General features: G+C 38.6%; 1 protein-coding gene across 1 annotated transcript; it reads left to right on the plus strand.

Moving 5' to 3' along the window:
• The first annotated feature begins 7,963 nt into the window (after positions 1-7,963).
• On the plus strand, positions 7,964-120,123 carry LOC149151424 (transcription elongation factor SPT4 homolog 1-like). The gene is made up of 6 exons (XM_089440767.1): positions 7,964-8,213; positions 33,331-33,479; positions 33,793-33,884; positions 64,443-64,498; positions 85,943-86,004; positions 119,712-120,123. The coding sequence occupies exons 2-6, from the start codon at positions 33,393-33,395 to the stop codon at positions 119,760-119,762; spliced, it is 348 nt and encodes a 115-aa protein (XP_089296893.1). The 5' UTR covers positions 7,964-8,213; positions 33,331-33,392; the 3' UTR covers positions 119,763-120,123.
• Positions 120,124-144,179: the final 24,056 nt, after the last annotated feature.

Below are 144,179 nucleotides of genomic sequence, written 5' to 3' on the forward strand. Positions count from 1 at the left end.
ATTTGCTTAAGAAAGTCAAAGTGTTAGTAAGGCTAGGGTTTGTCTTGCTGTTTTCAAGGTCATCCTTTTCACCCCCACTTTTTCCCTACATCCCATTTCCACCTCCCTCATCATTTTTACTCAATCTCTCTACCAAAAATACCAAAAGCCCTAAAACCCTACCCCTATTCCTAAAAAATCAAGAATCTATTCCTAAACCCTGCTTCTCATAAAAACTTTGCAAATGATAATTGTGTGATGGGGTATATCATCATTCCTTCCCTTAAACTCCCTATTTCATATATTTTTCCCAATTTCCCTTAAAAGTCTCCCTTCCCTAACATTTCCCTTGTGCTATTTGTCCCCTTGAAACAACATTTCAACAATTAAACTAGCAGATTTTTGAGCAGAAGCAGCAGTACATTCCAGCCACTTTGCTCTCAAAACCATGTCAGAAACCGAGACCGACTATGAGCAAAGTGATGACTGTGAGTCAACTCCGGAGGTTGAGGTACAAAGGAGGCCTCACAGGGGTGGTAAGAGTGGTCACCATAAGAGAGAGGAGCCCACCTCTTTGACCGATTTGCAGGCTTGTCCAATTGCAGTCACATGTTTCCGCTATCTGTCATGTTATGAATTTTGTGAGAGGATCTCTCAAATCCAGCATCACAGGGAATTGGCCCGCTTGTTTGTTTTGCATTTGCATGATGGGCATGTGAACCTTGCAGGTGTGGATTTTACATTGACACCTGAGATGATTGCCCAAGCAACAGGGATACCTAATGTTGGAGAAGTGTGGAATAAGCGCAAACTGTTGGATAGATTTCAGTATGAGCCCTACATTAAACCTGCCTTTATGAGACACATGACTGGTGTAGTTCCTTTCAGATTTTTGAGGGATGAGTATGTTCCCTTGATGAGGCTTATCATGCGCTATTTCACCTGTGAGGGCAGATTTGCATATTTGTATTCGTACCATATTCGCTTGTTGATGCATTTCACACGGGTACGGATGATGAACATACCAGTTTTCATATGTCGAAATATTGAGAAGATGATGCCCTTGGTGCAGGGAAGAAGTCCAGCACAGCAGCACAGGAGCATCTATCATTATGGTTTGATCCAGCTTGTGGTCATACATCAGTTGGCTCAGTAGGGTATCCCATGGGAGGATTTTATCTCTCGGGATTTTTTCACAGCATCAGCATCATCACCCCCTGAGGTTGTTCATGAGGAGGGAGGGCCTTCACAGCAGCATGATATTCCTGAGACCAGACATGTCAGCTCTCCTCCATTGGTCACATATCAGAGAGGCCACAGGGCCTTATTTGCAGCAGCTCGGCGAGTATTTTCTCCACATCAGGTGGAAGGGGTCTCGCCGTCTTCATCAGCTCAGCGAGTGTTATCTCCACATCAGGTGGAAGGGGCCTCGCCTTCTTCAGCAGCACAGGTACCAGAGAGAGGCAAACAACCCAAGATTGATGAGGGGCCATCAGGTGTTCCAGGCATAGAGGTTGTTGATCTTGACATCATTTCTCCTAGCCTAGAGTCAAAGGAGATCATTCAGCACCTAAGAGCTGAAAATGACTCATTACAGCAAAGATTGGACATGTCAAATTGGACAATCACCTACTTAGAGCAGCGCAACAAGCAACTTGAGGAGGAGCACACTCTGGAGGATCCATGAAGACCACAACTTGGCGCGAAAGAGACCCGGTGACTTGGTACCCGTTGAGCGAGAGGCTATGCTTCTCCAAGTCAATGCTCATTTGGAGAGGTTGCTGGCCAAGGCCAACAGAGATAAGGACCTGCTCCGGAACATGAAAAACCACTATTGGGCCCGAATGCACGTATGCAAGGCGAAAATGAAGGTGATCCAAGGGCGGTTGGCCAAAGCAATAAAACGAAGGAAAAGGATCGATCCCCTCCACATCTTGGCTGAGGCTTCCTTGAAGGAGCATGATACTAAATGAATTAACTCCAGCACAAAATTCTAAAAATTTTGAGCATTTTTGGTCATTTGTGATTTTTTTTTGGGGCAAAAAACAGGTTTTCTCCACCAACGGGTCGCGCGCCGCGCGCGTCCTTTTCGTTGGGCAACTCCTTTTTGGGAAAACTCAGCATTTTTGGATTTGTCATGCAAAGATACACTTGCTCAGCCATTGCCAAGAAATTTCACCAAGTTTTGGGCCTCCAGAAAGTCAAAAAACAAGCAAAAAATGACTTTCTGCCACCTTTTTGACACACAGGAAGCAGTCTTGGGAGATTGCAATTTTGGAGGGGCAAATGACCACCAAATTCAGAAATTCCACTTGGGTTGGAAAGTAGACATCCAGACCTTTCCAACAAACCCACGTTTGCCTCATTTGGACACCTGGAAGTACCTCAAAATTAGCTCCAAAGTAGCGCGACCCGTTCAAAAAGAGGGCGCGACCTGTTGGGCAGTTTTCACAGGAATTCATCTACAGCTCAGGAATTCGCCCAGCTTTGACCAGTTTTGACTTGTGATGGGATTTTTCACCCTCTTTGATGTAATTAATGTATTTTCATATTGACATGAAACTTATTTACCTACTCTAGAAGATTCATTCATGAAATAGCAAACATTTAATGAATGAATTGGTTTCCTAGCTTATAGAGGCAAGTTGTTTTGACTGCCTAGATTTTAGTGCTCAGTTTAGAATTGGTTGAAACAGCTCCTAGGATAGTGAGCTCGACCCCTAGAGGCAAGGAAAAATGTTAGATTGCCTATATTATGTACTTTCTTGGTCATTTTCATGGTTGGACTCTTGAGGGAGAAGCTACTATTGTATTATTCCTTGTATCTCTGCAGTTTTGGCAAAGGAAGAAAGACCAGGGTTTTGCAGTCTTTTTTGGGATTCCTGTGGTTACATGTATTGATGGTGTGTATCTCTTTGTACTTGTAAATTTGTTATGTGATTCATCATCTTACTTTTCCTTCTGCAAATTAGGCGAATGAAGTGTTAAAGTAGAATTCATGATTGTCATGCTCTGCTTTTAAGTTTGCTTAATATTTATGTTTTCATCTGTCTAAAGAGAACTCTTGAAGGTTTCTTGCTCTCTTTAGCTCCTCACCGGTCATTCCTATCCATTCACTTAATTCAAAGGCATCAATACAGTCTCCTACCTTGCCCCAAAGAACCCCCTGCAAAAACTGTGTCCAATCCCCGCACCCAAAATTGCCTTTCCCCGATTTTCAACCAAAATCCTAAAACTTCCCAATTCAAACCTTTTATCAGTTTACTAGCCTAAAATCAGTGTTTCCTTATTGGTCATCTCAGCCCTTTGAAAACCTTTTACCGAGATAGACCGGAGAGAGCCCTCTCCTGCCCCGTAGGGCTAGCTACGAGGATAAGTGGTTTGATGTTGCCTTGGAGTTTACCTTTCTCAGCCTGAGGTGAAATTTCAAGCGCTAACAGGATCCTCCATGGTCTCATGGATGAGCATAAAGCAAGACTTAATTGCTTTGAGTAGTGTTGAAGCTGAATATGTTGCAACCTGTGAAGTAAGCAAATAAGCAAAATGGTTGAGGAAGTTGTTATCCGATCTGTTTGAAGGATCGATGAACCCTACAACGATACGTTGTGATAACACTAGTTGTATACATTTTTCTGAAGATCCAGTGTTTCATGGAAAGACAAAGCATATAAATAACAAGTATGACTATATCTGGGAGCTAGTACAAAATGGTGTGCTGAAGCTACAATACATCTCCACTAATGAGCAGGTAGCTGATATATTGACAAAGTCACTTCCAAACAAGAAGCTTGTATATTTGAGGGACAAGCTTGGTTTGGTCGATGTATCCTCCCTAATTGAGAGGGAGAGATAGACACTACATTCTTGTCTTCACTTGGGAAGAAAGAATGGAGGATTGGGTAACCATTTGGCATTCAATACTCTTTGAGAATGTGGTAGGGAATTCAAGACAAGAGTAGTCATGGACCAATATTATTTGAGGACTAGCTATCCAAGATAAGAATAGTCCAAAGGAAGGTCATACTCTGTGAACACCCGGGTGGAGTATGAACCTTGTGAGACAATGATTATGGTGTCTATGAATCATTGGTCTCGTCAGCATTGTGCTATGATAATGTGGATAGAGCTGTTAGTCAAGGCCTTGCTATGTAAACAATGCTGGTTGATATGATGCTAGACAAATGGGTTAGCAATCCAACTCTCTTTATGAGATCTCTTCAAATTGTGAATGACCATGTACCTCTTATGAATACCTCCTAGTTAAGAGGGAGTGTTCAAGAATGTGTAACTAGGTTCGGTCTTCATGAGTATGAAATGTATTCTTGTAAATAATAAAATGAAAATAAATTATTATTGGAGCATGGGTTTCATGCTCAAGTTATTTTATAGGTCAAGCACCCATTGAGTGCTTCTAGGGTTTGTCTTAGGTTAAAGAGTCATCATCATATATTGAAGATCCTATGGGCACATTGTATCTTGTAAATAAAAAACTATTTTGTCTTTAAAGTGTCGAAATACCTCCAAGATCAAGTCAGCTTAATGAGTTGTCAAGTCGACCTACATGAAGAGCCACGTCTACGCCTTGGAAGAGCTTATATATAGAGAGGAACTCGTCCTCCATTCTACACATTCATTCATCTCATTCTATGCAAGAAGAGGAAGAGAAGAAGTTGAAGAAGAGGGCATGAAGAAGAGGAAGTCAAAGTGCTTGGGCTAGATCTCTCTCTCTCTCTCTCTCTTGAGAAGGTCAAAATTAGGGTTTCTACGCTAGGATTATCTCTGGTTCGATCTTGGAAGAGGAAGAGAAGGAAAGGCAAGCGAAGGTCTCTTAGGGGGTCTTATTAGCCCTAAGACTCAAGGAAAGGAAAGCGAAGGGAGGAGAAGGCTATTCGAGGGAGATTGAAGTCTCCACGAGAAGCAACAATAGTTGCAGCAATTGCCGTGAGCTAGAATTTCATATCTACAGTGGGAGGTCGAAGTCACTACAGCTGGAGGCCGAGTTGATCTTGATCTTAGAGAGTATTTGTCTGAGTCACTAGTTCATGGTATTCGTCAATTGAAGAATCTATAAGAAGAGAAGAGGTTTATAGGTTTTCCCCTCAAGAGGAGGGGTTTTTCCCCTGGCTTGTAGCCTATATACTGTGTCAATGTTCTTATTGTTTTGGTAGCTATTTGATGTATCACACAATGTAATAATAAGGAACAAATCTAATAGGTAAAAAGGTAACACAAACAATTATCAAGCTAAGAGAATTAACCTACTTACGACCCTATTGAATTCTCAACATTTTCTACTTCTCTTTCTAGGATCACCTTTTGCTGGGGCCAACCTCGCTTCTTTTTTGTGCCTTCTGTTTCTTGACTACTTTCTTTGTTTGCCCAAACAAGGGTCTGATCCATGTTCTTGGTAACGACTCTTACTAGTTGATAAATTACTTTTGCGTTTCTAGATCTGGGAGAATGATACTCGATCCCTAAAGATGATGGGAGAGGAGCTTCCATTCTTAGTTCATATTGAGAAGGGATTATTGAATCTACTATGTTGTCTTCCTCTTTCTCGTTGACTTCACCATCTTCTTTCTCGTCCATATTATCTTCTTGAGTTGGTGCACCTTGACCCTAGTTGTTGTTACCTCGATTGTTGTCCTGAAAATTTTGTAGAGCATTATACAAGTTTGCAGAGGTGGAGGCTCCAATTTTTGTTTTGAGTAGCTTGTTGCTTTCCCAGTGGGCCTAACCTCATTATTCCCTCTTTTTTGGACTTGCCAATTTTCTCCTTGATATGTAAGCTGAATCCGAGCCTTTGCCGACAGGAGCCTTTTTGCAATCCCTAGAAAAATGTATGTATTTGTGGCAAAATCGACACTTGAAGGGGATTTGTTCATAATCCAATGTTTGATAACGAGTCCACCTTCCTAGGGTTAGGTTTATTTTTTAGGGAAACCCTTTTTCCAGATCTACTTCTACACAAATTTTAGCACAAGCAAATTAGGAACCCTTTGGTTTGGCTCGATCCCGATATTTTCCCACCCCATTCCTAATTGCCCTTAAGCAATCATCACTCCAAAGGGACAAAGGGAGGCATCAGAGCTTGACCCAGACAGGGATTACTGTCGAAATATCTTCATTAGGGTTAAAGTCTAGATACCACTTATTCAAATACATTCCCATGGATCTAAAGAAATATGTTATGTTTCTAAAGATTACGTCCCTACCTTCCTTAAATTTGAATAAGAAGGCAAAAAATTGATTTTCGCAAGTATATAAGTAGATTCTCCTTTTCATTTTCGGCTTCGAGGATTGCTCGAGCCATGATTCCATAGATTGGGGAGATGGCCACATCCCTGTAAATTTTTCGACTAGGGCATGATGTGAGAAGGCGAGAGTGGTTGAAATCACTCCATTAAGGAGGGCTATAAAAGGGATGACCTTGCCCACTTAACGAACTTAGACTGTGATTCCTTTGTTTTCGAGCAGTTCGTAATAGTTGAGATCAAAGACTCAAAGGCTTCCACCTCGTCTGATAAGGAGGACAAAGGAGGAGGAGGGGGGACACCTGCCCCCGAGGATGCCATAGTCGAGCGACTCATAACTTAGGGTTTCAACAAGAGATGCATGTGTGACCGCAGAGCTTAAGTCATTCCTAAAATTAGTTTTCGACTAAAAATATATATTATTCTTAAAAGATGATAAGTTTAAATCTCTCTCTCTCTCTCTCTCTCTATCTATATATATATATATATATATATATATATATATATATAGCAACTACCTTATAAGCGTGGTGGGACTACATCTTCATCATGCCTATCCAATCATCGTCTATCCAAGACCACGCAGTCATTCCTAAAATTAGTTCTTGACTAAAAATATAGATTATTCTTAAAAGATGATAAGTTTAAATCTCTCTCTCTCTCTCTCTCTCTCTCTCTCTCTCTCTCTATATATATATATATATATATATATATATATATATAGCAACTACCTTATAAGCATGGTGGGACTACATCTTCATCATGCCTATCCAATCATCGTCTATCCAAGACCACGCACCACGCAGACCTTATCTCATAAATAAGAGAATTTATTACATTAATTTGATATTTAGCTTAACCATAATTTTAAAATTAGATTATTGCACAAAGAAAAGAAGTGTTCTCTGACCCACTATGGAAAAAATGATGTTATGTCCTATCCTATCTTGTTCTGTGCTATAAACATTTAGACTTAGTAAAATTATATAAAAATAAAAATAAAATAAATTTTTAAAAATAAAAGATAAAATTAATAATTAAAATAAATAAAAAAATAAAAGATACAAATTAATAATGAAATAGTCAATTTTTGAGCTCAACCATGGTTTTGCCAATAATATTTACATATATATGTAAAGTCTAGATTCAAATTTACCAAACTAAAAAGGAATCAAATCTCTTTTTCTTTAAATGCTTTTTCATTTTATAAAAATTTTACACCTTAGAAGATTTAATCTCTCTAAACTTGATAAATAATTTACACTTAAAAAATTTAATCTTAATCTCCCTAAACTTCATATATTTAAAATTAAAATAAATTTACACTTAAAAAATTTAATCTTAATCTCCCTAAACTTCATATATTTAAAATTAAAATAAATCTAAACTTAATATTATTATAAATAATTTTATTTTCCTTATTTTAAAAAAATTTAATCTTAATCTCCCTAAACTTCATATATTTAAAATTAAAATAAATCTAAACTTAATACTATTATAATTAATTTTATTTTCCTTATTTTTCTTTCGTAATTACATAAAATATAACTTTTTATTCATAATAATCTATCAATCAACACTTACCTATCCCAAAAATTATTTATTAAAATTAAAATAACCATACTCCACTAATAAATAATTATTAACTTTAAGCCCCTATGTATCATTGCAAGTTATAAAGTTGAAATTTAATTAGTGTTTAAACCACCGACAAGACTCACTCCCTTGTTTTCTAATCAGTTCCAATTCTCGGTTATTAGGTGCCATGAGCGTACACCTGAAAAGAGATGTCTGGGTTCTTTCAGGATCCTTCCCTTTGAGAATCGCGACCTGGGAAGCGAAATTGGAAGAAAAAACTTTTGGTGGACTAAAGCTTTGAATATTCATTTAGAGGGTGTTCGACAGATTTGTGAACGGATTTACAAATTTGGTGAAGCATTCACGTTCAAATTTACAAGGCATTCGGCTTCGTTCCAGCGGGTATGTTTTTCCTGCAATTTTTTTTCTCTTCACGAACTGAAATACTCGAAGGTTAAGGAAAAACCGAAATCTTTTTTAAAAATCCTCGATAATCAATCCCTTTCAAAATTATGAACGAAGCTCCAGTCTCTCAGAAAGCTCTCAGAGATGGCTCTTACTTTTCTGAAAACGCCAATCCCTGCGTGGAAAATATTGTCAATGTCTCCTTGCCAAATGTCCCTGCCAATATTCCATCAGTCTCCACTCCAATTGCTTTCAATTTCCCCGCGACTGTAGTCATTGAGGTCTAGTAAATGTGAAGGTCTGCTAATGTACGCTATGAGTTTGTTGTGGTCTGTTCCAGTCATGTCGCCATGAGTTAAACTTAAAGAAAATAATAGTCTCTTGGTTCTCTTGTGCGATGAATTGAGAACTAGATTTCCTCCGGTTGGCGAGGGGCGTATTAGTCACAAGGAACTGTTGGTCGTTTTGTGCGGGAGGGATTGCACAATGTTTCAGTTGTTGAAGGCTCTCGGTACAATGTCTCCAAGGTATGAGGGTGCGCATCTTCAGGTGACACCGCTCTCAGATGTAACATGCACTAATTTGGTGAATGCCACATGGATAAAAAGTTGGGGTGATTTAGGGTGGTTTTTATCACTGTCTGGTTGTGGGAATAATTTTCAGTGTTTTTGTACTAACCTATAAACCGGCATTCTGTTTCGGTTTGTTTTTTTGTATCTCTGCTTCCATTCCTGCACTGTATATCCATCATTGGAATTGGGGATCATGGTTTGTTTTCTGGGGACAGGGGTTCATTATTAATCTGGTTGTTTTAGTATGCCCGGCATTTTCCTTGTTTATCTTCTCTCCCTCTTACAATCGGAGATTACAAACATACTGATGATTCTCCTTATAGCCATCTACATCCTTATTTGCATTATTAGGACACATATTTCTCCCATTACCAGACGTCCAAATGCCTATTTGGACTGACCTTCTTTCTCTGGCTTGCCCACACTACCACCAGGGGAGGATCTTGTCTTAGCCCTATTAATTATTACACATCTGGAGGCGTTGGGTTAACTCTTTCATTATTTCAAGGCCTCGCAAAGATTTTGTATTCCGATTGTGTAACCGGTGGTGGACATGTTGGGGGTGCTGTTGTTGCTGTTGCTGTGAAGGATACGTGAATTATTTTTCGACATTGGCTCCGCTTGGAAGCGGTATTGCTGGTATGTTCTGTATTGGGTTCTGAAGCTGCGGGCGGTATTGGACTTATAGATGGTTGGATAATCATATCTCTGGCATTTTTGAATTTTCACAAGGCGGGTATTGGGACAATTTATTTGAGATGACATGGGTCAACATCCTCTTTATTCTGCTGTTAGTTAGTTTTTGAGAACCTGCGCATTGCTTTGCTACGTGCTGCTACACCGGATCAGACATTCTATATTTTATTTGCTTGGCTCTATTTATTTACCATTTCGGGTTGCAAACTGTTGGCGACGTCCCTCGATTGGTGATATGCAGGTATGTTTCTACGTGGGTTCTGACGTTCTCCACTAAATTTGCGGATCCCAAAACATTCCTGTTGGGATTTTCTGCTGGATCCACCGGTGGTCTGACTGACCACCCCGACGCACATTTATGATTGTTTAATATTTTACCCTCTTTATTTGAGTCACATATTCCACAGATATTATGTCCGCGATGGATCCATTTGAATGTGACACATCGACACATGAGGCCTACATTCGGGCCACAATGGCGGCTGAATCGAATTATCGATTATTCTCTGGGTCGGAGCAGGATGGTGGGCCTATTGCTTAGCATACTTGGTGCTCGGTGGTGACCCCGTTGGGCGGCCAGGTGGTGACCATGCATCCCTCGGCGCGCATGGGGAAGACATGATGGTTGTGATAGACGTGGTCGGAATAAACATCAATCCATGAAAATCACCACCTCGGCTCTAATGCTCTGTTTCGGCCATGATGTTCTGATCGACCATGTTAACAGCTTACAAAAGAGGGCGCTGGTAGGCAAATGGAATTTTGCCGAACTAGGCGAGGGTGAAATGAGGAATTGGGTTGAAGCTAAGTGGAAATCACTGTTGGGCTACATGCCTTCAGTGGTGCGTTTGATGGGTGGATGGTATAGCTTTTATTTCCTCAGCCAGGAGGATTTATACAAAATAAAGGCACTTCCATGGATAAAAGGGCAGAGTTTCTTGGCTCTACATGCTTGGTATGTTGGTTTCAATCCTTTGAAGGAGACACCCAAGAATAAACTTATCTGGGTTAAATTACTAGGTTTGCCAATTGAATTCTGGACTTGACAAATACACATGGACATTGGCAATGCTATTGGAAAGCTTGTTTATGTTGACCCACAGTGCCTGGGTGCTTAGGATAAAAGAATTGCTTGGATTCTGATTGAGATGGATTACAGTGGCGGTTTCTCGGATCACATTGAACTTCAATGGAAAGGCACTCACCTGGTGCAGAGACTGGATTTCTGGGGGTTCCATTTCGTTGTCTCATTTGTCATCATACTGGACACCTTATGGCTCAATGTCCATGGAGGATGGGTGGTCGTTGCACGACATACAGGGGACACTATTTTGATGCGAAGGAGAAGGCTGGTGGTTGTCCAGATATACAATCGACTGGTCTGGGGTGACTCAACAACCGGATGACGCACTATTCTCATCAGATACTCCGTCTTACAATGTACGATTTACATCCCCTGAATTTCATCCTATGAAATGTGTTGAGTCCACACCTTTTCTGGTGCCATCATCCTCATGGACTTTTGATGACTGTGGCACCCCTGCTACTAAGGATACCACTCCAACCTTGTCGGATAAGAATCCTCTCCTTACTTGTCCTGACTCGACTCTTCCGTATACTATACCACCCCATATGATGACTCACGATGCCCCCTACACATTACATATTAGATATATCCCGACACCTACCCCTCCTCCCACCTCACATCCATCTCAGATGTCCAAGTCCCGCCCTAAATCGCCTATGTCACCCTAGACTCTCTTACTAACTCGGTGGATAGTGATTTAGATTCCCTTCTCCAAACAAAGACATTGGACCTTCACACTCTTACGATCCATAAGCCACCTGGCTCATCGTCCCCTCACATTAGTCCCTCCTCGGCGGGCGATATCACTGTCTGACGGAAATAGAATCGAGATAGTAGGCATTTCAGAGGACACTCTCAGCATATTCCTTTTAGTCCATCCGACCCACATTCTCTGATTAATGTTCCCATTGCTTTGTCCATCTCACCTCGGGCCCTTAGAGCAAAGATGCCCACTCTTGGGCTGCCATGAACTTCATCCTTTCCATGAATATCTGAGGTCTGGGGGCTACACATAAATTTTTGGCTCTCAAAGAACTTTTCCTTTTGACGCACCCATATATCATTCTACTACAGGAGACTATGCATTCGACTCTCCAAGTGATCAAATACTTCAGGAAGATGCTCCTTGACTGGCATATGGCGGCTACAGATGCTACAAGACTATCGGGGGGTTTGGCTGCTTAATGGGATCCACGATGGGTCAAGATGAAGGCCTTTTCATGTTTTGCGGGTATTTTACTAGCTGGATATATCAGAGGTTTACTAGGACGTATTCACATTTTGAATATATATGCCCCGTACAGGGACGAAGACTCTTTTTGGAGGAAACTGGTAGCATTGGAGATATTGGGACTGGTTTCACTGGTCATGGCAGGGGATTTGAATTGCACCATTGGTTTGTGGGGTGGGTCTAGAAATATTGACGCAATGGCTGAACTGATAAAAGATATAATTCTTGATTATAACTTAGTTGACATTTGTCCCACCAAGATTGCTCTTACTTGGGACAATGGTAGAGCGGGCAATGGATATGTAGCTAAAAGGCTAGATCGTTTTTTGCTACATGAACAAATTGTTGAGTGGTTTGGTGTTGTCCAATCAAACATTGTGAATAAACACTTCTGACCATTGCCCCATTATCCTCAACTGGCACTGCGGAGATATCAGATTTGGGATGCTATTTAAGTTCAATTGGGTGTGGTTGGAAGACCCGGAATTTGATAAACTGGTGTGGGATGCTTGGAATAAGGAAAAGGATCGGTATCCTTCTCCCATGGTGAAAATGCTGGAGAAGCTTCGGGCCCTTAAGAGAGTGGTGAAAGCATGGGAGCGGAAGAAGTCCGCTCAACATAATAACGATTTAAATGAAATATCGGTGGCTTTGGATTTCCTTTGGCCACTATTGTTATCACATCATCCCCCGGATGCTGTTCGGGACCAAATTCATTCTCTGGAGCTTAAAAGGAAACAAATTCTACTTAACAAGGAGGTGACATGGCGCCTTAAGAGCAGGGCCATATGGATTTGAGAAGGGGATAAAAACACCAAATTTTTTCACCGATATGCCAATCATAGAAGGAAGGTAAACTCCATTTGGGAGATTTCTGATGCAGATGGGATTCGATGTCAATCACAGTAGGAGATATGTGGAGTGATAGTACAACACTTTGAATGGGCTTATCGTTGTAGGGAATTAGACTTTGCTGTGGATCAAACCTAGGGGGTGGATGTATATACCAACATGTTTGATGAGGCAGCTAATACAACCCTATACAAGGCAGTCACAGGGGAAGAAATTTTGGGGGTGCTCAAAAACATGAAAGGCGATAAGAGCCCTGGACCAGATGGTTGGATGTTGAACTATTCACCATTTCTTTGACATACTTCAGGGGGGTCTTCTTGATATGGTGGAGGAATCGAGGATCAGGGGCTTTATACATCCTCATATAAATTCAACATACATTGCTCTTATCTCGAAGAAGGTTTCCTCTGATTCTTTCTTGGATTATCAGCCCATATCTCTCTATAATCTTATTTATAAGATTATTTCTAAGACTATTGCGACCAGGATTAAGCACACTTTATCTAAGTTCATATCTCCAGAGCAATACAGGTTCTTACAGGACAGACAAATTCATGATGCGGTGGCGATTGTTTAGGAAAGCATTCATTCAATCCACGTTAAAAAGCTAAATGTGACTGTTCTAAAGGTTGATTTACAGAAGGTATATGAATGCATAGATTGGGGATATCTGAGAATGGTTCTACATAAAATTGGTGTCCAGCCCAGGGGTGCTAAGTGGATCATGGCATGTGTTACGAATGTTAGATATGCGGTTGTTATTAATGGATATCCCACATGTTTTTTTGGGGCTGGGAGGGGTCTCAGACAAGGGTGCTCTCTTTCGCCCTTATTATTTATACTGACGATGGATGGCCTCAGCTTACACATCAAAAAAGCTGTGATGGAGGGTAATTTTGGGGCACTGGCACTGGGACGCGATATCGAGATTTCACATAGTTTCTTTGTTGATGATGTTTTGATTATGGGGATGATAGATCGGTTTGCCTGGCTTGCTTTATATCATATCTTTACAAAATTTGGAAATGCCACAGGTCTTATCATGAACTTACTGAAGTCTTCCATATTATATGGCACTTGTGATATGGATGACATTGCATACATCCAGAGACTTTTCGGGGTGGAGGCTGATACATTGGAGGGTGGCATCTAGGTTATCATATCAAGCCCTGTCGGTATAGAAATATTGACTGGATGTGGCTGGTGGATAGATTTTATAAGAAGATCGTTGGGTGGGAATTCAAATGTCTTTCGTTGGGTGGACGTATTATACTTACCCAATCTATAATCACTCAGCTGAGAGTTTACTGGGCCCATTTATATCATCTCCTTCACACTATTATCAAATATCTGAACCGTATTATGGCACAATATATATGGTCTGGTGTGGCTCACACAAACAAATATCATTTGGCTAAGCTGGATTACATTTCTCTGCCAAAACGAATGGATGGTTGGGGTATCTTGAACCTGAGATGGTTTGGATGGGCATTGTTGCAGAAAACATTGTGGAGGGTTTTATTTGGGGCTGGCATATGGGGTAACATTAAGACATAAATACTTGAAGGATAAAAGTTTTGCTGTTTGGATGCGCAGTGGGGCCATTGGGACTACCTTGGGATCAACAATATGGCTTAGTTTGAACAAAATTTAAAAAATGTTTTTGCAGAATCTGTGTTGGAGGCTTGGAATAGGGCATCAAGTCATGTTGGGACTGGACCATATTCTTGGTATCGGAAGGGATATTAACATATATGAAGATCTAATTCAGTGCATTAATAGTCGAGGTATATTCTTTTGGAATCAGGTCATTCGAGAATGGCATGGTTATATTCCAATATGGAAAAGCTCAAGGGATTTGGTACTGGAGGACCAGATGGCACAAGAATGGGAGTAAATCAGGACAGTGATGAAATTAGTTGGTGTTAGACGAGATGCAGGCGGGGATCAGATTACATGGGTAGACAAGATGAAGGAAGGAGGCGTGGTGGTGCCAGATGTATATAATACTCTATGTTACCGGAGGTGCAGAACACAGAGGTATGCTGGTTTTATAAATTTTGGAAAACTAAGATGCCCATTAAGATTAGATTATTTCTTTGGCTTGTTTGGAAAACAAGAATCTAACATGGGAAAACCTACAAAAGAGGAACTGGCAGGGGCTAGGGTTATGTTCATTATGCAGGAATGCATGGGAGGATAATGTACATCTTTTTTTAAAATGTCTGATAACTATACAGATCTGGAGTAATACTGCTGATAATGTTGGTTTTCCTTTCAACCAATATGATAATATCAATGCTTGTTTCAATTGGTGGAGCAAACAAAAGCCCACATGGCGTATGATTCCTCTTGCCATATTTTAGGAGATATGGCGTAGGCGCAACAAAATTATATTTGAGAAATATATGGGAAACAATGTGCAGATGATGGATAGAATTATGAGATGGTATTCTGTCGGAATTGTACAAGACAATGGACCTAAAAATGCAGTAAAAAATGGGACTAGCCTTGGAATTGAATACCCAACTGGTTTCTTTGATGGTGCGGCTCAAAGGGGTGTCTGTGGGTGTGGTTTTTGGATCATAATAACAAAGGAACAAGAATTTTGGGTTCATTGGGGAGCAGGCAGGGGTTCGAATATGAAGGCAGAAGTGATGGCCCTATAGGGCTTGCTTTGGTTTTCATCCTTTCTGAACATTCCCTCCATCCACATTTATGGAGATTCTAGGACCATCATTGATCATGTACTGGGTAGCATCAAAATAGATCAGCCAATGCTACAAGGATGGCTCAACCAGATTGAGATCCTATGGGGCTCTTTAAGTGACTCAACGATGCAACATATTGGACGGGAATATAATCAAAATGCGGACCACATGTCCAAGATGGGACTACAGGATGAGTTGGATGGGATGCACATTGAAATAGTGATGGGAGACAACAAAGTGGAAGCTGGGATACTTTAGCTTCCGGGTTAACAACAACATTTTCATGGGTTTCAACACATGCAAATATTTTGTTTTTTGAGACACTCGTGAATATGGTGAATGTTTTTATTTTAATTGTTATTTTGTTTTTCGTACATAGCATATAATATGTAGATATATGGAGGATAGCCTGTTTATGAACAAAATGAACAATAGTTGGTACATAATATATGGTTTATCTATATCTGGGTATATATTGGCATATTACTTAGAATGTACATAAGTATAGTTGCAGGCATATGGTTCGGAAATTGTGACAATATTCGGTAGATTTGGACGATATTGATATATTTCAATATTGGTTATATGCACTGTTTTTTCTGGAATATATAAAAACAAATGTTTTCTTCTTACTGAAAAAAAGATGTATGCAGAAAACATTATTTTGCGAGAAAACAATCACCAATACTTGGAAAAACATTTTTCATCGCTCTCCCTGCTAAATCTCTTGGTTTTCATTGTGTATTAGCTAAATGAAGAACTCACAATGAAAATGAAAAATGGGCATCTAAATTTAAGATGTGAAATGTTTTTCATACACAATTTTTCTTTTCTTCACAAGTTTCTATAAGTGTATAATTTGCAAGGGGATGTGCATCCCATAAAGGAGTTCATGAATATATTTTCCCTCCTATTTTGGGTATCAATAGTGGTTAGCAAAAACTTGGTTGAATATAAATTTACAATTGTATTTCAATGATCGATATTAATATAGGTTTTAATGATGGTCTCCCAATGCTCGATATTTTTATTTATTTTTCTCAGTAAAAACTAAATCTATTAAAGTAGAGTAACAATAAAATTACAAGGAGGTCGAAACCTTGAGAGCAAAGAGCTGCATGCTTTCAGCCTAACAGAACTGTCCCATGATTGGGAAGACCAGTTACAGTGTACATAGAACCAGACATAGGAACTTTAAGACTAGGATAAACCCCAAAAAAAGAGAGTCAACCCCTGTGTAGCTGTCATAACCAGCAACGAAGGCCAGGGATTCTGTCCAAATCAGCATAAGATTCTCAAACTGCCAAACCACAACAGCATAGACAAAACCAGAGAAACAGAGCTCCTGACCGCCTAGACAAAACCAGAGAATCATTGAATTGGAAAAAGTGAGTCAAAAATAAATCAGTGAGAGCGACCACGGGAGCCAGGAGTTGTTACATGACCACGTCCTGGTCCAGTGGCTCCTCCACCACCGGACACGCGTTGCCATACCAGAAGTCATCGCCCTTCGCTGCATTACCATCCCCGCTGCCACCTAGAGGAGTCGAAGCCGGAAGAGTGCTGCAGGAACTTCCTTCAACGTCCACCAATGCCGAGGCCCCATGGGGGCTGCCACCTGGTGGCAGAGTGACACCCGTAGCCTTGTCTGCTTCCTGCATTTTGCCCTGCTTGTTGGCCTGACCATCATCTTCCCACTGCTGCTCGATGCCATGGCTGCCCACGATTCTGAAACCATCCTGAGATGATTCCGCCTTGGTGTGCATTGAAGCGAGAGGCAGAGACTCCTCCTTCGAGAAAATAATGGAAATATTTGCAGAGATGATAGGCCTGTTTAAGCTGCTTTGGAACTTAAAATGGAAATTCTGGAAAGCGTGATACGGTAAGGGTCTGCAGGAGGGGCTAGACGGAGGTGTTATAGCTTGAAAGGAAGGCTGAGAGGCAGGGGGAATTGATTGATTAACAGCTTGAGCGGGTTGAGAACGCCTACGACCACCACGGCTCCCGCCATGATGGCTCCGCATTCTATTCTGGACCATACCTAGACTGCAAGATGAGAAATTAGCTGAATGGGTGATAGCATCGGGGAGACACAACCGACAAGGGAAAAAGCGAGCGATAAGCCTAGAACAGGGCAAACCAGGGGATAAAGAGCACTGGAAATCAATCGCCAGAACCAGCAGGAGCCTGACTCTGAATGCTAAGGTTAATCTTCTGCTAAGAAACTCCAAATGGGAAGGGCAAAGGCAGGATGCCGAAGAGCGAGCTGTGGAGAGAAAGGCCGAATACTTCATGACTAAAACCGCAAGGGCCTTGTATCTATCGAGGTGAGCCATTAATTCAACTTGCGGGAGGACTTGAATTCGCGTAGTGTGAGCCAGCTTGAGCCAAACGCAAACATTGAGATGAGCGCTCAGCTACATCTGAGAGGACAATACGCCGGCTTCAATTAATAATTTCATTGATTGTTATTTGATTCACCCACATCCGGGTCCAATGCTCGATATTAATATAGGTGTCAACGACAATCTCCTAATGACCGTTTTTATCTTCTTTTCTGTCTTTCGATGGTCATCAACTGATTTGTAATGTGATTACCGTTAAAAGTTAAAAATGGTGCAGCGTTGTCAAGAACCATTGTTTTCGCTCCTTTTTTATCATGTCAATCCATAACTCGCAATGGGAAAGGCGTTGAAGTGTTGGAATAGGTGGCATATGGGATATGATCTTTGGAATTATTTGTCCCTCGACACTTGTAAAGTATCATATAAGGTTTTATTGGATTAGTCAAGCACGTTGACATGACAACTGGAGCTACATCAAAGGCTTTGAGCAACACAGGCCAAAGCAAATAAATTTATACTGCAGCGAAAGGGAAGAGAGTTGTGTTAGATTTAAAGGCTGTTCCAAGATGTAATGTCCTAAATGCAGAAAATTTGGGACAAACAGTGATATACAAAAGCAAATGCGATTCATACATAGAAAAATTAAACGAACAACAAATGCTCAATACACAACAGAAATGTGAACCAGCTGAGCCATTTTATTTAGTAATGGAGCAATGTACAATAGTATGGAAAGAGCACTTGGGCTTGCCTCAAGGGAAAGCTTGACAGAACTCAAGTGTCGAACAATAATCTCAATTGTCGAAAGAACTACTCCTCTAATGCTCTGCGCTATTTCCCAGTAACTACAACTGCTGGCTAGAAAGGAGTTGCAAGAAACCCCGCCTCCGATGCTTAGAAAGTGACGAAACTTCAGCCATAAACTCCTTGGCCAAAACCCACAAAAACCCAGAAATGGTTTGGCCCAATTTTGACCTCCCAAAATCGACCCCCAAAAGCACTGTGCAATCCCCAGTAATTACTAATTCTGCATTGTCTACCGCAAATATATGGTTGAAAACCCCACTTCCAGTGCTAAGAAAATTCTGAAACTTTATATCTGGGATCCTTGTCAAAAACCCAGAAAAACCCAGAAATGGTTTGGCCAGATTTTGACCTCCCAAATTCGACCTCTTCTATGGCCCACGCCCTCCAAACAACTCCAGAAATACGGCTTGCAAGGAATGACCACAAATTCCTCCTCCAAGCTCTGAAATGGAAGCAAACACCACTCCAAATATCTCCTCTAACCTCCACGGCAAAGCTCAGCCTCAAGGATTGATACTCTACCCACCAAATGAGCTCCCACACATTGCCTCTGCGCTAACCTAGGTAGTGCGAAAGTCATACTGCCAAGCCAGAAGCTCAATCGGCTTCCAAACTCTCCTAGATGTTGACAATCCTCCCTGGCCTCCTCTCTAGAAAATCTCACGTCAAATCTCCACTGCTAAGCACCACCAATGAACTCAGCGTCCTCTCCACTGCGTCCCCTAGTAATACACACAACCTGGAAGGGAATGCTACTGTTAGAAATCACAATGTGATCCTCCTCTTGAAGAAATAAAGAAAACCTTCCTAGGGTGGCACTCGAAGTCCCCCGAAGAAAGGGTGAGATTTTCGCCTGAAGAACTTGTGCTAAACAGCCAGTGACTCGGCTAAGCAACTCAAGCAACCAAAGAGAAATCGATATACTCCAATAAGATGAATGAAATGAGGAGGACTACCTTCCTTATATAGATTTCGTGGAGCACTTTTCCCTGCAAATGTTACCTCCACCCTTGGCCCTCACTTAACCACCTACATGCAAAATTTAACCACCTTCATGCAAACCGAACTAGGGAGTGCATATTTCCCTAGTGTGGGTGGCCCCCATGTGTAATTTAACCACAACAAAATAACTTCTCCTAAGTCTAATCTCCTAATAAAAATCGAATAGGCCCCATTATCTCCAAAATTGGGGCCCCAAAATACAATAATTAGTCTTGTTCCAAATTAATTTAGGAAGGGACATTACACGAGACATAGAAAAACAATTGTAAAGGAGTGACCAAGGATTTTAAAGAGGAAAAAAATGAGCTCCTCTGTATGGGATTAAGAAATTAAAAAGTGTTTATGGTAATATAAAACCCATCTAATGATGCGATAATCCTTCTCCATGCAATTCACTTGCACTAGTCAATACTATGTGCAGACAACATTGTTTCAGTGGTTACAAACCACCATTCAATATCACAGTAAGTTATTGGGGTCTCCAGATCCTTAGACCATGCAATCTTAGTTTCCCACATATATTGCACCTCAACTTTACAACTATTATTAATAATAACATTGATAAGTATCACTCAACTTCTTCTCTACAGGTGGACAGAGCAATTTCCTAGTTGTGGCAGCGATCCAATTTCTTCAAATGAATATTTGAAGATATGAAAAATGCCCCAAGTTTAAGGTAGATAATAATCTTATCTATGAATCTCATCATCCCAGCAAAAATCTACTGTGGGGCTCAATGAATCTATTGATCCACAGACACCATCATCTGTATCATATTTTTAAATTTTGTAGCCAAACATTGCAGATCTTATTTACATGGGAGATTCAGTGGACAATACTCTTAAATGTGAGTCTTTGAACCTTGAGAAAGTAGGTCCCATTTATTTTGTTGATCCATGGACCATTTCAAACAACCTGACATGCAGAATTCCAAGCACCTACCACTGTTGGTGCATGAGATTATTTAGTTGTGCATGATGTTCACATCATTTAGACCTAAATGATATAAACACTATGGCACATACCTAAGGCTACCCTATAGGATAATGCCATTTATAATCATGGACGCTCTACTTTTAATTTCTTGAGGCACCAAGAGATAATGATGCCTGTCAAATGTCATTGTTTTGGTCACGAGGATATTCAACATGGCACAAAAATAATAAGTCCACAGTTCCTTGCTAAGAGCAGTGATCCAAAGCCACACCTTATTCTTCCACATTAGAGACTCATTGCTTAGATTGTTAGATGAAAATACATTTCAAGCTATTATACCCATTAGCGGATGTGATGAATAAAGTCACTATGGATAAGACCGCCCTATGTACAGATGCTTCCAAAGCATCTGTTGATCACACACTATAATCAATTGTCCAGACTCCAGATTTTAGTGGCGACCAATGCTCCTGGTCTGTGATAATGTGCATAAATGGTCAGCAAACATTTTATGCTCTTGATCAACAAAGGCCATTCCTAAATACAAAGGCTCCAAGGTCTCAAACTCCCAAATCTATTGTGACCATGATTTGTGATTTTCAAGTGCAGTAATGTTTTTTTGATCAAGATTTTCATATGGGAGAGATCAAAATTAATCCCTTTGTGGTATTATCTTTAATGATTCTGTGTTGTTACTCAAGATCCAGCAGACATAACAGTTTTCAGGATTTCAGGATTAGCGGGGTTGCAACATTTCCATTAGATTCTATCATGTATGAGGGTAGGGAAGTACCATTTAATGAAAAGAACCAAGCCCTCTATGTACCTCAATGTTGGTGGCATTGATTATTGAACTCCTTTGTCACGACTCTAGAAAAAATATACTTATCACTCAAAACAATCTTGATTCAACTTGTTAAGCTTTTTCTATCTTATTTTAATGCTTAGAGGATGATATTGATGATGAGGATCTCAATATAGGCAATGATTTTAATGATATGTAGGTATTTGTTGTAGCACGATTTTTTGGGCTATAGAGGCCATCTAGAGCTTCTTTGTTGATGTATTTTTGGTTCAAAGATGGATTGCACTCGTTGCTATTTTGGTTACATGCACCCTTACTACATACATAGATGATAAATTTTGCATATTTATGACAGTATAATGGTTTGGGTTCATATGGATGCACACCAATGTCTATGTATATTTTTCAACTTTTGAATATTTATGTATTTTTTGGTTGATCAGGTTTTTGCTCTGATTTTTATTTGGTTCTTGGTTTTGGGGTTGACTGGTTCAATGACCGCTCCAATTTTGATAATGTTGGTTGATTATCCATTGTTCATTTTCAGTTTTAACTGTTGAGTCTTGACTCTAGATGTTGATGACCTCAGACCAAGTCTTTGACTTGTCACTTTTTACTATTTTTGAGTTTTAATAATTTCAATTTCCTATTCCAGTCTCTAGACTTAAGTATCTGCTATTTTTCTTACTACTAATTAGATTCTAAAATAATGAATGATGAATTTAAATCAATGTCGATTCTAGAATGATGAATGATGAACTTAAATCAATATCAAATCTAGAATGATGAATGATGAATTCAAATCAATGTATACAATATATTACTATTTCTATTTCATTGAATCATTTATGATCTATGAATCAATGTATTTCATTATTGAATTTGAATTTGAATCATTGTTATACTACACACACACACCACAGTGCCCCAACTTGGTGGAATATTTGTTGGAAACTTGGTGGAATATTTGTTGATGTTTGTAGCTTGGGCAGAGACTTTTGCACAGGCTTAAGCACAGGCCTAAGTGTCTAGGCATGCAAAAGTTTCCCAAAGTCTCCTTAGCCACTTGCTCTAGTGTGAGCAAGTTATTTGTAACTTAGCCTAAATCCAACTTAGGAAAGACACATAATTGTTATGTTAGCTTATTGACCTAAAGAAATATTAGAAAAAGTAAAGTGGTTATTTTTTTAATTATACTTTAATCTCATCCCTTGATCTCATAGGAGGCAAAATCTAATCTTGGCTGTCAATCACTTTGGAGATTAGTGTTAGGGATTTAGCTCAACAAAAAGTTATGAAAACGAGGCTAACGAGAAGGAGAAGACACACCATACAATAACACAAGATTGAGAGAGGCATCTCTATGAGGAGTGTGATACTCTAGTGAGTTGGGTCTGAGGAAGGGGGCAGCAAGGAGATCTAGATCAGCCAAGGAGGGCTTGATCAGCTGGATCAAATCTAATGTTGTGCATATATTTTCTCAGTTGAGCCTTTCTCCCAAGACAAGAGCCCAATTAGGTTTTGAATATTTTTTAAGATGAACTGAGTTGATTGGGTAGAATTTGTTGTGTCATCTTTTATGAGATTGGCTATGTTTTTGCTTTAGTTGATTTAAGTTAAGAACCTTGTTGTGCGTTCATTCAGTAGATCTGTAATTTGCAAGGACAATGGATTGTCGGGTGCTAGGTGTTGAATTCTTGTAGCTATGGTTGGTCTTCATAATCTTATTTTATCCCTTCAAATATGTGAGAAATGGTAAATACAAATTGAATTTTAAGTCGGCTTCAAAAGGAGGGGAAATTAATTTTGAAATTTAAATTTGTCACCTAGAAGATCAAGTTGGCCAGCCCCAATGCTTCAAGTTGGCCTGACCCTTTGACACACCTATTCTAGCTCATTAAGACACTATATATAGACACTCGTCCTCCTCCTCTTGGGCAATCAATTCGGATCACTCTTTCATATACATATATTCTGTTCATGCGAAGGAGAGGGAGATAACAGATCGAGTTTATAGGCAGACCGAATTTCTGAGGCAGACTGAATCTTTGAGGCAGATCGAATCTCTAAGGCAGATCTAATCTCTGAGGTAGATCAAATTTATGAGGCTACTTATCTTTGTTTGACCAGATTTGACCCGAGTTTTTTTGCTGGTCAGTTTGACCTTGTTTTGATAAGTAAATATTTGTGTCTTTTGTTTGGCTGTCTCTTAATGATCCTACTGTCATTATTTGTTCTACTGTTGAGATCTTATGTGTAATTGCTTAATGATGAATGTGAATACAAAAAGGATTTAATTAAGAAATCATTAGAAGTAATTATTAGATTAGAAGGTCTTGAAAAATCAACATGGTATTAGAGCATGGGTGTAAGAGCAACCTTGAAGAAGCCATCTTAGTTAAAGTTATCCTCTAGGGCTTGAAGATCATCCTAATGAAGAAAAACCCTAGTCCAAAACTTTGTTTGCAAGGACGTAGTAGGCCAAGAATTGTCTGTGATCTGTCCTAGGTTATTTATATCTATAAAGAGGGCTGAAATCCCCCTGACTAGGTTGCAGCTTGTTTGAGGAAGATTGCAGGTAGAAGGAGGCCAAGGATACCTCTGGGGTTGATCAAAAGAAGTCGAGTGTCCTGGTAAATCAGGCCTGAGATTTCTCAGTCCAATGTAGAGGCCAGCGAAGTTGTCATCTGTGTAAGAAGTCTGCTATAGTCTGCAAAGGATGTTTTATATATGCATGATTTGATAATTCCTTGAATTATAATCCTTAGAATGTGAAGTATATACCATTGCTCAATTCATAGTGATTTCATTTGGGATCAAAATTCTTTTGACAACATTGTTGTTGATTCAAGATGCTCACTTGCCAACATTCATATTGTCAATGAAGGGATAAAAATGTGAGCTGAGTTGCAGGACCATGTATAGGCCTAGTTGAAAGGTCTGTATCAAAGTTTTCTTTAAAGCTGTTGCTCATCCCTTGTAAGGAAGTGATCTCAGTATGTAAATTCATTATCTCAGTATTTGAAAATTCTTACAAGATGTATCTTGGAAGATTGAACAAGATTGTGAATTGCTCCTTAGTCAGCTGAATTGCAGACCAAGTTTGGACCTGGTTGAAAGGACTGTGTCAAAAATTCAAGGACTGTTACCTTAGAAGAAGCAGAAAGTGTGCACTGTACGAGTCCTTGAAGAAACCCCTGAATAAGCATTGAAGAACATATATGAAACTAAATGCTATAGGATGTTGGGAATTGCTCCCTTCAAACTAAGCACCTAGATTTAGCAAAATGACAGTGGCATTTCATGGTTGTTAAATATGAAGTATTTTTAATATCGTGAAGGACCCTTTCAAGTATTGCATGCTCATGCCAATTGAAGACTGTTTGTTTGCATCAGTTGATGGAGCGAAGGACTCTATGAATGATATTTATGAAGCATTCCTTACCTTGTGGCAAGATTACAAGCCGTATGAAAACAATTTTGGATCATTATACATTTGCATTCCTTGATTGTCTATAACATCACCTAGTTGTCAACGTAATCTCATATGAAGAGGCATGGGACTCCATAGCTTAAATTGTCCCATTTATATTAACTACAGCAAGAAAAGTTGCATATGGCAGATCTTCATGATCTCATTTGTCTTAGGGTTTTGTAAACCCTAAAAGACTTGAAAAGTATGTCTTGAATAAGGGTTTTTGCATACTGTTGTCCTAGTACTTGTGGAATATGTTTGACATACAACTGATGAATGAACACTTGTTGATCTGTAGCATATACGCTGTCTTGGTATTTCAAGAAGTAATGACAGCGTCACAGTTTTGAATTTGGATTATGGTTCGAGGTTCGATAAAGCCTAAAAATAAGATAAGGAATGCTAAGGGAAATGGATCGAGTATGTGCTGAGAACGTTTGACATTTTGAAGTATGATGTGCTTATTGAAGTTTATGTTTGGACCTGTGTAAGTACATGTTCTTTGATTACATTATACGTATTCAGAAGTAGAGTGTTGTATCTAGAATAGTAATATATTTTACTGCTGTGAAAATATCTTATATGCTTGAGTAAGGGCTTTTGTCAAGTATGCAGAAGACGCCTTGCATTGTACTTCTGTAATTATGATTATATTGGCTGAGACATGTTGCATTGTACCTCAGACTTAGTATTCTTGGATTAATGGATCAAGGTTGATTTTGTTATCATATGACTTGTTTTTAATGAAAGTAGAAGGACTCACATGATAGGGAGTAGTTAAGCCTTGCTTCAGCTTTAGAGGGAGTTGACCTCTAACTTCAAGATAAAGGACCTAGACTTGATGCACTACCTCCTTGGTTAAAGAAAGCACCCAATCAAGGTGACCAAAAAGCAATTGTGATGATGGCTCTCGCAAAGGAATGATTGAGCCAAGGCATGTGGTTCAACATGTGTTGAAGTACTAGCATGGTATGGATTGAAATGATGAAGTGTAGCTACTGGAATATACAGATTTAGATCGAGCAGAGAGTGCAAAAGACAAAAAGAGTACATAAGAATGTTGCTTTAGTTTAGGTTCCACTATGATTTCTTCGATGAGCAAGAAGCAAACATTTGTTGCACTCAATACTACAGAGGTCGAGTGTATTGTAGCTTGGTTGGCGAGTTGCGAAGCAGTATGGCTTCATAAACTATTTGCAGGATTGTTTGATCAGGTGTAGGAGATGATCAAGATGACAGGTTGAAGCACTTTGAGATCTACTACCGAGACATTTTACAAAATGGAGTAGTGTGGCTCCAGTACTATTCTACAAACAAGCAGGTCACTGATAAAACCTCTGTCCTAGGATGAAGTTTGTATACTTTGAGGACAAGCTTGGAGTGGTTGAGAATGCCTCTCTCAATGAGAGGGATTGTTGATGCTGCAGCATTTTGGACAAACATTTTCTCTATCTCAAAGGTGTTGACCAGGTTGCCATATAATGTGGTTAGGGAGAATGATCCAGAGATTATGGAGGCCTAGAATTACTCCCCAATAGGGTTGAGTAGGTGCCTTTAACATCAGGCCTAGAATTACTCCCCAATAGGGTTGATGGGTGCCTTCAGTATTAAGCCCAGAATTATTCCCGAGTAGGGTTGAGTGGGTGCCTTTAGCTTCTGGCCTAGATTACTCCCTAGATGGGTTGAGTGTGTGCCTAGGGTTTCACCATGGGTTAGAGGTGCTGACTAGGATTATGGTGAATTGGGACTAGTCTGTATACCAGGGATCAAAGGTGCTGACTAGAATTATGGTGACTAGTTGATGTTGATGATGATAATGATGTTGATGCTGACTATGGATGTTGAGTTGTTTCAACATTTGCTTAGAGATTTTTCAACATGAGAACATCTGAAGAAGTTATTATGAATACCTCCCTAGCTAAGAAGGAGTGTTGAATTTTTGTAGCTATGGTCGGTCTTCATAATCTTATTTTAGCCCTCCAAATATATGAGAAATGGTAAATATAAATTGAATTTCAAGTCGGCTTCAAAAGGAGGAAAAATGAATTTTGAAATTAAAATTTTTGTTACCCAGAAGATCAAGTCGGTCAATCCCAATGATTCAAGTTGGCTTGACCCTTTGACACACCTATTCGAGCTCATTAAGACACTATATAAAGACACTTGTCCTCCTCCTCTTGGGCAATCAATTCATATCACTTTTTCATATACATACCTTCAGTTCAAGCGAAGGAGAGGGAAATAATAGATCAAGTTTGTGGGCAGACCAAATTTTTTGAGGTAGACCGAATGTCTGAGGGAAACTGAATTTTCTGTGGAAGACCGAATCTCTGAGGCAGACTGAATCTTTGAGGAAGAATGAATCTCTGAGGTAGATTAAAATTTTGAGGCTACTTATCTCTGTTTGACCAGGTTTGACTTGAGTTCTATTGTCGGTTAGTTTGACCTTATTTTGATTGGAAAAGATTAGATTGCATCTCTTGTTGACTTGAATAATTTCTCTAAGAAAAGGTTGTGAGGTTTTTTTCCTAGAAGAGGGTTTTCCCAGGGTAAATATTTGTGTCTCTTGTTTGGCTGTCTCTTTATGATCCTATTGTGATTATTTGTTCTATTGTTGAGATCTTGTGTGTAATTGGTTAATGATGAATGTGAATACAAGATGTTTTTAACTAAGAAACCATTAGAAGTAATTATCAAATTAGAAGGTCTTGAAAAATCAACACTAAGTTTGCAAGAAAATTAATATGGTATCAGAGTGATAAGCTCTAAGAACCGATCTTAAGGTGTTGGGTTTGTACCAGATTGCCAAGGCCATGTTTCGATTGTGATAGTATGGGAATTTTTTTTAAAGGTCACAAGGAACTACCTTTGTGTAGTCGGACAAGGGATGGACCCCACAATTCAAGGAGTAAGGTCAATAGGCTGTTACGAGGGCAAACAAAGTAGCAACATAGCCTACAAGAGAGTCGACTAGGTAGCGAAGAATCAACGAAGGGGTTGGGTCAGAGCAGGGGTCACGTTGGGTAGTGGTTGATAGCTTGAGGTGAGCAATTGAGGGGCAAAGGTCAACATGATAGGAGTGAGATGCAAGATGGGTAGGAGACTTGTTACATGATGAATCCCATGAGTAGTCAAGTTGTTGGTGATACAACTGTGGGTAGGGATAGTCGGCCACAATCATCAGTTGAGGCATGCAAAATTCATCGAGACACAACAAAGGGGCCGTTTGCAAGCAAAGAATCGAAGAGTTGGAGGCAAGCTCCAAGGCTCAACAGACCAACAGACGTGGACAGGGTCTCGAAGATTAGAACAGGATGTGGGTGACAATAGGCAGAGGGTGCAGTTGTGACAGGGAATTGTTCATAGGATGAGACCAACTGCCAATTGATAGCCACTAAACCTTTGTAGAGGGAGTCGGACATGGCCATAGGCATCCAAGCCCACAAAGATATATCAATAGCTGTAGATCTAGGTAATAGATCAGAAGCGTGGTCAGGGCCTATAAGATTTGACAGGTCAACAAAAGATACAAGACTCAGAGTAATTGGCGAAGGTCAATGCTTAGAGGGAGAGAGGGAGTTCCAGGTGGTAGAAGTACGTCCCTCACTAAGAGGGGGTGTTGATGTTTGTAGCTTGGGTAGGTGCTTTTGCACAGGCCTAAGTGTTTATGCATGCAAAAGTCACCGAAAGTCTCTTTACACACTTGCTCTAATGTGAGCAAGTTGCATTTGTAACTTAGCCTAAGTCTAACTTAGGAAAAACATGCAACTGTTCTGTTGGCTTATTGAGCTAAAGAAAGATTAGGAAAAATAAATATTTACTTTAGTAATTATGTTTTAATCTCAACCCTTGATCTCAAGTGATGCGAGATCTAATATTGGCTATCAATCACTTTGGAGATTAAGGTTAGGGACATAGCTCAATGAAAAGTTATAAAAGCGAGGCTAAGGAGAAGGAGAAAACACACCATGCAATAGCACAAGATTGAGAGAGGCATCTTAGTGAGGAGTGTGATACTCTAGTCTTTTGTGTCCAAGGAAGGGGGTAACAATGAGATCTAGATCAACCAAGGAGGGCTTGATTAGCTGGATCAGATCCAACGTTGTACATTTATTTCCTCAGTTGGGCCATTATCCAAGAATGGGGGCTTATGTATGTTCTGAATATTTTTAATGATGAATTGATTTGATTGGGCATTATTTGTTGTGCATCTTTTATGAGATTGGTTATGTTTTTGCTTTCGCTGATTTAAGTTAAGAACCTAGCTGTGCATTCATTCAAAGATTTGTAATCTGCTAGGACACACTGGATTGTCATGTGCTAGGTTTGCAGGAAAATTAACAATATTGATTTGCAATAGTACATGTTAAAGAATCCTTGGGTATGTTTTAACTTTGCCTGCGTATATTAATTGTCCATTTTTTTTTAATAAAACAAGATTTACAACAAGAATACTAGCAAACTACCTAGAGTTATGGCACACAAGTAATATGGCACTTCACATACTCTGGTAGAGGTTAGGTATATTGTTTGAATATAATTGATCTTTAATTCTTTAATTTCTTAATATTGAAGCAAATGTAACGGTCCCTAACTTCATTGCTGTGTACTAGAATGTAATGTCGGTCTTTTATTAACTGTAAATGTCAGGTAAGGAAGAAACAATGTATCCTTGTGCCCTTATTAATCAATTTCATTGGCAGCCTGGTGGCCTAGCTTGAGTGGTTGACTGCTTTGTCTTAGTGTTGATTCCCCAGGTTGGCTACCTTTGTTGCGCGCTTCACTCTGTAACATACCCAATACCCTCTGAGCTGTGTTGAGGATATGGGGTGCTTCTTCAAACCACCAAATTTAACTCTAATTTGTTTCTCTGATACCATATCTCTATTTGCTTGTTTTGATACCTTTCCTCATTGCCCTACTTTCAATTAATTAGCATGTGCAAGTATTATAATGCAGGCATACGCAATCATAATCAAACCATTCAATAGACAATGACACTACAATTTATAGATGCAAGCTTAAATATGCACACAGAATTGAACAAACAAAAAGCTGATTCCATTCACAACATAAACCATAATAACTCAACATATATACATGTAAATCGCGAGCACTTATTTTTTTGGAAATTATCCACGAACTGGCTGTAGAAGGAGGATGTGCCACCCAACCGTAGGATCTCTGCTACACTTAATCTCTCTGCAACAAGGCATTCTTGAGTTGAGGTTATGAATCCACATGGGTGAATTTATTTGTGGCTGGCTCTAACTCAATTCACACAGCTCAATTCCCAGGTTCACAGTCAATTTTTCACCTACAACAGTTCCAATCCACAACCCTCTTTCCTTATCAGCTTCCACAACCCAATGAATGGGATTCTTCTCTGCGAAGCATCCCCTCAAGCTATCCACTTCTTCTTAGGGCTCCAGCATAGTCTGATCAGAAGTTTCACTGCTGGGAGTTTAGGGATTCTCAACTGTAGTTCAATTCTTCTAAATAACAACAATACTCTTACACACAGATGATTCCTTCATAATACAAGGCTGTAGCGTCTCCCAGTTTCCCCCAATTGAATGGTAGTTTGAATTCCCCCTTGCATGATTGAATTCTAGAGATTATGATTCATGTCATGCAGTCTCCACATATTTCATGAGAATCCCACATTTCAAGCTTTTATCTCCAAAGCCCATATAACTCCTCCATGTAAGTAATCCAAAAGCTTAGGATAAAATAAAACATGGAATAATAATAATAAAGGTTAATGATCAAAGATTTTCAGGCTTAGGTTATATCACCAGCCAAGGCCTTTACCCCTTAAATCTCTTATAAGCTCCCTGCATTTTCCCACTTGTGAAATCATAGTCCTCCCTTTTTTGGTCCTTCCTCTTCTGCACCTTGTGATATATTTATATTAACATTCAATGTTTCATTACAAATTACATTTGTTTGGTTTATAGCTACTCATCATGTAGATATTTACATTAATGGTTTGGGGATCAAAACTGGTGTATTACACACTCAATGTTCTTGCTGGTTCAGGCCCATAATCGATTCTGACAGGTTTGTATTGGGTAGACTCCTTGAATGTAGGGAATTGCTTGGGAGTTTCCCCATGAAGTTTTCCTTGGAGAAAAGCCCTCAGGGTTAGCTCAAGTGGTTTGACTTAGCAGGCCAAAGCCTTATTGACTCAGGAAGTCATGAGGTAGAATTTATTGGGTTCATTGGGGTCAGTTGTACATTTTGTATCCTGGCATCATCTACATTGAGCACCATTCACAGAATGTGATGAATTACCTGGATGGTTTCCTCGAGGAAGTTTTTCATGGAAAAAAATCAGTTCCATTGGTTATTATAATTTATATTGTGATTTGAGGTTTGCAAGTGATAGTTATCATTTTTATCAATTATGTTATATTTATATGGCCTTTGAGGTTTTTATGCCATGGATTCTGAATCATACTGTTGATAAAATTATTGTCTGAGCAGATGTGTTAGTTTATAATAAATTATTTGCAATTATAAGCTAGTCTTCTAGCTTGTTCAACTGCAGGGATTTATCCAGTTTGTTTTAGTGGTTATTCACTCTTTTACAGCTGGCCTGTCTTTGGTGTCTAAGGAGATCATATCAGCTCCAAAATGATCATGCATTGCAGTAAGGTGATGGAAAAAGCTTCTGCCTAATATGCATATGTGCTTCTTGGTAGACATTCTCTTGTATTTGTAGATAAGTTATGCTTATTAATGTTCAACAAATGATCAAAAATAGGTAATGGGACTTATCAATATAACAGTCCTGATATAAGATGGGAGTGCTAAGGCCACTCCTATAAAAGCAAGAGCATAGCTAATCTATGTGATTTAACATCTAAAAGTGCGCAATGGAAAGGCAAAATACAATGATTTGGAAGAGTGTACAATGAAAAGAGCCTCAAGGCTCCATAGGCCTGTCACTTGAAAATAAGAGGGGAGGCTCTCCTCCTCTGAAGTATCCACCACTGAATGTGCAACTCCTAATATCTGAGGTCAAACTGAAGAAGATCTCGGATATAGGACTCTCTGGAAGAGCCGGATCAGGTCTGAATAATGTCTCTCTGCCTAGAAGAGGCAGCCTGCAGCTGAGCTCCAGAGGAGGTGGACTGTCTACTGGTCTGGTGTAATCTCTCTTGGGATCCGAGTTAGCAGCTCTGCAGGGGTCTTGCTGTTGGAGGCTGTACAGCTCCCTGGAGTCTGACAGGTCTAGGGACTGAAATAATACTGCTACCTGCCTGCCTCTTGGTGCCTTCTTCCACTGGAAGCATCGCTCTGCAGGGTTCTCACTGGTGGAGGCTGGACAGCTCCCTGGAGTCTGACAGGTCTAGGGGCTGAAATAATACTGCTACCTGCCTGCCTTTTGGTGCCTTCTTCCACTGGAAGCATCGGAAATAAAGATGTATCTTCTGAGTGGCATCCAATATGCAGGGTAGGGAGTGGGTGATTGTAGGATCTAAATCTGAAAACTCTTTTCTATATAATGGCAGGCATCTCTGGTCAGGGTACCAGAAGAATGTGGAAAGGGAGGGGAGCTCTGTGATTCTATGGACAGACAATAAAATTGTTCATGTATCTCATATTATCGGGGGGACTTCTGAATATAATTACAAAGCGTTCAACAAGCTTTCTAGTCCCTGATGATGGGTGGAGTGTCCACCTGAAAAGTTGGACAGAAAAATCTCATACACAGTTTTCTTCCAAAAGCTTCTAACAAAGTGTTCCGCTGTCTTGGCCTTCTGCCTGTGGCAATAGATTAGTTTTTAAGCTTATCCTTGTTTTAATAATTTTACATTATGTTCAAAGTGGGTATGTGTTTTAATTTTTGTCTATTATTAGTACGAGGCAGGCATCTTGAAATCCTTTTGCAGTATCTCCAGTTGTCATGTCTGTGTATGCTTCATATATTTATAATTGAGCTCTCTAGTGCCTGATATTGTGTCTATTGCAGTAGATTCCATTTGCTTCTTCCTTATAAGCCGTTTTTTTACACAATGTGCTTGAGTTGCATTTGCAGTGCTGCTGTGGTTGTGCTGTTTCTCACTTCTCTGCATAAGTACGAATTTCTTCTTGCACTGGATGTTTTTTAAGTTGTTTTTGTCTTGAGTGTCTGTGTTTAAGGATTTTATGAACTACTGCTATTACTTATCTGTGCCCCTTATTCAAAAATCATTTCATTATTGTGTCATAGGACGCATCTTCTATTCTGTAAGGCCATATGCTTTACTTCATCTCTCTAAAGAGTAAAGATTTCTCATTAGATATGCAGTATGCTTGATTCCAAAATTGGCACTACTATTGCAACTACCAAACTAGTTGAAAATAACAGGAAATGTGATAGGATTCAGGAATGAAGCACAAAAAACACAATAGAAAACATAAATAATTGTAAGATTATTCTGCATCTCATCTGTGAATGCCTCCATTTTCTCTTGTTAAATTTGAAATGAGATTACCTATATGATAATTGAAATTAGAGCCCTCTCTTTTTGGTCAGTTTCTTTATTTATTTCCTTTCTTGATATTTACTAATTGCTTTGTGACATACTGTAACATTTATTGCAGGCCTACTGTACACAACAACTTTTATTCAGGGATTCTTTCCTTGTTTGTCGAACTGTGAAGCAATGGCAAGTTCTGCACAAGTTCCAACGAGTTTTGGCCGTGAACTGAGGGCTTGCCTTCGCTGCAGGCTGATCAAGACTTATGATCAGGTGCCAAAGAATTACTCTCTTTAATCTCCTTTGCTTATTGCCTCAAAAATTCTCAAAAGGCAGTCAAGGTTCAAATTTCTCTCTGTTATTTTTGTCTGGGTTTTAGTTTTTAGTGTGACTACTGTTTTACTCTGGAAAATATTTGTGTGGGGAATTCTTTGCATGCAGTGGGACAGTGGTACGAGATCTTAGTATTTTGTTAGCTTTCCCAACAGAGCAAGCAAACCATTTTAGTATGTTGATTGAATTAAGTTGTCTATTTGCAAGAGTGACAATCATTTTCTCATCTATGTTTTTTAAACTTATTGAGTAGTTCCGGGAAACTGGTTGTGAGAACTGCCCTTTCTTCAGTATGGACCAGGATCATGACCGAGTAGTGGACTGCACAACATCAAGCTTCTCAGGGTAAGGTGACCTTTTGGTCGTTTATTATGTTGCTTGTCACTATTTGGGTTTCCCACGGGAAATAATGAGAACTGAGTAAGGATGTTAGACTTTGCTTTGCCAAGTATGTTGCATGATGAATCCAAACTGGAGATTTGCTAGACATTTGGTATCAGAATCATATTTGCTCCAATGCAGTGTTTTTCTTTTTGCTTTGTAAGGGATGGTTCAATTGAAAAGCTTCACGTATATTGTAAAGGAAAATTTATAGAGGCTAAAATTATTTCATTACAATGATATTATCCATCATTCTAGCAGGACAAAGATTGCAATGTCATATTTTGATTCTCCTATTTATTCTTGTTTGATACTTTGTTGAAAAATATTACAGGACACTTGCCTTGGTGTTCCCAAACTAGACGTTATTTTGTTCTCCAGTTATTTTCTATAGTTTCTCTTGTTCCTTGAGTCTGCATATGTTTGCTTAGTTTATGATATTTGTCTGATCTTTTTGCTTGATCCCACCATAATTTATATGATTTCAGAGACATTATTTCTGCTTCAGATGCATAACAATAGGGCAGCTGACTGATATAAATTATAATTAAAGTCTGATTTCTTAGGAAATTCAATTGGAATATTCAAGCTGTCAAAGAAGTTGATATTTAAAAGATAATAAACAAAAATCCTAAATCATTGAGCCATGTAAAATATACATTGTATGTCTGGAACCATGGATTTAGCCACTTGTTGTCCATGTGGTGGTGTTATTTGCTATAATATCAACTATTTTGGCATGCTGGCCTATCTGAAGATACCATATATGCAGCCAAACATTTCTTATCTAGTTTTATGTCAAGAGTTACCAGCCTTTGTAGCAGATCTGCCCTCATCTAAACCCCTGCAAGTGACATGTTATGGATACTTCACTCAGACAATTGGACGTTTTGTTTTGTATAGGCAGTGACAACTTTTCCTACCATTTCGATTTCCTAGGGAAAGGGTTCATAACAAGTGGCAATAAATATCTGGGGAAGCATCTGCAACCTAGAGACTAGTCTAATCAATGTTGCAAACATCATGTTGGTGAAAACATTGCTGAGGTTCCAAAAATGAAAACATCGGCAACATTGTGGAAAACATCAGAAAAGATCTGTTGATGTTTGAAGGTCAGGTAGGTACTTCCGCAAAGGCCTATGTGTCTAGGCATGCAAAAGTTCCTAATACAGCCTTAACCTTAGCAATTACTTAAGTGATTAAAAAATCTCATTAACCAATCTCAATCACAATGACACAAATAGATTATGTCCAATCAATAACTCTTCATTAAAAGAATTAGAACTTACTTGATCTCTCGTCCAGGGATAATGGCTCAACTGAGAAAATAATAGAGTACAATGCTTGGAATTAATTTGACAGATCAAGCTCTAGATCAGTGCTCGATCTCCTTGGCTAATCTCAACCTCTAAACCCTCTTTCTACACTTCGTTGGACCTAACACACTAGAGTGTCACACTCCTTGAGATACTGCTTCTCACTTGAGATCAAGGGTTGAGATTAAAACATAATCACTAAAGTAAATATTTCTCTAAGTTTACTTTAGCTCAATTAGCCAACGTAATAGTTATGTGCTTTTCCTAAGTTAGACTTAGGCTAAGTTACGAATGCAACTTGCTCACACTAGAGCAAGTGTCTAAGGATATCTTGGGTGACTTTTGCATGCCTAGACACTTAGGCTTGTGTAGAAGTGCCTGCTTGAGCTACAAACATCAACATTATTGGGGAATCCTTGGATAACATTCATATCCAAAGGTTTGAAAGCATTGGTAAGCCATGCCTTGGCCATGGGAACTACTTTCAGGCGACTTATGAAGAGAGATTAACTACAAGAGACTTATGAGCTGCTTTTCTCTTGTTGGTTTTAGGATGATTAGATAGTCTTTTGTTGGGTACTTGACTGGATGTTCTTGATGTATGATACTGGAGTAATCACTGAGGTGGCAATGGTAACACTAGTGTATTGCACATTGTCTAGGTCACCTAGTGAGGCTTTGCACAAGGTGCTAGATTTTGTTGTAACATGCCCAATGTTGAAATTTGTCATGGGGCATATATATATATATATAAATCATTTATTGAAGTCATTGTTAGAAAACTTCTTGGATTCTTGGCCTTTGAACCAATAAACTTAGTCCTTTTTCTAACCCATCCATATAGCCAACTTTGTCTTCTTTTTCCTTTTGGAATCAAAGTTGCCACTATATATATCATTTATTGAAGTCATTGTTAGAAAACTTCTTGGATTCTTGGCCTTTGAACGAATAAACTTAGTCCCTTTTCTAATCCATCCATACAGCCAACTTTGTCTTCTTATTCCTTTTGGAAGCAAACCTGCCACTTGATCCGTTTTGGATAACATCTTCCGATCTGGGAGGAGGCTTTGTGTTGAATTTTCTTATAATAGAAACTGATTTTATAATTTGATAATTACTTCCAATTATTTAATATCAAGTTATCTTTTGTCACTCATATCATTAAGCAATTATACATGGAAAATCTCAATAGTAGTGCAATAATAACCATAGGATCTTAAAGAGAACCAAACACAAGAGAGACACAAATTTACCTTGGGAAAAACCCACCTAACTTTTCTTTTAAGGAGAATTCAATCTTCAACCAAGTTAACAATACAAATTGTCTAGAAACTTGTGCCAATTTCCAAACTTCAAACTAACACATGTCAACTTTGGTCAAAGGGGCCAAAATTTGGCCTCTAGTCAACTGGTCAAAGTAACCTACGGTCAACTGTGGTGAAAGTATCCAGAACTGTTGTCAAAATTTGACATTTTGTGGTCAAAACAGTCACCCTTTTCTCAATCAAACTTGTCAAAGATTTGGTCAAACCGCAACTAGAAAACTTGGCTAAGCAGTGGCAGAACAGATTCGCTCAACATTGGTCAATGGCAACTTTAATTCTGGTCAAACTTCAGCCTTCTCCTAGTTGGCTTTGCACAATATGGATTAGAGTGTGATTCAAATTGTCCCAAATGAAGAGGTTGTTGATATTTTTAGTGGTCAAACTGGATGGTTTTTGACCAAGGGTCATACCCATTCACATGGTGGGACGACTTGCCTTTTTGGGCCTACATGAAGACCATAAATAATATTTTTTATTTTTCATCTTTAATATTTTTCTTAGGCTGACTTAGGAGGCCGTTTTGGCATGCGGAGATATCAAAAATCTGCATTCCCTCTTAGCGAGGGAGGTATTCTCCTGCAATAGATTTCCCTTAGCTGGAAATTCTCCTTCCTTAAGAAAAGCTTCATGAGCTTGTCATATTTGATGCATGTCTACAAAATAATCTTATCCTGAATTGAGCAACATATCTTTTCAAATATCTAGGGTGGTCCAAAATCCTTTGTGGCTCCTCAGGCAAATATATCAAACTCCTTTAGTCATGACCTTAGTCTAGGCATCAAATTTTTTCTAACTCAAGAGAATTTGCCTTTGGACTATTCACCTTTCTTGTCAAGTGCTTTGTGACCTACCCAAGTCCTTATGGTATTTAAAGGTTCCTTTGGTCGACATAACCAAATCCTTTTGGGTGCCAAGTCCTTTTGGGTGCCAAGTCCTTTTGGCTTCTAAGGAGAAGATCTGTCCAATCTTATAATTTCCCTATAACATTCATTTTTGGTCAACCTATCCAGTCCTTTTGGCTTCCAAGGTGAATGTATACATTTCGTCTTGGTCAAAGTCCTTTATGACCTAGCCAAATCCTTCTGGCTACCTCATCATTCCTTTTAATGAGGGAGACATTTAGCATCACACTAAGTTCAGTTTTGTCTGCAATCTACTTATTTGTGAATATGTATTGGAGCTCTCTTTTTCATCATGTCTCGGATGAAGTGATTCAGTCATTGCTTTATGACTTGTGATGTCCCTACAAAGACTCACTTCACCTCCTGAGTCATTTTCAGTGTATAACATATGTACCAATGTATTGCATGTTAGCTTGAGGTGTCCATTTGTAGAGCAAATATCTGGTCCATAGATAAAATTAATCAGAGAACATAAATTACTTGTCTTTTAATTTAGAGTTGTCGACTCTTTCTTGATCCTTGCTTCCTTACTGAAATCCACCTGCAATCTTCATCAAGCTTATGCAACTTCCTTATTAAGCATTGCCAATCCAGTTCTAGGGTATTCCATTAACCCTAGAATTTACAATAGCCTGTCCTTTGCCTCCAATGTCATTGATGATGTCAACCCATGTCATGGTCTTGGGTGATTATCAATCTATTTGTGAGCAGAAACAATATAGTTATTGGTCTCTCCCTTTTGTAGCAAAATCCTTCTTCCTACTATATAGCTTTGTACTTTCTAATGCTGTCATAAGTCATTGTAATGGTACTCTTCACAAAGGTCTTCCTTTATAGGAAGGGTTTATAATATAATTATAAAGAAAGTACCAAAGCTATGCATATAATTTAAAAGAACAAAAAACTTGAATAGAACAAAAATACTTATCTCTTGATTGAAAGAATCCTTTAACTTTTATTGAGGTGGCTAGTTATCCTCATATTTGACATCAACTGCTATTGTATGCTGCCTTTTGATCATCAATACCGAGTCATCATTATGTTATCAAAGAGATGTATCACACCAAGTTCACTAGCATCAACATTCTAGGTACTGCCCTAGGGTTTCCTAGGACTTTCTCTTTCAAGACACACTTTGCTACTCCACCAAACTTGTCATGTGCAAGTTTATTCTGCTATAGTCAAAGAATTTGTCACGGTTCTATTGTAAGATGCCATCACATTGTGAAAATTCCATGAATGCAACAACTGGATATTATTCTCCTAACTGATGCAATTATTTGTCTTCTGTTAATTAATATTAATGACAAATAACAAATCATTCATTGATGCATTCCAAACAAATAAAAACGCTATGAAAATATAAATACAAAATTTAGAAATAGACACACACACAATAAAATAGAAACCGTTATTTTTGGACAATTGTCCCTAGAAAAACCTCGAAGGGAAAACTAGTGTAGTAGATGAGGGTTTTAGTTATTATGCGGCAATTTGAGAAATTTTACAACTGGTTGCCAAACTAGAAAACCTCCCACAAATACTGATCACAACTGGCAAAATAAACTAGAGATAAAATATCTCCCTCCAGCCACTTGCACTTCCCATCTACTCCCACTACTGGACTGGGAATGCACATATATGGCCTTTGGAAATTCGTACAACCATAGATCTGCCTCAAGGTGAGACATCTAGGCTCCCTCTACCTCTAGAACTGGCTTGCTCTACCTTCCAGAACCTGATCCGACTATTGACAACTGAAACAAGCTTCTTTTGGTAACTTGCACTGGGTTTTTTGGCTATTCACACTGCTCTTTACAACATCCTCTGCAGATAGCTCGACCTCTTTCTTGTTTCCTGGACACTGGAAATACTGAGGAAATCTTCCTCCAAAATCTCTGATGCTTTCCCTAGCTTCAACTGCGCCCTTGCTGAATGCTGCAAACTGGTTAGTCGAATTGCTCTACACACAAATGATTCAACTCTCCAAGCCCTCGACTTGCTCTTATAGTCTTCTGTTGGACAACCGACAACTAAGATCTAATCTCGATCAATGGCTTATATCACTTTAACTCCATCAATAGAAGTCTCTAGAGCAAGAGAAAATTCGAATTACCTTAATTAATTAACTTTAATTTACCACTTTTCCTAAGTTAGACTTGGGAAATATTTTAGTTTTGACAAATTAATTTAATTAAGGTGTTTCCCAAGCTTATCTCACGAAATCTTTTCTTGGTTTTGGAGATATTGTGTTCCTTAGCCTCTTAGCATCATCTGAGACTAGAACGCTTGTTCGCTGTACTGAGGTTTTTGGCTATTCACACTGCTCTTTAGAACATCCTCTGCAGATAGCTCGGCTTCCTCTTTCCTGCCTCCCGGACACTGGAAATACTGAGGAAATCTTCCTCCAGAATCTCTACTGCTCCCTCTCTTCGATGCTTTCCCTAGCTTCAACTGTGCCCTTGCTGAATGCTGCAAACTGGGTAGTCGAACTGCTCTACACACAACTGATTCAACTCTCCAAGCCCTAAACTTGCTCTTATAATCTTCTGTTCGACATCCGACAAATAAGATCTAATCTCGATCGATGACTTAGATCACTTTGACTCCATCAATAGAAGTCTCTAGAGCAAAATCGAATTACCTTAATTAATTAACTTTAATTTACCACTTTTCCTAAGTTAGACTTGGGAAATATTTTAATTATGACAAATTAATTTAATTAAGGTGTTTCCCAAGCTTATCTCACGAAATCTTTTCTGGGTTTTGGAGATATCTTGTTCCTTAGCCTCTTAGCATCATCTGAGACTAGAATGCCTGTTCGCTGCGACACCAAAAATTAGCACACACCATCTTGAACCTTTGAAGGATATTGACCACTCATTTTCATTAAAGATGCCACATGCTTTTGAGTTTCTTCATCTATCCTCATTACTGAAATTTCTTGCTTTATGTAAAAATAGGTGAGAGAGGCTTTTCCCTTAGCTCCCTATGTCTCTGGAGTAACTTCATTGATGGACAAATCAGTGGGGTGTACTTAGTCAAATTAACAAATTCTTTTTGGTCCAAGTCGAGATGTTGTCATTCATACTCAAATTAATACTAGTCAGAATTTCTGCCACCTTAGAATGCCTCCTCGACTCGTGAAATCAGTTCTTCAAATTCCTTTTAAGATGTATTACAAGAGGTCCTTAAACAAGCCTAAACAAGTATATCATCAAAAGTTTTCTCAAGCTTCTTTGTAGGGTTATAGCATGTAATGTCTTAGTAGAATCTCAATTCTCATCAAATTGTTGTCAAAACATCCTTAAAATGCACTTCTCATTCTGGGCCTTTCAGTAGCTTATTTGTATTGACCAATCTTCATTCTATGCTGCTTTCCCACAACATTGTCACTTTTGTGCAGTAGCTTGTATTGTTGTTCAAGAAATGTGCCATCTTAAAGAATTGATTCATAATCATGAAATCAAAATATTCTTCAGCAACAAGCCATTGGAGGTGTCTCGTCTCAAATCCCTATGTTCCAATCTTAGTAATAATATTTCTGTCATCCATGTGTCCAAAATCTTTATTGTAGATTCCAATGGAAGTTTTCCTTGTAGCCCTTGGTGCTGGTTATGATACTTTGTCTCATCGCTATCAGTCCTTCACTTTACCAGTACTTTATTATTTCAGTCCTTACAGTCCAGTCTATACTCAGTCTCTGCCTTTTCTGTTTACATTTCTTGGCTTGGTAAGTTGGGTTTGTTCTTATGTAGTGCTATAGAAAAGCATTTGTCACACAACCTCTCAACCCTTTTTTAAAAAAATAGACCACCTGTAAATTTGAAGGGACATAATATCCCTTTTTCTGTGTATATCTTATAGAAGGTAGGCTCAACCTTATTGAAGATCTGGGCACTCCCTTATGCTTTTGAGTTGCTTAAAAAGAAGGATTATCTAGCCTCATCACAGAAATTTTATTGCTTTATACAAAGGTAGGTGAGGGATGCTTTCTCCTTGGCTCCCTCTGGTTCCTGAATCCTGTTCCCCAAATGTCCTTAAAACTGCATCACAAGAAGTCCTCAAACTTTCCTTGAAACTATAGATCTAATAAACCCTTAATGATCTATGTATTCCGACCTAGAAATTCAGCCTTCCTTCTGCTGTCAGAACAGACCCAATTCTTCTTATACTTGGATTTTTTAAGATACTTCAATGGCTGCTCCTTCACCTAGGCTCTGATACCATTTTGAATTTTCTTATAATAAAAACTGATTTTCTAATCTGATAATTACTTCCAATGGTTTAATATCAAGTTATCTAATGTCACTTATATCATTAAGCAATTATACATAGAAAATCTCAACAATAATGCAATAATAACTATAGGATCATAAAGAGACAGCCAAACACGAGAGACACAAATTTACCTTGGGAAATGTTGGTTTTTCAAGTGCAATAGATCTATGTTACCGGATCCGTCCACCCTGGGAAGTGGATTCGCGGATCCCCGGATCAGAAACGGATTCGGATCCGGATTCACTTGGATGCGGGAGAAATCAGTTTTTAACGAGTGAAAATATCTTGGTAACAGTTTTTAACTAGTGAAAATATCTTGGTAATGCCCTGACCCTGTATTGCACTCTAACCCTGATAGCTGCTCGCTGGAAGCTCAGACAGTACGTGCACGTGCAGCGAATAAGACGGCCAAAATGATGCGATTGGTATTAATATCAGTGGTTTTGGTATCTACAGACTTGGTAGTATGACGCTGCTACTTGGTTTTCTATTTATCTGCGGGACATATGCAGTTTCGCACATTTGAACTCATTATATTTTGGATATGTTATAATATTAATTTAATTATAAATATGTTATATTTTATTTACATTAATTTAATTATAATTTTATAAATCTGTTACATTAATTTAGAAATGTTATAAAAGAACACGTATTAATTTAATTATAACTTTATAAATCTGTTATATGTTATTGACATTAATTTAGAAATGTTATAAGAGAACACGGTGTTTATATTTTAGATATGTTATGATTATGATTAATTATAACTTTATAAATCTGTTATATGTTATTGACATTAATTTAGAAATGTTATAAGAGAACACGTATAATTACATGGTGTTTATGTTTTAGATATGTTATAATATTATAATTAAATCATAAATCTGTTTTATTTTATTTATATTAATTTAATTATACTTTTATAGCTATGCTATATTCTATTCACATTAATTTAATTAAAACTTTTTCAATATGTTATACTTTGTTTATATTAGTTTAGAAATGTTATAATTTTATAAAGTAATTTTCTTGTGTATATATATTATAAATTAATTATTCAAAATATAAAAAATTTGTTATTTTATTGTCCATATACATTATAAATTAAAATTATATAAAATATATCAAATTTGTTATGCACAAGTTTTAAAATTTGTAGATTATATTTTATATTAAACTTTTATATATTGTAAGTTTATTATTTAATTCATATAAAGTAATATGTGTATTAAATTATTATTGTTTATCATTTAAATGGTTTTGTAATATATTATAGTTTATAATTTAATTTTTATAATTAATGTTACTTTAATTATGAGGTATTGTATATCTTTTCATGAAATTCATCTACACAATTCAGCTTGAGTGGGCTTAATGGTTAAGAGTATGCGTTTCCTCCTATGGGTTCAGAGGTTCAAAACTAGAGGGGTAGAGTATGTATGCCTTCGTAGACTTAGCAGTCAAATCGCTATACGGAGGTGGGTCCATTGTCCCACAAACAAAGGGATCTCATACACCAATTTGGTGTTTGGCTTGGCCGTGACTTTAAAATTGGATAACAATAATAATAATATAAACTCTATTGTTGTTGATGGATAGTGATCACAATAAATTTGGACATTAATATCAAAATTTTATTATAAAAATATATTTATATTAATCATACTTGCCGTTTCCTTGCCGTATCCGAATCCTAGATTTTCAAAAATCAAGCGGATCCGGATCCGCATCCGAACCCGTATTCGTATCCGTATCCTGGTAACTTAGCAATAGATACAAGCACTAATTTCTGAAAACTGATAATTACTTCTAATGATGTAGATATTCTTTTAGCACTTCTAGTTTATCATTAAGCAATTACACGTAAGAAATCCAACCATAAATGCACAAGTACAGTAGCAATCACAATGCACAAATACAACCTTTTCATTAGAGAAATCCTTCATTTCAACAAGAGATACACTTAACTCTTCTAGTCAAATATGATGGTCGGCTTCGGCTTCCTGTCTATAACCCTCTAGAGATACACTTAATTCGGCTTGCCTTTAGCATTTGGATTTGTAATCTTGAATATTTTGTCCTTCCTCATGCCAATAATATTACCATTTCATGACTTGATCCTCTTCATATCATATGGAATAGAACTATGATTTGATCAATTCCTTAAGTGTTACATTTAGTTGTTGAGCTCATAAGATAGTGGACCTATGACATTTAGTTGTTGAGCTCATAAGATAGTGGACCTATGACGAAATAAACCCTGATTCGACGAAGCAAAAAAATATGGATCTGCAATGAAGCCTCCTTAAATACATTTAAAAGACCAAAAAATGTTGAAGCATGCTAGTGAAAGAAAGGGTAAAAAGCCTAGAAACTTGTTTGCTGTTTGCAGTATTGAAACCCTGATTTTAGACCAAAAACAACCATGAACCAACTTTGGTGAGAGAAAGTAGATACCATGTTGAGTTCATAAGATATTGAAGCTACAACAAATCTCCAATAAACTCTAATCAAGCCAATCAAAAAATACAATAGAATTGAAACAACACTTAAATGATGAACACAAGAGAGATTGCTAAAGCACATGAACAAGAAAGGCATGCTAGTGGACGAATTCCGTTAGGCATTTATCAAAGAAGAACTTGAATGAATGAATTACAAATGAGGAGCGTGCTTTGTTTAACACATCCTTTAGGGTTTAGGTTGTTAGACCCAATAGGGTGGCTAGTCCAACTTGTCAAAATTCTATAACATGTGCAGTGGAATACAATTTTTGATTTGATAATTACTTCCTAATGAATTTTCAAACAATATTTTTTATGCCACTGTTATTATTGAATAATTACACCCAGAAAATCTCAACTGTAAATGCAATGAAAATAATAAAGATCATAGGAAGATAGCCACGCACATAGACACACTATCTTTTGACCTAAGGAAACCCAATAGGAAGATAGCCATGCACAATAGACACAATATCTTTTAACCTAGGGAAGCCCAATCCGGGAGAAAACCATCAATCTTTTCTTGAGGAGAAATTGCCTTTTTTGCAAGGTTTGCAAATCAAAATTTGTCTAGAAATCTGCGCTAATCATTACAAGTCAAACCACCAGCGAAACATGGTCAAACATTGTGATTGGTCAATGCCAGTCAAACCATTAAAAGTCAACTTGGTCAATGTTGGTCAAATTGCGGCTTGCAGTCAAACTCGCACGTGTAGCCTGTGGTGATATTTTATCTCAATGTGCTTTGACCAATCACGAAATATTGGATTCTCTAAAAGCTTCACACGACTTTGATTATCACAATATATAAAGGTCGTCTCTAGTGCCAAATGAAATTGTCTTGCAAGAAGCTTCCGAAGTCGTATTGCTTTTTGACTTGCATCATAGGTGCAATATACTCTGCTTCTGTTGTACTGAGTGTGACAAAATTTTCTTCCTGCTAAACTAGGATATCATCGTTGATCCCAACTTGAAGTAGCACCTTGAGGTGCTTGTTCTATCCATTGCACATTCGACCCAATCAGATCAATATATCCCTGTAGCCTCACTTCATCACCTGAGACATGTCTCAGACCATATCCAACTGTACCACGTAGGTACCTCAACACATGCTTCGCTGCAAGCCTGCAACCTAATGTACATGCCTCGACTCAACCATAAATTGGCTTAGGTTGCTCGCTGCAAAGCAAATTTCTATCTTAACTCCTGGTGTTAACTAGGTACATCAAGGATCCAATCAACTACTTGTACATAGTGGGATCCACCAAATTTGAATTTGAAGTGAAATCACTCAACTTCTTCGGATTTGTCACCATAGGTGTAGCCATGGACTTGCAATCCATCATACAAAATCTCCTCAAGATCATAACTGTGTATTTTCCTTGTCCGAGGAAGATTTCACCTGGCCTCTGCCACACCTCCAATCCTAAGAAATAATACATCAAGCCAAGATCCTTCATCTCGAACTTTGAATCCAACTCCCTCTTGCACTTGACAATGAGCCTCTCTAGCCCAGTAAGGAACAAATCATCAACATACACCACCAAGATCAAAGGATCACCATCAACAAGCTTGTAGTAAAGGTTAGGATCTGCATCACTCTTGGTGAAGCCCAAATTCATCAAGTATCTATCAATCCTGGAATACCATGCTCTGGGTGCCTGCTTGAGTCCGTACAAAGCCTTCTTAAATCTAAGGTTGCTCTATTTACACTTCCTCCTCGTTCACACCATTGAGGAATGAGGTATTTACATCCATTTGATGTAACTTCCAACACATAACTGAAGCAAGAGAAATAATAGTCCCGATGGAAGTGTACTTGATGACTGGAGCAAAAGTCTCGTAGTCGTCTCCCTGTTGAAATTTTGGTAGCTCAGAAGGTATTTCTGAGTGGTGAAAACCCACAAAAAGGAGGCTTGTAGGCAAGATACCCAAGGTTTGGGGTTTTGGAACCCAAAGTAGTGGGCTTGGAACCCAAGATAATGATTTAATATTCTAATTTTTTGTTGAGTGGTTAATTAAGCGAGGGTTTCTTGAAGGACAAAGAAGACCCCCAAGACACTCATACAAGAGCTATAAATAAAGAGACAAAGGAGAGGCTAGATATCACATCAAGTGAGAAGGAATTCACTTGGTCATGGGAATGCTAGAAGGACTTAGCCTAGGTAGCCCTAGAAGAGCCGCAATGAAGAAGAAGGCCAAGTAATTCTATGAGTAGGAGCTGAGTTTCTTTTGTGGAGGAGGACCGAAGTTTGTTTATTGAAGAGAGGCCAAGTTAAGGTTCTATGGGATGAGTTTGTATTCTGGTCAAGTAAGCAGGGCTGCAGAGGCGTAGGATGGGTGCAGTCGTAGAAGAAAGGTTGCAGACTAAACTAGGGTTGGAACAAACCTAGCCGAGGTCTGTCAGAGCCTCTGTGACTTGTGTTTAAGATTGCTATAATAGTGTTTGTGGAACAAAAGTGGACTAGAGAAGGCTGTGACTAGTTTAGGTCTGGATGAGGGCACAAGGAGGCCTGGTTAGGTTCGTAAGGGGTTATAGACAGGAAGCTGAAGGCTATAGGGTTGCAATGGAGGGCTGTAAGGTTGACTGAGTACTACAACAAGGAACCAAGGGCTAAAGGAACAACCCCAAGGCATGAGGTTTGCTGTAGAGTGAATATGTAGCTGGACAATGGTCTAAGGGATCAGATCATGTGCAAGAAGAAGATTGTAGTAGTCAAAGGACATGGGCTACAACAAGGACAACAAGATGGCATGAGGACTGTGGGCTAAATGAACACTCCCTCTTTTTGGGAGAACCCTCTTGCCACAAACTTTGCTTTGTACTTCTTGATGTTGGGATTTGTTGCATGCTTGATCTTATAGATCCACTTGGTAGCCACTACTGACTATCCTTTGTGGTCTCGGAACTATCTCCCACACATCATTCTTCGTGATGGATTGATACTCCTCTGTCACGACATCCTTCCAAACTTGCTGGCTTGCTGCTTCCTCATAACTATAAGGTTCATAATCAATGATTTGGCTCATCAATGCCATATAACTCGAGAGCCTCTGTGGTCGTATGCTCTCCCTAAAATTACCATTGGCAGTTGCATGTTTCTTTGCATCGTGCAAAGTGTCACGAAGCCATACCCACCACTTCCTGGTCTCTGCAACTTCTCGAGACAGGTCCACTAGCTTTGCTAGCTCTACTGACTCCTCATGATAGTTTTAAGGATGAATAAGAGGACTAGAGGGATTTGTACCCATATCCTTCGGAGCCTCCTGCTCCTCACTATCAAGCTCCATATGAGACTCTCTAGACCTCTTGAAGGCTACCTCCTCATCAAAAGTAAAATCCTAACTAACCTCAATTTGGCATTGTCTTGGAATGTAGATCTTGTTGGGCTTCAAAGTCTTGCTATATCCCATAAAAGTACCCTTCTTCCCAGACGGCTCTAACTTCCTCCTCTTCTCCTTAGGCATGTGAATGTATACTGGACAACCAAAGATCCTCAAATCATTGACCTTTGCTTCACTCTTGTGAATGCCTCCTTAGGAGTCTTGTCCCCCAATATTCGGTGAGGACTCTTGTTCAGAACATAAATTGTTGTGCTAGATGCCTTTGCCCATAAGAACATAGGTAATTCCTGATCATAAATCAACACCTTAACAACCTCCACAATGGACCTGTTCTTCCTTTTCGCAACCCCATTTTGCTGAGGGTTGTAAGGAACTATCAACTCCCTTTTGATCCCTACCTCCTTTCAAAAATCACTAAAGTCCTTGGAAGTATACTCTCCTCCATTATATGACCTCAAAACCTTAATCTTCTTCCTTGTCAAGTTCTGTACCTGAGCCTTGAACTCTTGGAACCCATTGAAGACTTCATCCTTGGTCTTCATGAAGTAGATCCATGTCTTTTGGGAGAAATCATCAATGGATGTCACATAGTACAAGAAACCACCCAAAGATGATGTTGTCATCGGTCTGCATACATCTAAATGTACTAGATCCAAGATCCCCTTGGATCTACTATCGTTGCTTGAAAAATATCTCTTCACATTCTTGCCAAGTGCACAACCCCTGCAAACACCCTCATGCTTTACCTAGAGCTTTGGAAGACCTATAACCATCCTCTTTAATACTGGCAAATCCATATAATGTAGGTGAGAAAATCTCTGATACCATAACTCAGATAAACTGATACTATCATGTACCAATCCCTGGGCTAGACGTCCTAACAATCTGTACAATCCTCCCTCTCAAACACCAATAAATTTGTTGAAACTATGCTCGATCCCTTAGGCCATACAAGAACCTAACCATCTACAAATGTAACTCTATAACCTCTATCCTCCCATGCTGAAATGGGGGGTAGGTTCTTCTTTAATCTTGGTACAAACAATAAATCTCTCATGTCTAGAGAATCTCTGGACTCTAGCTGAAATGATGTTGTCGCAACTCCTTTCACTGCATACTTGGCATTATCTCCAAGTTCCACTTGGAATGGTGATTCCTTCTCTGTCAAATCTGTGAGAGAATCTCGTGAACCCGCCATGTGTTTAGAAGCACCACTGTCTACCAACCAAATATCACTACGTCTGTAATAGTGCTTGAAAGAGCGGAGACAAAGAAATATTCTTTTCGAAGTCCATTTGCAATCTCATCAAGTTTAGATTCCTTTGTCTTCTTCTATGGTAGATGCTCATCATCTCATCAACATCAACATCAACCGTTGATGCATGCCACTTTCCCTTCCTTTTCTTTTGAGGACATTGTGAAGCATAATGGCCAAATATATAACATTTGAAGCACTTGATCTTTGAAAGACCTTCTAATCTTGAACTAGAGCTGATGTTCCACCTGTAGTTTTCTTACCAGAATTTCTTCTTCCTTTACCTTTCCTTGCATGGGCTACAAGGGTTTGGGTTTCTTATGGCTTGAGGTCTCTGCAAGCTGTTCTTAGAGAACAATCTGTCCTCCTCTTGGACATAATCAGTCCAAAGCTGATCAAACTTGGGTAGGTCAACTCATGCACAAATACCCTGTACAAATTGATCCCTTGAAGAAGGAAATCCATTAAGAGTCACTGTAACAAGCTCTGCATCATCAATGGTATCTTCAGTGGCTTTAAGTTGATCTCTCAACTGAGAGACTCTCATGAGATAAGTGGCACCTGAATCTGACTTGGACATCATGATACTACGGAGATGATGCCTTAAGGCTAAATTCTTGCCAATGTTCTTACTCTCAAACAATCCAACCAAGGCATCATACATTTCTTTGGTAGTGTTTAACTCAACAACATATGGAATCAAATGGTCCTTTATGGAATCAGTGAAGATCCTCTTAGCCCTTGCTTCATTCTTCTTATATCTTGCTTTCTCCTCAACACTCTCTGGTTTTGAGACATTTTCCTTTACATAATTTTGAATCTCATTTTTATCCAAGATAAGGAGTATCCTGGTCTTCCAAGATCTGAAAATTGTAGCACCATCCAACATGTCTTCTACTTTGATGACACTAGGCACCATCTTGACAAGAGATTTGGAATTTGTACATGCTGCTAAGTACTGGTCTAAGGTTGAAATCAATGGATGATCTTCAACAAAGCTCTGAAACCATGTCAAAATTCTATAGCATGTGCAGTGGAATACAATTTTTTGATTGGATAATTATTTCCTAATGAATTTTCAAACAATATTTTTCATGCCACTGTTATTATTGAATAATTGCACCTAGAAAATCTCAACTGTAAATGTAGCAGAAACAATAAAGATCATAGACCCATGCACAGTAGACAATATTTTTTCACCCTAGGAAACCAGTCTGGGAGAAAACCCATCAATCTTTTCTTGAGGAAAATTTCCTTTTCAACAAGGTTTACAAATTAGAATTTGCTTAGAAATCAGTGCCAATCATTACAAGTCAAATCACTAATCCAACTTGGTCAAACAATGTTGTTGGTCAACATTGGTCAAACTATCATTACAAGTCAAATCACTAGTCAAACTTGGGCAAACATTGATGCTAGTCAACGTTGGTCAACATTGGCCAAATTGTGCCTTCAAACTGTCATTACAAGTTAAATCACCAGTCAAACTTTGGCAAACATTGATGCTAGTCAACGTTGGTCAAATTATTAAGTCAACTTGGTCAACATTGGCGAAATTGTACCTTATGGTCAAACTCGCACATGCGGCCCGTGGTCAACTCGCACGTGCAACCTACAGGCAACTCGACCTGTGGTCAAACTTGGTCAAATCCTTGCACATGTGGCCACAGTCAAGCCCTTGCATGTGTCACTATACAGATTGTGGTCAAACCTAATCAAATCCTCACACATATAGATGTTGCTCAAACTCGGTCAAACCTTTCACACGTGCGACCTCCAAGAGAGATAGAATGATGAAGAAAAGATGTAAGATGAACATATTTCTCCTTCGCTGAATTTCTCCTCCATTAGAAAAATTCAATGAGCTTGTTATGTTGATGATTGTCTCACATGCACGTCTATTTATAATATATATAGAGCTCTAATGTTGAGTAGACGCACAAGAAACCCATTCACTTATTGAGACTACATTACAACTCAACATTAGACTAGAATTGTTTATTTCACTAGTATATAGAGCTCTAATGTTGAGTAGACCCATAAGAAACCCATTCACTTATTGAGACTACATTACAACTCAACATTAGACTAGACTTGTTTATTTCACTAGTGGGTGAAAACCCTCATTAAATAAGCATATCAACCCTGCTCTATAAAAAAATAGATCACTCCATCCCGGAGCAGACATTGTGAGTAGCATGGGTCAACCTCTCTGAGCTAGACATAAGGGCTAATGGGAGAAAGACTGCCCCGGGCCATTCACCCCGAGCCAAATCAACATGGCCCCATGGGTGAATGGATCATTCCTCCTTAGTCAAATTAGCATGATCCTATGCGAAAATGTTTGCCTGATGCTGCAAACCGTAGAAACATCAACAAAACTTAGTCAAATACAAAAAAATACAATAAAGTGAGTTAATTACACATGCAAGCTCAATAGAGCCACCAATACATTAAATAGAGGGTTGCACCTGGCCTCAAGTTTAACCATAATCTCAACTTTAGTCACCATAGGCTTCTTTGCCAATTGTAAAGCATCTATGTAACTCTTCCACCAAATCAAAACATGATTGAACATCTTCTAACTAGCAAAAGAAATCCATTGTTCCTCTCTTATTCTATGCATGATGATGAGTTAGCACATGGTCTAGACTCTACAGTGAAGATTAACCATAATCTCAACTCTAGTCACCATGGGCTTCTTTCCCAACTACAAAGCTTTTACATAACTCTCCCACAAAATCAAAGCATGATTGAACATCTTTAAATGGACAAAAGAAATCTATTGTTCCTCTCTTATTCTATGCATGCTGAAATATACTTATCCATTTTAGCAATTTATTGAGTTTCTTGACATCTATTTCTCCATCATAAGAGGGTATTTTGAGTTTTACTTCCAATTTTAATAGAGGATTAAAGGATGAAGGCAAAGTATTGTAATTACTTGAGATTGTAGGGTTCCTACCTTTAGTATCCTCATGGATAACATCCTCTTGTTTATACTCATTTTGTTGTGTTCTTTTTCCTTTTAGTACTTCACTTCCATGAGCTATAACATCATCTTCGCCATTATTGCAATGTTATGCTCCAACTTAGTGATTATGGTTTTTGAGTCTAACAAGAAATTTTCGTTATGAGAAGAGTTCACCATTTTTGACTGGCCACTCCTCTCTATTCCTAGTAGTGATGGAACAACCTGCTCTAAATGCTAAAGCTATGCCTCTAGATAGTTCATCATAACAAAGTTTAATTTGTGGAAAAAAATTTCTCATGCTACTTTTGGTGTTTAGGCCACATATTCACAATAAAGTTTTTTCTTAACAACATGAAATACTAATTGTAATTATATTAGAACACTCTTTGAATTGTTTACAATAGCAAACGACACAATTTACCTTGTTGAAAACCTCAATTGAGGATAAACGCCAACATTAAAATGCATTATCTTATTAGTCTCAGAAGATTACAATCTCTTGAAGTACACTCTCCACAATTGTTGTGTGCTTCAAATGAGCTAAATAGATTCATTATAAAGGCTTCATGACCATTCAATCCATTGTGTTTTTGCCCTCATGCTAGATTGTTGAGCCCATAATTACAAGGAAGAATTCTCATCTTCATAATACTAAATTTATTGTACCTTCTAAATTGTCCCCTTTTGCTTCGTCTGTCTATATGCTTTTATAGAGTTTTACGAAGATGTGGTCAAATATGATCAAAGGTATCAACCTTGACCAAGGTTACTTGGGAGCGGTAGCGGGAGTGGGGAGCGACATTTATTGTACGATATGCTTTTATAGAGTTTTACGAAGATGTGGTCAAATATGATCCAACCTTGGGTTACTTGGGAGCGAAGTTTATAGCGAATTTTTATATAATATATATTTTTATATATTTTGATGCATATATGTCAACAAAAGCATGTAGAATGATGAATTAGATATAAAAAACATAAAAACATGGATTGAACCATATAACATCAATCATCTAGAAGTTATAATCTTCATCAACCACGTCCACAAGTTAGTAACATACAACATATCGAGTCTCATGATTCATCAATCTTAAAGTTTCAAGCTTTCAAAATTCAATATATAACATTTGTCATCATTTATCACTAAAGTTGTACTTGTAACCATTACCATTATGAAGTAACCAAACTATAACAAAGAATATCTAACATGAAATGAAATGTTTCAACTTTCAACTTTCACGAAGCATCATATTCATAATTCATTACCAATGAGTTATAAATGCCAACTTCAAACTTCAAACTTAAATTGTCATATATTGTTTATAAAATGTACCATAATAAATATGAAAGAGTCAATAGTTATAAAAAGTACTAGAAACTAGAAAATGCAAGTAAATCTATTATCTACTGCTTGACCCTCTTGCCATGAGAAATTTCTAATTTCTTGTCTCGTGCTTTATTGGGAGTCTCCTCCTGCATAGTCGAACGACCTTGGTGCTCTTGACCATTGGGAGTCTCCCCTGCAAAGAGTGCTTGGTGCTCTTAATTAAATACAAGTTCCATACCCTAGTACATAACAAAATCTAATGGAAACATTGCAATCCCCCATAATCCCGAAATCTTGAAAAAATGACAAGTTTGCTGGATTTTGAGTGATATTCTACTCTCTATATGAAATCCAATGAGGTCAAAACCATTCTCAAACATCCAGAGTCATTTCATGGTAATGTTAATAATTTAAGTAAAAGGATGAAAACTAAAGATAAAGGAGAATGTCACTTTTACTTTAAGAATTTAACATTACCATGAGCTGCATATCATCACGAGGGCCATAGGATTGAACATTAGGCTGCCACACTAAAACAAAATTGTAATAGTTTCCTCTATCACTCCTTAAAAGGTAGGGAGCGATTTTTTTTTAGGGAGTGCGCTCTCGGGATCATTCCCAATGTGCTCTCGCCCGGAGTGTGCTCTGAGAGCGGATTCGGCAAGTGGGGCGCTCCCCCGCAACCATGACCTTGATTAAAGGAACCATTAGGACATTTAACAAAGGTATGAAAGACTTTGCTGACTATTAAAATTTCTAGTTGATGTTACATTAAATGTCCCAAATTCACTCTCTTACATTAAATGTCTCGAATCTCCTCAAGATGGTCACCTTTGAGATGTTAATTTTCCTACAAACCTAGTACCCAACAATCCATTGACCTAGTAGATTAAATACAGTGTTCCACGGGGACTCGCCCCCCCCAGGGGTCTAGTTTCCTTGCTCCCCCGCGCTCCGGGGACTTGGGGACGAGTAGGGGACGTTTCCCCACGCCCCCAAAAATGAGGAAACTCAGGGGCACATGCCAGGGAGTCGTTTCCCTTTCCTGAGGGGGCATTTCCGAAAAAGGGGATGTGAGGGGATGTGGGGGGGTGAGGGGGTACTAGAGGGGGCGTGGGGGGACGTGGCACACATTTATGCAAAAAAATGATTTTAATTAACTTAACCCTAAAACTAATCTTTAATTAACAGTTAAACTAAGCGTAGGGTTTTGGAATTTAGCTGTTTCATGTTATAAAAACGACAGGGTGAACACATAACAACACACATAGCCTTCACACGCTGTGTGTGTTGTTATTACTGGATCTGATCACTCCCATGCATGGAACCTCGATGGCATCTGTTGGAACATTGCAGATTGCAGAATGGACCCTTGATATGGCTATCACATTGGTAATGTGATTTGGTTATTTGCAGGAATTCTGGAGTGCACATATTAGACAAAATTGAAGGCAGATCTTGAGGATTTCTATCACTATGAACCATCGACCCTCTGATTAGACAAATTTTGAGTTTGATCCAAACAAATTCGTTTATCTGTGGTTGCTGCTCAATATTACCCTACACATTCTGTGAGGAGATCATCCCTGAAGTGGTTACTCATCAATGCTTCTCTGCTTCCCTCAAAGCTCGGCTCTTCAAGATTCACTATGGATGATCAACATCAGAGGCTCCCTCTTTGAAGAATTCAGTTTGTGACGATAAGAAATATTAGAAGGCAAAGAAGTTCATCTACAAATTAACTTAACTTTTGTGTGGCTCTAAGTAACTCTAACTGGTGTCTTACAAGTATTGTATAATCAAGTTACTGTAATCCTTGAGGTCATTGTAAATTGAATTTAAACAAGAGTTTCAAAGTAAAGGAGCAGACACTGTAATACATATAGCCAAATTGTCAGATATGGAAGCTACAAGTTTAGATTGCAGATTTTTGGAGTTATGATAGAAGTATGAGTAATGTTCTAGACACAAATGTGCATCAGTGGACAGAGGCATTAGCATCTTGTTATGCCATCAGGTGTCTGCACAACAGTCACTCTTCAACAAGGATACAATTGACAATAGAATTCACACGAGCATAACACAACACTATTGTTTTGTATATCCTTGTAATTGATACTATGTGCAGATGGGCAAAACTCACCAATGATTATAGCAGTTTGGCCTAGAACTGAACAAAGTTGCGGAGGACAGAAGTGTTAAGATTATGAGATTGAGATCTTTTATTGATAACAGAGATGCAGGAAGAATAGATCTACAGTTTTCTTCTACAACGACATTGTTGAGGTTTGCTGTGTAATATCAGAATGCTGAAGATGGTGGTATTGCTGTCTTTGTATTTCGTTATAATGTATGATCATTGATGTATGATTATAAATTAGAATTATAAATTTATTATTTTATATAATATTAGAAATTTAGATAGTGATATTCATATCAATGATCATGCTTTGCAGCTTTTCAATTCAAACCAAATTGTCATAGTGGACTCAATTAATAAATTATATTTTATATTTATAAGTTTTTAAGACCCTGATGCTCCCCCACGTTTCCTAAAAAATGATGGGGAGCTTTTGCATGGGCCGCTCCCGCACCCCCTCGCCCCCTCGTCCCGGAACCTTGGTGGAACATTGATTAAAGATCTATTGAATGAATGCACAACTAGGTTATTAACATTAATTAGTGGATGCAAAATATAACCAATCTAAAAAATTGATGACACAACAAATTTTGCCCAATCAAACCAGTTCATCATTAAAATTCTCCAGAATCTACTTAGGCTCCCATCCTCTTATAATCGCCCAACTAAGGAAATACATATACAACAACTGGATCTGATCTAGCTAATCAATCCATCCTTGGCTGTTCTGGATCTCCTTGCTACCCCCTTCCTTGGACCCAACACACTAGAGTATTTCACTCATTGAGATGCCCCTCTCAATATTGTGATCCTGTATGGTGTGTCTTCTCCCCTCTCCTTAGCCTTGCTTTTATAAATTTTTGTTGAGCTAAATCCCTAACCATAATCTCCAAAGTGATTGAGGGCCGAGATTAGATTTCGCCTCACTTGAGATCAAGCGCTGGGATTAGTTGACATAACGACTATGTACTTTTCTTAAGTTAAAACTTAGGCTAAGTTACAAATGCAACTTGCTCATTCTATAACAAGTGTCTAATGAGATCTTGGGTGACTTATGCATGCCAAGACACTTAAGCCTATGCAAAAGTACCTGCACGAGCTATAAAACATTAACACTCCCTCTTCGTGAGGGAGGTACTACTGCCCCCATGGAACTGACTTTGATCTTGGAATTGCGTGCACAACCATGGTTGCTCCCTCTGAACTAGAAGCCTTCCCTACCATATGTTTTGGAAACATCCTCGAAGTCCTGCTCTCCTTAGCCTGGTTCGTAGAAGCCTCCAACTTTTGAACATCTTGTAAGGTCATCTCATACTAAGTGACCATCTTGACAGATTTGGAGGAATTTGTCAATCGCTTCCCACCTCTTGAGCTTGAAGGCTTCACTCCCTTTGAGGTGTTCAACCTTTGGAGCTTCCCGCTCCTTGTCCTTTGTAACTATGCTGCTTTGTGCCATTGCTCAAATAGGTTGGCCCTTTAGCCTATACAGGTTGCTCTCTTTAACTCTAATGACATGTCTCTCATCAGAGCTAGACCCCTTGGGCTTGATTAGTACCTTCCCATCTTGGAATGTTACAAAAAACCCCTTCTTCATCATAGAGACTGAGAAAAGACTCCACTTGAGTTCTGGCATCCATAGCATGTCTTTTACTTCCATCCTACCTTCTGACTAAAGTTGAAATACCACCATTCCAACCCCTTTTACTGCATAGTTTGCATCATCTCCAATATCTACATGCAGTTCTAATTCCTACTTGGTTAGGATGTCAAACAGTTTTTGTGCTCTTGTCATGTGTCTTGTGGCTCCATTATCTAGCGAACCCACTAGTAATATGCTTGAGGTAAGGTAGGAAACAAGTGTGAACTTGGTTCCAAACTTCTTGGAAAACTCCTCTTGAGCTTCTATTGACACAACCACAAGTGATTGCATGCCCTTCCCCCCCTTCTTCCTCTATGGACATTGTGAAGCATAGTGTCCAGTCTTATAACAGGCGAAATACTTGACCTTAGTCAAGTCCTCCTTCTTGGGTTAGGAGGTTGACTCCTCAACCCTACGAGAACCTTTGCTTTTTGTTTCCCGACTAGCAAGAGGAAGACTCTCATCATCCCCACTCTTCTACTCCAGACAATGATTTCTCTCAGATCTGCTTTTGAGTGAAGTCGTCCCGTAGTTTGTTCCTTTGTGGTAGCTTTTCTCGTGCTAGAACGCCATCACAAAGGTCGCTGATGGTTTTGAGAACCTGCTCAAGGTTATCCTTACAAGCTCCTTATTTGGCATGACTACACAAACTAGAGCAAGTGTCTAAGGAAGAACCCTAATCTCCAAAGCGATGGATGGATATAATTATATTTACTCATTTTATCTTATAAAATAAAAATAATTTGATCAACAAAGTTTGTATACTCAGAGGAATGCTCTGATACCAATGAAACGAACAAAGTTCATATACGCAACTGAATAATTCAGAAGAATTGGAATATGTAAGTATCCATCGTAGGACAAGTAGTAATTGTATATAAGAATTATTGAATGTACAAAAGATGTTTAAAATGATTACAATGAGGGTGCGCTTATATACCCAGGCAGGTGCCCTTTCATGAATGGTCATGTCTGTAAGCCATGCCTCTTCATTACTAACTAACTAACTGTTAGATAATTATTATTTATTATTATTATATTTACATTTATGATTTTTATATGAATTATATTCATAACATTGTCCCTCTCCTAAAAAAGCTTTGTCCTCAAAGCTTATTGATGAAAGGGATGGATCTCTTTTCTCGTTTCAAATATCTTCTCGTCTCAGAACTTTCATCTTTGTTGATACAAGATGATATGATCCTCTGAGTGATAAACAAAATTGTCTGACTGAGAATGGATCTGACCATCTTAGATTAATCTTTTGTGAAATCTTCTGATCATTGGAAATTTGTAATGAATTGTTATCATAGGACTGGATTCTGTAAACTTCAGTATGCCTTGGAACATAAATTTGTTGTTAATGTTCTGAGTGATACTGATAAGTAGTTTGATTGAAAAGTCTGCTCTTGTGATTCAGATTTCAATAAGGAGTTCTTCATGTTGGACTTTCCCTTATCACGTGTGTGGCAATTTTTTGATGTACTTCTAGTACTGCGGTTGTTGTGTTGGGTACAAAATCTTCACTTAGAATTCCCATTGTTTGAACTGCAACATCTGAATATGTTTTTAACTTTTGTTGGGTTCTCATCTTCTTGAGTTATGATATTTACTGGATCGATATTTGTTCCTTTATCTTCAACTTGGATTATTTCGACTGGAGATTTCAATACTTCTTCTTGAGTAAGTTGTTCTAACTTGTCATTTAGTGACTTTTTGTCACTTTTAAGCATCTTTATTTGCGTAGGAAGCTTTTGGTTATGATTTCTTAGACATAAAAGCTCTTTGTTTTCGGAATCGTTGATTTTGTCCTTAGTATCCTTCTCTTTATCTTTTATACTTTTGATTTGTTCTAGTAATTTTTTATTAAGGTTCTTTAAATGTAAATTTTCCTCTTCCTTCTCTGATAGAATTTCGTTAAGCTTTTGGTTGGAACTTTCTTTTTCTTGTTTAAGTCCCTGTTTTTTAACCTTAGATTTCTTGACTTGTGAAATTAATTTTTCATTGTGGTTTTTAATTTGATGAATTTCTTCACTTTTATTGGATATGACTTCTTCAAATTCTTTCTGCTTTGGTATGGTTTTTTGATTATATTGAAACATCAATTCTGAAATATCCTTAAAGTCTTCTAATGAAGGTGTTTTTGATTTTGAATTGCTTGTGATGTTTCGAAATGTGACCATCTTCCCCTTATAAGGAAACGTAAAAAATTGTCTCTATGTTTAACATGAACGTACCCAATTCCTTAAACCAAGGTTGATTGAAAATTATGTCAATCTCTCTATCAAACACAATTACAACACGAAATTGAGATATGTACTCATAATGATCTACTGGCATTTGTAAATCACTAATTTCATACTCCTTTTTGCCACAAATACATTTTCTTTCACCAATGCTTGGCTCTTGAATAATTGTTGATTTTCCAAATTAATGTTGATGTAATTTTCCTCGTTGCTTGTGATAATAGCGATATCAATTTTTTTTCCTTGGATACTTTTAATGTAATTAATTTGTTATCCATAACTGAAAGACCTTTATAGGAAACTTTTCGTTCCTTTGTTTCTGGATTGGACTCCATTTTTGGTCTTCAAGTATTTAAGTACTTTCAATTTTTTTTTTTCCTAAACTTGCTCTTTTTTCTTTTTTGGTTTAATATTAATAATTTCCTTTGTACTCTTCTTTCTTTTTTTAATATATACTACTTTAAATCTTCTTTATATATATATATATATATATATTATAACCTGAAACTTTTTATAATTTTAAATCACCTTATATATATATATATTTTCTTAATATTTATCCTTTTCCCTTTTAACTAATAATTACTACCTTTGTATATTTCCACCTTATACATTAATGTAATGGTGCCCCAACCTTTTCGAATTTGGTTAATATATTATCTGTCTTTATTAATGTTACGGTGGTCGATTTTTTGTAACATCGTGATCCTCTGCTCACAATGATAATAGCCGCGACCAGATAATCATTGACCAACAATTTTTTTTTCCTAATGACAACTAGATCATATTGAGACGATTATGTTAGCGGTTGGTTGATTATTGAATTTGGCATCTGTTTCATACAATGGAAGAAAGGGAACCAGGGCAGTGTGTGTCGATAGATAGGGTGTGGCAGCGGAGAAACTTTGTGGAAGCTACTGAGAAAGGCGATGATGGATAAGGCATGTGTGTATGTAGTATTCGATGCGACAACGACAATATTGAAGTTTGGTCAAGCAATGGCGACACCTTGGGCTGGCGTCGGCTGATCGGAGGCAGTGATGATGGGTTGTTGCTATGTCACAGGGTCTAGTGTTTTGGCGGCCGAGCGAAAGTTGACGTGGGATTGAGGTCTGTTATGAGTGATTGTGTGGCCTAGCGATGGTGGCCCGATCACTGCTACGGCCAAGTAAGTATTTTACTTTTCGGCTATTTTGATTTTTTCTCTTTTTTTATATAATTTTTTTTAGTTGTCTTTTTTTTTCCTTTTCATTTTTTTTCTCTCTATTTTTTTAAAATATCTTTTTATTGTTATTTTTTATAGATATAATTTTTTTTAATCCTTTTAATATATATCTTTATATATATTTTACTTTTTATTTTAAAATAATTTTTTTCTTTTATTATTTTTTAAATGGCCAAAGGCTTGATAAATGGAGAATCTCCCACTATATAGTGAGACGCTTGATTGTGATGACAACTACATTGATGAAGACTTTAATGGCCAATGGTCGGGATCGGAGAACATAGCTTTGATACCAATGTAACGAACAAGGTTTGTATACTTAGAAGAATGCTCTGATACCAATGTAACGAACAAAGTTCTATACTCAGAGGAAATCTTTGATACCAATGTAACGAACAAAGTTCATATATGCAGCGGAATAATTTAGAAGAACTGGAATATGTAAGTATCCATTGTAGGACTAGTAGTAATTGTATATAAGAATTGTTGAATGTACAAAAGATGTGTGAAACGATTACAATGAGGGCCCGCTTATATACCTAGGCAGGTGCCCTTTCATGAATGGTCATGTCTTTAAGACACGCTTCTTCATTACTAACTGACTAACTATTAGTGAATTAATAATTATTATTATATTTATATTTATTATTTTTATATGAATTATATTCATAACAGTCAATTCCTTCTTCTTCTTGGGTTGGGAGGTTGAATCCTCACCCCTATGAGAACCTTTGCTTCTATTTTCCCGACTAGCAAGAGGAAGACTCTCATCATCCCCACTCTTCTGCTACATACAATGATTTCTCTCAGATCTCCTTTTGAGTGAAGGCGTCCCATAGTTTGTTCCTATGTGGTAGCTTTTCTCGTGCTAGAACACCTGTCACAAAGGTAGCCCAGGATTTTGAGAACCTGCTCAAGGCTATCCTTACAAGCTCCTTATTTGGCATGACTACGCAAACTAGAGCAAGTGTCTAAGGAATAACCCTAATCTCCAAAGTGATGGATGGGTATCATTATATTTACTCATTTTATCTTATAAAATGAAAATAATTTGAGCACTAAAGTGATTGCTAAGGTTGAGGGTCTATTAGGCAACATCCATCTCCTTGGACACAGGCCTGTGCAAAAGCACCTGCCTAATCTACAAACATCACCACAAACCTCAGGCTCACATAGAATTTTTGTGGTCCATAACCATCTCCCTATTTTAGTGGATTTTGGCTTGTGCATTAGAGGCATAGAACAATATCAGATTTCCTTGACCAAGGTTGCATGGATGATGTGGATCCAAAAAGTTTTAGGTTTCTTTATGCGTGTGGCCTACCATTCAATATCCTTCTCTCATCCTATTAGTATGAAATGGCACAAACCATTAATGGTGCTCCTAAAGGATACAAGAGCCCTAAATATTATGACAAAGCCAGAACCGTGGGACTTGACAATGAAATAGCCAAAGTCCATAGTGCTTTGTGACAATTTACAAATGATTGGACCCAATATGGGGCATTCATTGTATTTGATGTTTGGACAAATATTAATTGCAGGGCATTGATAAATATTCTTGGTGTGTTATCCTTGTGGTGTGGTCTTCCTCCTAGCCCATGACTATTCAGATCGTTTTGACACTGGTATTAATGTTGAGGAACCCTTAATTTAAACCATTCAATAAATTGGCTGTATAATGTCATTCAAGTCATCACTGATAATGTTGCTCACTGTAAGGCAACAAGAGAAATTATTGAGGATGGGTGCCCTAACATGTTTTGGTTAGGGTGTTTGGTTTTCACATTGAACCTTTTTGATGCATGATATTGTTAAGATGGACCTTGATTATTCATTGATTAGTGCATTGTACTAGAGAGAGAAGAAAAATGATAACATTTATTATTAATCGTAGCATGGTCCACCACATTTTCAACAATCGCTCTTGGAGCTATAAAAGATTGCGAAGATCACATTTGCTAGTTATTACCTCATCTTCTAGCATCTTTTGAAGGTAAGAGAGGCACTGGCTAGTATGGTCTCAAGTGAGTCACGGTAGGTTTTGAAGGATAACATTGCAACCACATCTGATAGACATGAATTTTAGGTGGAGGACATCATGGTTGATGGTTATTCTTGGTAACTGGTGAGGTATGCTCTGTAGTTCAAGAAGCCTATTTGTAGTATGATTTGGTTTGCAAATACATATTCGTTGATGGTTGGGGAGGTGTATGAGCAGATGGACAACATGCTAGGCCAAGTCAAAGACATTGTTGAATCAAGAAACACAATCTTGTATGATTATATTCATAACCTTGTGGTCAAAAGGTGGGATGACCTGAATGTGCCACTCCATGCCCATATGTCCTTAACGCTCAAATAGTATTCTCTGTCTTGGTACGCCCAACCATGGGGGTGGGGTTAGGAGAAAACCATACACAAATCCAGAGGTACAAATGCATATATGCTTGCATTAGACAAGTTGGTTCCTAATAAATAGGAGTGAAGTACGAAGCCAATTATGCAAGTACATCAGTAGACAAGGAGTCTTTGCAAACCTGCGTGCAACTAAAGATCAAGATAGGTTCAGTCTATCAAATGATGGAATATGTATGGCTCCTCTACCACACATCCAACATAAATTGGCTGGGAGGGTGCTTTTGCATTCAAACACTTGTTTTGTAGAGAGATGTTGGAGCACCTATAGCTTCATCCACAGTGTGAAGAGAAACAACCTAAATGTACATTGGGCATAAAGCTTGGTTTATGTGTACTACAATTTGAGGTTGTTGCCCCATTATTACGAGTCAACAAAGAATGATAGAACATATGTGACTTGAGACAACAATCCAGAGGAGGTGAATTTGGAGCATGGAGCCATAGTTTTGTAGTGCTTGGAGGTTGAACTTTTGGATGATCATATTCATGGAGCAGAGATGTTACCCCCATTCAGTAGCAGGTTTATAGCGGCAGGAGCTTTGCCTTTATCTTCACAATGTTTAGTGTTGCATGGGGACCCTGTAGATGCAGGAGCTTTGCCTTTAGCTTTGCAATGTCTAGTGTTGTGTGGGGGCCATGTAGATGCAGACTGTGTTCCATGAACGCTTCCACTTACTCATACTCCTTTTGTTCATGGATCACAGGAAATGAAACTAAAAGTTTCTCGCGGCAAGAGGAAAGCTTGCTAGATATTAGATCTATTTTTCTTTGTTTAGTTTAGTAGTCTATAGAACTTAGTACTTTGTCTTTATTATAAGTTATAACCTATTTTGTAAACATTATATGGCAGTTTAATTTTGAATTTTGAACTTTTAACCTAACTTTGAACTGTTGACTGCATCTTACTATTCGTTGGTAATGAATATGATTCTTTGTTTCATTTTGTGGTTGATTTATGTCTTACAATTTGTGGATGACTAATTTTATATATGGACTTGAAGGTTGGTGAGATCATTTGATGACAACGTTGTATGTTATAACTACTGGATGATTGATGTTATATTTGTACTAAATGGTTGGTGCTTTAATGATCATCATTAATCCAGTAGTTAAATCTGTAGCTAATTTGGCATTCTACATGTTTTTTGAACATACATGTATCAAAATATGCTAAAATATGTATTATATAAAAATGTTCTTGTAATTTTTTTGCTCTTGAAGCTTTTTGAAATTTGAGCCTCCTGCTTCCACTCCCAATCTTGCTCCCTACTCCAACAGCCTTGCTTCAAATTCATATATTTAACGAGAAATGATTAGCTATTTTCAAGGGAGCATATATAAATAATTCTTTTGCACTAAGATATAGTGAGGTACACAGCACTCTTGCTTATCTACAATATGGTGTATAGTGTGATATGCACTTAATTGAGTGATTAATGTTGCTACTACAGTGTGACTTCTTTCTTCTTATCCTATAAACATCTGATGTTTGAGATTGGAGATAAAAAGGAATTTAGTTAAGTTGGATGTTTCATCTTCTGTTTTGAGTGGCATTTAGACTGAATGAGCTTATATTTTCTTTACTAGAAAGACCTAATGTACTATGATTGTTGCCACAGGATAATTTCATGTATGGACCCAACCAGAAGCTGGGCAGCACGTTGGTTGAGAATAAGTAAGCTTTGAACTCGAGACTTTTTTCACTCGTGGTTTTAGTACAGTTTGTATGCTTTAAACTGAGGACTGACATTTTTAGTAGTTTTGGTACATTTTGCTTGCTTATAAGTTTTATAAACATTGTTTATTTCTTATATCTGTTACTGGGTTTTGTTCAAAATTTTGTATGTTCTGGCATCCCCATGCATTATAGTTGTTGTTATTTTGTAGTTGCAATGATATAACTCATTATTATTGCCCACAAACATGAGATTCTATGTGAAGAAAACAGATAAGGCAGTTCTGGACCATCATAAAACACTATTCATCCATATTGAAAGAAACATATCAATCTTGCAATGTTTCACACAACATTTTAATCATGTAGCAGTATATACCATATTCTCATTGTAATGTCCCCGAGGAATAATTGGCCCAAGGGATGAAGTGCCCTATCGATCCTCGTAGGCTATAGTCCTCGATAAAGGGGAAAACCCCAAAATACCCCGAGGAATAATTGGCCCAAGGGATGAAGCACCCTATCGATCCTCCCCCAAAATACCCAATGTTTGGGCAGCGGTGGACAAGTTTTGGGCAGCTAGGGAAAAAAAACCCAAAGGTAGGGTTTGGTGTGAACCTCACTCAATTAATTAAGTAGAAAAATCCCAAGGAAACAAATCATAAGTTAAATACTCCAGAAGACTTGGAATATGAAAATATCCATTGAGGATACAAATATTATTATATATAAAATGTATGAGTAAGAATGATGATACAAATGAGAGTGGGAGGTTTGCTTATATACTATGCAGGTGTCTCTTCATAGAGAGCCATGTCTCATTTAGACATGAATCTTCAACCTAATCACCAATTAACTAATCATTATTAATTATTATCATTTACATTATTTCCTATATATTTATTTATAACAAGGGTTAGATTCAGTCTAGGGCATCATTGGATTGAATTATTTGTCTATGTTTTGTTGAGCTTGAGGCTTTGAGGGTTTAAGACCCCATTTTCTCCTTGGACTAGTTTCGGAGGAGGTGTCCCACCCTAGCTGGTCACTTTTCTTTGTTCTCGCTAGCGAGGAGACTATCTAATTGAAAGAATAACTGTGGTGGAAATCTGATAAAAAGGCAAGTTTGGATTCATCTGAGATTAGGACAATTATCTTGAAGCCCACCGAAATTTATCTGAAGCAGATAGACAAAATTTACAGAGGCAACCAAGACCACTTGTAGCCAACAGTTCGAGGTCTGAGGCATCGAAACCATCTAGGGCTGGTAATCCAAACTCTCTGAGGCAGGGTGACACCTTATAGGGTTGATCTCGTGAGATTTTGTAGTAGTGCAAGTATCTTCTGAGGGTAAGTGACACCATTTGATACTCCTGTGGTAAATACAAGGGTTTCCTGAGGCCATTCCCATAGACCCGATGTTTTGAGGGAAGTGCGGCTCCTGTAACAGAATGAAAGAGGAACCTGAGGGAATGTGAGGATAGAAGGTTGCATCAGATCCAAAATTTGTGAAGTAAAGGCAGGAAACTAGTGTGTTCTTGAGACCACTTAAGTATTCGTCTAGCTAGAACTCATATAGTGTTTTATCAGTTTGTGGATTAACCTAGATTAATTTGGATCTCTGTTTAGTTTACTGTTGCACTGTTGAGTTTATTGTGGTTTGTTCGAAACTATAGCTATTGAACTTGGGCTATGCTGGTTTGTGGATCTGTTGGTTGGTTGAATGATGGCATTATACTGTTGGCTATTCCTATCACTTTGACACAAGGGTCTCTTCCTGTGGCTTTTCATAACTTTAGGGAACAAGTAATAAAGGCAATAGAAGAATTTATGATTCTTGTTGTCTAGTCTGTGGATTAATTTAGGAACTAAGATCATTTGCTGTTAAGTGTTAGAATTACTGTTGAATACTATTCCTATGCTTGGAAGCCCTTATTGATGATTGTTTAGAAATCATAATTACTCAGTCATGCATTAGTTTTGTTATTGTTGGAAAGCACTGTTTATTCCATTATTGGATAAATGAAAGAATTTTGTTGAAAAACCCTAGTTTCTTGAGAAACCTTAAGTGCAACAATTGCCCTATCATATTACAGTGGTATCAAAGTAGAACATCCTGGCAGTTTGTGAGTACATGAGCTTTGTGTGCTTCTAGAAGATACATGCAATGTCACAATTATGAGAAAAAGGAACAACCATTGTTCAACCATGGGAGATAGAGGACCCTGGTATCTTACTAAATGCCATACTCTAGGGGCAACAAGGACAACATGACCCTGGTATCTTACTAAATGCCATACTCTAGGGGCAACAAGGACAACATGTATTAGCTCAAGGACAGCAATAATTCGCTCATCTAATGGCTCAACTCATATGAAACCCAAATGTTGCTAGCAACAATAAAACTACCACTGAAGATAGCGGTACCCATAATCTTGGTCCTACTGCACGTACTAACACCAGGACAACAAGTGGAGGGAATCTCAGACCTTTGCTTTCTCAATTTTTAAACCATCAGCAGATAGCGGCCAAGAAGCAATGGAGTCGAATAGACTCTTTGATGAATACTTTCGTGAGTATGCAACACTAGAGGAGAACATTCGAACAACCCTAACTTTTCAGTAATACAACAACATCAAATACCAGAATAGACCTAGGGAACAACAACATCCGGATATGATGTGTAAGGTAGGAAAGTTGTCCATACCCTCTTGATGGGTCATCAAAATACTCAGCAAGGGCTTGGGCGCAAAAGTTGGACACCTATTATCGACTTAATCCCATGCAGGAAATAGATGCTATTCAATTTGCCATGCTACACCTAGAAGGAGAAGCACATGATTGGCAGTATCATGGGTTGGTAACGTTGGGACATGCAAACATAGATTGATAGATAGATTTGATCGGAAGAACCCATATATACACTTTAGAGAGCTGACACAACTCAAACAAATCAGATTGCATGAAGAGTATATCGCAGAATTTGAACAGACTGCAGTCATGGTCACATGCATAGTTGAAGAAAGACTAGTCATGCTCTTTGTAGAAGGATTAGTTGGACCCCTATAGGGCTGGGTTAAGACATTCAATCCCGCAACCTTAAAGGACACCATCAAGAAGACTCAAGATATGGGAGGTGCAACACCAAGAGTGAAGGCTCCACCCATGCCACCAGTCCTTCCAAAAGACAAGGGCAAGAAGATATCTCTAGATAACAAAACGAAGAAGGATCGGTTAGATGAAGAGGCTTGAAACGAGATCAGAAGAAAGAAGCTTTGTTTCACTTGCAAAGAGCCATGGGAACTAGGTCACTGATATTTAGGGAAAGGTAAGATTCACTACATTGAAGTACTGCTCGCTAGCTACAGTGAGAGTGATAAAATGCAACCACCAAGCAAGGAGCTTAACATTTATGAAGAAGCACCATCCCTAAAAGTAGCAAGGAAGCCACTTTCGAGAATTGAAGGAGGCACTATTGGCACTCTCTCAAGAGTTCCTAAATGTCACACATTCAAAATCAATAGCACAAGGGAAACATGTCATAGCATTGATAGATGGTGGAGCAACATACAACTTTATCGATGCAGCCGTAGTGGTAAGGAGAGGCATTCTCGTCCAAGAATTTGAGGGCTTCAAAGTGAGGGAAGTTAATGGGGGTATCATATGACATGCACCGAAGTAGTTCCACAATTGAGTGTCACTCTTGGTAAGTATACACCTACTGATGATTTTTATGTGATAGAATTGGTAGATATTAATATGGTGCTAGCAGTTCAGTGGTTGTACTTGCTAATAAGAATTATGATGAACTACCACATGGAAATGGAATTTTGAGACCCAAAAGGCAGTGAGGTAGTTATGAGAGGCATGACTAATGGTGGTCCCCACATTCTCACAACTCAGCAAATGGAGGTCATACCCATACAAGGAGAAGTCACTTGCATGTTAGCATGTGGAACTAAAGTAACAACCTACAATCTAATGACGTCAGGCATGCAAAACATGACACATTCTTGAGATATTGGAGAGCCCATCTCTTACTAGAGTACTCCAAGAATAATTTGCTTGCAAGTATTGGATGCACTCATTCATGATGACAGAGGTAAGGTGGAAGATGAAATCATCTTCTACAAAGATGAGATATATTTTGTCCCCGAATCTATGCTCAAGGAGAAGCTCGTTAGAGCTACACATAACAAACCAGTTGAAGTCACAATAAAGTCTCGCCCTCAAGACAAGGATTACATAGACAATGAGAATTTAATTGCAACAACAAGGGAAGAAAGGAACACAAGATAAACTGGCATGCAGGCACAATATCTGGCCAACACCAATATTTCATATGATGATTGGTCTGCTATTGAACATGCGGGTTCAAACCAAACTGCCCGCGACATCTTTACCAAGCATGATTTTGAAACTAAGGAAGTCCATCATCTACGGAGTTTATCTTGATGTGAAGCATAGCTTATATGCTAGCATAAAAGAGGATAAAATGCAAAGTTTTGTGAGCTCACTATAGACAAGTTTCTCTTCTAGGTGTTACTCCAATATTTTGTGTAATGAAGGTTCAAAGTAACCTCACCTACAAATAGGTCTTTGCATCATATTTCAGATAGATCACTCCTTGATGCCATAAGGAATGTATATCATCTCCCCATATCTTCTACTGTCCAAATGCATGAGGTTGAAAATAATCGCTGCTATCTATATTTTGGATCACTGTTCCTGGACCACTTTGGGAGATGGTTAGTCAGAAACTTCATGAAAATTTTGTTGGAATATTTTCTTGGAAAATTGTGGAGCAAGGTGGAAGTCTACCTTAAGACACAATGGGTCATTTGACTGCTACAGGACAGGAAGAAATCTTTGATGGACAAATTGATTGGATTGTATATTGGCAATATCAATTTCACAGATTGGAACCAGTGGAGTTTGTGCCTCATGGGAGTGCATAATTTGAAGCATATAAGGATCACCACTTTCAAGTAACTAATGAAGATATGGGCGCAGACAGTGGAATGCAACCTCTAATGAACGAAATGACATCTCACAATTCTGGTATGCTTGGAATGGTAATTGTGAAGTTTGAAGGCAATTTTTCATGTTCAAGGGTTGATGAGAAAAAGTTGCAGCACCCCAATTTGTCATTGCTTGGGGACAGGGAGTGTCGGGAAGGGGGGACTGTAATGCACTTGAGGGGTTAATTGGCCCAAGGGACGAAGTAGCCTATCGATCCTTGTAGGCTATAGTCCTCGATAAAGGGGAAAACCCCAAAATACCTAATGTTTGGGAAGCGGAGGGCAAGTTTTGGGGCAGATGGTGAAAAAATCCCAAATTTGGGGTTTGGTGTGAACCTCACTCAATTAATTAAGGAGAAAATACCCCTTAAGGAAATCTATAAATACTAGAGTTCATTTTGGGGCATCAATGGATTGAATTATTTGTCTCTGCTTTGTTGAGCCAGAGGCTCTAAGGTTTAATATCCCATTTTCTCCTTGGACTAGTTTCGGTGGAGGCGATCCCACCCTACCCAATCACTTTTCTTTGCTCTGGAAAGCAGCGAGACTATCTAACTGAGGGAATGGCTTTGTGGTGGAAATCTGAGAAAAAGGCAAGTTTGGATTCGTCTGAGATTAGGAGAATTATCTTCAAGCCCATCGAAATTTATCTGAAGTAGATAGACGAAATTTACTGAGGCAACTAAGAGCACATGTAGCCAGTAGATCAAAGTCTGAGGCAACTGAGACCACATGTAGCCAGTAGATCAAAGTCTGAGGCATTGAAACCATCTAGGGTTGGTAATTTGAGCTCTCTTAGGCTAGGTGATACTTTCTAGGGTTGATTTCATGAGATTTTGTAGCAGTCTGAGTATCTTTTGAGGATAAATGACACCATTTGATATTCCTGTGGTAAATACAAGGGTTTCCTGAGGCCATTCTCATAGACTTGAAGCTTTGAGGGAAGTGCGACTCTTGTAATAGAATAGAAGAGGTACCCAAGGAAATGCGTGGATAGAAGGTTGCATCAGATTCAAAATTTGTTGAGTAGAGGCAAGAAACGAGTGCATTCTCGAGGCCACTTACGCATTCATCCAGATAAAACTTGCATAGTGTTTTATTAGTCTGGGGGTTAACCTAGATTAATTCCGATCTCTGTTTAGGGCACTGTTTACGCTCTTGAATTTATTATGGTCTGTGCGAAACTATAGCTATTGAACTTGGGTTATGCTGGTTTGTGGGTCTATGGGTTGGTTGAAAGATAGTGTTATATTGTTAGCCATCCTTATTGTTTTGAGTAAGAGATGCTATTCCTATTCCTGTGGCTTTTCATAAATTCAGGAACAAGTAACAATGTCAATTTAAGAGTGTGTCATTCTTATTGTCAAGTCCATGGATCAGTTTAGGAACTAAGATCATTTGTTGTTAAGTGTTAGAATCATTGTTGAATATAATTTATGTGCTTGGAAGTCCTTATTGATGATTTTTTAGAAATCATAATTACTCAGTCATGCATTAGTTTTGTTATTGTTGGAAAACATTGTTTATTCCATTATTGGATAAATGAAGGAATTCTGTTGAAGAAGCCCTAGTTTCATGACAAACCCTAAGTGCAACATTTTCCCTAGCATATTACACTCATCCATCTTATTTGGTTTTTGTTTAGACTTTCAAAGTTGTTGCTTGCTTGCAATTAAATATAGAAGGATGATGGAGTAATCAGAGGCACCATACATTAGAATTTAGAATGATAAAAACAAATAAATGGAAAACAAACTCTAGAGCTTGGGATTCCTTAGCCATGGACTATGGTCCTTTAAAGGAACTATATTTACAAAGTGGGATCTCTAGTTGATTATGCCTTATGATTTTCAAACGCTTTCAAACGCCCAAGGCACTTCTACATTCCTTTTCTTCAAAAGTTTCAGTTTGTAGTTGGATCTATCACTGATGGTTGATGTCAATCTTTCTCGTCCCTGTTACAACAAATCTAGCACCTTAGTGCAAAGCCTCACTAGGCAACCTAGATCAAGTGCAACAATGAGAGTGTCACCACTGTCACCTCAGTGACAACTCCCCTCATCTTAGTGAAGGATACAATGCAACACAAGGGAAACTTCCCTAGTATATCTTAGGGATCAAATAACCCAATTGCCTTAAGCTAAGTGCCCCTTAAGGTTTCTACAATGATTTCCACCTAAGAATAAGAATATGACTTAGGTTTTAGGGTGGATTAAAGTGCAATTTCTAGATTTGAGTTCAAAAGTTCCTATGGTTCAGTCTAAAGGTTTAAGACAACCAATAGGGGGTCAAATAGGGAACCCGAACACACAATCTAGAAATTTCATTTGGATGTCCCAACTAGTTTTTTTAATATAAGAAATTGCAGCAATACAACAGTTTAAAACAACAAAAAAACTAGCCCTATGATCCTTGCTTAGATTCCCTAGAACATTGAATGTAAGCACTTTGTACGAGACGATAACTAGTGGACCTCATGGTCATTGACCAACCATCATTTGGTGAGTAATTTGATCAATTAGATGAGTTAGCAAATGTGTGGGCAAGAGGCATTTGTGAAGCTACTATTTGAGGATCATATGAGGCTGTTGGCTAGAAATTTGTATCATAGGAGAATTTTTTTTCTCCCAGGGTTATCCATGTATATGGATGGGTAACATTTAGCTCCAAGTCTAGGACATGTGCTCACCACAGAGTGCGTGGCATTCCCAACATTTTTGGTACTTAAGACCAGTAACTGGATCACTCTAACAATTTTGATAGACTTTGGAAACAAAGGCATTAGTATTAAAGTAATAGGGTGATACATGTTGAAAAGTGTAACTATGTTCGGTCTTCATAATGACATGTGTAATTGTGATTTTATGTAATTGATGAAAATAAAAATAAAAGTATTATTGTAATGCTTGTCTCATAGGATTCATGAGCAATATATTTTATTTTTAATAATGGCTCTCATTGTGAGCCTTAAGGTTTTGTCATCTAGTCATAAAAGTCAAATTGAGTCAATGTCATGTATGAAGGACCCTTCTTGGGCATGTTGCATTTTGTATGAGTCATTAAATTAAGTATGAACGCCCTCCAAGACAAGTACAAGACCTCTCCTTCTAGTCGGCTACAAAATATAATATATGATCTCCTCCAAATGACACGTCGGCTCACCCTCCAACAAGTCAGCTTATTTTGATGGGGAAACAACTATAAATATGGTTGCTCGACATCTTTTTTGGCACAAATTTTCGGTCATCATCAAGTTTGAAGTAAAAAGGTGCGAAGTACAACGAGGAAGCTTATTATCAAGAGAAGGAGAGAAGAGTATAATCCGAGCTCTTTTTTGGTCTGTTTTTGGGTTTATATCCTCTACATGTGTGAAGTAGCAAGAGTTTAGTTGTAGCAGAAGAAGTCGATAAGAGTAGTAGTCCTCTTGGGTAGCCGAGTTGGAAGAAGGTCAAGTCAAGAAGGGAGGTCGAGACAAGCTAGAAGAAGACCTTATCCAAAGCGAAGAAAGCTAAGGCATAAGATAAGATCTTGTGCATTAGCTAGGGTTTTTGAATTAGGATTGTAGACCTAATTCAAGGAAGCCGAAGGTTTGAAGCAGAAGGAGGTCAAAGTAGAAGAGGAGCCGAGAAAAGGGAAGGAGCAGAAGGTTGACTGTCATTGTCAAGGATCTCATCAAAGGAACTTGTGTCTTGGTCTTGGAGTGGCAAATAGGTCAAGGGTCTTGGTCTTGGTATTCGTCAACTGGAATGTCTATAAGAAGAAGAATTTGTTTGGGTTTTCCTCTCAGGAGTGAGAGGTATTGGCCCTTGTTGATAGCCTATATTCTGTGTCTCTTGTCTCTTTATAGTTTATGCTTGGTAGTTGTTTATTGAAGAATAACATTATAATAACATAAGTAAAAGAAGATCCTAATCAAGAAGAAAAACATTCACAAGCAATTATCCAACTAAGAGAAATCACCTAATCTCGATGCCCTAGATTTGTCAACATGGTATCAGAGCTAATGTGACAAAGTCAAGGAAGGGCATCTTATCAAGGGACATTCAAGGATCAAATCTCGAGGAAGGCATCAAAGCAAAGACCATCTTTAAGACAAGAACTAAAAAGGAAGCATTATAACTCTAGATCGAAGGAGTCTACAAAGAAGTCTTGGGATCATCATCAAGAAAAGAAGGCCAAGTTGAAGAGATCTTCGAATCAAGGTCCTTACCATTGAATACATCACCAAGAAGTCATCATCAATCTTCATCAAAGCATCCAAAGAGATCTCACTCTCTGTGGGATCATGGATCACCCTTGAGGAAATCTACCTTCATCAAGGAGAAGTTTTCTATTCTCTATATTATCATCAACATCAAGGAAGAAGCAAGGAGAAGAAGCATTCTATTAAGTAAGTATATAAATGTCCACATCTGAATTTGTCAAAATGTCTTTTTGCAAGGAAAGCAACAAATTGATTGGGGCTTCAAACTATCTTGCATGGAAGAAAAGGACAGATCTGAATCTCATTGAAAATGAGGTTATGGAACATGTCGAAGGATCTATCACTAAACCAAGAAAGGAAGATGTTCAAGCTCTTGCAAAGTATATGAATTGGGAAGTTAGGGCTCAAAGGATTCTCATAGAATCCATCAAGGATTCCCTCATCCCATATGTATCAAAACTCGAAGCTTCAAAGGAAATCTATGACAAACTAGTAGAGTTGTATTCCGTGAGCACTACTGGAGAAGTCATCTCATTAAGGCAAGAACTCTACAAGTTGAAGATGTCAAGGGAAGATGGAATAGCCTCATAGTTTATGAGGATATTTGAGATCCAGGATCAACTACAAGATCTAGGAGAAGTAATGTCTAATAGAGAAATGACTACAGTTGTATTAAATGCACTACTAGAAGAGTGGGGTAACTTTACTTCAAGTATTTATGGGAAGAAAGAAGCTACTCCATTCCAGGATCTATGGTCACTGTGCAAGATTGAAGAATATAGACTAAAGGCCAAATCTGATGTGGGAGTAGGTGAGCAAAATCAGGCATATGTTGCAATGACAAAAAGAAATGGAAAATTTGGAAAGTTTGGTCCTCAGAAAAAGAAGAACATGGCTAAAATACAATGCTATGGGTGTCAAGAATATGGGCACTATAGGAGAGATTGTCCTAAGCTCAAGAAGGACAATAACAAAAGAGGAAGAGAAGAAGCCCACATCACCAAGGAAGTGGAGGAAGCTGAAAAGAAGAAGTCCAAGAAGGAGGAAGTAATTGGTCTCCACTATTGAGATAGTCTTCCTCACCTAGTACCTTTCTAGTTTCTGTTTCTAAGTTTTCCTGTTGTAAAGTAAGAGCATGATGGGATGCATCAAGGCATCATAGAAGCATTGAAAGCAAGAGCTCAGGACATCATCATAGAGAAGCATGAAAGATGGTTAGAATCTATGGAAGTCAAGGATATAACTCTTGGGAATATCATTGGAAACATAAGTGGCATGGTCATCAAATACAAGGTTCATCATACATCTGTCAAAAGGAAACGTCTGCTGGATGGGGATACTCTAGATCCTCAAGATTCTTTGATGGAATCTTCATAAGGTTCACCGAGCAAGAGAGGAAGCAAGTGTTTCATCAAGAATTCCAAACCTATGGAATTCATGGGATGATGGTATGCTGACATAAAAGGGAAGTAGGTCAAGGGATTGAAGCTCTTTCAATTAAGGAAGCTGCTGTAGGAAGTCTGGATGACCCAAAGGAAAATGAGATATGTATGCTTACAGTCTATATTGAAGAGTCATGTCATATGTTTGCAGGTAACATGGATCAATGCTCTATCTTGAGAGTATAATCAAAGGAAGGATCTCCTCCTTTGAAGTAATGCAAAAATGCATGGGTCGCACATTCACTAGACGAAATCAACATAATATGTCCTCAATGCTCATATGTAATATGAGGTGGTTGCCCATAATTGAGGAACTCTAACTGGAAGTTCCTGGGAATAAAATGTGTGAAGAAAGGGAAGAAGAGATCGTGGGATATGCAAACATGGAAAAAGGCAATCAACTTCCATAGACCAAGAATATTTGACTAGGATATCTCCATGAAAGATATGAAGATTCTAATGGAATCTGGAAAACAAAAGAGACCCTTGACAATATATATATATATATATATATATATATATATATATCTTTGGGAGATGTGTCAATATGTGTGCAGGATGCTGATGCAAACTAGAAGATGTCATGATGAAAGACCATCACAAAGGTAATTTTGATTTGTATGTTCATTTCTTATTTTTGAACAAATATGGATGGGCTTATGCAGGGTTGTCGAGGGAAGATCTATGGATCTATTCCACTATCGATGTCCATGTAGTAGGATGAAAGATCCTTATGGAAACATGGCATGAAGAAGGCAACATGACACGAAGGAAGGTTAGATATGAACAGATGGGTCACTTTCCGATGATGACATGACTAACTCATGAATGAAAGTGATCGATGGTTTGCGCCCTATGAAGAAGTCCCAAACATGAAGACTCGTAGATAATGAAAATGAGATATGTATGCTTAAGAAAATCTATGACAAACTAGTAGAGTTGTATTCCGTGAGCACTACTAGAGAAGTCATCTCATTAAGGCAAGAACTCTACAAGCTGAAGATGTCAAGGGAAGATGGAATAGCCTCATAGTTTATGAGGATATCTGAGATCTGGGAGAAGTAATGTCTAATAGAGAAATGACTACAGTTGTATTAAATGCACTACTAGAAGAGTGGGGTAACTTTACTTCAAGTATTTATGGGAAGAAAGAAGCTACTCCATTCCAGGATCCATGGTCACTGTGTAAGATTGAAGAATATAGACTAAAGGCCAAATCTGATGTGGGAGTAGGTGAGCAAAATCAGGCATATGCTGCAATGACAAAAAGAAAGGGAAAATTTGGAAAGTTTGGTCCTCAGAAAAAGAAGAACATGGCTAAAATACAATGCTATGGATGTCAAGAATATGGGCACTATAGGAGAGATTGTCCTAAGCTCAAGAAGGACAATAACAAAAGAGGAAGAGAAGAAGCCCACATCACCAAGGAAGTGGAGGAAGCTGAAAAGAAGAAGTCCAAGAAGGAGGAAGTAATAGATCTCCACTATTGAGATAGTCTTCCTCACCTAGTTCTTTTCTAGTTTCTGTTTCTAAGTTTTCCTGTTGTAAAGTAAGAGCATGATGGGATGCATCAAGGCATCATAGAAGCATTGAAAGCAAGAGCTCAGGACATCATCATAGAGAAGCATGAAAGATGGTTATAATCTATGGAAGTCAAGGATATAGCTCTTGGGAATCTCATTGGAAACATAAGTGGCAAGGTCATCAAATACAAGGTTCATCATACATCTGTCAAAAGGAAACGTCTGCTGGATGGGGATACTCTAGATCCTCAAGATTCTTTGATGGAATCTTCATAAGGTTCACCGAGCAAGAGAGGAAGCAAGTGTTTCATCAAGAATTCCAAACCTATGGAATTCATGGGATGATGGTATGCTGACATAAAAGGGAAGTAGGTCAAGGGATTGAAGCTCTTTCAATCAAGGAAGCTGCTATAGGAAGTCTGGATGACCCAAAGGAAAATGAGATATGTATGCTTACAGTCTATATCGAAGAGTCATGTCATATGGTTGCAGGTAACATGGATCAATGCTCTATCTTGAGAGCATAATCAAAGGAAGGATCTCCTCCTTTGAAGGAATGCAAAAATGCATGGGTCACACATTCACTAGACGAAATCAACATAATATGTCCTCATATGTAATATGAGGTGGTTGACTATAATTGAGGAACTCTAACTGGAAGTTCCTGGGAATAAAATGTGTGAAGAAAGGAAAGAAGAAATCGTGGGATATGCAAACATGGAAAAAGGCAATCAACTTCCATAGACCAAGAATATTTGACTAGGATATCTCCATGAAAGATATGAAGATTCTAATGGAATCTGGAAAACGAAAGAGACCCTTGACAATATATCAATATATATATATATATATATATATATATCTTTGGGGGATGTGTCAATATGTATGTAGGATGCTGATGCAAACTAGAAGATGTCATGATGAAAGACCATCACAAAGGTAATTTTGACTTATATGTTCATTTCTTATTTTTGAACAAATATGGATGGGCTTATGCAGGGTTGTCGAGGGAAGATCTATGGATATATTCCACTGTTGATGTCCATGTAGTAGGATGAAATATCCTTATGGAAACATGGCATGAAGAAGGCAACATGACATGAAGGAAGCCTAGATATGAACAGATGGGTCACTTTCCGATGATGACATGACTAACTCATGAATGAAAGTGATCGATGGTTTGTGCCCTATGAAGAAGTCCCAAACATGAAGACTCGTAGATAATGAAAAGAAGTTCATGACATCGTGAGGAGGAATTCTTTAAGCAGTTGGTTGCCCCATCATCTCCCCCTGAGGAGCTGCTATAGGTCCCTAATTAAGAGAGAGCTCGGAAACAAGTTTCTTACTTGGTAGAAACTTGGAAGCAAAATTCCTAAGCCAAGAGAGAGCTTAGGTACATTCCTTCCGTAGGAATGAGTACATTCCTTTATTGGAATAGATATGTCCTCCCTAATTAAGAGGGAGAGATAGACACATCATTCTTGTCTTCACTTGGGAAGACAAAATGGAGGATTGGGTAAACATCTGGCATTCGATGCTCTTTGAGGATGTGTTAGGGCATCCAAGATAAGAGTAGTCGTAGAGGACCAATATTCTTTGAGGATTGGGAATCCAAGATAAGAATAGTCTTGGTGGAACACACCTTGAGAACCCGAGTGGGGTATGTTCCAAGAGAGACAATGTGTAATGTTCCTAAGTAGGAATGTAAGTGATATTAAACAAATAAATTGTGCAACAACATATAAATATAAGACACACATCAAACATCCATGAAAATGTTTCCAATAAGGAATTGATGAGCCATATTATTATTAAAAATCTGCAGGCTAGATACAAATATGAAATGGAATGGTGCACCTAGGCTTGTCCCAATGAATAAGCAAGACCAACCCTAGGTGGGAAAATCGCTGAGCTGAAGGCTGCTCAATTGTTGCACCACTATGCACTGTGCTGCCCTAGTAAACCGCTGCCGTGCTGAACTTCGACTAGCTGGAACGTGCTCAAAAACTGGCTAGAAAATTGTGTGCTTTTAACCCCAGACTCCTTGGACAAAACCCAGAAAAAACCATAAGGGGATTTAGCTGGTTTTGATTTTGGATTTTCGACCTCCTTGGAGCCTCTCCCCAGTTTCGACTCGTAGGAAACGGTCTGTAAATCCCTCTGCGAACTCCTCCAAAACGCTGGTTTTACTTGTGATATTCAACTCCTAGCTCCCCAGATGGCTCTTGGCCAAGATCAACTGCTTCTCAAGTCCCACAATTGTTGCTGGATGGCCTCTGCATAGTCCCTCTGCCCAAGAATTCGATTGACTGATGTGCTGGTCTAGTTGGCTGCAAACTCCAATGAAAATGCCTTCACTATGCTGCCTCCTCAACTCTTGGATCTCCCAGCAAGTAACGAATCCCCTTGCTGACCTCCAACTCTTGTGCGTTTTCTAGCTGCCCAGGAATACACAGTTCCCTCTCTATGTTGATGGCTGAAGTGTGTTGTTGTCCCTGACTCCTTGAAACTCTTGTAGAACAACCTCCTAGGGTGGGCACAGATGGTCCCCCGAAGTAAAGGTTGAATGTCCCGCGTGAGAGATTTGTGGCTAAACAGCCGGTAGACTTGCTAAGCAGCAAAGCGTACAAGTGAGTGTTTGTTTGCAAATGTAGAAGATGGTCGAAAATGAGAGCTGATCCTCCTTTTATTACCTTGGGCCTCCTTAGCCTCATGTGGGCCCCTCCATCCACCCATTCGATTTCCCTCCAAGCACATCGAATGGCCAAGTTCGAATTCCCCATGTGGGTGGCCCCCACATTCCACTAGCTGCTAAATAAAGTCGAAATTGCCCAATAGTTCCTAAGTCTAAGTGTGGGGTCCTCCTAAGTCAAAATTGTGCCAAAAATGTGTAGCTGCACCCTGCGACTAATGTTTTTGAGAAGGGACATGACACAATGATGAGGGTGTCTATACATCATTGGTCTCGCCAGCATTGAGCTCAGATCTCGTGGAGAGATAGAGCTGTTAGTCAAGGCCTTGCTATGTGACATTGCTAGTTGATATGATGCTAAACAAATGAGTTACCAATTCGACTCTTCTTCTGAGAAATTCTTCAGATTAAGAATGACCAAGTACCATTATGAATACCTCCCTAGTTAAGAGGGAGTGTTGAAAAGTTTAACTAGATTCGGTCTTCATAATGACGTGTAATTGTGATTTTATGTAATTGATGAAAAGAAAATAAAATTATTATTGTAATGATTGTCTCATGGGTTTCATGAGCAAGAAATTTTATTTTTAGTAATGTCTCCCATTGTGAGCATTTAGGTGTTGTCATCTAGTCATAAAAGTCAAATTGAGTCAATGTCATGTATGAAGGTCCCTTCTTGGGCATGTTGCATTTTGTATGAGTCATTAAATTAAGTATGAAATCTCTCCAAGACAAGCACAAGACCTCTCCTTCAAGTCGGCTACAAAATAGAATAAATGATCTCCTCCAAATGACACGTCGGCTCACCCTCCAACAAGTCGACTTATTTTGATGGGGAAACAACTATAAATAGGGTTGCTCGACGTCTTTTTTGGCATAGATTTTCGGTCATCATCAAGTTTGAAGTAAAAAGGTGCGAAGTACAACGAGGAAGCTTATTATCAAGTGAAGGAGAGAAGAGTATAATCCGAGCTCCTTTCTGGTATGTTTTTGGGTTTATATCCTCTACACGTGTGAAGTAGCAAGAGTTTAGTTGTAGCTGAAGAAGTCAAGAAGAGTAGCAATCCTCTTGGGTAGCTGAGTTGGAAGAAGGTCAAGTCAAGAAGGGAGGCCGACCCAAGCTAGAAGAAGACCTTATCCAAAGCGAAGAAAGTTAAGGCATAAGATAATGTCTTGTGCATGAGCTAGGGTTTTTGAATTAGGATTGTAGACCTAATTCAAGGAGGTCGAAGTAGAAGAGGAGCCGAGAAAATGGAAGGAGCAGAAGGTTGACTGTCGTTGTCTAAGGATCTCATCAAGGGAACTTGTGTCTTGGTCTTGGAGTGGCAAATAGGTCAAGGGTCTTGGTCTTGGTATTCGTCAATTGGAATCTCTATAAGAAGAAGAATTTGTTCAGGTTTTCCTCTCAAGAGTGAGGTTTTGGCCCTGGTAGCCTATATTCGGTGTCTCTTGTCTCTTTATAGTTTATGCTTGGTAACCGTTTGATGAAGAATAACATTATAATAACATAAGTAAAAGAAGATCCTAATCAAGAAGTGAAAAGCATTCACAAGCAGTGATCTAATTAAGAGAAATCACCTAATCTCGATGCCATAGATTTCTCAACAATACAATTACCCTCGAATACGAAAGGTTATAAAAATATGTCATAAACATATTCTAAGCTAGCTTTTCTTCCTTTTTTAGTATAATCAAATAAGTATGAATGCAATAAAGTCAAAAAAATATAAAACAAGGAAGGATGCAGAATCAAGATGCATAACACACAATTCTACTTGAGATATCTATGCTGAGTCAATCAAGTGCTAGTATAAGATTTGATAATTCTTCCATCTCGTAATGGCAACTTCACTCCATAAAGGTTGCAAAATGGGAAGGCAATGTGTAAGAATGCTTGATTTGTGACCTTTTGCCTATATTGAAAGGGCATTAATAATTTTATTAATATTTTTGATCCTCGAATTTGGCACTAGTTGTCATAGCCAAACTCAAAGGCCAAAATCTTCCTTTGAAATCCAAATAAGCTCTTGTTGGAGTACATCAAAATGATCCTACATGATAAGCTCATGCTTAACTTGGGTATTTAGGCCTTGACTTCCTAGTGGAAAGATTGGAGATAGAATAGAACTGAGATTGTTAAAAGGTGTAGGGCTATAGATGGATACAAATGGTTGTTAAAACGATATATAGATGGATACAAATGGTTGTTAAAACGATGTTTTGGATGGTTGTTGAAATAGTCACTCATGGCTTAAGTATAAGTAGAAGATGTAGCTCCTCCATCTTTGACGTGTGTGGAAATCACTTGTTGAGTTGAAGAAAGCATTATCTTATTGAGCCCTTCCCTTGTTTCTTCTTGAATGCATCTAGCCATTAATTCCTCGAAACCAGGAATTACATTATAGTTCAGAAGAGTAGTTCTGAACACATACCATTCAGATGGTAATCCTTCAAGAGTTGTGAGTGCCATTTCTCTGTCAGTAATAGTTTCCCCAATAGATAGGAGATCGTTCTTGATCTCGGTGATTCTTAAGAAGTATGCTTGCATACTTTCATCTTTACCCTTCTTGATTTCCTTCAACTTATTTCTAAGAAACAAAACTTGATTTGCATCATTAACTTTAAATAAACTCACCAGTCTGTCGTAGATTTCCTTGGAGGTGTCTAGATCAGAGATGTAGGCCACCAAGCGCTTGTTGATAGAGTCCCGAATGATCTTCTTTGTTTTGACTTCTCCATTTTCCCATTTGTTCCAGGCAACAGCAGATGCATTTGATGAAGGCTCAACAATATTGCCTCTTACATGGTCTAGCACTCCTTGATCTTCGAGGGTTAGATCGATAGACATCTTCCATCTGTGATAGTCAGCTTTCTCACGGAGCTTGTCTTAGGCAGGAAAGAGTGTTGAGGAGCCCATAGTTCTTTTACAATATCCTTGCCAATCTTCTCTTCGGTGATTGCTCTTGCTCTTGCTCGGGCTTTGTCTTCACCTCAGCTCTGATACCATGTTAAGTTATGGTATGTTCTATGCTTATAACAGTTTACTTCTTTTTCTTATTATATTCCACCGATTAGCAATCACATGTACATAAAGTAAAGTGCAGATAGAACATTAAACGATCGACAGAAAACAAGCCAAGACAAGAGACACAAGATGTGGCGGCTAGCCAGGGACAAACCCCACAATGTGTGGGGAAACCCTTTGATCAAATTTTCTTTTATCTTCAATAATTCAGCAGAGAGAAATAGTACAATAAATCTGATTCATATCAGCAGTAGCAAACCCTAGATCAGTAGCATCAGCGTTAGCGGCTTCATTATCAAACTAGGGCAGACCATATCTCACAAACCGACAGTCGGATTGACTTCATTCCACCACCAAAAGTTTCGGCTTCCAGAGGAGGTTCAGATGAACCTACAACGCAGTTTAGATGAGGGGATCTTCTAGGCCACGCAAGTCAATCTTTACTTCTGCAGTTGCAGCGTCAGTTTCAGCAGTTTCCGGCTTCAAACTAGGGCAGTCGATATCTTACAAACCGTTCGTCGGATTGACTTCATTCCACCACCAAAAGTTGCGGCTTTCAAAGGAGGTTCAGATGAACCTACAGTGCAGTTCCAAAGAGGAGATCTTCTAGGCCACGCAAGTCAATCTTTACTTCTGCAGTTGCAGCTTCAGTTTCAGCAGTTTCCGGCTTCAAACTAGGGCAGTCGATATCTTGCAAACCGTTCGTCGGATTGACTTCATTCCACCACCAAAAGTTGCGGCTTTCAAAGGAGGTTCAGATGAACCTACAACGCAGTTCCAAAGAGGAGATCTTCTAGGCCACGCAAGTCAATCTTTACTTCTGCAGTTGCAGCTTCAAATTCAACAGCTTCCGGCTTCACATGTGTGAGAGAGAGAGACCCATTTCAGTGCAGTAGAGAAGAGACTCATATCTGCGCAGTAGAGAGAGAGAGATGTGATGAGATGAGTGTGTCTAAATGAGGAAAAGTCCTCTTATATTTATACACAACGTTGGTGGGTGAATAGATGCGACTGTTGGGCTTCTGAGCCTACATGAGTTGTAGGTCAGCTTGATAATAATTCCATAATCAAAATAAATTCATATCTCCATGAATACTTATCGGAATTGGATGATCTTTATATCAATCCTACACCTCTCGACGAGAGGAATCTAATAAAAATATTATTAGCCATGAATAAGATGACCCACATGAAGTTTTGCCCTGGTTGCCAATTTTAACAGAATTGGGTGAGAATGCTTGATTGGTGGTCCTTCTTATTTAGAAAGGGCATTAATAAGATTACTAGTATTTTTTAGTCTCAATGTGGGAACTAGTTGTCATGATTTGATTTAAAGGTCAAATTTTGCATAATAAATCGAAATAAGCTTTTGTTGGAGCACATTAAAGATATCTTCCTTGATAATCTCATGATTGTTGGGCCTCTAGGCCCCAACTGCTTGGTGGAAATGGAATAGGATTGAGGTGGTTAAATTGTGTAGGATCATGGATGGATACAAATTGTTGTGTCAAAAGATAACAGTTCTATATGGCGTGCCAAAATAAACTTTGGGGGCTTAGAAGAAAACTAGCTCTTTTGTTTTTGAAGTGCATGGAAACATCTTGTGGATCCAAAGGCGGCCTTTTGTTGGGTCCTCCTTGGGGCTTTGACTCTAAGCCAAACGCTTGATCAAAAAGAGATTTATTATCCCAAATGTTCTATTTGAGGTAAAATTTTAAATGGAACATTTCAAACGTCTATTTTGGTATTGAGTTTGCCAAGTTTGTTTGGGATTGGTTGTCTAAGCTTTGCAATCAGTTCCTCCATGTTGCTATTTCTTGGAAAGTCACTTTATTAGTAGACAATCTCCCATGGGCCATCATGTTCGATATAACATGGCAACATATGAGAGTATGAATTCATTTTCTTGTTTGAAAAAGAAGAAATTAAGCTCTGTTCAACAAAACCTGAGCAAGCAAGTTTTTTTCATGGTATGATGGCTCCTTAATTTGTGCAAATCTTCATTCGTAGATAACAGTCCTTGATACATGTCCAAAATTTTTAGATGGATGTGGCATGTTTGTGCCAATTGCCATAGTTTTGGGGGCAGGGTGCCTTGCACCATTAGTAGGGAACTGTCCCCTTCAACTTGCTCTTGTTGGTCACAGTGTTGTGAAGGCAGACATTTGTACTAGTTGTATAGTGAGAGAACAAATAAAAAGGATCCACAATTGTTGTTCTCTGCCACAGCAATAGAATGAGAAGTACCCTTGATTGGCCTTAGCTATTTTTAAAGAAGTCTCCTGAGTCCAAGCATGGACATGATGGGTGGGAGCTCATGAATAAGTTGAGAAGCTTCCTTGAGCTTGGGTGGGAGCTTATGAGTAAGTTGAGAACCTTACTAGCTTAATGCTTTGCTGCCTAATGCAGGGTTAATATTCTCAACAACTTGATATATGTTTTTTGAATTACATTTTGAGTGTGTGTGCTAGTTTGATAGAGTTGTTGATTTGAATGCCATCTCTTAGTGTATATGTACGTTTCCTAAGCCTATATGACAAATTTGTTGTACATTTTATAGCCCAGGGCAGTTTTGATCATAGGTTCCAGGACTTGTTGTGCAGCCTACCTCTTTTCATAAAATGCCCTATATGTACATATTTTGATTGTCTTAATTGTTTAAGGATATTTAAAAAATTGATGTCTGGTGCTATGTGGAGGCCCTTAATGGATTGAGTGTGGTGTCAATTACTTGACATAGTTAGGTAGTAGTGTGTGAGTTTGAACTTTGTGTATGTGTTAAAATAATTCATTACACTAGGAAGGGGCTCGTGGAAGATTAGATTGTTGCAGGCACCTAATCAGTCACAACAAAATCAAGATCACATGCATGCTTACAATGTCTAGTGAAAAATGTAGGTTCCATTATTATCTTCATGACATTTTTAAAGCAAGATGAAATGTGTAATGATTTATTACTCAACGTTATTTCTATCGTAATGTCATGAACCTTGCACAATAGTGTCTTGCAATCCAGATTCAAATGCATGTTATATGGATCCTAGTGGATAACATGCTCATTGATTAATGGTTTTAGATCATAATCAAATAATTGGGTTGTTTGACGCTACACAAGGAAAACTTAGTCCACAGTATAGTAAGGGTGAGATGTGTCCTTTTTAATTGAAAATACTCATAAAATTCAAAAAAATGTATTCAATGCTATTTGACAATTAAAGAAGAGGGAATTTGCCATTTTTTTCACAGGATTATTATTTAGAAATAATTCTTAAACAAAAGGAAAACTATCAGCAAGATTAACCATCTTTACAAATTGTCAAATGGATTCATCTATTTAAATTTAAGTTTGAAATTACAAATAGGCAAAACAATAAAAATTACCTATTTCTATATGTTTTAATAATAAGCAGCCATGATTTTGAAAGATGCTCTATATTGTAGAGAAGCAAAGAAATGTGGCAACCTTACATGACCCTTGTTTTATTTGCCTTGTTATTATAAAATCCAATGAACTGACATCAATTCTTTGTAGTACAGGTAGATTTGTTCCTGGATGCTATACATTGGCTGTATCAGAAGCATTGTCAGAGGAAATGCAGGTATGCTTTATTTTCACTGCAGACCAGTGAAGTATGCTGAACATACTTTTAAGTATTTCTTATTTGCTCATGTTTAATAGAATTTCCATTATTGAATGTCCTGGAAACTATTGAAGGAAATGTGCTTCACTCTTCAGTAGATTGAGGAGTTGGGTATAAGTTATTGTTGACTGTTTTTATTAATTCAATCAACCAAGTTATGCATTTCAAGTGACAGCACATATAACGTCTAATTTTTTATTTTTTTAGTAGACAACAGGTGATTTTCTTGTCAGTGTTATCAATTCCCTAGCTTTTTTTTCAACATAAACGAGAATATTATATTATATTAACAAATCTGTGAGAGGGCGCAACTAGTACATCAAATTGGGCTTTTACATTGGGTTCATGCCCCATGCATCTGTTTTGAAAGTGCCCTTTGCCTCCAAAAAGTGATTTTCCCTATGTTGCCAGGAAACGTGGGTGCAGGGACGGGGACGGCATTTTTGGAAACAGGGTGCGTGGGTTCGTCGGGTAATATAATAATATTAAATTTTAATAATTATATTTTATAAATTATAAATTTATAATTAATAATATATATGAAATTTGAATTTGTATATTTTTTCAACTTTAAACAAGAAAACTTTAATGATAATCATTTAAACATTGCACATCATTGAACATTCAACATTGACATTGAAATTTCAAAATTTATCAGTTAAACTTATCACCAAAAAACTGTTCATTGTTTACATATTAACATGAATCATGATATATGTCCATTGTCATACTACATTCAAAATTTGCCTTAAAGCATCTTCAAACATGAACTAGGAAATTTTAAAATACTAAAATAAAAATACTAAATAGCTAAAGCCTAAGGAACAATGGCTTCCTCAAGCCATGTCTTCAACATCCATGTCATCAACATCACTTAGATCTTCAGCTAGCATGTTCTCCAGGTAGGAATCACTCTCATCAACAGGCTCTCGCTCATCCATAGCAATTGGAGGTAGCTCAATAAGGCCATCTGGTTGTATCTCCTCGTCCACACACGAAGCATCATCTATGTGTTGGTCCCATCTCTTGAAAGGACCCTCCTTGTACCCAGGGTCTTTTCGAGATATGAGACGAAGTGTGCTATGAATGTACACTAAGTTTTCTGCCTTCTTTGAGCCCAACCTATTTCTCTTTACTGAATGAATAAAGGCATACGTGCTCCAATTCCTCTCACAAGATGAAGAACTAGCTACCTGAAATATTAGGGGGAGCCCATTAAATTAGTTATAATTTTAAAAATAAAAACTAAAACTAAAATGAAAATTTAAAATTTAAAAATTAAAATTAATTTCCTATATTTAATTGAGAATTTTTCAAATTTTGAGTAAGATGAGGAACTCCAAATTAGCTACCTGTCCAAGTAACCGTATGGCAAATTGCTGCAACTCAGGAGCATCAACACCATGAAGCCACCACCAATCAATTGGATCCTTCTTCTTGCGTCTATCTGCCAAAGATGCATGTGAACCAAAGACACCTCGGCCACGTGAAAATTGGGCAAACTGAGATCGTATGTCAGAGGCTTCTTCTGTATTACCATAAATTTTCTTGACAGTGTTCAAGAATCCTTTGAACACCTCTCTATCTTGGGATGGAGGCCTCCTTCCTGTTGTGGGATCATACCATTTTGGATTAACTGCATAAGCTGCCATATGAAGAGGGGTGTTCAGTTTATTCCAACGCCCATGTATAAACTCTTTCAGTTGTGGCCATAAAGTAGGATCCTTCCTATCTGTGATGGCTTGGATCCACTCACACATGGAGTCCATGTTCTCATAAATCTCACCCAAGTCCCAAGTCCCCGCTATCTGAGTTTCTGCTTTTACAAGTGTAGATAGACCAGAAAACTGACAAAAATCAAAGAAAATTTACAAAATATAGTGTTTACTAAGGAAGGACAACATCTACTGACCCAGATTCCTTTGATTTTGGAGAGGTCGGGAGATTTAGATATGGTAGAACTTGCTTGGCTTGATTGGCTTTGCTACTTGAAATTGATTGATCTGCTGAGGTGTTCAGAGATTGTTGCAGTTCTTCAATTTTCTGCCTTAAAATTACTATTTCGTCTTCAGTCTTCTGCATGGTAGTTCTCTGATTAATAAGTATCTCCATGGTTGAAGTGAGGCTTGAGACAAGCTGAGTGTATCTCATTAGTAGGGTATTGATTTCAGTTTTCAATTGATTGATTTTCTCAAGAATTTCCCCATGGGTGTCTTCAAATTGCCTTGGCATCTTTACAATTTCTCTGCTTTGTGCAATTCTATTTAGATTTCTCAATGTGTTACTGCTGTGACAGAAAGGCGTGCTAGTGCTGACTAAAATTGGATTATCCTTTTCCTTGCTGGCTTTGACTGGGATTGGATTGCTGGGGGCTATATCTTTGAACAGGTTCACATCAATTCTGTTAGTGAGAGGTGTGCCCGATGGAGAGGGCTCAAGAGCAATGATCAAGATTCAAGAGTTGAGACCCTACAGAGGGGAGGTGACCTGATAATGTGGAGAATGATGGGGCGGAGAGGTTGTGTCAGATTAATTCGGGGGTTCTTTTGAGCAACATAGAGTGGGATCTAATCCTCACAGAGTTCAGCAGAGACTATAAAATGAGAGGCAATAAAGGAACGAGAATTATCCCAAAACGAAATACCTTTTCCCATATTATCTCTTGCTGTCACTGAGTCGATACATGCAGCCATTGACAGTTCTGTAGATGTTTTCTCCTTTCGTTCCTATTCTTATAGACCTTGCAGTTCCAAGCTATTCACTAGCCAGGGGAATAAAGCCAATTGAATTTGATTTTGCAAGGTTGGAGGGTGAATTCATACTTGAGCCTTGCATTGGATTGCACCTTCCCTGTTTGACGCCTGCTGAAGTCATCCCACCTTGGTTCTTCTCTGTTCTGCATTGCCTTTGCCATATCTCACTGCATGTGACGCGATTTGATTTCATACTGTTACGACGCTTCTGCTCCCAACCCCGGTCAATCTCATTACTGCCTGCTTCTTTACACGCCTTGATAGGGAACTCCGTTGCCGTGACATTTTTGTTTTCAACCCCAGCGATCATTCTGTTAGTCTTCACGTGGTTTATGTCATACCTTTCCCACACTACCCAGTTTAGCCTTGGATTAATCCCAGTGTTCTCTGTACTTTGATTCATTCCACTAAATCTCCATGCATGCCAGGCTCATGATATGAGCCACTTGGCATGCTACCCCTTTATATTCTTTTATTGACCAGTTTTGATCCTTAACCATAGTATTTAGGGAATGGGTGTACGTCCCTCTAATTCATTTACAACAATCCTTTCTAAATCAGGAGTACATCCTTTGTTTGCCTGGATATTGGCTTCTTTGTTATGTTGCCTTAGGATGTGGTGGGCTTCGTAGAAAGAAAAATGATTCAGTATCCCCAAAACTTTTAGAAGTATAGATTTCAATTTTATGTGCCTTGGAAAATTCTCTTTGATCAGGCTTTAATTATAATCCTAGAGTCTCCTAGGATTGATTTTTTTTTTTTGAAATTATTCTTTCCTTAGTGAGATGTAAGCATTTGAGAAGAGCGTAAGCTTCTTCTTGGTTGTTTGGTCTCTTTCCTAGGCCCCAAACAAAGGTTAATTCTATCATTTGATTGAGGCGAAGAATAACCCCTCTCGCTCTTGCTGCCCCCAGGCTATTTTTTAAGGCACCATCAAAGAAAAGGATGTGACATTTCTTGGAATGGATCCATTGTTCCACTTTAGCCTTAGCTACGAATGTGTCATTTCCATAGATAACAGGGTTAGTTTTAGAGTGGAGTGAAGTTTCAAAAGGATATTGGAAGAGAAGTTTCAACCAACCTGATTCATTTTTGCCTAGATCTTTCTTGAGGGAGATGGGTTCTTGATTTCCAATCTCTCGCCATCAACGATAGAGCCCTCAAAGTCACTCCTTTAGTTTTTGGTTCACTGTTTTAAAAAATACTTCTATTCCTCGCTAACCATATTTTCAAGCATACGAATTTGGAGAGAGCTACTCAAATATGTTTGAGGGGGACCTTTCATTGGGACGTTCCAGCATAATTTGTGCCAAACCTCAAAGAATTTTTGAATTGAATTTGGCCAAAGAACTATTACATTTAGAGATTGTAAAGTCTTTTTCCAGATTTTGTTAGTAAAGGTACATTCCAAAATGGTGTGAAATGTTTGCTTCAGGTGATAAGCACAAACGGCACTTGGAGGGGCCGTGGATGCTCCGCTTGACAAGATTTTTTGTTGTGAAAATCTTCGAGTTAGCTAAGAGCTAGCAGAAAAAGTTGATTTTGCGGATGCTATTGGGCTGCCAAATACTGCACAATCTTGATTTTGGGGGCTCACCTTACGGAAATAATAAGGTCTGATGTCCTTTTGCAGTGGATTTCGACACTTTCCATTCCCTAGAGTCTTCTTCATATAGATGACTTGGGGCACATCTCAAAAGCTTCCCAAGGAGTAAGTGTATCGCTTCATTGAGGTTGTCCACAACTTCATTAAAGTCCCATCCCAGCCAACTCCTGTCCTAATCGTAGTGTGATATATGCGCTAGAGAAGTCTTATTGCATTGCTTGAGCCATTCTCTAAGGGGAAGAAGAGGATTCAAATCACTTAATGTTAAATCTCCTAATACCCACCTAGATTTATTTCTGACAACATTTTTTATTCTCAACAACTTATTTATTTTACCAAATAAATTCTCTAGGAAAATCTTTCGTGGTTGCTGCCACATCTCCAATCCCAAAGAGTAGTGCATCAAGTTGACGTCCTTAATCTTGAACTATGAAGCAAGGTCATCCTTGCACATCCCTATGAGCTTCTCCAACCTTGTCAAGAAGAGATCGCCAACATAAAGTACCAAGAGGAGCGGATCACCCTCAACAAGTACATAGTACAAGTTAGAGTCCGCCTCGCTCTTGGTGAAGCCCAAACCAAGAAGATATCCATCGATCCTGGCATACCATGCACGTGGAGCCTGCTTCAGCCCGTAAAGGGGCTTCTTTAACCAACATACATGAGAGTCTGAGACTCTCTCCCATGCACCTCAAAGCCCTGAGGTTGCTCAATATACACCTCCTCCCCAATCACCTCGTTGAGGAATGCAATCTTCACATTCATCTGGTGTATTCCCCACCCCATCTCTGAAGCAATGGACTTGATTGCTCTAATGGATGCATATATGGCATCATGTGTGAATGTCTCCTCGTAATCCACTCCCTCTTTTTGCGAGAACCCTCTTGCCACAAGCCTTGCTTTGTACTTCTCGACACTGCCATCAGCTGCATGTCTGATTTTATAGATACATCGAGAAGTGACCACTGATTTTTCCTTCGGTTTCGGTACTGTCTCACACATAATTCCTCATGATATAGCTATACTCCTCCACCATGGCATCCCTCCATACTTGCACATTTGTAGCCTCCTCAAAAGTAGAAGGCTCAGACTGATTAGCCATCACTTGGTTTCCGAGCTCTTCATGTTCCATCACATAATAAGGAACCCGTGCATATGCCAACCCTGATGAGTGAGAAGCTGACTCATCATTAAGGGGTAAATCAATGCTATATCATTAAAAGCAAGCCTGGACACCTACGCTATGGTCCTTATAAAAGTATTATAAAAAATAAGTAATAGGCTCACCAGCAGGGTGGATAAAGCAGGACAAGGAAAGGGGTAACTCATGCATCCACAATTGCCGCCTCCATACATCTATATGCTCGGTACTTCCATCAGTTGGTCCCATGACCATGGCACCCAACCATGAAGCTTTTCCCCTTTGTTTCCACTACTATGGTTGCATGAACATGGCACCCAACCATGAAGCTTTTCCCCTTCGTTGCCACTACTATGGTTGCATGAACATGGCACCCAACCATGAAGCTTTTCCCCTCTGTTGCTACTACTATCACCAAAACCTGTGAATTGAAGGGTTGACCTTGGACATGTCACCTCCCCCTAGGGGTTGGAAACACCTAATAGGGTTGATCATCTAACCATCCCTAATAAGGTAGGGAGCACTTTTATGGGACTTTGTCTAGTTAGATATTTGAAGGTGATCCTAGTTTGAAGTCTTACTATGCCCTTAGTAATGAAGTATGGTCCACTATGATGTATCTAAGATCATTGTCTCTAATGATTGGTAATTGTCACTTGAGTTTGAGATGGTTTTGCCAGGTGGTCCTCCGCAGAGCAACAAAGGCCTTGAGGGCACACACTCCATGCCTTCACTACACATGATGCCTAGGCCTTACTATACTTCTAGAGAGTAGTGATGACCTTGCAAATGCAACCTTGCCCCTCTATAACAAAGTGTTGGGAACTTTGATGATCCCAACAGTTGATTGACACCTCAGAGCACCCCCAAATGCTGAAACATTGACACATTTTGCTTAGTGTTGGAGATTCTTGATGATGTACTCAATAGACCCAACATGCCCCTCGCCCGACCTTGACACTGTTTGATGGTCATGGCTTGATGTGAAAGTCTCAATGATGTTGGTCATCCCTAGGATGACAAGGGAGGCCTCGTACTACCACTTGGAGCCCTAATGCTTGAGGGAGAGTGTGCCATGTCATCCTTCTAGCCCCCTTGGAGATGATGTAGGGCACCTAGGGCAGGTTTTTGACACATGGAGGCATTTTGAGACATAACTTGAGGGCTTCCCCTCAAGGATTGAGTTGATTATGGTGTTTGAGCCTCCACCTTGCCCATTCCATGCATTTTCAAAGCATTTATTGCCCCAAAAGAGCATGATTTCTTGCTATAGGAGAGTTTCAACCCTCACATGTGGGATCTTGTGGCTTATTTTTGTTATGTTGAGCTATTGGGTTGGCTTGTAAACCATTTTCTTCATGTACACTCAAAATTATACTTGTCATAAGGCTTTCAAGCTAATTATTATTAGTGATTGACCTCATATAAATAGAGGATCACTCATTTGTACATTTTCATCATCACTTTGGGATTTCAAACTCTTTTTGAGAGTTCGACTTAGCCTTGCGTAAACTTGCTGTTCCCACACAATCTAGCAGAGGCCCAAGGAAGGGAACCTATGGGGAAACTACTAGACCAAATGACAACAATGGGACAAAAACCCACTGTGGCCTCAGTTAGTGTCCCTTGCTCCTTTCAAATTTTCATTGATGGGACGAGTGTCAATATGAAGGAAATTGCTTGTAATTATGATATCAATGATAAGGTATGAAGTGATTCCCAAGGCCCATTCAAGGAAAGACTCAATTAGGGCTCAATGCTTCAAAGAAGCTAAAGGATCTCCAAGAAAGACCTAGGAGGAAAATCTAGACCTAGGGTTTTAGAGATATTCAATGATGATGAGTATGCCTAGGGTAAAGACTTCCAAGGTGAGATAAGACCTCTCTAGAAGCTTTGCAAGATGATTATCACTTGAAATAGGGTTTTTTCTTTACTAGAGAGACCTAGAAAGAAGCCTATGCGAGACCTAGGGCTTATGAATGATCGTGGGTGGATTTCCTCCAATGTTTTCATTAGGTCAAGATAGGTAGGGAAAAGGGCTTAGAATGATCAATTTCTTTGAATACTATGTGCAAACGACCCTCAAGAAGACCACCTCATCCAAGATGCTCGAGATAGGTTTCCAAAGATGCAGTGAGGGCACAAGTTTACTTGCAAACTAATTGTGAGAATTCCACCAAACATGGAGGTTCCCTAGAGCAGACACCAATGCAGATTCCTATTCAAACGGATTTGAAAATTACCACCTCAAGAGAATTTTGTAGGGTACCCTAGTTGGGCCATCTAGGAAAAGGGGCCGAAATTTTGGAGAGAGGAAAAAGAGAAAGAAGGGAAGGCTAATCACAAATCTTTCTCGGAACAGTGCCTATTCCTTGGGCTATGGAGTCAACGATGATGTAAAATTTGCCAAATTCGTCTTCAAGGAGGCTAAAAAGCGATGCCCTAGCAACCACTCTTTAACATTTACCCACCCAAGATCTATGGAATTTCATGGAAGAAAAACAAATTTCAATCCACTAGGTACATTCATCTACTATTATACAATGAGTAACACATGCAAATCACAATCTAACCATTTTTACAATAATATTCGATGAATTAGGGCACAAAAGATCTAGCTAGTTGCAATAATTCCACACATTAGACATCATTTCAAGAAAAATCTTCAATGATAGCACTTACAAGATAACAAGAGATATATCCAATCATAGATCAAGAAGCAACTCCAAGAAATAAAAAATTTAGCTCCCAAATGTATCGAATTGCATCAAAAGATCTCCAAGTAGCATCCCAAAGAAAAGTGCGAAATTTGTACAAGAGAGATGTTCCAAGTGATGATGATGATGTCTCACAAATGAGAGTCTTTTTTATTTATTTGATCCTCTACTAATTCGAATTAGCCTAATAGCCCCTATAATTATAAAATAATGTGTAAATAACAAGTCCTTGTTGACAAGCCCACCAAGTAGTTCATAAAGTGATGAAGAAGCCATCCAAAAGTGAGCCGAAATGATGAAATCGTGGTGTACAAGGGTCGTTGGCAGGCCTCATTGAGTCCTCAAGTTGTAATGACGGAGAGGGCTCCATGAATGATGGACAAGGGGTTAACCCCTTAATCTCTACGTAAAACATCATGTGGTGCTCCAAAGTGGCTTTGGGGCACAAGTATTTGTCTCATGGGTCTCCTGGTGAAAGATAAGCCTGTAGAGTGCTCCAAATGAGGGCACTGAAGATGGTGCTTACCCTCCCATGTCTCAAGTATGAGACAAATCTCCTCTGGGCCTCGAATCAACTACCAAACCCTATATATGCTGCTAAGCCAGCTGGGGGCCCTATTGTGAGGGCCCATAAGATGAGATAATTCCATATCACATGATGGAGTCCCATGGCTCTCAACGCACCCCCTACAAGTGTCAATATGATGCTCTGGTGGGCTTGGGCCCCAGTTAAGTTTCCCAACCCATGATGAAACCACTCGCCAATTACACATAAGATCCAATGCGTCTCCTCACTCTTAGGTACAATAATTCATTAGTGCGTCTAAGTGAAACAAGCTTGTTAATCACGGGCACAAATGAGACTTCATAATGGGTTTAGCTTCCAAATTTGGGGCTTTGAGCATGTAATGGTGTTATCTCCCCAAGTAGGAGTGGCTAATAAACAACCCTATTAGGTGTTTCCAACCCTAAACGGAAAGACATGTCCAAGGTACATCCTTCAAGTGGTAGGTGTCATGTGGATAATGATGAGGTGGATTGGGTCACTGGGGTGTCAAGGCCAAATACCATCGACTCAAGGGTGGTAATGATGAGGGATGTCCACATATTTGGTTGTATAGATGTAGGAAGGAGCAATAGTGTTACTTAAGTTACCCTAGCATTTGTTTTTCCACCCTCATTTGCCTTTTGCCTTTTTTTATTTTTTATTTTTCTTTTATTATATTGCTTGAGGCTCTAGGGGATGAGAGCATGCTGTGTATGATATAGTACTGATTACCCCCTTGGCAATTCATCGCCCATCAGGGGTTGGGACATACATGGTGTTGATGGTGCTGGAAATCCGTTAACCAAGGGGTCTCCCCGATGTAAAGTCCCAATTATACCTCACACCGTTTGCTGTAGGAGCCTCATTTGGAATATCAGCCTGGTTGCCTTATATCTTAAAGATATGCCTTGGCTCTAACTATCAGCTAGAGAGAGAGGGATGCAATGGTGCCTTCGAAAAGCAAGAAGATGTGCCTGGTGAGTGTTTAGTTGTAAATGTGTCAAGGTTCTTCTAATGGGGAGAGGGGAGAAAAGTGAACCTTTAAGTGAGAGATAGTAGTAGCACCCAAGAAGAGAGACACATGAACCAGACGGATCCGTCTAACATCCAGCGAAATAGTCCCAAGAGGATGCGACGATCATTACAACCAATAAATGAAGAAAGACCTGTCTAATATATTGTAGAATAGTCCACAAAGATGGGACAACAATAACAACCATTACAACACATGCTCAATAAGTTAAGTACTAAAATAACCGAAATAGTTCAACTATCTTAGCACATGTGAAAGCAAACATGAAATACAAATATCCGCAGAATAGTCTTACAAACATTCATAATCCATGCACGAAGAATATAAACATTCATAATCCATGCATGAAGAACGTGCCGACCTTGAAGGCTTCTGTTATTAAGTAAAAGTTCCAAGACACATTTTTACAATATACATCACTAGATCCAGTAGTGGATCATTGGAGCCACTCCTTGCTCCCCAAAGAACTAGCTTATCTCTCTAATGCTTGAGGGAGGAGCCAAGGTGTAAAGTCCTTTGCTCATACAATGAGGTAGTATATATAACCAAGGGTGACTCTTTGACTACCCTCATGACTGTTTGACTTCCTATGACTTTTCAACTTACATGACCCTTTACATTCCATGTGTGTCCTTTGGATTTCCACTTTACAATACATTTTGAATACAATATACATGATCCATAATAGTGATGTGGCATGACCACTCATGACATGACATGACATGACACTGCTGACATGGACTGCTTGATGATGTGGCAATGTCAAGTCATTGTTGCTGCTAAGTGCTGGATGCTTTCTCTTCACCTCCACATGGCTTGGTGATGCAAAATATTCAATGATCTCCAGTCTTAGATAGTGGTCGCAAACTAGTGTCCCTTCGCTTGCTCGTGATTGTTCAACTACAAGGGAGTCTTTAAGCATGCTCCCCTCCTTTTCCTTCTCCATCATCTTGCCATGACATGATAGGGTACTTGTTCCTGCAATTCACTCATGACGAGACAACATCAATCCAAAAACCCCCTAGTCTAAGATGATGCATTCTGATCCACCAACTGAGCCCGGAACAAGTGATAGGCTGGGAAGAGGGACTCAGTGACTACACAGTGCACAGTTCTAACAGACAGGGGAAGAGATTGAGCTCTGAGACTGCGTAGTGCGTAGCCCAAGCAGGCCTGAGGGACAAGACTGCATAGTTTCTAGAGCTAGTGGGGATAAACTGAGAGAATGGACACTGGGAGAGCTGACTGCGCAGTTCAGGGAGTCAAGGGAGGTTGGGCCACTGTGCAGCTCAAGGGCTCGGGGGATGAGCTTGAGGCTTGAGGATGCGAAGTGCACAGTTTAAGTCGGGCTAGGGGACATGACTACACCTTTTGGAGGTCAAGGCCGGGGCTTGGGCACAAAAACTACACAGTGCAACAGTCTTGGGAGACAGGAATTGCGCATTGCACAATGCCAAGCAACAAGGTCATAATTAGAGGGCCGAGACTGCGCAATGCGTAGTTCAAAAGGGGCCTCGTGAAGCTAGGTTGCTTGGTCGGGAAGTTTTTCCGAAAATGGCTGTGTGGAATCGGTGAGATAGGTGATGAACTATGATGAAATTTGATTGTGATCACACATTTAGAATATTTTGATGATGTGACAACATAGTTCATCCGAACACATGAACAAAGCATTTCCCTTTGTGCGACAACTTTACGACAAGTTTGACACTTAAGATAGACTTTGGAACGACTGCGACGACACTTGTGTGACAATGCTTAGAAATTTGTGATTGAGTGCGACAAATTTTTATGTAGTTAGGACAACTCATATACACAAAGACACACCTTTGAAACCATTGTGAAAATTTCTAAACTGAAATTCTACTGCAGCAACTGATTTATTTCACCTACTTATTATTCACAATAAGTTATTTACGAAATCCCTTCAGCAAATATTAAAATAAATTCTACTGCAGTTATCACACAATTACCCAGAGAAAAATACATGCACAAGAACCAATCACATCAACATAGTTATTTTTGGACAATTGTCCCTGAAAAAACCCAATGTGGGAAAACCGGTGCAGCAGATGAGGGCTTTATTAATCTTCAACAATTACTTTTACAAGGATTGATTTTACAGAGGAACTGAAAGAAAACACCTGAGACTTTTCCTTTGAGACTTTTTGACACTTTGGAGACCTTGCTCCCACTCCTGTGTTACTCTGCGTGGCACAACATGGCTCTGAGTGGCTCTGCGTCCCTCTGTGTCAGCCTGCGTGAGGGCCACGTCTCTCCTCTGGATTACGTCTCTCTCTGCGCTGTCTCCCACTGTCCTTGCGTCACCTCCTCCTCAATCACTGCCCGTTGCTGATGCCCTCCTCTTCCTCCACCTTGTAACTCTCCCTCTGAAATCGATCTCCTTTACTTGAGAATCGATTTTCTTAGAGACACTGAGTATTTGCCGGGTGTCTCCAAATGATCCTCAAGTCTTCTCTTATACTTTTCCTGTTGATGAATCAACGATCGAAATTAAGTCTCTAATCACTGGCTAAGATTAAAACAGACTTGATCCTCATCTCTTAGAAGCTTCTCACCCTTATCTTTATTAATGCCCATTAATACTTTTATTTTCCTAAGTTTAGACTTAGGAACCCATTAAAAATATTAATTATTTTAATAACTCCTCATTTGGGTGGAATTTCTCAAAACGATTTCTTGGTCTTGGAGATCTCATGTGCCTTAGCCTCTCCTCCAAATTTCAAGGCTAGAGCACATCCGATGCTCTACCAAAAATCAACACTCCCTCTTAGCGAGGAATGTGCTCTAGTAATGCTTCACTATAGAAACATCACACTAATCTTTCGTATCGGTACCTGTGTTGATGCTTGGCCTACTGCCTCACATCCCCTACACTGCTGCTTCCTGTACTGTTGCCTATGACAATGCCACTGCCATTGTTGCATCTGTACTGCAGCTCCCTCTCAACATGCTGCCCATATCACTGCCACTGCTAACCGCTGCACTACAACTCCCGACACTTACCCATTTCTGCTACTGAAATGGATTTTTTACCATCTTCATCTTCTCCCTAAAATAAACAAACTTTGTTCTTCCTAGACCCTTGGTGAGGATGTTTGCCACCTGTTTTTCTGTAGGAGTGTACCTCCATTGTACTACTCCTCGTTGGACACAGTCTCTGACAAAGTGACACCCGATATCAATGTGCTTCGACCGATCATGAAATACTGGATTCTTAGAGAGCTTGATGCAACTCTGATTATCACACATGATCCTGGTCGCTTCCATCCTTCTCCTGAATAGATTCACAAGCAACTTCCTAAGCCGTATGGCTTTGCACGAAGCTGTGCTAGCTGCCATATATTTTGCTTCAGCTTAGCTCAGAGCGACGGATTTCTGTTTCCCACTACACTAGGAGGTCATTCCCGATCCAATGTTGAAACAATACCCAATTGTACTTTTCCGATCTACTGAATTCCACTTCAATCTGCATCAGTGAACCCACTCAGCTTGATGTCATTGCCTCTGGTGTACAATAGTCCATGCTTGACTGTTCCTTGTATATCCCTGAGAACATGTTTGGCTGCTGCCCAGTGTGCCCTCTTAGTTTCCACCATGAACTGACTGAGGGTGTTGACAGCGTAACAAATGTCTGGCCTGGTATTGACCATATACATCAGGGACCCTATAAGTTGCCTATACAAGGTGGGATCAACATCTTTATTTTCTGATGCACCAATCCTCTTCCAGTTGGTGATCATTGGAGTAGCCATAGGTCTACAGTCCTGCATCCTGAATCTTTTCAAGATCTCTATAGCATATCTCCCTTGTCCAAGGAATATCTCACCCTTCTACTGCCAAACTTCCAACTCCAGGAAATAATGAATCTGTCCCAAATCCTTCACGTCGAATTCTGTGGCTAGGTTCTTCTTGCAATCTTTGATGAGCCTGGATGATCCTGTTAGGAAGAGATCATCCACATATAACACTAGGATTAGAGGCTCATTCCCTATGACAAGATAGTAGAGATTAGGGTCTGTGTCACTCTTGACGAACCCCATTTTCTGAAAGTAGCCATCAATTCGATCGTACCATGCTCTAGGTTCCTGTTTAAGCCCATACAAGGCTTTCTTTAATTTGCATACATGAGATTTCTTCTCATGTGTCTCAAAACCTTCTGGCTGTTCAATGTATACTTTCTCTTCTATTACCCTGTTCAAGAATGTCATCTTGACATCCATCTGATGAATCTCCCACCCCATATGTGCTGGAAGAGATATCATGGTTCTACTAGAAGTATACTTGGCTACTAGGGCGAAGGTTTCTTCGTAGTCTATCCCTTCCTTCTGAGCATACTCCTTAGCCACAAACCTGGCTTTGTATTTCTCCACACTGCCGTCTGCAGCATATTTGACCTTGTAGATCCATCTCGAACTTACCACTGATTTGTCGTGAGGCCTAGGTACCACTTCCCAGACATCATTGACCATTATAGAGCTGTATTCCTCCACCATAGCATCTACCCATACTTGATGTTGAACGACATCCTAAAAACTAGAAGTTCCCCAACCTGAGCTACTAAGGCCTGGTATCTATCTGGCTGTTTTCACTCCCTTTTATTATTCCTGGGTGCACTAATGAAGTCCTCTGCATCCTGTAGAATCTGTCGGAGTTCTTGGCTCGTTCTTCCACTGGTAGTAGGCACATCTATCAGCTCTTCCTCTTCTTGAGCTTCCTCTCATTCTGAAGCTTTGTCTTTAGGAGAATTTCTGGTACTAGTTTTTGTTGGTCGAAGTGGTTTGACCAACAGCTTGTCTTTCGACTGCTCCTCGGAAGGCATTTCTTGGGATTTCCTGAAAGCTCCATCTTCCATGAACTTTACATCCTGCCGAACTACTACCTTCCTACTCCTTGGAAGATAAACTCTATATGCCTTAGCATTCTCGCTATATCCCACAAGATATCCTTTCTTAGTAGTTTGATCTAATTTCTCTCTTTTCTTTGGGTATACGACAATACGCTAAACTCCCAAATATCCTGAAATGACTGACTTTAGGTGTCTTCCCTGTGAAGACCTTCTTCGGAGTGATTTTGCCCAATGCCCTGTGTGGAGTCCTGTTCTGGACATAAACTGCCGTGCTGCATGCTTCTGCCTACAGGAATTTAAGCATATCTTGATCATACAACATTGCCCTAGCTTCTTCCACAATAGTCCTGTTTTTCCCTTCTGCTACTCCATTCTGCCCCGGATTGTAGGGCGCTGTCCACTCTCTTCTGATGCCTTCCTTAGCGCAAAAATTGGTGAAGTCCTTGTCAACATACTCTCCACCATTGTTTGAGCGCAACACTTTTATCTTTTTTCCTACCAAATTCTCTAGTAGAGCCTTGAACTCTTTGAATCAACCAAAAATCTCATTCTTGGTTTTCAGAAAGTAGATCCAAGTCTTTCTGGAATGGTCATCGGTGAAGGTGACAAAGTATTCGGCACCACTAAGAGCTTTTGTGGACATCGGTCCGCAAATATCTGAGTGTATTTATCCTAGCACACTCTTAGCCCTATTGTTACTTTTGGAAAACGCTGCTTTGGTATACTTGCCCAAAGCGGACCCTCTGCATACATCATCTTGTTCGGTACTTAGTTCTGGAACTCCTGATACTATTTTCTTGATAATTCTCAGAGCCCCATGGTGTAAGTGCCCCATCCTCCTGTGCCATAGTTCATTCAAATCTTTGTCTCCATTACTGCCTCAGTGCCATTGGTGATTCTAGCTGCAACATGTACAACCTATTACTTCTGATTCCAATCTGTGCCTTCTTTTTCCAACTCAGGTGTTTGTCATATACTTTCTCCTTAATGAAGAAAACATCATAGCCCTTGTTTTGAAGTTGAGATACGGAGAGTAAGTTCATCCCCAATCTGGGCATATGCAACACAATGGTTGCTCGAAGCCGTTCTCCTGCTTCGTTTTGAAAGACTACAATACCTCTGCCCACCGGAGTACACTTTGCCTTATTTCCCATGGTGATTTGAAAATTCATTCTTTCTTCCTGATAATCTGAAAAACATTCTCGGATTCCTGTCATATGCCAGGAAGCTCCACTGTCTATATACCAAACCTCAAAGGAGGCAAAGCTTGCTAAACAAGCAACTTCTTTTTCCAATTTGGAAGCTAACATAGAATAATTGTAATTCATGTCCCTTTTGCATTTTTCTGGAAATCTGCGCGAGTCCCCTTGAGTGGATGCCTCTGCATCATGCTCTTGACCCATAGTTGATTTTCCTCTCCTGTTGCCGGATCTTTGCTCTGATACCATGTGAAAATTTCTAAACTGAAATTCTACTGCAACAACTGATTTATTTCACCTACTTATTATTCATTATAAGTTATTTACGAAATCGCTTCAACAAATATTAAAATAAATTCTACTGCAGTTATCACACAATTACCCAGAGAAAAATACATGCACAAGAACCAATCACATCAACACAGTTGTTTTTGGACAATTGTCCCCGGGAAAACGCAATGCGGGAAAACCAGTACAATAGATGAGGGCTTTATTAATCTTTTGCAGCAATTGCTTTTACAAGGAATGATTTTACAGAGAAATTGAAAGAAATCACCTGAGACTTTCCCTTTGAGACTGTCTTACACTTTGGAGACCTTGCTCTCACTCCTGCATCACTCTGCATGGCTTTGAGTGGCTCTACGTCCCTCTGCATTAGCCTGCATGAGGGCCATGTCTCTCCTCTGGACTGTGACTCTCTCTACGCTGTCTCCCATTGTCCTTGCGTCACCTTCTCCTCAGTCACTGCCTGCTGCTGATGCCCTCCTCTTGCTCCACCTTGCAAGTTGCAACTATCCCTCCGAAATCGATCTCCTTTACTTGAGAATCGATTTTCCTAGAGATATTGAGTATCTGCCAGGGTGTCTCCAAATGATCCTCAAGTCTTCTCTTATACTTTTCCTGTTGATGAACCAAAAGCCGAGATTAAGTCTCTAATCGTCTTCTCTTATACTTTTCCTGTTGATGAATCAATGGCCGAGATTAAGTCTCTAATCAACGGCTAAGATTAAAACAGACTTGATCCTCGTCTCTTAGAAGCTTCTCACTCTTGTCTTTATTAATACCCATTAATATTTTTATTTTCTTAAGTTTAGACTTAGGAACCCATTAAAAATATTAATTATTTTAATAACTCCTCATCCGGGTGGAATTTCTCAAAACGATTTCTGGGTCTTGGAGATCTGATGTGCCTTATCCTCTACTCCAAATTTCAAGGCTAGAGCACATCTTATGCTACCAAAAATCAACAACCATCAGAATAGCTTGTATACATTGCGCGGTAGCCAAACATGCCAATAGACAACAGTTAACCCAACATGCAAAAGGGAACAAAACGCTACAAGAACGCACATGAAATAAGCTCTAATGGTTGCGACAACAATGTACAAGACCAAGGAAGGCTTTGAAATTGAGTGTAAGCCAAAATTTTGGAGGGTGTTGCAGCAGCTACAACCTACAACACATGGGTTCCTTAATGATGCAGGGGGCATTCAAGTGGGCCCTAGGAACTAGGGTGATGGCCATAATGATAAGGGGTACAGCTCATGTTTGGCTTTTACCCATGTGTTAATATTTATTGTCCTGACCATCTTTTGGCATTTTGTGGTATTATTCCTTTTTGTATGTGGCCATGATATGCTTTTATCCTTTTTTTTCTAGTTGCATCAACCTCTAGGGCAATGTTTCAGGCTTGACCCAAACATTTGGACAAGGGGAGGGGGAGTACCAGAGCCTTGTGGACCTAGAGAGGGAAGATGATGAAATAGGGCATGTAATGTGCAAAGGGGAGTGAAAAATGTGGAAAAGGAAAACAAGACCACACTACCGAAATCGGGGTTTCCTAAGTAGTGCCCATTTTGATACTATAAGCCAATAGGGGAGATCCCACAGGACTAGGATTGACGATTAATCCCCCATTTAACTGATGGAACAAGACTACTGTCGAAACCCACCCTTCTTCCAAGTCACCCGATAATCCATACCCAAGTGTGCCTAAGGAAAAACAAGCATAAGCACCCGATTTCACAATGAACTGCATACCTTTAGAATTGGATGGCCCACCTTCAAGCATATGCTCTCGACAGATGTGCGAGGGAACATGACTAACTCAGGTAGTGGAGATCAATTGGCACAATATCAACTACACTGGTCGCTATCAGGGGTTGTTGGCTGCCTGCTGAAGACAAATCTAGGAGATAAATTCTCCTTTGGGGTCACCCACTAGTGGTGGGTAACACTCGTTACTTATGGAGATGTGATCTTTATGGTGCTATCGCTATTGGAGATTGGTTTTTGTCTTGTAGATGTTTTTTTTTGGGATTGAAAGAAGGCTATTTCATGGAAGAATTGTAAGTTTTATTGCTTTTCATGTAATTGGTTATTGCTAGGGTTTTTCTTTGTTCCATGTCTAAATGCATACTACTTATGGAAAATCTTGGTTGATTATTGCATGTTAAATAAATCTTCCTTGAAATTCGTAGGGGTCCTCTTAGAGAGCTTCCCCTATTTTATTTCTCCCGTCACAAAAATGATAGTTAGGGTTTGGACAATGAAAACAAGACGTTTTCTTCCTTACTCCAAGCATCTACCCATTATCTCTTGAATTAGCCCTAGAGACCCCATCACCCAAGTAGGAGAAGAAGGCATTTGCATCCTTGGTGTTGGTCAAAAAATCTTGAAAACATAAATATTTTCCGTCTTTTATTTACTAAGCCTTTCAAGGCAAGCCATTGGGGCTATTTTATCAGGCTGAATTTAATTAGGGCATTTATAGATGAACATTGGAGGTAATAAGACTTGAGTTTAATGTTGGTGAGTCATATAACTCAAAATTCAGCCTTTTGCATGGTTAAATTTACCCTAGAAGGGTTGACATCATCATTTTCTAAGTAATTTGAGCCCTAGAAAACCCTAACCCTAGCCAGGGCTTCAACTTAGGGCTCAATTTGAGGGTTTTCCATTCTCCTTTGTTGATTACATCCTGCAAAAAATAATAATATTAGCTCAATTAAAAGGTAATAATAAAAAGTAAAAAGTAATACAAGTAATAATAAAACTGAAGTTGACTCAATTAAAAATAATAATAATAAAAATACAAGTCACACGAAAGAGAACAATGAAAAGATTGAAGTCTTACCATCAATAAGAAAATATGACTTCAAGAATTTATTTGCCTTTAGGTTAAAAGTCTCTTTTACTCCCATGAGCATTCTATTGATTAAAAGTAATAGTGGCAAACAAAATTCAAGTATAAGATACTACAATATTAGAATTTGTTTATTACATATTTGTAATTTAAGAAAAATAAAAAGAAAACTAATATTAATTGTTCAATACTAAAAGAACATTATGACAATATGTAATTTAATATAAACCTACCTAGATACATCTAAACCTCAGATCTATCAAGTGTCGGGAGAGATCAAATCTTTTAGGTGAAAACCTTTCCTATAGCCCTAAAGAGTTTTACACCTCGAGAGATTTGATCCTTCTCAACATTTGATAGATCCGGGGTTAAGAAGGATCTAGGTTGTTCTAACATCAAATCAATGCAATGGATGGCACAAGGAGTCCAATTTAAAGTCTGATGCCTCTCCATGAGCAACTTGCCAGCGACAACATGATTAACAACATTGTCCATAATGACTTGGATGACATGCTGCGGACCTATCACCTGGTTGAAGAAATCCAACAACTCACATAGTAGTTGTGCACTTCTTACATACACAAATGCATCAATAGATTTGATAAATATTGTCCCACTGGTACAATTAACCATGAAATTGAGAATCAACCCACTTGTCCCATCTTGTCCAATCGTTTGATATAATGGTGCATTTAGTGATGTCCCATGATTCCCTAAGCTCACTCAGTCTCTTTGTGCAATCAACCTTTTCCCCTTGAAGGAGAGGCCCTCTCAAGTCATTGTAGGAAGGGCCCTTGTAACCAGGACCAACAACAACAGTGGCTTCAAACATGGAATGGTGGAAGGGGTCGCTCTTGGCAATGTTGAATTGTATGTCACTCCATGGAAAACATATGGCTACAATCTTGTCGCCTCCTCCTTTTGAGAAATCTAAAGGGCTGCAACTAAGATGATTTCTCTTCAATTTGATAACTGCTCATGATGTGTTTTTATTTTTCTTGATTATGAGCTTCTTCTCTTATTATTATGTTGTTCTTATCATCAGACAACTACCAAAACAAGAAGATAAACAATACACAAGAACATAGGATGTAGGTTGCAAGCTAGGGCCAAAACCTCTCCACTTGAGATGAAAACCCACAAATCTCTTATCTTCTTATAGATTCTTCAAATGACGAATTCCAAGACCTCTAGAACAAGACCAATACCCTTCCAAGACCAAGTCTGATCTCCTTGATGATTTGTTTTCTCTGTCCAAGTCAAACCCAGTCATATCTCTTCCAGTTGCACAACTTTGACCCACAACTATAGAATTTCAATCTCCACGACAGGTTTGAAATTTTCGGCCCCTGTAACATTTACTACTTCCACACTCGTTAGCAATTTTGGGGCCTCCAGGGCTTCCTTTGACCTTCGCTTGGGTTCCTCCTTCTAGGGCTTGTAGGTGACCTAATAGATCTTCCTTTGACCTTCTTTCTGCAATTTCCTCAACTTTGACCTTGCAACGTCAAAACCCTAGCCTTCCTTCTTTGCACGTGTGTGAGAGAGAAATAACCCAAACCTTCGTCCTTCATCCTTCTTCCTCCTTCGCTAGCTTTCTTTTGCTCCTCCTTCGCTTAGATGATGAGAAGATGAGTGAGTGTTCGTAGGAGGTCGAGTTCCCTCCTATATATAGGATTCCAAGGAGGACAACATGCCTTAATGAGTCCGACTTCTTAGCTGCCAGGCCGACTTGGTCTTGGAGGGTATTTTGACACTTCTAATACAAAAATAATTCTTTTTACATGTTACAATGTGCTTGATAGGGTCTTCTTCATATGACAATGATTCTTTTGACTTCTTGACCCTAGGAAAAACCCTAGAAGCACTCAATGGGTGTTTGACAAATAAAATACCTTGAGCATGAAACCCATGCTACAAAAATAACAATAACTTCTTTCTTTTTACAATACAAGAATCAAAAGTACATTTCATATTTATGGAGACTGAACCTAGTTACACATTTCAATACTCCCTCTTAATTAGGGAGTTATTCAAAATGGTACATGAACATTCTCAAACTGAAGAGATCTCATAAGAAGAGTCGGATTGGTAAGCCATCTCATAAGCTATCATTTTAGCTTATCTCTTTGCATCATACCAACCAACATTGTCACATAACAAGGCCTTGAGTAACAACTCTATCTCTCCACAAGATCATAGCACAATGTTGGTGAGACCAATGACTGATAGACACCATCACCATTGTATCTCAAGGCACATACCCCACCTGGGTGTTCATAGGTTATGTCCTTTTAGGACACAATTCCTATCTTGGAATAACACATCCTCAAGGAATTTCTCTTCGACTACTCTTACATCTTGGATGCCCTATCTCATACTCAAAGAGTATCGGAAATTAGATGCTTACCCAATCCTCCATTCTTTCTTCACATAGTGAAGACAAGAATGACTTGTTTATCTCTTCCTCTCAACTAGGGAGGATATATTAACCAATCCAAGCTTGTCCCTAAATACACAAGCTTCTTATTAGGAAGGGATTTTGTCAAGATGTTAGCTACTTGCTCATTAGTAGAGATATATTGTAGCTGCAACACTCCATCTTGCACCAACTTTCGTATGTAGTGATACTTGTTATTTATGTGCTTTGTCTTTCCATGGAACACTGGGTCTTCAGACAACCTTATACAACTGGTGTTGTCATAATGTATCACCATAGGGTACATCAGTTCTTCAAACAAGTCGAACAACAACTTACTCAACCCGACAACTTCTCTGCTTACTTCATAGGCTGCAACGTATTCAGTCTTAACATTACTCAAAGCAACCAATTCTTGCTTTCTACTCATCCAAGATATCATGGAGGATCCCAAACTAAAACATCCTCCAATAGTGCTTCTCCCATCCATCTCACTGCCTCCCTAGTCAGAATCTATATATCCAATCAAGTGGACATCATTCTTTCTATCATACTTCTGGCAGTAGTGGATTGTTCTTTTCAGATATCTTAGTATATGTTTGGCTGCTATCCAATGATCATGCTTCGACTCTACCTGGAACTGACTAAAAATATTCACTCGAGTATTTGCCAAATACATCAGTGGGCCAACCAATTGTTTATACCTTGTGAGATCCACAGGGCTTGAATCAAAACTTCGTAGCCTCTTCAAATTTGTGATCATAGGGGTTGTCATAGGTTTGCAATTGTGAAAATTTCAAGTTTTAAATCCTATTGTAACAACTAGTATTATTTCTTCTAATTGTTAATTAATTTAGCAGTTTAATGGTACGACAATAATGAAATAAACACACTTCACTCTTCACAAAAATATTGGGGAAAATAATAGTGTTGGAAACTAAGAAATATACTAGCACACACACAAAATTTGACACTATTATTTTTGTACGAAAGTCCCCGGAAAAACCCATCTTGGGAATATCGGTGCAACAGCCTAGGGTTTTTAATTATTAAGCACTTGTGAAATAATTTGAGTACAATCTGGATGCCGAAAACTAGAAATCCTGTAGAGAAAATATTGGAAAAAATGATCTGAGGGAAATTACTCTCTTTGAGCAATCCCGACACTTGACTGCCTCTGAAAAGCAAGCCGTCCACCTAGCTCTACATAGGCCCTGTGTCACCTCTGTGCAATCCCTCAAATGCTTCAGCTCGGAACTTCTGCAAATCAAGTCGTCTTGCGTGCTGCTGATTGGGAAACTGTCTCTTCGGCACTCCGGAAGTGTCGTTTGGCCTTTGGAATCGATAACCAGCTTTACCCTAGCAAAATTGAACTGCCCTCTGAAGCTTTTGCGCTGCCTCTACTCACCAGATTCGGAAAAATCTTCTTCCAACTTCATTGTCCCTACCCCTCTCTATCTCTGCTTCCCTTCTAAAGTTCAAACTCTTCCGGAAACAACTACTGCTCCTTGGAAAATCGAACTCTCCAAGAAATCGATCTCAAGTGTGTGTGTGTTCTACATCTCCCTATCGACTTCTTCTTATAATCTTTTGTTGGACCTCCAACAACAAAGATTAAATCTTAATCGATGGCTAAGATTATTTCCCTGTCGATCTGTGTGAGTTTCTAGATGATTCACACCTTATCTCTATTAATTCTGATTAATTAACCCCTTTTCCTAAGTTTAGACGTAGGAAATATTTAAAAATAGGCTAATAATCTAATTGAGACACCTCTAGGTGGAATTTCTAGAAACGATTTCTGGGTTATGGAGAACTGTGTTTTAGCCTCTGCACAAAGTTTCAAGACTAGAATACCATCGATGCTGCAAAAACTAACCCTCCCTCTTAGCGAGGAAGGTGTTCTAGTGTTGCACTACTGCTATAACACCTTGTCTCTATGTCACCCTCTTTCACGTTGTTGATGTCTGGCCATTGTGACTACTTGCCACTGCCCACCAACCACTGCGCAACTCTGATGCTACATCTGTGCTACTGTTGTACTGCTGCCAACTCTGCTTCTGCACTACAACTCCCTCTCATTTGTTGTTGTTGCAACTACAACAACTACAACAACTACAACTGAGAAGCATGCTAAATACTGAATCAACTATGTTTGCTGCATTTGTCTCTTGAGTTCTGACTACTACTAGCCACTGCATTGTCTATTGAAGAATCTATGCTGTCGCTGACTCTGCATCGTGCCACTCTGCACTGCTGCTAACATTGCACTGCTCTCCTCAGCGTCTGACTGCTACTAGTTTGCAACTGTCACTTAGGTAACTGACTGCATCATTGACACTGATCCATCTTGCTATTGAATACTGTGGGCCCCTGTAGCAAAGTAATGATCCATGAGGACACCTTAATAGATCTTGCCCATCCCTTCAACTCTGGGACTACAACTCCATATCGCCCCACCTCACTCCTGGAGGTATCGCTGCCATCATCGCACAATCTTCCTCTAGCTTGGAGGACAACTTGTCTATCTCTATGGACACTACCACTTGGTCCTGCTTCTCCTGCTTTTTCCTTTTTCCTGAGAGGAAACTAGGTGCTGTAATGACCGAATCCACCACATCTGAATCACTTGACCTTAGATAGGCCCTTCTTCTTCTTCTTCCCCTGTCCCTGATTGGGACCCTTTGATGCTAGGGCCACATTCTCCTCTTCCATCTCACCCTTCACGGCCTTGCTATTGCTTTTGCTGATAGTGCTCTTTACTAGAGCCCACCTCAACTCCTCCTGTTGCCGGTTGGACCACATCTTGTCCCATCTAGGCAATGTGTCTCTACCCAAGATACGTTGGACAAACACTTGCCAGTCCTTCGAGACATTGTTCAGTGCGAACCGTACAAGCTCTGTTGGTTGAGGTACCTCTCCAACTGCGGAAAGCTGATCACGGACCTCCTGAATCTTGATGAGGAAGGGATCTATGCCTTCAACCTTCTGCATCTTGATTTTTCTCAGATTCTCGTGGTCGTGGAGAAACATCTTTCGCTGCTCGGAAGAACTTTGATATAGCTAGGAGTGAGCATCCCACATATATCTGGCAGTGTTCTTGCCAGATATATGTGAGACTATATGATCTCAGACTCCATCCAAAATCATTCGCTTCACCTTTTCCATTTCTTTTTTGTACTCCTTCAATTGATCTGCATCTTAGGGTATTACTACCACATTGTCCACATAGGCTTTCAGGCCATATTCATCTAGAAGGAAGGAGATCTTAGCCTTCTAGATGACGTAGTTAGAGGCTCCCTCTGACTTATCTTGATCTCTAAGCCCAACTGTGGCCATCTCTAAATGTGGGCGAAAATCTCCCTCTTTCCCTTTGCTCGACTGTTGGATCTGCTACACGCACTCCCTTCTGGAGTGAGGAATTCTGCCCACAACTCCTGCCAATCTGCAACAGGAAAATTGGATTTCTAAAACTCGAAATCCCTTGAGAAATTTTTCCTCAATGTATGTTATTTCTTTTCCATCTGATGCTGATTCTGCTTTTGCAAATTGTTGCAAAACCATCTGCGCCCAAACAAGGAATCTTCTCATCGAAAATCTAAGCTGTAGTTGCTCCTTTTGCCTGCCGGAATCACTCAATTGGTAGGCCGATTTTTTCTTCCAACCTACATTGAAAAATTGAACTTCCGCAAGCAATTCGATCTGCCTGGCTTAGGCTATGTGCAACCCCCAGAAAAATTTTGTCTTGCTACTCCTTTTGAACAACGAATTGTTTTGTCTTCGCTTTTGAGCTTCCCTGTTTGATCAATCACCCTCTGATGCCATGTGAAAATTTCAAGTTTGAAATCCTATTGCAGCAACTGGTATTATTTCTTCTAACTGTTAATTAATTTTGCAGTTTATTGCTACGACAACAACAAAAAAAACACATTGCAATCTTCATAAAAATATTGTGGAAAATAATAGTGGGGAAGCTAAGAAATATTCTAGCACATGCATAAAAAAATTGACATTGTTATTTTTGGACAAAAGTCCCCGGGAAAACCCAACTTGGGAAAATTAGTGCAACAACTAAGGGTTTTTAATTTCTTAAGCAACAGTGAAATAATTTGAGTACAATCTGGATGCCGAAAACTGGCAATCTTGCAGAGAAAATACTAGCAAAAATTATCCAAGGGAAATAACCTCTCTCCGAGCAATCCCGACACTTGATTGCCTCTGAAAAGTAGGTCATCCACCTAGCTTTGCGTAGGCCCTGCGTCACTTTTGCATAGTCCCTCAAACACTTCAGCTCAGAATCTCTACAAATCAAGCCGTCCTGCTTGTTGGTAACTGAGAAACTGTCTCTTCGACACTCTGGAAGTGTCTTTCGGTCTTTGGATTTGATGACCAGCTTTACCCCAACAAAATCAAACTGCCTTCTGAAGCTTCTATGCTGCCTCCTGGAGAAATTTCGACCTCTCTGTAATGTACTCACTGGATTCGGAAAAATCTTCCTCCGGCGCCACTGTCCTTGGCCCTATCTGTCTCTGCTTCCCTTACGAAGCTCAAACTCTTTTAGCAACAACTGTTACTCTGGAAAATCGAACTCTCCAAGGAAATCGATCTTAAGTGAATGTGTGTGTTCTCCATCTACCCATCAACTTCTTCTTATAATCTTCTGTTGGACCTCCAACGACCAAGATTAAATCTTAATCGATGGCTAAGTATTTCCCTGTCGATCCGTGTAAGTTTCTAGATTATTCGCATTTTATCTCAATCAATTTTGATTAATTAACCCCTTTTCCTAAGTTTAGGCTTAGGAAATATTTAGAAATAGGCTAATAATGTAATTGAGACACTTCTAGGTGGAATTTCCAGAAGCGATTTCTAGGTTATGGAGAACTCCTGTGTTTTACCTCTCCACAAAGTTTTGAGACTAGAAAACCTTCAATGTTACAAAAACTAACAACAATCCATCATGTCAAACCTTTTCAGCATCTCGATCACATAATTTCCTTGACCTAGATATATCTCATTAGGTCCTTGTGAAACTTCCAACCTCAAATAATAGTGCATCAACCCTAGATTATTCATATCAAATTCTGCTTCCAATTGCTTTTTACACTCTTGAATACGACCTTCCACACATGTCATGAGAAGATCATCCACATATAGAAGGATGATTATGTGCTCATCCTTCAAAACCTTGATATAGAGATTTAGATCAACAAAACTCTTCGAGAAGCCCAATATTTGTAGGTATGTGTCCATCCTTGCATACCAAGCCTTTGGTGCTTGCTTAAGGCCATAAAGTGCCTTCTTTAGCCTGTAGACATGAGTTTCTCAATCCTTTACTTCAAATCCCAAGGGTTGTTCTATATAGACTTCTTCGTCGATAGTACCATTCAGGAATGTTGTCTTGACATTTGTTTGATGGATGTTCCTTCCCATCAATGCTGCCAAAGAGACTAACGATCGTATAGTTGTATACCTTGCTGTAGGTGCAAATGTCTCTTCATAATTGATGCCTTCTTGTTGGGAGAAACCTTGAGCCACAAATCTTGCCTTATATCTATCAATACCTCCATATGTTTAATCTTGTAGAGCCACTTGGAAGTTACCACAGATTTGTCTTCAGGCCTAGTAACGATTTCCCAAATTCCATTCTTCATTATTGATTGATATTCTTCATTCATGGCATCTTTCCATTCTTGATGTTTGACAACCTCTTCAAAGGTGGATGGCTCTGCCTCAATTAACTTTGTCATATAGGATGCATACCCTAAATATCTTTTAGGCTTCTTACTTTCCTTAAATGTACCCTTGGTTGCTCCATGTCCCTTCGCATCTAGAAGAGTAGACTTTAACCAATTAGGTCTCTTTTTACTCTTGGGGATGATGACTTGTTGCACAAGTTCACTGGGACCTACTTCTTCATGATTTGAATCCTCTTCCTCCCTAGTGCATTCTTCTTCAAATATTGGAAGTTCTTCATCATCAGAGTCAATCGGGAGGTCCTTCGATTTCTTGAATGCAATACTTTCATCAAAGATTACATCTCGACTTACTTCTATTTGGTGCCCTTCCTTTATGTAGATCCTATATGCCTTTGAAGTGTTATTATAGCCAACAAATATTCCCTTCATGCTTGTAGGATCCAACTTCTTTCTCTTATCTTTAGATCGGACAACCAAATATTCGGAGATGGTCTACGCTTGATTTCTTCCCAGTGAATGCTTCTTCAGGAGTCATGCTTTCTAGTGATTTGTGAGGACTTCGATTTTGAACATACACAACAATTTTTGTTGCTTCACCCCACAAAAATTTAGGTAAGTCTTGATCATGTAACATGGCTTTAACACTTTCCTCGATCAATTCTTTCGTTCAACAACTCCATTTTGTTATATGGGACTATCAGGGCCCTCTTAATCCCAACTTCCTTACAGAAAGCTATGAGTTCCTTAGATGTGTATTCTCCTCCATTCTCAGATCTTAGTACCTTTATCCTCCTTTTTGTATGGTTCTCTACTTCAACTTTAAATTCTTGAAATTTGTCAAATACTTCATCCTTGGACTTCAACAAATAGATCCAAGTTTTCCTTGAATGGTCATCAATGAATGTTACATAGTATAGACGACTTCCAAGATATTTCGTAGACATAGGACCACAAACTTCAGAGTGAATGAGATCCAAAATTTCTTTTGACCTTGAAACATTGCTTCCAAATGGTCTCTTAACATTCTTACCTAATGCACATCCCTTGTATACTCCTTCAGGATCCTCCTTGAGTTTAGTGATGCCATTCACCATCAAATTTAGATTTGGTAAGATTTTGTAGTGAAGGTGTCCAAACCGTCTATGCCAAAGTTCACATGGACTTACTTCATTATGAACCAAAGGTTGAGAGAGAGTGGTCAACAATTTGTAGAGTTTTCCTTCATGAATCCCAATGATTTTTGCATTTCCAATGCTAGAGATTTTATCCCATACCGTAACCTTTCCATCTATAAAAGCGACTCTATCTCCCTTATCTTCTAGGCATGAAATAGAAAGTATGTCCTTTTGCAAACTTGGCACGAACAAAATGTTATTGAGATGAGGGTTTCCTCCATTTTCTAGCTCCAACAAAGTTGATCCAATTTCTCTTACAAGATAGCTCTTCTTATCACCAAGTTCAACATAGTAGGAAGATTTTTCCTCTTGATAAGGTCTTTAGTTGTTTGTGATCACTTGTCATATGTCTTGATGCTCCATTGTTGATTACCCAAATATTTTCTTACTCAAACGTACCTGTAAGTGCTGAGAATAACCCTTTGTCCTTTGTAGAAGTCTTGGTCATACTATTCTTGATGGATAATAGGAGATTCCACAAGGCCTTGTTACCTTGCTCGAGATGACTTGCTACCATATAACATTGCTTCATGATTTCTTCAAGGATGTAGTGATCTTCATCATGCCCTTAGCCAACCCAAGCTCGAAAACCATGTTGATAAATATAAAGGGATGCAACTAAGATGATTTCTCTTCAATTTGATAAGTGCTTGTGTGTATTTTTAATTTTCTTGATTCTTAGCTTCTTCTCTTATTATTATGTTGTTCTTATCATCAAACATCTACCAAAACAAGAAGATCAACAATACACAAGAACATAGGATGTAGGCTGCAAGCTAGGGTCAAAACCTCTCCACTTGAGAGGAAAACCCACAAATCTCCTCTCTTCTTATAGATTCTTCAAATGACAAATTTCAAGACCTCTAGACCAAGACCAATGGTCCAATACCCTTCCAAAACCAAGTCTGACCTCCTTGATGATGTGTTTCCTCTATCCAAGTCAAACCCAGTCAAATCTCTTCCAGTTGCACAACTTCGACCCCCAACTATAGAATTTTGGTCTCCACAGTAGGTCTGCAATTTTTGGCCCCTGCCACAGTTATTGCTTCCACATGTGTGAACAATTTCAGGGATTCCAAGGCTTCCTTTGACCTTCGCTTGGGTTCCTCCTTCTAGGTCTTGTAGGTGACCTAATAGACCTTCTTTTTGCAATTTCCCCAACTTCGACCTTTCAACATCAAAACCCTAGTCTTCCTTCTTCGTACGTGAGAGAAAGAGAGAGAGAGAGAGAGAGAGAAATGACCCAAACCTTCGTCCTTCTTCCTTCTTCCTTCTTCACTAGCCTTCTTCTGCTTCTCCTTTGCCTCAATGATGACAAGATGAGTGAGTGTCCATAGGAGGTCAATTTCCCTCTTTTATATAGGCTTCCAAGGAGAATGACATGCCCTAATGAGGCCGACTTCTTAGCTGCCTGACTTGGTCTTGGAGGGTATTTTGACACTTTTAAATACAATGTATTTTTACATGTTACAATGTGCCTGTTGGGGTCTTCTTCATATGACAATGACTCTTTTGACTTCTTGACCCTAGGACAAACCTTAGAAGCACTCAATGGGTGCTTGACCTCTAAATAAAAGGCCTTGAGCATGAAACCCATGCTACAAAAATAACAATAATAATTTTTTCTTTCTTTTTACAATACACAAGAATCAAAAGTACATTTCATATTTATTAAGGCCGAACCTAGTTACACATTTCAACACCTCCTGCTTTGTTTTAATTATTAACTAAATAGAACGTTGTCCCAGAGGCACTAACCTTGGCACAAAGAAAGGTGAAGATGTTGAGGGGATGACAATTATGGAAGGTGAGCCTGAATATTGGCTTTCCATAAACCATGAAGAGCTTGCATTTTATTTGCAAGCTCAAGCCTTATTTCTTCCCTCAGATCTCTGTTCCTAATCATATAAAAATCTGATTGATTTGCTATATGGACAATTTTTGGGGTAGATGCTGGGAAAATACCTACTTCATTCCTTGTGATTTTGGCAAGGTGGCATTTCAAGAAGCTGATACCACCAAATGTTTCAATTCCATATGGCTTGCAATTCAACCTTGTTCTATTATGACTGTCATATGATGTGCCATACTCCCACTTTAGGTCCAATGGCTTTGCCCTTTTGAAATTTGTAGAGCACGGATTAAATTTTTAACCTATGGCAGACAACAAATAGGGAAATTCATAATGCAAATCCAGAAAAACTTAAAGAATGCTGCAATTAAAATATCATAGGTACATAAATGTTAATTCTCTCATTGAAAAAGGGTAAGAAGAGGTATATCTTATGGACATTACAAACTTTAGACTAAATCTTGAAGAACAAAGAAAATAAGGGCATAAATTTTTCTACATACCTAGGAATATGGATACAGTAAATTGGAGTAAATAAATCCTCAGTCCACAAATGCTCAGTTGATGGCTATGAAAACTGCATATTTCCCCTTGTTTTCTTGATGGAAAATGGTCACAGTATCCTTAGAGCTCAATCATCTTAGCATCTTTTGCAAGTGAGGTTAAAAAACCCAATGACGGATTTTAAAGTGGACTGGATCTCAGCAGGGTGATAATTTCTATTGTCTCATGATAAATACATAAATTATCAGTTGATTTCAAAAGTCAAATTTAACATGACAATTACTGGTGGTACTATCACCGAGTTGAATTTTGGTGATATTATTATTATAATGGTGATATTATCGCGATAAATGTAACTGTGAGTTGGAATTATTCATTTATATAAATTACGATGTCTGGTGATATTATGGACTAGATTTCAGCCACGGGGGGCATCTCGATTGGCGATCGCCGTGTTATGAAGTATTATCTAAACCAAAAAGTTCAAGGTTCAAATCCCCAATGGGTCAAGTTAACCAAGGAAAAATTACATTTAAGAAAAAAGGTTGAAGGAACTTAGCTCAAGTGGTATGGCACAGGTTTCGTGTCCCCAACTGTATGGGTTCAAGACTCTGGAGACACGCTGTAAGCTGACCCTTGTGGCATTTATTAAATAGTTGTTCTACTTGGTGAAATAATGGTAGCCGTTTGTACAAAGTTTCCGATTCCACTAAGTGGAATGTATTCATTCCTCTTAAGAAAAAGAAGAAGATATTATGGACTAGATTTCCTACTTAGCTAAACAATGAAAAACCAAACACACAATCAATCATGCTTAATGTACTCATTCCTCTTAAAAAAAGAGGATATTATTGGCCAGATTTCCTTCTTAGCTAAACAACGATAAAGCCAATCACAAACAGTCAATCATGCTAATTCAATACAATAATGATTTTAAGAAGAAACCTGTTGGGGGAAGCAACTGCAACATATTTCAGTGTAAGAGTCCGGTTGACCAAAAATGTTTACAAATGTAAATGTGTAGTAGGATTCCACATCCATAGGGATGCATTTAGAATGTATAGCCCTCTTGGTAATCAGAGTCAAGGCCCGCCTTTCCTTGAAGAATTCCTTCTGTTCTCAACAAACATCTTCATTGGCTGTGATCCCTCAATTGATTTTCCAAATGGACAATGAATCACCCAATCCTTTAACTGGTTACTGGCTGCTTCTTTTCTTGTTCTTTTCCATGGATCCCACAAGCTTTCCTTATAATGAAAAAACAACCAACCCTCCAACCAGCTGGCCTCTATTTCTGGTTCTCTGTTCAAACAATTAATGCAATGGTTATTGCTATTGTGATCGAACTTGTAGCTCATATCATGCTATGGAACCTGCTATGACCCATCTACTTTGCGCCTTTTGAGGTTTAGTTACAAGTCCCCAAGGAAACGTGGTTGAGTTTCTTGGTAACTGTTAAACTGACTATTTGTTTGACTACATCTTTAACCATCCAGGTACCCTTCTGCATGTTTGATCAACATGCACCCATTGCCCGCATTCTCTGATTGATAATGTGCTCTTCCATTTGATTCTGCCCAGCTGTTTCTAACTTTTATCCTGTCAGTTCTTCCCTTGTTGACTCTTGGTTGATTATACTAGTGTTGGCTCGTGGTTGATTTTAATAGTGGACTTAGCCTTAGTCTATCACTTGTCTAGTTGACCTTTCAATTACCACTGGCCACTGCACACTTTCTCTAGTTTAAGCTATCTCAATTATGAGGATCAAATTTATCTATAGGTAGGCCAAAATGTACCCATACATGTGTGAAGAACAGATCTGCTGCTTGTTATATGTTACCATCTCTCACCGAAAATCCTAAACTGCAACTAAAATATGCTCTGCAAACATACTTACTGGAATCGTTTTAGCTTGCATGCTATTTTCATTTTCTCTAAAATTGTCCCAAATATGTATGTGAATACTTTATCAATTTTGGTTACAATATTTTATTTCCAAGATGCATGTAATTGTATCTTTTTAATAAAAAAATATTATATAATAGCTAAGTGGCTTTTTTTTCCCTTTCCACAAAGGGGGCTCTGCTTTTGGCTTAGTTGATGAAACGTAGAGTTACATACCACCATCACCCAGCCTTGGCCACTAATGACACTTGAATACATCTGCCAGGGCTTGAATCTAGGTTGTCTTTGCTGTTAGTGATCCAACTTCCTTGTAGACCACAGCCCAATGGACATGGAATTTCATCAGTCTTATGCCACCACTCGAATTGTTGTTGTGAAATTTATTTTGCAAAGAATAAGGAAATATCTTTGCTTATTATGGGGATCTATTTTTACTTGATAGAATAACTAGTTACAGCTATTTTCCATGCATCTGATGCCTTCTGGCAATATTTTCTGAGGTTTTAGCATTTGAACCTTCATGATTTCCACGTCAAAATTGGGGAAACCTCACACAATGCCCCTTTAGTTGGAACTTGAACTACATTTTTTTCCCCTTTTTTTGGATTCACCAGAAACTCATCTCACAAATCCATTTCCAAAGCCATTGGAATGGTTTGTGCATTTCATGTTTAGGTGAAAGCATATGAATATTCATCTTATCCATTCACTCCGACTTCTTATTGATCCACTCATTTACGGCTATAGAGTAGATGGATGATGCTTTTCAATCTTAATTTTGAAATCCAGTAATGCAAGACTGAACGTTCCCCTGGATTGTATTTTTTGGACAGTCGAACTTATCATATCACTATTATGGTTTTGAATATTTCCAGGATGATTTAATTTCTTATGCCATCCACTTGTTGTATTTTTTGGACAGTCGAACTTATCATATCACTATTATGGTTTGAATATTTCCAGGATGATTTAATTTCTTATGCCATCCACTTGAGGTGGTGCAATGTTTTAATCTTTACATGCTAGATTGACAAGTATCTAATTTTGTGATTGTAATTGCGAAGCTGTTATAATTGGTGTGTGTTTTCCTTTTTGGACAGGCTGTCTGCGAAGACAACAATGTGCAATATGTTCCACCAAAACATTACTGATAGATAAGCATGTTTTTCCAGTGCTACAAATGAGGATGTGTGTTGCCATTTTAAGTGGTCAGAGTGGAAAGTAATCGGTAAAATGATTGTGTAGATAACTCTGCTGAGATGAAGTTACAAATTTGTAAGATAACGAGTAATCAAAAATGGACACAAGGGCTACAAATCATGCAATGTATCCAGCAAACGAAAAATAGATTGTAGGCTATTAAGGACAAGATATTACTGTGGAGTCGTGGACTGAACATCTCTAAACATGCTATGTTAATTTCAAGATAATTTTGTTAAACAAGGATTCTATTAAAAACATATGCAAACCATTTTGACTGTTTACACAAAATAATTTACTTGTATTAGTTTAGCATGGATTTTTTTGGAGAAAATTTCGAAACTAATCTTTTATTTGAGTTTTAGAAAATTGAAACTAAAGTTATTTATTTATTATGAAAATTTCCTGGAAATATCCCAGAAAAGTTCTGAGCTTTACGGTTTTTTATTCTAAAGAGGATACTCGTTGGTGTAACCTCTTGTCAGAGTTATTGTCTGTTTTCTGCTGGTCATACAAGCTTTCTATGTAGACTTAGCTGTAAGATTGGTACAAGTTATAGAGTCTCTGGAAAAAGAGTTTTATAAAGTTTTGTCTTTTGAGAAACTTCAGCTAGATTACTCATGGTTGGTAACATTTGCATTTGCCTTGATTTTGGAATTTTTTCTCATTTCAGTTTAAAGTTGCAATATTTTGATTTATATATGTCTGTTGCCAACTTCATGTAAAACATTTATGTGTCTGCAGAGAATTGATGTTCCTATTCGTGGCATTTTATATGTATAAAGATGTTCAGTAGATCAATATGTCCCTTAATTTGCTCTGAATTACAAAATCAGTTATAGCGGGGCCAAAAGTTTATGTTAAATCAAAATGAGAGCAAAATGTCAAACCCAGACTCTATGGGAACATCCTGATGCGCAAGATTCTATAAATGATGAGGGGATATACTATATAGCTACCATTGCAAAAAGATTGCTGGGCAGGGCCATTATCTGCATCATCGTCATACAAGGAAAATATGTACTTCTCGTGGCTGAGAGAATGCTAAACTTCTGGATAAAGATTCGTCTTTCCATTGGATCTAGAAAAAAGGATTTGCTGACAGTTGCAAAGATTAGAAGAATCAACAGGTGGGGGGGGGCAAGTTTCTCAGGGTTTTTGTATATTACCATAAAAATTGCAAGCTATTATTTGGTAGGATTGATCATTCAACCAGGCGCACGGCAACATGGTCCATTAAACTAGATTTATTTAAATGTGATACATTTTTGTGGCTATTTGGGCTTGAACCACTGGAGAAGCACCAAAAGCTAAATAGAATAGATTTTTTTGATTTTGAGCTGCTGACTTTTAGGGCCAAAAACAAAAAAGGGGGCATAAAGATAATTATTTATTTCTATTGACATATAACACAGTTGTACACTATAATTACTTACAAAAACTTTGAAAATGAGTAGCACTAGCATGAGCTAAGTTGTTAATAAAGCAGACTTGACCATAATATAGATCATATTTTTGTTATAACAAGTTTGATTGATAATTGTACTGACCTAAACGTTAATGTACTGACTTTGCGAGTGGTTATACAACATACTAATGTTATCAAAGTGTCTCGAGTAACAGGTTTCTTCCCTACCAAGACTTATGTTACTAATGGTATAACTACACACTTTTACATATTGGGATGTTTGGATATTATTAGGTCTCTTAGTATGTGATATAATTGATACAAGTAGGAAGGTGTCTCGGGGAGTTTGCAGTGGGGAAGGGGTAGGTGGGCATGAGTGGTTGGAGGGATTCTTTATGATCTCGGAGGAAATGTGAAAACTTTAGAGGAAATGTGAAAACTGTTTTTGCATGGGGATTGGGAATTGCAACAGGCAACAAGGCATTTACAAAGATGTTTAAATACTCAAGGAGCACGAGGTGAGGCACACGATGGTAGTGGGAGATTATCCTATTGTTAGGGTCCTTCGCTAACAAATACCACCACAAACCATTGTATATCAAGACTTGTATTCCATATAAAAATTGAGGATAAGGATTCTGTTTCCCTTGAATTCATCAAAGTTTACAAATACCACCACAAACCATTGTATATCAAGACTTGTACAAGGATAAGGATTCTGTTTCCCTTGAATTCATCAAAGTTTACAAACACCACCACAAACCATTGTATATCAAGACTTTTACGAGGATAAGGATTCTGTTTCCCTTGAATTCATCAAAGTTTTGCACACTCAAAATAGAGTTGCAAGCCTTTTTGAAAATGTTGGTGCAAGGATGCATGAAGGTGCATTGGGATTAAACAGGGGGAACCATGTTTTCTCCCCCTTGATTTCAAATTCCATTTAATCCTTCACATGAGAACATTCTACAAGAGTCTTGTCATTCAAGTGCGGTAACCAATCTGGCTCACCAATTAAATATCCAAAAAACTTTGAATATCAAGAAAAATCCATTTAAGATAAAATTTTAAGATAAAATATTATAAGTATTGAATAAAATGTATGAAAATAATATGATGATGGTACAATTAGAGATTTGTGTAAATAATTAAGCAAAATGTATGAAAATAATATGATAATGGTACAATTAGAGATTTGTGTAAATAATTAAGCGGGAGTTCCCTTTTTTGAGTGATGTCCTTTCATTGGGATGTGGATGTGTGTTGAAGTTTCTAAGTTTATCATGCTCTTTTTCTGGTTGATTCCTACCTACTTGTTAATTTGTCTTTAACAAGTTATTTACAAAGTAAATACTGAAAATAAACACCAGTGCATGCTTATCATATTAAATATCAGCGACCAAAAGGAACAAGAACAAACACAACACATGACACCATTATTTTTGGACCAATGTCCCTGGAAAAGCCCATTGCGGGAAAACCGGTGCAGCTATCTGAGGGTTTTCTTATTAAGCAATATCAGAGTACAATCTGGGTGCTGTAACTGGCCTACCCAACAAAGAATTTACTTAGCAGCTATACCTCACAGTTTGAGAGAAATCTCCTGGCTGAAATCTCGAAAAACCCTTCCGGCAGTTCCTCCGCACAAAACTGCTCCTGCAACCCCAACATCTGCCCAATATGACTGTGTTAGCTCCTCTCTGTCTCATGCTGGCATTGCGTTAGCCTTTCTTGACCTGCGTCAGCCCTAGGAGGCCCTGTGTTAGCTTTGGGAGCCTCTGCGTCAGCGACGCTGGCCCCTCTGGTGCTCTGCGCAACACTTGGCTGCCTTTGCGTGGCCCTGTGTGAGACTTTGCTGGCTCTGCGTCACCCTCCTTGGATGCTGCGCTGCTCTCTCACACAATCTCTGCTTTCTCTGTTCCTCCATGCTCAATGCCCCTCAGCTGCTCTCCGGATTACTGATTCTGTCTCTCTTAGCAAACCCCGCTCTAGAGAATAGAATGACTGATCATCTGGTGTGATTTCCAAGTGACTCTCAAGCGTCCTCTTATACTTTTTCTGTTGACGATTCAACGGTCGAGATTAAGTCCCTAATCAACGGTTAAGATTAGATCTGGCTTGATCCATGTCTTTTGGACCACTCTAACATAGATTCATATTAATACACATTAATATTTTTTCTTCCCTAAGTTTAAACTTAAGGACTCCATTAAAAATATTAATTATTTTAATATCTCCTGATCTGTTTAGAATTTGCCCAAACCCTTTCTGGGTATTGGAGATCTCATGTGCCCCAACCTCTCCACCAAATTTCGTGGTTAGAGCACATCCGATGCTACCCCAAACCAACACTCCCTCTTAGCAAGCACTGTGCTCTAGCAATACTCCTCACTGAGTATTACTTTGATCATCTGGCATTAGTACCTATGCTAATGCTAGGCCTTCCTGCCCAATATCCTCTGCAATGCTGCCCCCTGTACTGTTGCCCATGGTTCTGCCACTGCCACTGCTGCATCTGTACGACAGCTCCCTCTGCATCCGTGCTGCCGCTGGTTCTTCCTCCCAGCACTGCATCTGCACTGCACCTCCTCTCATCATGTTGCATCGTGTTGCCCACTGCTGCACCGTAACTCAATTTTGAGAAGCAAGTAACTGATCTCCCAACTGACCTCCCTGTTGGGCTAGAAACACCCACTGATGCTGAAGCTCCCTCTGTCGCTGACAAGTGCTCCTTCTCTCCGACCTCTGCGCTGCTGCAACAACTCCCTGCATTTCACACTGTTGCACACCTCTTTGTTCCTTTTTGCACTGGTGCAACACTCTTGTGTGATGTGGGAGCATGTGACTCAGAGGGGAAGAATCTTCCGAATTATTCCAAAAATCCTAAAAAATTTACAGGCAAGGGAGTGGGGTCCTTTAGCCTGCAATTTCTATGTTTTCCTAGTTAAAATTAGAATAAATCTAGCAATAAATCATGCTAATTGTAACAGATCTTTCACGCTTTAAATCACCTGTAAAGCATGCTTTTCTTGTATTGGATAAGGACGAGAGGGCCTATCCTTAATTATAAATAAAATGGCAGCAAAGCTCTCATCAGACAGAGGAGAGGGGCGAGTGCCTTAGTTTTACTGTGGAAATTTTGTTCTCTTGATGTCTCTCATTTCATGACTCTGTAAACTGCATGCGTAAATTATGGTGTGGCGCCTTTATATGATTGAATGGGTGATTAGATTTCCTCACGCTGCAATACTTTATATTAGTTATAGAAATCGATTTCCTTTCCTTTTATTTTGTTAAAGGCTTAAATTCTGACGGAGTATATGCCTTGTCTGTACCAAGAAGTCCTTGCGGCTTTATTAATGGAACGTAGTGTATTTACAAGTTTAAAGCGGTTTGATTTGATATCATAAGTGTTCTTGTAATTCCCCCATGAGTGGCGTATTGCGTTTCAACTTTATCACCGTAAGCATACCGGCGTCGGAGTCAATTGAGACTGTTCCGAAGTCTTTTGGTTCGATTTAAGGGGAGCCTTGGCATGATAGGAACGAGTTCTGGAACCGAAACGAATTAACATAAAATTGCTATTGAATGCATCGCCAAGTCCGGCATTCGGAGGTGGAACAAATGTTAAGCAAGACAACCACCGAATAGTGGAGCCACCGACGTATTAAAACATTGCATATAATAGCATCGGGTCCGGAGGAGCAGAAGACCATCGCTGGAGTGATTGCGAACAACGGAACTGGCGAAGTCTTAACCGTTGACTATAGTTGTATCCGGTCCGGAGGGAGAAGGATTGTCAAGCGATCGCCGAATTATGTAATGGAACAAATATAAAGAGCGCAGGCAGAATTGTGACTGGTATATGTATTTCGGCTTTAAATTACGGCAAACAGAGATATATATATATATATATATATATATATATATATAAGGCTTCGGTCCATGAATTAAGAGTCTAGCATATGGCAATACCGTTATGATATCTCTTTATGCGCCTTGTCTTTGGTAAGGTCATTATAACATCTATACACGAGCCTTGTTACTAATAAACGTGCTATGAATATATATAAGGTGGATATATGTGTGTTATGCGCATAAGTCCTTCGACGGCATCTCTTTTAAAATTCCTTTAAAAGCCACGGGTTGCTGTAAGGCTCGACGGTGAGGTTTTGAAATGAATACATAAGTTTGATGACTGAGGCGCTCAGGCCTGAAGAACAGAGAATTGACGAAGACGTTGAGGAGCTTATTGGCAGATTTGGGAAATTGTCCATAACGCCTGCAACCCCGCCATCATTAGTGGTATCAGAGCCCACAACTGACATTGAATTGAATCTCAGGAGCAGAAGAAGGATGGCTTTCAGAGTTGGAAGAGGACGAGGACGTGGTGGAAGAGGACGACCTGCTGCAAATGCTGAATTATTTGAATCAGTGGAGGAGCTGCGAGCTAGAGTGGATGCTTTAACTACAGATCGAAATATAGATGATGGAGATGTCAGTGAGCCTGAAATGGAAGCTGCGGAAGAAGAGGAAGCTGTACAGGTTACTCCTGAGATGAGATTCTTCCAGTCAGTGTTAAAATCCACAGCCAGGCCATGGAACCAATTAGTACTAGTATATCAAGGAGGATTGAATCCAGAAGAATTGATCGACTGGATCAACAGCATGGAGAAATTCTTTGATTACGAAGAAACAGAGGATGAGAAGAAAGTGAAGTTTGCTGTCACCAAATTAAAAGGCCATGCAACACTTTGGTGGGATGGTGTGCAGGCGGAAAGGAAGAGACTTGGTAAGCAGCCAATCAAGAACTGGAGCCGAATGGTAGCAAAGTTAAGAGGTAAGTTCTTGCCAAGTAATTATCAGCAAACATTGTTTAGACAAATGCAAAATCTTAGACAGAGAGCTTTAACAGTAAAAGAATATACAGAAGAGTTTTATAAAGTGAGTATAAGAGCTGGAGAAGCCCAAGACACAGATGAGAAGGTGGCTAGATATATGAATGGCCTCAGAATGGACATTCAGGATGAAATAAGCCTGCTGTCTCCTAAAACAGTAGAGGAAGCTTATCAGATAGCGCTGAAAGCGGAGGAAAAGCTCATAAGGAAGCAGTCTGCCAAAGGGAGAGGGACTTTCAGAGGAAAAGGAAGTCAAGGTGGTAGAGGTAGATCTACAGCACCTAGAGATGGAGCTAGCAGCAGCTCAACCTAGCATGCACCCAGAGAAGGTGATGCAAGAGGCAGAGGGAGTTTTTCCAGAGGAAGAGGCAGAGAAATAAGATGTTACAGGTGTAACAAACTGGGACACAGAGCTTTTGAGTGCCCAGAGAATGCTGACACAAAGCAGAGGAATGCAATTGTTGCTCCAGCTGAAGTAGAAGCACCAGCGGCAGCGGCAGTAGAAGAAGAAAACACACCAGAAAGGGGAGAATCTCTGGTGGTAAATAAAGTTCTACTTAAGCCAGTGAAAGAGGTGGCTGCTGAACCGCCGCAAAGGAAAAATTTGTTCAGGACAGTGTGCAAAGTCCAAGAGAAATGTTGCCAGATGATCATTGATAGTGGCAGCACTGATAATTTGGTCTCTACAGAGGTAGTGGAGAAATTGAAGCTGAAGACAATGAAGCATCCAACACCTTCTAAGGTGTCATGGTTACAAAAGGGACATCAACTGTTGGTAAGTGAACAGTGTGAAGTGGAATTTCAAGTGGGCAAGTATAAGGATAAAATTGTTTGTGATGTGATGCCTATGGACGTGTGTCACATATTGCTTGGGAAGCCTTGGCAATATGACAGAGGAGCCATACATGACGGGAAGCGGAATACCTACAAGTTTGGAAAAGATGGTGTTAATCATACATTGTTGCCTTTGCAAGAAGAAGATGTACCGGGACAGAAGACTGGTCCACAAACTCTGTTGCTTGGAGGGAAGGAATACTTGAAGCAGATTGAAGAAAATGAGGTAAATTTTGCTGTGATTTGCAAGCCCAAGGTAATATTGACTTCTACTAAAATTTCTGAATTACCCATTGAAATTCAAGAAATGCTGGAGAATTATTGTGATATTATTGTTGATGATTTGCCTAATGAATTACCGCCAATCCGAAAAATCAGTCATCATATAGACTTGATTCCTGGAGCAAGTCTACCTAACAAAGCAGCGTATAGAATGACTCCTGCAGAGAATGAAGAAGTTAAGAAACAGGTGCAAGAATTGCTTGACAAGGGGTTGATTAAAGAAAGCCTGAGTCCTTGTGCAGTGCCAACAGTGCTGAGCCCGAAGAAAGATGGAGGCTGGAGAATGTGTACAGATTCAAGAGCCATTAATAAGATCACAATCAGGTACATATTTCCATTACCCAGAATTGAAGATTTACTGGATTGTTTATCTGGTGCAAAATATTTTTCAAAGTTAGACCTTAAGAGTGGTTATCATCAGATAAGGATAAGAGAAGGGGATGAATGAAAAACCGCTTTTAAGACCAATGAAGGATTATATGAATGGAGAGTAATGCCTTTTGGGCTGTCCAATGCACCAAGTACATTCATGAGGCTTATGAATGAAGTCCTTAAAGAATTTATTGGTAAATTTGTAATCGTATATCTGGATGATATATTAGTCTATAGCAGATCCAAGGAAGAACACTTGAGACATTTAAATTATGTTCTACAAAAGCTGCAGCAAGAAAAATTATTGTTGAATCTGAAGAAGTGTTTATTTATGAAAGAAGAGCTGGTGTACTTGGGATTTGTTATCTTAGCTGAAGTATTGAAGATGAATCCAGAAAAGATCAAAGCAATTGTGGAGTGGCCTTCACCCAAGAGTATTTTTGAGGCAAGGAGTTTTCATGGTCTTGTTAGTTTTTACAGAAAATTTATTAAGAATTTTAGTAAGATTAATGCACCTATTATTGAGACCATAAAGAAAGATAAACAACCATTCAAGTGGACTGCTGAAGCAGAGAGAAATTTTCAGCTGTTGAAGAGGAAAATAACTGAAAAGCCTGTTTTGATTCTTCCTGATTTTAACAAAACTTTTCAAGTGTGATGCCAACGCAGAAGCAATTGGGGGAGTTTTGAGCCAAGAAGATAGACCAATAGCTTACTTCAGTGAAAAGCTAAATGAGGCAAAAATAAAGTATTCTTCTTATGATAAAGAGTTTTATGCAGTTATACAAGCACTAAAGAAGTGGAGGCATTATCTAATGTCAAAAGAATTTATTCTTTACTCAGATAATCATGCATTGCAGTTTATAATGCAGCAGCCAAAACTCAGCCAGAAACATGCTAAATGGGTAGAATATCTTCAAGGCTTTCATTTTGTGTTGAAACATATAACTGGACAGACAAACAAAGTTGCAGATGCCTTAAGTAGGAGGAATATATTGCTGCAAGAAAGTCAAATCCAAGTGTTGGGTTTTGATTTTCTTAAGGAATTATATGAGACCGATTCAGATTTTAAGGAGGCATATGAAGCTTGTAAGAATCCTGTTTTAGCGGACAGAAGCAAGTGGCTGGATTATTTTATACAAGATGGACTGTTATTCAAGAAAAATCAGCTGTGCATACCCAGCTGTTCAATGAGAGAAAATTTAATCAAAGAGAAGCATAGTGGAGGACTTGCAGGACATTTTGGTAGAGAGAAGACCTTTGAACAGCTCAACAGATTTTACTTCTGGCCGAAAATGAAATCTGAAGTAGAGAAGTATGTAAGGAATTGTAAAGTCTGTCAGTATGCAAAAGGAAGGAGCCAGAACACAGGGTTGTACATTCCATTGCCAATTCCAGATAGGCCTTGGGATATGATAAGTATGGATTTTGTGCTAGGATTGCCAAAAACTCAAAGAGGCTATGATTCAATTTTTGTGGTAGTGGACAGATTTTCAAAAATGGCACACTTTATTCCATGTTATAAAACTAGTGATGCTTCTCATATTGCTAACTTGTTTTTCAAAGAAATTGTAAGGCTACATGGATTGCCCAAAAGTATTGTTTCAGACAGAGATTCAAAATTTGTTGGACTTTTCTGGAGAACACTATGGAAGAAGCTGGGAACTAAATTAAATTTCAGTTCTGCCTATCATCCACAGACTGATGGACAGACTGAGGTTGTGAATAGAAGTTTAGGCAATCTTTTGAGGAGTTTTACTGCAGAGCATCCAAAGCAATGGGATCAAGTGTTACCACAAGTTGAATATGCATATAATGATTCACCGAACAGAAGCACAGGACAGAGCCCATTCCATATTGTTTATGGAATGCACCCAAGGGGAATATCTGAATTAAGAAATCTGGGAAAAGAAGAAATAAGAAGTGCAGAAGGTGAAGACTTTGCTTCAAGAATGCAGGCAATACATGAGCAGGTGAAACAGCAGCTACAGGACAACAACATCAAATATAAAACCAGAGCAGACATGAGGAGAAGAGAAATGAACTTCGAAGTTGGAGACTTGGTTTTAGCACACCTCAGGAAGGAGAGATTTCCAAAGGGAGAATATAACAAATTAAAATCCAAGAAAATTGGACCATGCAGGATACTGAGGAAATTCTCTGCAAATGCTTATGAGATTGAATTACCACCTGGTGTGGGAATATCACTAATTTTTAATGTTGCAGACCTGTACAAGTATGAGAATGAAGTTGCAGAGGACACAGCACAAGATCAAGAGACTCCAGAGATTGACTGGGTGAAACAGTTACCCACAGCCAAGAATTTACAACCAGAGAGAATTCTGGACAAGAAATTGTATAAGAAGACAAGGGCACGGGAGTATTTCTAGTATCTGGTAAAATGGAAGGGACAGCCGATTACTGAAGCTACTTGGGTTACAGAAGACATTCTACAGAAATTGGGCAAATCTGTAGATGAACTCATGGACAGGAGCCCATGAAGAATTTTGTCCTCAGGAGTCTGATGCGGGAGCATGTGACTCAGAGGGGAAGAATCTTCCAAATTATTCCAAAAATCCAAAAAAATTTACAGGCAAGGGAGTGGGGTCCTTTAGCCTGCAATTTCTATGTTTTCCTAGTTAAAATTAGAATCAATCTAGCAATAAATCATGCTAATTGTAACAGAGCTTTCACGCTTTAAATCACCTGTAAAGCATGCTTTTCTTGTATTGGATAAGGACGAGAGGGCCTATCCTTAATTATAAATAAAATGGTAGCAAAGCTCTCATCAGACAGAGGAGAGGGGCGAGTGCCTTAGTTTTACTGTGGAAATTTTGTTCTCTTGATGTCTCTCATTTCATGACTCTATAAACTGCATGCGTAAATTATGGTGTGGCGCCTTTATATGATTGAATGGGTGATTAGATTTCCTCACGCTGCAATACTTTATATTAGTTATAGAAATCGATTTCCTTTCCTTTTATTTTTTTAAAGGCTTAAATTCTGACGGCGTATATGCCTTGTCTGTACCAAGAAGTCCTTGCGGCTTTATTAATGGAACGTAGTGTATTTACAAGTTTAAAGCGGTTTGATTTGATATCATAAGTGTTCTTGTAATTCCCCCATGAGTGGCGTATTGCGTTTCAACTTTATCACCGTAAGCATACCGGCGTCGGAGTCAATTGAGACTGTTCCGAAGTCTTTTGGTTCGATTTAAGGGGAGCCTTGGCATGATAGGAACGAGTTCTGGAACCGAAACGAATTAACATAAAATTGCTATTGAATGCATCGTCAAGTCCGGCATTCGGAGGTGGAACAAATGTTAAGCAAGACAACCACCGAATAGTGGAGCCGCCGACGTATTAAAACATTGCATATAATAGCATCGGGTCCGGAGGAGCAGAAGACCATCGCTGGAGTGATTGCGAACAACGGAACTGGCGAAGTCTTAACCGTTGACTATAGTTGTATCGGGTCCGGAGGGAGAAGGATTGTCAAGCGATCACCGAATTATGTAATGGAACAAATATAAAGAGCGCAGGCAGAATTGTGACTGGTATATGTATTTCGGCTTTAAATTACGGCAAACAGAGATATATATATATATATAGGCTTCGGTCCATGAATTAAGAGTCTAGCATATGGCAATACCGTTATGATATCTCTTTATGCGCCTTGTCTTTGGTAAGGTCATTATAACATCTATACACGAGCCTTGTTAATAATAAACGTGCTATGAATATATATGTATAAGGTGGATATATGTGTGTTATGCGCATAAGTCCTCCGACGGCATCTCTTTTAAAATTCCTTTAAAAGCCACGGGTTGCTGTAAGGCTCGACGGTGAGGTTTTGAAATGAATATATAAGTTTGATGACTGAGGCGCTCAGGCCTGAAGAACAGAGAATTGACGAAGACGTTGAGGAGCTTATTGGCAGATTTGGGAAATTGTCCATAACGCCTGCAACCCCGCCATCATTGTGCCTCTCGCACTGGTGCAACTTGCTAGCTTTGCACTGTCTTAGGACTCCTTCATTGTAGCTCCCTCTGTCGCTCCATCCGCATCCGTCTCTACCCACCCAACCAGTTCTGCTACTCCTCGTCGGGGCTCCCGTAGCAAGGTCTAATCCATGAGGCTGGGTACCTCAAGGATCCTGCCCCTCATCGACTGTAGTCTACCTGATTACGGCTCTATGTCTCCCCACTTCCGCTCAAGTGGTGCGTGTGCACTCATGGCACAGTCATCGTTTGTCAAAACTTCCTTCTCTGCCCGTGCTGGCTCTGCGTTAGTCTCGCAAGACTCTCCCTTACTCTTCTTCCTTGGGCAATGGGTTGCATAATGACCCATCTCCCCACAGTGGAAGCACTTGATCTTGGAGAGATCTTTCTTCTTCCGCTTCTCCTACTTTCCCTCAGATGTTAGGGCCACATCCTCCCCCTGCTTGACCTTGATCCCTTTGCTGCTGCTACCTGTCTTTCACTGCCGTCTGATCTCTTCCCGACGAAGAGCTACCCACATCTCGTCCCAAGGTAGGAGAGTCTCCCTGCCCAGGATACTCTGGACAAACACTTCCCACTCTTCTACGACAACATTCCGGGTTGTCCTCACCGTAAGCTCATGATCCAGTGTTGCTCCTATAGCAGTGAACTGATCTCGGATCTCATTCAGTCCTCGGAGGAAGGAGTCAATCGATTGACCCTTCTTCATCTGATACGACCTCATCTGGTTCTCGAGCAACATTCTTCTCTACACAGAAGTATGCTGGTACAGGTTCTTGAGAGCCTCCCACATCTTAACTGCCGTTTCCTTCTCGGCTATATGTGGTACCACATGATCCTTGACCTCGTTAATGATAATGCACTTGGCACTCGCCATCGCTTCCTCGTACTTGTTATTATCAATAGGGTCAACTGGGATAACTATAACCTTTAAGGTGAAGTTCTTGACACGATTCCTGTCAAGCACTGATAAGATTTTGCCCTTCCAGACTGCAAAGCTCTATGCTTTGTCCAGTCTATCCTGTTCTCTTACCTCGTGTAGTGCCATGACGCTCCTCTACTCCCCCCTGGAAGTTCTCTGTTCGACTCCTCTGACTCTCTGCTTCCAGTCTGGAAGTTCTCTTCTGGACTCCCTCTGAGTCCTGATTTTCCTCTTGGAAATTCTTCTGTCGCTTGTCGAGATGCCCCCCTACTCTGATCGTCTTGTGCAACTGCACTACTGATTCGGGTTCCTTGGCTAGAAACCCTTGGTAACAACTTTTCTGGCCCTGCTCTGTCAGTGAATGTTTTGACTACAATACCTCACTAGCTCCACTCTACAATATTCCTGCAGCCTTCTAGACCCCAACAACTCCCTCTTTGTGAACTGCGTCAGCCCCTCTCTGCCTCACGCTGCCTCTACGTCACCCTGGATGGGTCTGCATCAGCCCTGGGATGCCCTGCGTCAGCCCTCTGGCCCTCTGCGTCAGCAACGCTAGCCTCTTTGAGGCTTTGCGCAGTGCCCAGTTTCTTCTGCGTGGCTCTGGCTAGCTCTGCGTCACACCTCCTTGGCTTCTGCGCTGTTAGAAACAACTTGTCACCTCATGACAACTATTTTTTGCTGCTATTGCTCCGCTCGGTTGATGTCTTTTAGTCCTCCTGCGATCTGCAATTATGCTCTGATACCATGTTGAAGCTTCTAAGTTTACTTAATTTAGAAACCCTTCATGCACTTTTTCTGATTTATTCCTACCTACTTGTTAATTTTTCTTTAACAAGTTATTTACAAAGTAAATACTGAAAATAAACGCTAGTGCATGCTCAACATATTACATATCAACAACTAAAAGAAACAAGAACAAACACACCACATGACACCATTATTTTTGGACCAATGTCCCTGGAAAAACCCAATGCGGGAAAACCGGTGCAACTATCTGAGGGTTTTCTTATTAAGCAATATCATAGTACAATTTGGGTGCCGTAAATGGCCTACCCAACAGAGAATTTCCTTAGCAGCTATACCTCACAGTTTGAGAGAAATCCCTTGGCTGAAACCCCGGAAAACCCTTCCCGTAGCTCCTCAGCACAAAACTGCTCCTGCAACCCCAACGTTTGCTCAATCTGGACTGTGTCAGCCCCTCTCTGTCTCACGCTGGCCCTGCGTCAGCCTTTCTTGGCTTGTGTCAGCCCCTCTCTATCTCACACTGGCCCTGCGTCAGCTTTTCTTTGCCTGTGTTAGCCCCTCTCTGTCTCACACTGGCCCCGCATCAGCCTTTCTTGGCCTGTGTTAGCCCCAGGAGGCCCTGCGTTAGCTCTGGGAGCCTCTGCGTCAGTTAGGCTGGCCCCTCTGGTGTTTTGCGTAGCGCTTGGATGCCTTTGTGTGGCTCTGTGTGAGACTTTTCTGGCTTTGTGTCACCCTCCTTTGCTGTTGCGCTGCTTTCCCGACACAATCTCTGCCTTGTCTGTTCCTCTGTACTCAATGGCCCTCGGCTGCTCTCCCGATCACTGATTCTATTTCTCTTAGCAAACCTCGCTCTAGAGAATAGAATGACTGATCATCTGGTGTGATCTCCAAGTGCCTCTGAAGCCTCCTCTTATATTTTTCCTGTTGACAATTCAACAATCGAGATTAAGTCCCTAATCAACGGCTAAGATTAGATCTGGCATGATCCATGTATTTTGGACCACTCTAACATAGATTCATATTAATACACATTAATATTTTATCTTCCCTAAGTTTAAACTTAGGAACTCCCTTAAAAATATTAATTATTTTAATATCTCCTGATCTGTTTAGAATTTGCCCAAACCCTTACTGGGTATTGGAGATCTGATGTGTCCCAACCTCTCCACCAAATTTTGTGGCTAGAGCACATCCGATGCTACCCCACATCAACAATGTGTTTCTTCGCTAATTATTATTTATAAGTGTTATTTTTTTGTTAACTAGATTGATGGTCCTTAGTATTGCAACAATAATGCTACAACTCCAAGCGTCCCAGGTTTAATTATCAACTTAGGATTTGTACAAACTGAGGGGTTGACACTATATGTGCAACAATAATTATCTTCTTCCTCTTCTAATCCTTATAAAGGTAGGAAGTCTTGGGGAGTAGGCTAGATAAACAAAAGTCCAATTAAGTTGCCAGACTAACTATGCTACAGAAAGTAAATTGTAGAAGTAACTTGAGAAATGAAATGGCACACACCTATGCTGATTGCAAGAAATGGGAAGCACACTTTACTTGGAAATAAAGGACTTGGAAGGTAAACTTGAAACCTATGTTGTAGAAGATAAAAACAACACTCAAAAAGCATATGATGTAAGCATTTAAAGGCAACTCCATGAGATCTTTGTGCTTCTAAATTCCACCATCGGCATCCCATACATGTTAAGGAGACTAAACCAAGAGTTTATTATGGAATTGAGCAAGGAAAATTGAGAATTGTTTGTGGATTCCTTGTTTCGCTACAAGAAGAGACCAACAAGTTAGCAAAACAATTGAACTATGAATCTAAGGTGAGGAAGGGGGGTAGGAATGATGAAAAATGAAGTAATTCTATTAGTGGGGTTAGGAATGATGAAAAATGAAGTAATTATGTTAGTAAAAGCATGGGACAATTACTAAGCTTCATCATCACAAAACCAAGCTCTATTTACATCTAATTAATGAAGTATTCTATTAGCAAAAGCTTGGGACAATTACATCTAAGCTTCATCGTCACAAAACCAAGCTCTATTTACATCTAATGAATGGAGTATTCTATTAGCAAAAGCTTGGGACAATTACATCTAAGCTTCATCCTCACGAAACCAAGCTCCAAGCTCTATTTGCCTTCTGTAACCATAATCTCAATTAACATTAGTTAATCTCAATCAACATAGTTACTAATCAAACAAAAAAATTACCTAGTTCATGTATTTTTGAGGTAATTTCAATTAACATAGTTAATCTCGATTAACATAGTCACTGTCAAACGAGAAAATTACCTAGTTCATGTTTTTTTGAGGTAGCAAAAAATCACCCGATTTTGAAAAGTGGTTATTTTTTTTAATCATATTTTTGACACTTTAAACATTTTTTTAAAAAATGTAACATCAACACATTTTTTTAAGGACTTATTTTCGACATTTTTAATTAGCTCTATTTACCTTTTGTAACCATAATCTCAATTAATATAGTTACCGATCAAACGAGAAAATTACCTAGTTCCTATTTTTTGAGTTAGCAAAAAATTGTCCGATTTTAAAAAGTGGGGAATTTTTTTTAATCATATTTTTGACACTTCAAACATTTTTTTTTAAATGTAACATCCACACTTTTTTTTAAGGGCTTATTTATTTATTTATTTATGTAAGTATGAACATTTTTTTTAAATGTTAGTGATTTTTTCTTTTGACGCTAGTATGAACATTTTTTTTTAAATTTTAGTGATTTTCATCTTGATTTTTTTCTAAAATGTAACATCAACACATTTTTTTAAGGGCTTATTTTTAACACTTTTAATTTGTTTTTTATGTATCAAGTATGAACATTTTTTGTTCAACGTGTGATTTTCATCTTTTGACACTTACAAAATTTTATATATATCAAGTATAAACATTTTTTTTTTTAAATGTTAGTGATTTTTATCTTTTGACACTTATAAATTTTATATATATCAAGTATAAACTTTTTTTTTAAATGTTAGTGATTTTCATCTTTTGACACTTTTAAATTTTTTTTTAAGGGCTTATTTTTTACACTTCTAATATTTTTTTTTTATGCATATGAACATTTTTTTTTAAAATGTAATGATTTTTATCTTTTGACACTTTTAATTTTTTTATGTAAGTGTGAACATTTTTTTTTAAATGTTAGTGATTTTCATCTTTCGACACTTTTAATTTTTTATGTATAAGTATGAACATTTTTTTAAATGTTAGTGATTTTTATCTTTGGACACTTTTAATTTTTTTATGTATCAAGTGTGAACATTTCTTTTTAATGTTAGTGATTTTGAACATTTTTTTAAAAATGTTAGTGATTTTCATCTTGATTTTGAAAAGTGCTGATACTTAGTGATTTTGAACATTTTTTTAAAATGTTAATGATTTTCATCTTGATTGATTTTGAATGTTAGTGATTTTCATCTTGATTTTGTAGTGATTTTGAACATTTTTTTAAATGTTAGTGATTTTCATCTTGATTGATTTTGAATATTTTTTTTACATGTTAATGATTTTCATCTTGATTTTGAACAGCGTTGATGACTTATTTTTTACACTTTAAAAAAAAATTAACTTAAAAAAAATAAAAAGAAATAAAAAAAAATTAAAAAAATGAAATGAATTAAAAAAAACACATAATTTAAAAAAGATAAAAATTAACAAAATTAACAAAAAAAAAAAAACATCAAAATCATTTTTTTAAAGTTAAAAAAAAGATAATTAATTATTATTAATATTTTTTTAAATAATTAAAATTTGAAGAAGAAATAAAAACAATTAAAATACAAAAATTTAAAATATTTAAAATTAAAAAAATAATAATTAGAATTTAAATTAAAAAATAAAAAATAAAAAATAAAAAATAAAAAATAAACAAATTTAAACTTAAAAAAAATGAAATTTGCTTTGTTCAGCCGCCACCTGGGTAGGGAGGCCGAATCGACCTCCGTAACTTCCCGCCTGCCCCATGGTGCCCGTGGGTGGGCCACCCCATGCATGGGGAGGCCGAATCGACCTCCGTAACTCCTTGCTTGCCCCGTGGTGCCCTCCCTGCCTGCCCCGTGGTGCCCGTGGGTGGGTGGAGCATTGCGGAGGTTGTTTTTTTTTTGAAATTGAAATTGAAATTATATATATATATATATTTTAAATGCTTTTTTTAAAATGATTTCATTTTTATTGTTTTTTAAAATTATTATTATCGTTTTTTAATAGATTTTATTTATTTATTTTTTTTAAATGCATTTTTTTGAATTTGTAATGTTTTTAATTATTATTTTTAACCTTTTTAATATTTTTGTAATTAATATATATATATATATATATATATATATTTATCATTTTTTTTTTCAATTTTTATTATTATTATTATTTTTTAAATTAAAGTTTAATTTATTTAAATGTTTTTTTATTTTTATTATTATTTTTTTAATTTCTGGAATATTATTTATTTATTTTTAATGTTTCTTTTCTTTTTGTTTATTTTTAAATTCTTTTCTTAAATTATGTTTTTTTTAAATGTTTTAATTTTTTTGTTGAATTGAGGCTTTTGTGATCCATATCAAGTTTACGAGAGATTTTTCGGCGTAAATTACATGATATATCATTTGTCGACACATTTCGAACCAACCAGTGTGGTTCATCGTCAGGAACCAAATATTACTAGTTTTTATTTTTTGTTTATTTGTTTGTTTTTTTGTAATTTTGATATTTATAAGTTAATTTTTGTTTGTTTGTTTGTTTTATTTATTTATTTTTTTACATTTTTTTTATATTATATATATATATATATTTTAATTTCTGTATTCAAGCGTCTGTGATCCATAATGAATTAAACAAAGTTTTTCGGTAGAAATCACATGAGAGAATTCTTTGGCTGACGCGTTTTGAACCAACAAGTGTAGTTCATCAGGACCAAATGAAAACGCAGACCATGGCAAAGGTTTAAATAGAGAGCAATGTAGAGACAATTTCAAGTAACGGCTATATTTGAACAATAATGTTTAGATTATAATATTAATTTATTAACATATTAAAAACAAATATTATTAAGTAACGGCTATATTAAATGGCTAGTTTTTGAAAAATATATCTAAATAATGATATTATTTCATTAATTTGTTAAAAATATTAATAGGTAACGGCTATATTAAACGGCTAGTTTTTTGAAAAATGATATTTAAATTAATTTATTAAAACCAAATATTACTAGTTCTTGAAAAATAATATTTAAATAATGATATTAGTTTATTAAAATATTAATATGTAATAGCTATATTAAACGGCTAGTTTTTTGAAAAAACATTTAAATAATGATATTATTTCATTAATTTATTAAAAATATTAATAGGTAATGACTATATTAAATGACTAGTTTTTGAGAAATAATATTTAAATTAATTTATTAATACTAAATATTATTAGTTCTTGAAAATTAATATTTAAATAATGATACTAGTTTATTAATTTATTAAAATATTAATATGTAACGGCTAGTTTTTGAAAAATAATATTTAAATTAATTTATTAAAACCAAATATTATTAGTTTTTGAAAAATAATATTGAAACTGTGATATTAGTTTATTAATTTATTAAAAACAAATATTAATAAGTAACCACTATATTAAACAGCTAGTTTTTAAAATAAATAAATAAATAATTGAGACAAGATCATTTGATAAATAAAATAACTAATGGAAATAAAATAAAATAATTTAAAAATAATTAATGGAAAAATAAATAAAATAAAACAAAAATATACACAAGTCAAAATAAATATACATAAATAAAAATAAAAATAAAATCAGAATTATATATATATATATATATATATATATATATATATATATCCAAAGAAAAAATAATCAACAAATAAAACGAGGTCAACAATAAAATATGGGGCTCGGGCCTATTAAATGAATAAAAAAATACTAAAAGGAGTTAAGAACGAATAGAATGATAAAATACATAAAAAACACAAAGGATCAAGAAAATAATCTTTAATGAAGAATAAACCAACAAAAAATACTATAAAAAGTATGCCAATACCTACATAGATTAAAAAAAAACTAGGAGGATGAGACAAGGACCCAACTTCTACTAATATTCCAACTATCATCTCTATTCAAATTATTGGGTCTTTTTTCAATTTCTAGTGATTCGAATTGGATCCATAAAGAACTGTTAAAGGAACCATGACTATATCAGGTCGGGACAAACATCGAGAAATTCCAAAACAATGATCAAAAACACCCTGACCCAGTGGCAATGGCAACCAGCGTGGAATGACGAGGACCTCGGTCAAAGCGCGCTGACCGAAGCCCATGGAGATTGCGCAGGAGGCCGAATTAGCCCCTGGGAGCCCCGGATCGGGAAACAGAGGTGAATTTTGAAGTCATGCTTTGCTGGGTGAAAAGGGCCGAAATGGAGAAGCCTCGAGCACTCGGTCGCGTGGGGAGCCAAAGAACCGCGGGCAAAAGGTAAAAAGCGCTAAAGGACAAAGGCGGGACCCGGACTCTGGAAACCGACGGTATTGATTGGGGCGCCCTTAAATGGTAAGTGGTTTTGGACGAAAGCGGAGCGATTCCATTTAACAATCGACGCGTGGCAAGCAGAGGAGAGAGAAAACTGTTGTTGATCGCGTGCTAATGGTCGAGCAAGTCAACCGCGCGAAATGTGCGTATGGTGTCAGATCTGGAGGCCCCATATCTAACGACTGAGATCACGCCCGATGGGGGAAGCGGAATCGACGAAGGTATGAGCCGCAATTTAGAAGGATTTGGAGTGAGTTTTGGCCGCCACGGTGGAGAAAGACTTCATCCACGACGTAACCGAAGAAATCAACTGACAAAGTAGGTTGGAGCGAGTTAAAGGAGGACATGTGGCCACTCCCTACGAGCTGATGATGACACCGAGCCAGGGAACTCCAAGCACAACTGCAGAAGGTGACTCGACAGAGATGGAAGAGGAACCGAACAGTCTGGGAACGAATGGATTCAAAGCCATGAATAGAGACAGAAGACACACAATAGTCAGTCAGAGAGATAGAGAGACAGAGAAACCAGAATTCCAAGAGGAGGACGGAATACACAGAGAAGAAGACAGTGAAGCAAAAGCAGAAGACTGAAGACAGAGGTCCGAGTTGACCAAAGGTAGCATCGAGAACCAGAGAGCTTGGAAGATTCAAGCCATCCCAGAGAGGGTCTGTCCGGACCGAGCACCACATTGGGCTCCCTCCATTGTAGACCAGAAGGTCATAGAGCTGGTAGGCAGAGAAGAGTTTGTGTATTCAAGTGGCTTGGGGAATCCAAGAACCACTCTGCCAAGCAAATTTCCATTTTAGGAGACTTATATTTAGTCCCTGCATTGTAATTCTTTGCTTAAGACACAATAAAACAAGGCCACCACTGAAAGATGGACCGGAGATATAGCCCTGGAGGATAGGGTGAACTCCTTATTAATTTCTTGTGTTCTTGTATTTGCTTACTGTATTTCTCTGCTGTCTTTCCATTTAAATGTCTGTGTATTGGCAATCTGATCGATCCATTGCTTCAATAACACAGGACATACACCAACACATGAGTCTGTAATACCTTTATTTAATAAATATTTAATTGAGGTCACTCATAGGGTGATTATCAGATCAAGTGGTATCAGAGCTCTAGGCTGTAAGGTTAGACAAGCTTGTGTTGGTTTAGCTGTTGAATGCTCACTAGATCAAAGCTCAAATTAGGAGAAGGAGAGTTGGTGGAAACTAATCCTGAAATCGGGAGAGTCTATCCTCGGAAGACAATGTCAGAGGAAGGTTTTGTGGGGCCAGACCCTCAATTCATAGAAAGTTTCCTAGCTATAAAGTCTATGGTAGAAGAAATGTATAGGGACTTTAGAAAGCATAAGGTTGAAGACTCCTCAGGTTCTAAACAGGATAAAGAAGAAGACGAGTTTCACTCCCCACTGCAAGCAAGAGCAAGGAGAAAAGAAAGCAGAAGTGGAAAGGAAGGAAGGCTAACACTGCACAGAAAAGCAAAGCTTCATGCACTCACTGTAAAAAGGATGGGCATGATGATGAACATTGTTGGATTCTGCATCCAAAGCTGAGACCTAAGAAGTCCGAGGGCAAGAAGAAGAAGACTGTTGCAGGTATTCAGAAATATTTGGGGTCAGGAGAAAAGGACATGAGCTTTTTCATATTCGAGTTATTTCCAAAAATCAAAAGATTGATACTTTGTTTATAGTGGTTCACAAGTAAATTTGATTTCCGAAGCAATTGTAAAGAAATTGGGATTAGAAACTACACCTCACAAGAAACCATACCTATTAAGATGGTTGAATGATAAAGCACAACTACAAGTGACTAGATAGTGCAAAATCAAGTTTTCTTTTGGGTCAACATTTGTAGATGAGGTTGAGTTAGACATAATTCCTTTGGATATATGTGGAATTGTTTTAGGAAGCCCTTAATTGTATGATAGAAAGACTATTTTCTATAGAGATGAGAACAAGTATCTACTTGTTAAAGATGGAATCGAATACTTAGTAAGAGCTCACAAGCTCAAGAATAATTATACTCTCATAAACTCTGGACAGATGAAAAGAATGATAAATTCATGCAAACAATTCTTACTGATGGTTGTAAAGGAAAAGAAACCTGATAAAACCAATGTATTTAAGGGCTGTAATGCTAAACAACAAGCTGATATAGAAAAGGTTGTTTCAAAGTATGATGTCTTATTTCAAGAACCTAAAGGTCTGCCACTCAAAAAGGGAATAGTACATGATATTATTTTGTAGCAAGATGTTCCATTGCCTAACATTGGGATGTACAGGTTGTTTGCTTTAGAGAATGCTGAAATCAAGAAGCAGGTGCAGGAGTTGCTCGAGAAAGGGTTCATCAGGCCTAACACATCACCATGTAGGTCACCAATCATTCTGGTGAGAAAGAAAAATGGCTCGTGGAGAATGTGCATTGACTACCGAGCACTGAATAAGATAGCAATAAAAAATCGTTATTCCCTTCCTCGCATAGATGATCTTTTAGATCAATTAAAGGAAGCTGTTTATTTCACCAAGCTGGATTGCACAGTGGATACCCTCAGGTCAGAGTTGCAGAGCAAGATGCATGGAAGACTACTTTCAATACAAAGCAGGGATTGTATGAATGGCTGGTTATGCATTTTGGCTTGACCAATGCTCCTGCTACTTTTATGAGATTAATGAATGATGTACTCAGACTTTTTCTTGATGATTTTGTTATTGTGTAGCTGGATGACATTCTGATTTTTAGTAAAACGTGGAAGAACATTTAAAGCATGTTAAGCAGACATTAGATGTTTTGAAAAGAGAAAAACTTTATGTTAAACTCTCAAAATGTGAATTTGGAAAAACATCTCTAAACTACTTGGGTCATATAGTAGGGGGAGGTGAATTGAAAATAGATCCCTCTAAAGTGGCAGTCATTGTAAACTGGCCCAAACCCAAGTCTGCTACAGAAGTGAGAAGCTTCTTAGGAGCAACACAATATTGGAGGAAGTTCATTTCTAACTTTTCCTTAATTGTAGCTCCCTTACATGTTTTAACATGATTGAATAAGGTGTTTCAGTGGGGAGGCAAACATCAGAAAGCCTTCGACACCTTGAAAGAAAAGATTAGTACAACACATGTACTAGCACTGCCAGATCTACAAAGACCATTTGGGATCCAAATTGATGCCAGTGACTATGCCATGGGAACAGTGTTGACACAGCATGGTAAACCCATATGTTATCATTCTGAGACTTTTAATCCTGTAGTAGTTAACTATCCTACATATGATAAAGAATTGTATGCATTAGTTCAGAGTGTGAAAAAGTGGAAATGTTACTTAATGGGAAAATAGATAGTAATACATACTGATCATCAACCACTTCAATATCTACACTCCCAAACTAAGTTGCAGCAATCAAGACATTACAGATGGATGGGTTTTCTGCAACAATTTCATTTGGTCATCAAATATAAAAAGGGCATACATAACAAGGTTGCAGACATGTTATCTATACCCATTATAAATGCATCTACCATACTTAAGCATAATTCTGTGCTACATGAAAGCTACATTGAACAATATGTTCAGGATATGGACTTTAAGGATGTATATGCAACTTTGAGTCAAGGCAAAAGAGTAGAAGAATTGGATTATCATGTGAAGGACCGACTCTTATATCATTGTGGGAAACTCTGCATTCCACAAATTGAGAGAGTAAAGATAATTAGGGAAGCACACACTTCTCTGATATCAGGTCAATTTGGGGTAAGTAAAACAGTTGCACAGTTGCAAAGATTCTGTTATTGGCCGAAAATGAATGAGACAGTTTCTAGATATGTAAGAGGGTGTGCTATATGTGCTAAAAGCAAGCCCAACAATAGAAAACTAGGCTTGTACACTCCATTACCAGTTCCTTCTCATCCTTGGGAAAGTGTTTCCATGGATTTTGTTGGAGGAACAATGTAAACTTTGAAACAGGAACCGTAAACTCAAAACGAGAACTCTAGCCAAAAAATCCTTTAAAAACATCAAAAACAGTGCTAAAAACGAAAAGTGTTGATGCTGGAATAACAACTTTTTTTTTTTTTTTTTTTTTTTGTAGGGTAAATTTTGAACATGTTTTAAAAATGGTGGTGATGACCAATTTTTTTGTGCAAAAATTGTCCCAAAAACACCCTCAAAACAAAAAGTGTTAACGTTGAGATAACACAATTTTTTTTTTTTTTTTTTTTCAAAGGTAATATTTCAACATTTCAAAGTAATAACGTAAAATATTTTATCATGACTCTGAAAAAATTAAAATTTCAAACAAATAATGAAAACATAAAAAAAAAAAATAAAAAAAAATTAAAACAATGAA

The sequence above is a fragment of the Pinus tabuliformis genome, chromosome 9 (genome assembly GCF_031772625.1).
Source record: "Pinus tabuliformis cultivar Carrire ecotype Pingquan chromosome 9, CPIR1, whole genome shotgun sequence".
In the NCBI taxonomy this organism is placed as follows: domain Eukaryota; kingdom Viridiplantae; phylum Streptophyta; class Pinopsida; order Pinales; family Pinaceae; genus Pinus; species Pinus tabuliformis.

Coding starts and splice junctions, on each gene's coding strand:
- LOC149151424 (XM_089440767.1), top strand. CDS start 33,393: ATGGCAAGTTCTGCACAAGTTCCAACGAGTTTTGGCCGTGAACTGAGG. Junction 33,480..33,792: donor TGATCAAGACTTATGATCAG/GTGCCAAAGAAT, acceptor CTTATTGAGTAG/TTCCGGGAAACTGGTTGTGA. Junction 86,005..119,711: donor CATTGTCAGAGGAAATGCAG/GTATGCTTTATT, acceptor CTTTTTGGACAG/GCTGTCTGCGAAGACAACAA.